Source organism: Triturus cristatus, chromosome 7, assembly GCF_964204655.1.
Source record: "Triturus cristatus chromosome 7, aTriCri1.1, whole genome shotgun sequence".
Classification (NCBI taxonomy): Eukaryota; Metazoa; Chordata; class Amphibia; order Caudata; family Salamandridae; genus Triturus; species Triturus cristatus.
This window is the reverse complement of record NC_140590.1, coordinates 65,174,353-65,318,531: the sequence shown is the minus strand read 5'-3', so window position 1 is coordinate 65,318,531 and position 144,179 is coordinate 65,174,353. Positions and strand designations below refer to the sequence as shown.

General features: G+C 46.7%; 2 protein-coding genes across 3 annotated transcripts in view; one reads left to right on the top strand and one right to left on the bottom strand.

The window, feature by feature from the left end:
- Nucleotides 1-35,463, top strand: part of LOC146808829 (urokinase plasminogen activator surface receptor-like) — a 644,273-nt gene extending 608,810 nt beyond the window's left edge. For both annotated transcript variants that reach the window (XM_085615653.1, XM_085615652.1), the window contains exons 6-7: nucleotides 25,389-25,520; nucleotides 34,831-35,463. In XM_085615653.1, the coding sequence (XP_085471779.1) occupies nucleotides 25,389-25,520; nucleotides 34,831-35,063 (365 nt within the window). In that variant the 3' untranslated portion in view covers nucleotides 35,064-35,463. The remainder of the gene's footprint in view (nucleotides 1-25,388; nucleotides 25,521-34,830) is intronic.
- Nucleotides 35,464-70,841: 35,378 nt separating this feature from the next.
- Nucleotides 70,842-139,076, bottom strand: LOC146808828 (urokinase plasminogen activator surface receptor-like). Its single transcript, XM_085615651.1, has 5 exons — nucleotides 138,841-139,076; nucleotides 116,840-116,989; nucleotides 92,878-93,027; nucleotides 82,956-83,087; nucleotides 70,842-71,320 (listed from the first exon to the last, which is right to left on the bottom strand). The coding sequence occupies exons 1-5, from the start codon at nucleotides 139,052-139,054 to the stop codon at nucleotides 71,163-71,165; spliced, it is 804 nt and encodes a 267-aa protein (XP_085471777.1). The 5' UTR covers nucleotides 139,055-139,076; the 3' UTR covers nucleotides 70,842-71,162.
- Between the last annotated feature and the right edge of the window lie 5,103 nt (nucleotides 139,077-144,179).

Sequence of the window (144,179 nt, the reverse complement as noted above, 5' to 3'; positions counted from 1 at the left end):
AACCTACTACACAATCCGAAATCAAAGTTGTACCTGAGAGTGCTAAAGAACAGGATGGTAAAGTCTTGGGTGCATTGAAGAGGATACCAGAGGAATGTCTACAGCGGGGAGAGGTGTGGTGCAGTGGCCAGAGTGGCTGACTCTGCAGCACGGGGATCACGGTTCGATACCTGGCAGCACCTCAGCTCAGTATCATGTGACTCTGGGCAATAGCTCACTTAATCTTCCCAACGGCCCTCAGGGGATGGGACTCATATGGCCTGCATCCCCGAGCTGCAGTAGGCCCCGGGGATGTATTTTTTTTAAGGGGAGGGGGCTGTGTGGCCCCCTCCTTGAATCTCATTAAGCCCTGGGGACTCCATCTTCTGGGACTGTAACTATATTAAAAGTAGAGGGGCACGCAGACCACCTCCCAGAGCCCATTATGGCCCTGGGGACCCCCTCACCCTGAGCCTGCCTTTATTAGAGGTAGGTGTTTTGGTACCCACATGTTTCCCTGCCCATGCCGGAGCAGGCTGGGTAAGCACTGTGTCCAAGGGGTGGGCTCCCGTAGACTAAGCTACTGTGCCCACCCTGGGGGATGGGGTCCTTCGGGCCATTAAATGCTAAGGGATGGGGCTGCGCACCTCTCCCCCTTAAAAAATACTGTGGGACCCAAAGGATGGGGTCCACTGGCCGAATAGGGCTCAGGGAGGGGGCCTGCAGCCTCCCTCCCCTTATTAAAAGCATTGGGTGCCCCTTTTAAAAACAAAATTGGGCCCTGGGGGATGGGGTCCCTGGTGCCAAATACGGGGGCTGCACACCTCCCTCCTCTTAATTAAAGAATGTGGCCCCAGGCTGCTTTTTTTGTTTTTGTTGTTTATTTGTGAGGGAAAAGGGGATCCCAAAGCAGAAATACTTCCTGCATTTTCCATAGACTTCTTTAAGACGGGCTACTGCACAAACTGCTGAACGGAATTACACCAAATTTAGGAGGAAGCTAGATCTTGGTCCACAGATTGTGCTTTTTAGGTCTCGTCTGACCCAGCACATGCGCTGGTCTGGCGAGACATTTTGTGAGGGCTCAGAAAAGTGCCACCACTGTAGCCTAGAGCTACAGTGCATGTGCGCGGGCGCGCGCGCCTCACTTTCGCGGCCGCTTTGATGTTTGATCGCGATTGCGATCACTTTCACTTTCGCGACCACACGGCCGCTTTGATGTTCTCCGTGAGCCAGTTTTTTTTTCCTGTTTATTACTTTTATGTAGTAATGGCGGCACCTGTGCTTTAGCTTAAACATCTTAGGCTAAAGTCGGGTGCTGAGATTGCTTCAAAAGTAAAGAAATAGACAATTCTTTACTTTTGAAGCAATCTCGGCACCCGACTTTAGATTAAGATGTTTAAGCTAAAGCACGGGTGCCGCCATTACTACATAGAAGTAATAAGCAGAAACAAGCATTGGCATAGCCAATAGGTCTCGCTTTTGGGACCTTATAAGTATTTAGTTATGCAACTGTTGCATGGCAAAAAACTTTATACGTTCCCAAAAGCGAGACCTAATGGCTATGCCAATGCTTTTTGTGATTTGGGGTAGATCCGTTCAGTAGTATTTAAGAAATTGAGGGTAAAAAATAATTGTATATCTGGATGGTTGGGTCCGCCAGAGGTTTGAAAGACTCTTACAGGAGCGCCAATTTACAATAAGAAATGGAAGAGAGTCCCTTCTCCAAGCCTTCTTGGGCCCAGGAAATATGGGGAAAATGTTGCTGGCAGCCAATAAAGGACCCTGGGACTTAGTCCCCTGTCGTGAAGTTAAAAAAAGGGTAACCTTCTCTCCTAGGCCCTCATCTCCTAGACCCGAGGCCAGGGGCAAAAAGAAAAAATAGCAAGAAATGCTGCGATCCCGCAGTACGCCCACGGGAGTGGAAAAGAAAATGTGAGCCGGGCCTTACAAGGCTCAGGGAGGCCCCCCCCCCTCCCCCCCCTTCTGTTTAATATAAAAAAAACAGTCCTGGGAAATAGGGTCCCCAGGGTCAAATAAGTCTAGGGTGTGGGGGAGGGCCTATTACCACTTAATATTTTTAAAAAACTGGCCGTGGGGTCTTTAGGTCCTAATAAGGCTTGAGAAGGGGGACCGTGCGCCCCCCCCCCCTCCCTTTTCATAAAGAAGGCCTTAAGGGATGGTTTCCCCAGGACCTAATAATGCTTGGGGAGGGGGCCATGAGGCGATTATTTAAAAAAATGTCCCTGGGGATGGGGTCCTTAGGGCCTATTTTTCTCAGGAATGGGAGCCACTTGGCCACCGTCCCCTTTACAAAACATAAGGTTCTAATCATAGAGTGCCCAAATTCACAAAGGTAAAATTAAATCGAAGTTCTGAGTTTCGACCTAATGTCTAACTTTACTGCTTTTCGGTATTCACAAAGGTTAGTTACTAGTAGTATCTTTACGACTGTGGAGTTTCTGCACTTGTGCAGAGTTTCCGCACTCAGGGCAGAGATTCCACCCTGATTGTGGAAAGTCGTAAAGATACCACTTGTTACTTACTTTTGTGAAACACAAAAAGTAGTAAAGTTAGATTTTTGGTCTAAACTTAGACCTTTGGTCTAACTTTACCTTTCTGAATCGGGGCCAAAGTATCTACTAAGATCAGGGTTCACTCTGTGCAGCATTCTTCAAAATAGTCTCTATTCGCTGAAAATACCCACGGTCTGAAGGTGCTAAAGGTTATACTACCTGCAACCTTCATACTGGAGTGAAAACTTTACAGATAGCTGGTCTTCTGAAGCAAAAGAAGGACATGTCCATACGTTAGTACCTGGTGCACACAGTCTTCTATGTTATGTAGATTGTCACGCTTAGTCGATTCTGTCTAATAACTCAAGGCTGCTTACAATACTTAGGATCTACTACATAAAATCTTTGCCCTGTTGTAAACTTTTTCCACAGAATGAAATAACGTGCGCGCAATATACTGGACATAAATCGTCAACTGGCATCTGCACACAGAGTTACTATTCAATACAAAGATTTATAACATATTCAATACCTCTGCACAGCTGTGACGCATTGGAGACACATGAGTTATTGTAAACACGTCCACCCATTAGCCCAACACAGGCTGTACAAGCAGAAAGGTAATATGGTAGCTACCTGCCACTATGTAAATTATAAAGCAAACTAACACACTCATTGGATTATGTCACCATTGGTATCATGAATGATGTCTTTTGAGATGTCATCAGTGATGTCATAAATGATGTCATAGAACATATAATGAGTGATGAAATATGTGAGGTCATAAGCAGTGAGCGCATGGCGGGCGGAAGTTACAGTTAGCTCTGCCAACTCTAACTGTTGAATTTCTTGTTTTTTGTTCAAAAAGTTACTGTTTTCACTGGCATATTCACCTAACTATAACGTTTGTTTTTTCAGTGAAATTCCCCCCAAAAATTAAAAAAACAAAAACAGTTCTTTTTTCCATACCTAACTATAAGTTAATTTATTTGTTTTTTTAAGTGAAGATATATGTATATATTATCTACTGGCAGTCGCCAGTAGATAGTTATGGTTAGGACCATGTTTCCATAGGAAATCTGAAAATTCTATTTTGAATAACTTTGGCGCCGGTTGACGAATCCTCGCGAAATTTTTAAAACTAATGGAGCGCTCCGCTCAACTCCTACCCTGAAAGTCTCGGGGTTATTTGTCAAGCGGGGGCTGAGAAAAAAGGGGGGTCCCAAAACGGGTTTTCCCGATGCATTTTCCCATAGGACCTTTAGTTGAAGGTACAGCCCGAACGGCTGAACAGAATTACTTGAAATTTGGCAAAGAGGTAGTCCTCAGGTCAGGCATGTGCCTTTTGCATATATGGAGTCAATCTGTTCAGTATTTCCTGAGAAAATTGCAGTTAAAAGTACATAAATATCTATAGCCGCGCACCGTGCGCGAACGTAATTCTGATTGGTGGTTACATGTCAGTCAACGTTCGAATCGGTCGAAATCAGGAAGTGTCGTCCGCCATTTTGTTTGTTTTGGGTGCGACAGTGAAAAAGAGAGGTGGTGAACGTGAAAAGGGGGCAGGGTAGAGAGTTCCTGACCCCCTAGCCTTTGTCAGGGGGTCCCTAAAGTACCCCGAACGGTGAAAAAAACATTTTTATTTTTTTGTAAATCGCGGGGTGCGCGCACCATGCGCGCACGGTGCGTGCATGGTGAAAAACCTTAAAAAAAAAACATATAATGATACATACATAACTTAGCATTTAAAAAAACATACAAATTCACTTAAATAACCATAGGTTTCACACACGTTATAGTTAGGAATTAGCATTTAAAAAACCTTGCAAATTCACTTAAAAAACCATAGGTTTCACACATGTTATAGTTAGGTGGACATTTCACTCGTAAAAAACCAATGAAATTCCCCCGTTATAGTTAGTTGAGATAACTATAACTCGCGCGACCGCCACTCTATCACAAGGATGATGTCATCAGTGATGTCATGAGTGATGCCACTGACCATGTCATGAGCGATGTAATATGTGACGTCATGAGCAGCGGATTGCGGGCGCTCGAGTTATAGTTATCTCAACTAACTATAATGGGGGAATTTCATTGTTTTTTTACGAGTGAAATGTCCACCTAACTATAACATGTGTGAAACCTATGGTTTTTTAAGTGAATTTGCAAGGTTTTTTAAATGCTAATTACTAACTATAACGTGTGTGAAACCTATGGTTTTTTAAGTGAATATATATATACATATATATATATGTATGTATGTATGTATGTATGTATGTATATATATATATATATTCACTGAAAAAACCATAGGTTTCACACACGTTATAGTTAGGAATTAGCATTTAAAAAACCTTAGAAATTCAGTGAAAAAACCATAGGTTTCACACATGTTATAGTTAGCTGGACATTTTACTCGTAAAAAACCAATGAAATTGCCCCGTTATAGTTAGTTCAGCTAACTATAACTCGCGCGCCCGCAATGCACTGCTGATGACGTCACATATTACATCACTCATGACATGGTCAGTGACATCACTCATGACATCACTGATGACATCTCAAATGACATCACTGATGACATCACTGATGACATCATCCAGTGAATGTGTGTTTTTCTGATAATTAAATATGTTTTATATATGTATATCTCAAGGTTGATAGAAGAATAAATGGGTATATTACTGTCTAAATGGATGATTTCTTTTTGAAAAATTGATTGTGTAACTGACTGATTAAGTGTATCATAGTGAATACATGGCTTAGTGAGTAATATTTAAATATGTAAATATCTGTATCATTTTTTCACTTTGTGTATAAGTGGCTGCATGGGTTGGTGAGTAGCTACATGGGTGTCTATATAGGTTATTAGTTGGTTTTTTTGAGTATTAGTCTGAGTGTCTGCATGGTTCGGTGGGGGGTATGACGTAGTGCATAGGTGCATGAATGAGTGACTCACTGTTTGTATGTGTTGAACAGAGCATGTGTGCAGGACTGCATGGGTGGATGCGTGTGTGTATTGGTGTGTTAGTGAGTGAATGACTGTCTCAATAGTGTCTTTATGAGTAACTACATATGTTTTAAACTAGTATATGTGACTATTGGTGTATATATGTGAGTATATGTGAGAGGGAGAGATTGAAAGAGTTCCTGTATGAATAAGTATGTGTTTCTATAAGTGATTGTTTAAAAGACTAAGTATGTGTAAGTTTCCGTAGAAGTAAGTGTGGTGGTGTGTGTATAACTGTATATGCAGGTGAATGTATGTTTGATTCTTTACTAGCATGAGTGACTATGTGTGTGAGTAACTCTATGGATGAGTGGCATTATGTAACAGGATGTATAGGTGTATGAGTACATATGATGAGTGAGTACATGTATGAGTGACTGTATAGGACTGTTGGTGAATGAGTGGATGTGTATGTTGATCTTAGAATTACTGAAGAGGTTGTTGTAACTGGTATTGGTATGTCCATTGTTTTGAAAATTTTAGTCTCTATTTTTGAATGTGTGTATCAAAGCTTATATTAAGGTGAGAGGAGGTCTGCCACTCTATCACAAGGATGATGTCATCAGTGATGTCATCAGTGATGTCATTTGAGATGTCATCAGTGATGTCATGAGTGATGTCACTGACCATGTCATGAGTGATGTAATATGTGACGTCATCAGCAGTGCATTGCGGGCGCGCGAGTTATAGTTAGCTGAACTAACTATAACGGGGCAATTTCATTGGTTTTTTACGAGTAAAATGTCCAGCTAACTATAACATGTGTGAAACCTATGGTTTTTTCACTGAATTTCTAAGGTTTTTTAAATGCTAATTCCTAACTATAACGTGTGTGAAACCTATGGTTTTTTCAGTGAATTTCTAAGGTTTTTTAAATGCTAATTCCTAACTATAACGTGTGTGAAACCCATGGTTTTTTCAGTGAATTTGCAAGGTTTTTTAAATGCTATTTTTTTTTTTATTCTTCATTTTTTTCAAACATATTTTTAATTTAATTTTCTTACCTTTTATAAAGACTATGCTTAAATTTTTAAAATCATTAAATATTTATTTTATATAAATTTTTTAAAATAAACATGTAAAATTTATTTCCAGTTTTTTTTTTTTGTTTTTTTTGTTTTTTTTATAGTACGCGTACCGTAAGCTCACGGTAAGCGTACGGTTTACGCAACGCCCGTAATCTATCTACGCTGCTTGCGTATAGTTACGTACTTTGCGTAGCCGCGCGTACTGCGCGTGGGTCGCGTGCGCGCTTACGCCACACGCGCACGTTACGCGGAAGTGCCGGGGAGTGACTGTTATGCGCATGCGCGCAAGCGCGTGTCTTTTTTACGCGCATGCGTACTTTTTGCCGTAAGCGCACCGTAAGCGCACCGTAAGCGTACCGTAAGCGTACGGTAGGTCATGTGATCATGAAACACAACTTTTGATTGGTTGAAAGTACTTTCAGTTCTAGAACTCTCCTACACCACACCCATTCCCCTCATTTCTGCTTGTGATCCCTTGGGAGAAGGAGCTGGTTTGTCTTTGGGATACGATGGCAGAACAGCAGAGCTCTTCTGAGAGTGAGGCTAGCACCAGCAGCACTGTCTTGAGGCAGAGAGCGAGGAAAGTAAAGCCTTCTTATGTTTGGGATTATTTTACTTTTCCAGAAGGCCAGCAAAAGGTGAATGCACCCTTAGTTACTTGCAAGCTGTGTCAGCGTGTACTTTCTAGAGGTAATCCTAACAGGAAGTATTCCTTTGGGAATCACACCATGAAGAGACACCTCCAGGATGTACACAGAAGGACACATGGTTATCTTTTTGGAGGTAACTCTTCAGAAAGACGAGCCAGTACATCCACAGCAGCTCAGCCTGGACCATCACCTGCAGGGCTTACTCCTTCTTCTGCAGGTCAGGTGTGCCCTTCATCTGTGGGGGGAGAATCTCCTTTTGCTGGCCCTCTGGAAATGAACCTTCGATTTCGGAAGGTTGATATTCATTGCACATTTTGTAAAGGTCTAATTTGTCATAGGGAGACCAGTGTTTCCCTAGTAAACAACAAAATAGATCAGCACATTTGTAGCTTTGAATGATTTTCCCATGCTTCCTTTCCTCTGTCCCTGCATGAACACAACGGTTCTTTTAAGAGCCAACCTTATCTTCCATCTTTTTTTTACTTGTTTTTAAAAACTTTTTTTTTTTTTTTTTTACCGTACGCGTACGGTAAGCGTACCTTTTTTTTATTTTTTAAAAAAAAACACTAAAAATCATTTATCACATTATAAAGTCCTTGAGAGACTACAATTTTTATTATTGACTTACCATACTCACTCAAAAAAATATTTATTCATTTGTTTTTTTAAAAAATAGTTTTTAAAATGGTTGTAGTTTCCGAAAATTTTCTATATCGATCTGAAAATAAAGAAAAAAGTATTAATATTTTTAAACCATTTAATAATACAGTACACATATTTACATTTTTTACCAAAAAATATTTTTGCCTTATTTTTGCTGTTTTCAGAATAAATTGCATTTCACTATTAATTGTGAAAGCAATTGCATTCATCATTTTACAGCGGGCAAAAAAAATAACAAAGATTGTATTAAAAAAGCCCACATTCTCTTTTTGCATAAACATAACATTCTTTAAAATACCGTCTGATATGTTTGTTTCAGAAGTATAAAAATCACTTTTACAGACTGACACATTATGAAACCACTATTTTTGATTTATTTAATTGCACGTGTCCAAGCTGCTTTTTTTTCAGACCACCACCATGTGCATTCTCTGTGACTGCCTACACTCCAGCAAGGGCAACCAGCCTTAGTGATGCTGAATGTATTTGCATTACAGACTTAAACCTGAAAACCCCACTGCCTTGTAAATACTGTGCATGACTATACACGGCAAGGACATGGGTGTGTGCTAAGCCTCTGCTTCTTCCCCCAAAAATTCGCTCCCCCTTTCCATCTAATGCAACTGTGAAATCACCAGAGCAAGACGCAATAAATCTCTGCCTATAATTCTTCTATGCACACAGAGTCATGTTTTCACATTAGTGCCAAAACGAAATTTCTTTGCCAATTTGAAAGCACACTTACTGCTCTTTTTTTTTCGGGCCAAGTGAAAATCTCTTTTTACAATTTGAAATCACTTTTACAGACTGACACATTATGAAACCACTATTTTTGATTTATTTAATTGCACGTGTCCAAGCTGTTTTTTTTTCAGACCACCACCATGTGCATTCTCTGTGACTGCCTACACTCCACCAAGGGCAACCAGCCTTAGTGATGCTGAATGTATTTGCATTACAGACTTAAACCTGAAAACCCCACTGGCTTGTAAATACTGTGCATGACTATACACGGCAAGGACATGGGTGTGTGCTAAGCCTCTGCTTCTTCCCCCAAAAATTCGCTCCCCCTTTCCATCTAATGCAACTGTGAAATCACCAGAGCAAGACGCAATAAATCTCTGCCTATAATTCTTCTATGCACACAGAGTCATGTTTTCACATTAGTGCCAAAACGAAATTTCTTTGCCAATTTCAAAGCACACTTACTGCTCTTTTTTTTTCGGGCCAAGTGAAAATCTCTTTTTACAATTTGAAATCACTTTTACAGACTGACACATTATGAAACCACTATTTTTGATTTATTTAATTGCACGTGTCCAAGCTGCTTTTTTTTCAGACCACCACCATGTGCATTCTCTGTGACTGCCTACACTCCAGCAAGGGCAACCAGCCTTAGTGATGCTGAATGTATTTGCATTACAGACTTAAACCTGAAAACCCCACTGCCTTGTAAATACTGTGCATGACTATACACGGCAAGGACATGGGTGTATGCTAAGCCTCTGCTTCTTCCCCCAATAATTCGCTCCCCCTTTCCATCTAATGCAACTGTGAAATCACCAGAGCAAGACGCAATAAATCTCTGCCTATAATTCTTCTATGCACACAGAGTCATGTTTTCACATTAGTGCCAAAACGAAATTTCTTTGCCAATTTCAAAGCACACTTACTGCTCTTTTTTTTTCGGGCCAAGTGAAAATCTCTTTTTACAATTTGAAATCACTTTTACAGACTGACACATTATGAAACCACTATTTTTGATTTATTTAATTGCACGTGTCCAAGCTGTTTTTTTTTCAGACCACCACCATGTGCATTCTCTGTGACTGCCTACACTCCAGCAAGGGCAACCAGCCTTAGTGATGCTGAATGTATTTGCATTACAGACTTAAACCTGAAAACCCCACTGGCTTGTAAATACTGTGCATGACTATACACGGCAAGGACATGGGTGTGTGCTAAGCCTCTGCTTCTTCCCCCAATAATTCGCTCCCCCTTTCCATCTAATGCAACTGTGAAATCACCAGAGCAAGACGCAATAAATCTCTGCCTATAATTCTTCTATGCACACAGAGTCATGTTTTCACATTAGTCCCACAACGAAATTTCTTTGCCAATTTGAAAGCACACTTACTGCTCTTTTTTTTTTCGGGCCAAGTGAAAATCTCTTTTTACAATTTGAAATCACTTTTACAGACTGACACATTATGAAACCACTATTTTTGATTTATTTAATTGCACGTGTCCAAGCTGTTTTTTTTTCAGACCACCACCATGTGCATTCTCTGTGACTGCCTACACTCCACCAAGGGCAACCAGCCTTAGTGATGCTGAATGTATTTGCATTACAGACTTAAACCTGAAAACCCCACTGGCTTGTAAATACTGTGCATGACTATACACGGCAAGGACATGGGTGTGTGCTAAGCCTCTGCTTCTTCCCCCAAAAATTCGCTCCCCCTTTCCATCTAATGCAACTGTGAAATCACCAGAGCAAGACGCAATAAATCTCTGCCTATAATTCTTCTATGCACACAGAGTCATGTTTTCACATTAGTGCCAAAACGAAATTTCTTTGCCAATTTGAAAGCACACTTACTGCTCTTTTTTTTTCGGGCCAAGTGAAAATCTCTTTTTACAATTTGAAATCACTTTTACAGACTGACACATTATGAAACCACTATTTTTGATTTATTTAATTGCACGTGTCCAAGCTGCTTTTTTTTCAGACCACCACCATGTGCATTCTCTGTGACTGCCTACACTCCAGCAAGGGCAACCAGCCTTAGTGATGCTGAATGTATTTGCATTACAGACTTAAACCTGAAAACCCCACTGCCTTGTAAATACTGTGCATGACTATACACGGCAAGGACATGGGTGTGTGCTAAGCCTCTGCTTCTTCCCCCAATAATTCGCTCCCCCTTTCCATCTAATGCAACTGTGAAATCACCAGAGCAAGACGCAATAAATCTCTGCCTATAATTCTTCTATGCACACAGAGTCATGTTTTCACATTAGTGCCAAAACGAAATTTCTTTGCCAATTTGAAAGCACACTTACTGCTCTTTTTTTTTCGGGCCAAGTGAAAATATCTTTTTACAATTTGAAATCACTTTTACAGACTGACACATTATGAAACCACTATTTTTGATTTATTTAATTGCACGTGTCCAAGCTGTTTTTTTTTCAGACCACCACCATGTGCATTCTCTGTGACTGCCTACACTCCACCAAGGGCAACCAGCCTTAGTGATGCTGAATGTATTTGCATTACAGACTTAAACCTGAAAACCCCACTGGCTTGTAAATACTGTGCATGACTATACACGGCAAGGACATGGGTGTGTGCTAAGCCTCTGCTTCTTCCCCCAATAATTCGCTCCCCCTTTCCATCTAATGCAACTGTGAAATCACCAGAGCAAGACGCAATAAATCTCTGCCTATAATTCTTCTATGCACACAGAGTCATGTTTTCACATTAGTGCCAAAACGAAATTTCTTTGCCAATTTGAAAGCACACTTACTGCTCTTTTTTTTTTTCGGGGCAAGTGTAAATCACTTTTACACACTGACACATTATGAAACCACCATGTGTAACTACAACAAAAACAATTCCCATTTCTATTATTCATTTCTTAAGTTACCACATACATCCCCTCTCAAACTGTAAACTCACCTTTAAAATTAGTTAGTTGTGAAAGAAATGTGACACTCAAACAGCAGATTATCAGAGCCAGGATCTCTGTTCTGTTCACCTCTCTCCTCTCAGCAGAACCAGATAATGGCAAACTTTCCCTCTATTTTTCCACACATATACATGTAAGTTTCAAATCTCAGTGCTTCCCCCTTTTTTTCACATGTATTCACACATTTCTATTGGTTGAAAACCAACCCTTTTCCAAAAGTACCCTGCCCCCAACTTGACTTCTGCCTAGTACCCTTCCCCCAACTTGACTTCTGCCTGCTACCATAGCAACAGCTCATGGAACACTGCTGTGTGCAGTTAGGTCAGAAGTTCGACACACAATGTTTCAATTCCACAGAGCAAGAGTGCTTGACTTTTCAAACCTTACAGCAAATCCATAGTACTGTTCTTTGGTTACACATTTTTTTGTACCAATACAAAACATGCTTCTATTAATTTTCACATACAGCCTAGTTTTTATTCTAGAATGGTATGAAACAGCCAATCAGTTCTTTTTGTTTTAAAAAAATATGTATGCCTCCATTTCCAAACTGTCTTTCTTTTCTTATTGCCATTCTACTGAAAGACACCTCCTGAGTGCATCCAGTTCTCCTTTGAAGATGTTCACAGTGTGGATTGTAGGGCACAGCTATGTCTTCTGGAGTGAAAAGTTTGCAGAGAAAACAGATATGGTGAGAGACCTTGCTTTGCCAAATGTAGACATTAAATGGATTGGTCAGAGAGGGTTAAAGTGGCACCAATTGATGCCATTGGTGAAATCCTTCATTCAAATCCAACACCCTGACCTCATAATAGTGCACTGTGGTGGCAATGACCTAGGCACTTTGACTGGGGTAGGTCTGGAAATGCTTATGAAGGACACCTTTGCACAACTGTTTACACTTTTCCCTAAAACTGCCTTTGTGTTTTCCAACATATGCCAAAGGCAAAAATGGAACTGGTCCAATCATTTCTGTCCACAGATTGACAAAGCAAGAAAGCACGTCAACAAATCTGTTTCTGCTTTCCTCCGTGACTATGGTATGGGTGCCATTTACCACAACAACTTGCGTTATGACATGCAAGACATTTATAGAGGAGATGGTGTGCACTTCAATGATGAAGGGAACAGAGTCTTCCTCTTGAACCTTAGACTCTGCATCGGTACTTACTTGTAGGTACCACTAAAAAAATGACTTCATAAACACAACAGCTCTTTTTAGAGCTCCCTAATATCTAAACTCTTAAATCTGCTTTTCATTTATTTATTTTTTATTTTTTTTTACCGTACGCTTACCGTAAGCTTACCGTACGCGTACCCCGTGATTTTTTTTAAAATCAATAAATGTTTTTTTTGTACTTTTCTGTCCTTCTTTGACCCCCTTTCCTTGTTTTCACTCTTTTTTTTCAGAGTGAAATACACAAAATGGCGGCCGCCGCTTCCTGGTTTCGGCCGATTCGAATGTTTACTAAGATCTAAGAGCCAATCAGAATCGCGCTCGCGCACGCCGCCGTACGCTTACCGTAAGCGTACGGTAAGCGTACCGTAAGCGGGCTCAGATATATATATTGATTTAAAGGCTATTTTCTCAGAATCTACTGAACAGATTTACACCAAACCTACAAAAGGCACTTCCTTGACCTGAGGACTACCTCTCTGCCAAATTTCAAGTAATTCTGTTCAGCCGTTCGGGCTGTAGCTCGTTCTAAAGGTCCTATGGAAAAATGCATGGGAAAAACGCGTTTTGGGACCCCCCTTTTATCTCAGCCCCCGCTTGACGAATCCCCCCGAGACTTTCAGGGTAGGAGCGGAGCGTAGCGCCCCACCTATTTTGAGAAATTTGCGAGGATTCGTCGACCGGCGCCAAAGTTATTCAAAATAGAATGTTGAGGTTTTCCTATGGAAACGTGGTCCTAACTATAACTACCTACTGGCGACCGCCAGTAGGTAATATATATATATATATATATATATTTTTTGTTTTTTTTATTTTTTATTTTTCTCCAAATGCCCAACAGCTTTGAACTCGCACTCCCAGCACATGTCACCTTCCGGCATTAATCACGGAAACAAACCTCGGCATGTCAGGAAACTTTTATTTCGTTTGCCTACGCGTTTCGAGGCAGCAGCCTCTTCTTCATGGGCATATGCTAAAAACTGGCTTGTGGAATTTTCCTCATTGCTTGCACCTGTCCTGCCCTCAGTGGGCCACGTTCATCACGTTGTCTCTGTCTGGTGCATGTAGGGACTTGTGGTCCTTGGAAATACATTGAAACACCCACAGTGGGTTCCGTGCCAGTTTTTAATTTCTGCAGCATTGAATTGAATTAGAACACCTTTAGTGGGCTCCACGATGTCGGGTAAGTTATAGTATATATATATATATATATATATATATATATTCACTGAAAAAACCATAGGTTTCAGGGGTGTTATAGTTAGCTGGACTTTTCACTTGTACAAAACCATTGAAATTCCCCCGTTATAGTTAGTTCAGCTAACTATAACTCGAGCGCCCGCAATGCACTGCTGATGACGTCACATATTACATCACTCATGACATGGTCAGTGACATCACTCATGACATCACTGATGACATCTCAAATGACATCACTGATGACATCACTGATGACATCATCCAGTGAATGTCTGTTTTTCTGAAAATTAAATATGTTTTATATATGTACATCTCAAGGTCGATGGAAGAATAAATGGGTATATAAGTGTCTAAATGGATGATTTGTTTTTGAAAAATTGATTGTGTAACTGATTAAGTGTATCATAGTGAATACATGGCATAGTGAGTAATGTTTAAATATGTAAATATCTGTATCAGTCTCTCACTTTGTGTATAAGTAACTGCATGGGTTGGTGAGTAGCTACATGGGTGTCTATATAGGTTATTAGTTGGTTTTTTGAGTATCAGTCTGAATGTCTGCATGGTTCGGTGGGGGGTATTACGTAGTGCATAGGTGCATGAATGAGTGACTCACTGTATGTGTTGAAGACAGCATGTGTGCAGGACTGTATGGGTGGATGAGTGTGTGTATGGGTGTGTTAGTGAGTGAATGACTGTCTCAATAGTGTCTTTATGAGTAACTACATATGTTTTAAACTAGTATATGTGACTATTGGTGTATATAAGTGAGTATATGTGAGAGTGAGAGATTGAAAGAGTTCCTGTATGAATAAGTATGTGTTTCTATAAGTGATTGTTTAAAAGACTAAGTATGTGTAAGTTTCCGTAGAAGTAAGTGTGGTGGTGTGTGTATAACTGTATATGCAAGTAAATGTATGTTTGATTCTTTATTAGCATGAGTGACTATGTGTGTGAGTAACTCTATGGATGAGTGGCATTGTGTAACAGGATGTATAGGTGTATGAGTACATATGATGAGTGAGTACATGTATGAGTGACTGTATAGGACTGTTGGTGAATGAGTGGATGTGTATGTGTATCTTAGAATTACTGAAGAGATTGTTGTAACTGGTATTGGTATGTCCATTGTTTTGAAAATTTTAGTCTCTATTTTTGGATGTGTGTATCAAAGGTTATATTAGGGTGAGAGGAGGTCTGCCACTCTATCACAAGCATGATGTCATCAGTGATGTCATCAGTGATGTCATTTGAGATGTCATCAGTGATGTCATGAGTGATGTCACTGACCATGTCATGAGTGATGTAATATGTGACGTCATCAGCAGTGCATTGCGGGCGCGCGAGTTATAGTTAGCTGAACTAACTATAGCGGGGGAATTTCAATGGTTTTGTACAAGTGAAAAGTCCAGCTAACTATAACACCCCTGAAACCTATGGTTTTTTCAGTGAATTTCTGAGGTTTTTTAAATGCTAATTCCTAACTATAACGTGCCTGAAACCTATGGTTTTTTCTGTGAATTTCAAATGTTTTTTAAATGCTAATTTCTAACTATGCCTACAGAGATAGGACATGTGAAGAAAGAAGAAAAAATGCACAGAAAGAAAAAAAAGAAGTGCAGAAAGAAGCAACAGAAGTCCTCAAAGACGAAGAAAAGTGCAGGAAGAAGGATAATGTGCAGAAAGAACAAAAAGAAGAGCAGAAAGAATCCTTGTTGCAAAATCATCCTGTACCCTCAACTTTTTCAGACGGATACTGGTGGTAACTGAGTCTGACTAACCAGTCCTAGAGCCAGTGCTATGTTAAAAGACACTTAGAATACAGTGAAAACACCTACATACACTAGGGAACATTATGCGTTGGGGTCCCCCTGTGATTAGCATGACCTCCTCTGTAAGCCCCTAGTATATAATAGGGCAGGGGGATTAAAACTACCTCTTAAAACAGGCCACAGGGCGTTTTTGCACACGTTAACTCAGGCCCCGTACCCTCCCTTCACCACTGTGTAAACACGCCCTGTGTCCGTTTTTAGTTGGGAGATTAAGTTCATTTGAATCCTGAGGGTCCCTAGGGTCCAACTAGCCCACTAGGTACCTCCAGTAAGTGCCACAGAGCTGCGTTGCAGAGAGGTGTAAAAAGTGGCACGGCCTGGACCACCTCTCTGCAATGCAGCTCAGTGGCGCTTACTGGAAGCACTTTGTGGGCTAGTTAGCCCCCAGGGGTCCTCAGTATTGAAGGGAAATTATATCCCCAATTTAAAACGTGCCATAGTGCATGTTTGCACACGTCACCTCAGGCCCCGTCCCCTCCCTTCACCACTGTGTAAACGCGCCCTGTGGCTGTTCTAAGTTGAGAGATTAAGTCCCCTTGAATCCTAAGGGTCCCTAGGGTCAAACTAGACCACTAGGTACCTCCAGTAAGCACCACAGAGCTGCGTTGCAGAGAGGTGTAAAAAGGGGCTTGGCCTCAGAACACCTGTCTGCAGCGCAGCTCCCTGGCGCATACTGGAGATGCCTGTTGGGCTAGTTAGCCCTCAGGGACCCTCAGTATTGAAGGGGAATTAATTCCCCAACTTACAACTCGCCAGGGGGCGCGTTTGCAGAGTGCTGAAAGGAGGGGGCGTGGCCTCCGGCACGAGGCCAGTCTTTTATTTATTTTAATTTTTTAAGAAGGGGGGCTGTGTGGTTCCCCTTCTTATTCTAATTTATTGGCCCTGATGACCCCACCCCCCAGGGCCTGTCTCCTAATTATATTTTTTTGACCCCCAATCCCCAGGGCCGGCCACTGTTTTTTATTATTTTAAAAAAAGATATATTTATAGACACACCTAGGACATGCTGGACAAACCGTACGTACCTATCACCATGACGATTTGCGTGATATTCATTAAAAGGCGACTATGCATACAATGAATCCACGTGGAATGTATTTACACCACTAGTGAAGCTCTGACATGTCTGATGCCCTACCTTGCCTAATCCCGGTAGACACCCTTGTCGTTTATTTATACAAACATGGATAGCTATTGACGGGCACATTTAATACACATGTACACCAAGCCATTCAAAGGGGATTCGACCAAATCTATGCAAGAAACCCCCCTCACTGTTAATAAAACACACATCCACTGCCGGATGTGTAATACTTTTTATTTTACTCTCTGGAAAGGGGACGAACATCACTTGAGAGTCACAGCGCGCTCCTGGCAGAGCCCAATGCTGTGTTACACCCACCATTGCCTGCCGAGTGCCACACACCTCTGTGTTGTATTCCACCAGCTAGTGCATATGCTATGACACTCTCTAGCCCATGTGCACTGTAACACCACCCCGTGAATATGTCATGCCACACTTGTCTTTGCACGGGTTATATTGCCCCATCTAACGTGCCTTCCTCGATGCCTATGTTATAACGCACAGTGCTATGCCATACATATTACAATCTGGGATCCATATCTTTGTCACAGTGCATATGCAACGTTACACTCCCCAGCACATATTTTATATTACAACTTTAGAGACTACTTAGGTTACACAACACTGCCCTGTGCATATTACACTCCAAGGCGCATATCACATAGCAAGCGTTAGTGCCTGTGCTATCTCGCGCTCTCCAATGAATCTGTCATTGCGCACAATGTATTGCATATTATATTTCACGCCCCGGTTCATCTTATATCACACTTTTTGGTGCATAGTTTATACCATATACTATATCTAGTTTTCATTTTCAATCGTGCTCTCAGGACTATGTTCTATATAACACTGGGTCCACCTACCCTTTTCACGGGCATTACATTTTGCGATGGGGGGTGGAGGGTCAGGGGATGTTTCTGCCAAGTGAGCCCGGAGTCACAGTCCCAAACGTCCTCTTCTTCCTGAATAAAAGTGAGATTATGCTGCATACTTGTTCATATTTCAAGTAGTTCGCACAGACACACATTTTAAAAACAATAAAGTTCCTAATACCCGCCTTCTATGAACAGTTAGCTTGCTGCCCCATCCACCTCCTTCCTATCCTCTGTTGTCTGAATCCATGGACTAGCCTCCTCCCTCCTGTCATGCATGGTCTGATGTGCTGCCACTGCCCTACATTTAGCATGATGTACCAGTCCACTCATCCTGCCCTCCATTGCCCAATTCTATGGCCCATCATTGACCTCCTGCTTAGCCTCTGTGCTTTGCTTGCTGCCCCTATTCTCCTTCCCCCTGCCCTCTGATGTCTTTGTGCATGCCCCTGCTCCATCCTTTTTGACCACCATGTTCCATGGACCTGCCACTCCTATCTAGTCTGAGTGTTCTGTTGAGCTGCCACTCCCCTACCACCTGCCTAGCATTGTCAGATGACTGTAACCTGTCCCTGCCACCTCCACCCTGCCTGTCCACATGCCATGCCCCTATCCTCTTCCTCCTGTCCTACATGGTCTATTGTACTGCCACACCCTTCTGCCCTCCCTGATCTGTTGTGCTGCAACTGCTCCTCCTGCCTGCCCCGTACGGTCTGTTGTGAGGCCCCTTCCCCTGAACTTTCTTGTCTGTGCACAGGTCCTGACCCTCCCTTCTATCCTCCATCGTCCTTTGTGCATGCCCCTGCACCCTCCTTCTTGCCCATCATAGCCACTGTGCTGCCACTAACCCTCCCACTTGCCATGCATGGTCTTCTGTGCTGCCATGGCCCCTCCCACCTTCCCTGTGTGGTCAGTTAGCTGCCCCTGACCCCCTCCCACCTTCCCTCCATGGTCTGTGTGTTTGCCATCACAGTCTCCCTGTTGCTCTTCATGGTGTGTCTTGCTTCTAGTGCCCATCCTGCCTGACCTCCATGGCTATCTTGCTGCTCCTGCCACTTTGCCCCCAGCCCTCTGTTTACATGTGCAGACCCCTACTCCCTCCCTCCTGGCTTGTCTGTTCCATTGTAATGCCCCTGATCCGTCCCTCCTGCCCTTTATGGTCTGTTATGCTGCAGCTTTCTCTCCTGTCTGTCCATTATGGTCAGCTAGCTACCATTGCCTCTTGCCCCTCTGTTCTCTGTTGTCCATGTGCATGGTCCTGTTCCCTCCCTCTTGCTTTCTATGGATTGTTGTGCTGCACTCCCGTCCCGCATGCCCTGTGTGGTGTATTGTGCTGCTGCAAACCCTGATGCCTGCCCTGCAGGGTCAGTTTGGTGCACCTCTCCATGTCCCTCCTGTCCTCTGTTATCCAAGTCCATGTCCCTACCCCATTTCCTTCCATGATCCAATGTACCATACTTGCGAACATTTTGAACTTGGTAAGAGGGAGATTTTGATAAAAAACTGGGGTATTGATTTTCCCCTTTGAGTTACATTGAAAAAGAGGAGATTGTAGACAGGAGACAGATCAAATAAAGCCCATTTGAGCTTAAAAACATTGGACGTTTCCTGGCTGAATCGGGTCTGTTGGCATGTATGGTTGTACTACCATTGCCTCTTCCTTCTGCCCACAATGGTCTATTACATTGCCACAGCCTCTCTTGCAAGTCCTGTATTGTTGGTTTGTTGCCACTGCCCCCCTTTCCACTGCCCTCCATAGTCTGTTGTGCTGCCACGGCCCTTCCTGCCTGCTCAGTGTGGTTAAATTGTTGCCTTTGCACCCTCCTACCTGCCTTCAATTTTCAGAGTCCGTGCCCCTGGCCTCTGCCTCTCAACAGTATCCTAATGAACAACCAGATTGCTAACATTCTATATTTATTACAAAAGTGTGGAACGCCTGACGTCATCTTGATGTAATCAAAACTGTAATACCTAGAGCATTTCCTTTAGAAATTACATATATGAGAGGGTCTTATTGGCATCAAAATTATGGTTAGTGCTCTAAAAGACTAAAATAAGGACATATTTTATGAGTTTTCAAATAGCGACAAAGCACTTTTAAATTATTTGTTATCTTTATGTTTTTTTATCCAGTTGACCACTTGATTAAATGTTGCACTTAGGGGAGAGGATGTGGTGTTACTTCCAGAACTGCAGACTTTGCAACTGGGGAACCAGGTTGGAGTTTCTGCTTCAGCTTGACATTCTGTGATTCTCGTCAAATCACTTAGTCTCCCCATGTCTACAACCAAAATGAATTTGTTCTTGTGTGATGTAACCAATGCTCATGTAAAGCACTCCAATACCTGACAAGTCTGCACTATATAACACTGCAAAAACACAAAATAATAAGTGTTTTGCACACTTCTGTCATTGGGCTATATTTGGGCTACATCTGGGTGATTTTGGGCTACATTTGGGCTCTTTTGTCTCCGGTGGCCATTTTGGGAGATTTATTTGTTATGAAGTTTCCTAATTTCCTCATGTACTGCAGTCTCCTCAGTAGGAAATGCTTTCAGTTTTTTACTTTGATTCCATCATGAAGGTATTCAGATATGTCACACATTTGCCATAAATTCTGAAAGTTAGCACTCTAGTTGCTCATTAGATCACTGTAGTAAAACTACTATTCACCATGGAAGTCTGCTCCTGGTATTAAAAGTGCATGTTTCAGTCTGCATGTCAGAATTTTTTAATGAAATAGAAGAGGATTTGAGAAGTCACTCAAAAGGTGCCCTCATTTTCTTTCTTCAGCATTAATCATAATTTCTATGGCAAAATGAACCCCCTCATTGTGTTCATTTTTAAATTAAATGTTTTAAGTGTTACCAGTTTATTCCAATCAAGATGGCTTCAGGTGTGCCATACTTTTGTCATAATGAAGACAGTAAGCGCTCTAGTTGTTTTTAAGAACACTCTGGGACATTCTGTCATTGGGCTATACTTGGGCTACATCTGGGTGATATTTGGGCTACATTTGGGCTCTTTTGTCTCTGGTGGCCATCTTGGGAGACCTATTTGTTATGAAGTTTCCTAATTTCCTCATTTACTGCAGTCTCCTCAGTAGGAAATACTTTCAGTTTTTTACTTTGATTCCATCAAGAAGGCATTCAGATGTGTCACACATTTGCCATAAATTCAGAATGTTAGCACTCTTTTTGCTCATTAGATCACTGTAGTAAAGCTACTGCTCACCAGGGAAAACTGCTGCTGGTATTGAAAGTGCATGTTTCAGTCTGCATGTCAGAATTTTTTAATGAAATATAAGAGGATTTGAGAAGTCACTCAAAATGTGCCCTAATTTTTCTTTCTGCAGCACTAATCATACTTTTTATGGAAAAATGAACCCCCTCATTTTGTTCCTTTTTAAATTAAATGTTTTAAGAGTTACCACTTTAATCCAAGCAAGATGGCTTCAGGTGTGCCATACGTTTATCATAAGTAGGACTGTTAGCGCTCTAGTTGTTCTTTGGAACACTCTGGGAAGCTGCAGTAGAACACAAAGGAATCAACTGACAGTCTCTGCCCTTGTTGGATGTGCATGTTTTACTGAGAATGTCAGACTTCATTCTCACATGACTGAGAAAGATAATGTGAATTTACAAAAAATAAGCTCTCAGTTTAGCTTATAGATCACCTTCCATAGCTCTGTGGGAAAAGCATGAGAAAATATTTTTCTCTCAATCATGATATCCCAGCAGAAGGCTTTTTCACATGGTGAAATCACCTTAGAACATACCACAATTCCTAAAATGAGTATGGTACCATCAACAAATTATTTATAATGTAACTAAAGTCTTAAAACCTTCTATTAACTGCAATGCTTTTTAATGAGGTGCTATCATGTATATTGGTCCCAAGATGGCTGCCAACACTTCTTGGATGAAGTGCTGACAGCCAATCAGATCTCAGGATGAGATGTGTGGTTAGGCTCCGCCCACATATATATATGATTTTACTTTTGATTTTCTCAGGAACTACTGAACAGACTGACACCAGACCTGCAAAAGGCACTTCCCTGAGCTGAGGACTACCTCTCTGCCAAATTTCAAGTAATTCTGTTCAGCCGTTCGGGCTGTACCTTGGACTAAAGGTCCCTAAGGAAAATTGCATGGGGAAAACGCGTTTTGGGACCCCCCTTTTTTCTCAGCCCCCGCTTGACGAATCCCCCCGAGACTTTCAGGGTAGGAGCAGAGCGGAGCGCCCCACCTATTTTGAAAATTTCGCGAGGATTCGTCAACCGGCGCCAAAGTTATTCCAAATAGAATGTTGCAGATTTCCTATGGAAACACGGTCCTAACTATAACTATCTACTGGCAACCGCCAGTAGATAATATATATATATATATATATATATATATATATATATATATATTACACACGCACCTTTCCGAAAATCACGAAAAGAAATCCAGGACACCCAAGGCTGCTGTTCACCAAGTTTTTAATCCAGGCAAGTGATAACCTTCACCAACGCGTTTCGCAATAAGCTTGTTCACGGTGTGATTACAATACAAACTCGTTCTCATTACATATACTGATTCAGTAGCATCGAAATAGGACTGATGACAAAAGCACTACGAGAGTATGGGCTCCATTTTGAAATGGTTTTTAAATAAATCAATTTAACCCACTCGAGCACTAGCCTTGGCGGTGTTATTTACAAGGATTAGTAAATGAAAAATCAACACATAAACACTACATTTTAACAGAATTCAATGTGTGAAAAGTCCAAGGAATGCAACATAATATATCGTAATGCTGGAATTGAATAAACAAGACACCAGTTTGGTGAGCCTGAATTAAACAAACACTCTGTATACTCCAACTGAATTACGACGATTGAGCCCCAGTGGGCAGTCTCATAATTTACAATCATTCATTGAGTATAAAAATATACCCATTTAGACATAATCCAAAATATAGCCCCAGTGGGCAACACACATTGAAAATCAAGTGTTGATATTTAAGAAGAAATACTGTATAAAATTTCATACTAATCTTTTGACATACAGTTAACTCCCAATTAGATGTGATTTCCAAGAATCCTGGAATGTAGAGAACGAGAAGAAGGAAGGGAAGTGAAGGGAAACAACTGTAAAAAAAGTGAAAGAGAGAATAAAAAGGGACTATTGTATCTATTGTCTGCGCTGCCCTTGCGGCAAAATGTACATTGGTAGTTCCATACACCGCGCTAAGAAAAGAATTTTGGAACATCTACGTGCCATAGTGAAGAATGACGTGCAATATCCAGTGGCACGTCATTTCTTTAAAGAACACAACCAGAATGCTAAATTGCTGTCCTTTGCAGTATTTTATACTATTCCTAGAACTGTTAGGGGTGGTGATAGGCAGCGTGAACTGAGAAGGATGGAATCGAGGTTCATAATTGACTTTGAGACACTTATACCCATAGGACTAAATTCGAGTGAAGAGTTGTCTGTGTACCTGTGAAGTAATGAATATTTTGACATTGCTTGGATATAGTATGCTTTCGTTTAAAAATTGTTTTATATGTAGATCTATGAGAGATTTTAACTGTAACAAGGACATATTGTTATTATGCTAATGAGTTGAATTAATTCAGTAATATGTCCCTTTTTATTCTCTCTTTCACTTTTTTTACAGTTGTTTCCCTTCACTTCCCTTCCTTCTTCTCGTTCTCTACATTCCAGGATTCTTGGAAATCACATCTAATTGGGAGTTAACTGTATGTCAAAAGATTAGTATGAAATTTTATACAGTATTTCTTCTTAAATATCAACACTTGATTTTCAATGTGTGTTGCCCACTGGGGCTATATTTTGGATTATGTCTAAATGGGTATATTTTTATACTCAATGAATGATTGTAAATTATGAGACTGCCCACTGGGGCTCAATCGTCGTAATTCAGTTGGAGTATACAGAGTGTTTGTTTAATTCAGGCTCACCAAACTGGTGTCTTGTTTATTCAATTCCAGCATTACGATATATTATGTTGCATTCCTTGGACTTTTCACACATTGAATTCTGTTAAAATGTAGTGTTTATGTGTTGATTTTTCATTTACTAATCCTTGTAAATAACACCGCCAAGGCTAGTGCTCGAGTGGGTTAAATTGATTTATTTAAAAACCATTTCAAAATGGAGCCCATACTCTCGTAGTGCTTTTGTCATCAGTCCTATTTCGATGCTACTGAATCAGTATATGTAATGAGAACGAGTTTGTATTGTAATCACACCGTGAACAAGCTTATTGCGAAACGCGTTGGTGAAGGTTATCACTTGCCTGGATTAAAAACTTGGTGAACAGCAGCCTTGGGTGTCCTGGATTTCTTTTCGTGATTTTCGGAAAGGTGCGTGTGTAATGTTGAGGGCCTCCGGAGCCCATCCAGGACCGCCGTAACTTGAAGCTCCGCACTTCCGGGATTTGTGTTTGTATATATATATATATATATATATTGAAAGGAACTTAGTGTTGAGTTAAAAAGATGTTCATCATTTAATATTTACGAGCCGATATTCTGGTAGTACCAATAGCAGGGAGCCTGGAGGAGGAAAAGGCAATGCCCCTAAGGGCGTGTAGGATAACACCAAGAAAGGTGATCTCAATACCTATACTGTCACATCAGTTCAAGCACATTTTTAGGGTACACCTATAGTTGGGGCCTCCAGTTTGAGGTACTTTAACCCCTCTTGTACACCTCAGTACAAGCTGCAGTCCAGCCATATTAGACTGCTGGGATTTACAAGAAAGGGTCGATAGGCAGCTTCTCCGGCTGGGCTGCAGGTAAAAAGACCTGTACCCCACAACTATATAAATAGCTCAATTGTTGAGACAAGGACAAGGGCTGTTGCTACCTACCCACGCTAAAAGAGTACCGTGTTTGGTGGACCCCGTTTCTAGCAGAATCAAGTCCTCCGGTGACCAGCTCACGTACCCAAAGGCATTGCAACTTGGACCAGCATAGGAGGCATCTGGTCAGAAAACATAGGGGATTGTCAGAGAATGATGGAATCAGGAGCAGAACAGCATAGTGCAACTGCAGCAGAGACATTTGACCCATTACAGAGAGCGTTTACGAGGAGGGATAATGAAAACAGATTTTGTGCACTAGTGATGTGATCTCAAATACAGTGAGGTCTAACTTAAGACAAAATCCTAAACTTACTACCATTTTGGTATTCACAAAAGGCACTTACTCATTTTGGTATTCACAGAAGGCACTTACTCATTTTGGTATTCACAGAAGTTAGGAGTCTTAACTTTAGGACTCCTAAATGCCTTCTGTGAATACCAAAATGAGTAAGTGCCTTCTGTGAATACCAAAATGGGAGTTAGTTTAGGATTTTGTCTTAAATTAGTTCTGTGAATTGGGCCCGCAGTGTTCAGGAGGCAACTCTGAAGACAGGATTATTGAGCACATGACCTCTGTGCTTGTAGGGCAACCTTTAAGACAGGACACTAGTGCATGTGAGTTTATCTTGAGCAACAGACAACACTGGGTCCCGATAGACAGGGGCATCTTTGCGGAGTTGATGGGGGCTAATGGTTCATGACCAGGTCCTCGAGTACAGGACCTTCTTGAGCCCTGTTGATGTCCAGACCTTGAAGACCTGTTCAGTTTCTGCTCATAAACTATCCTCTTTCCCCCACTGCAGTGAGTGTGAACGCCACCCCGAATGGGCTGCAATGCTTCGCCTGCAATGAGACGGTCAAAAACGATTGCAACGCGACCAGGATCACCAGGGTGAACTGCACCGGACAGATGGACCGCTGTTTGGACATTGTGGGTGAGTGTCAGGGTGGTGCTTGGAGATCACTCTAGAACCGCTGGGCCTTAGAACCCTACCGCCCATTCACAGATCCTAAAGTGGCAGGGCACTGCTTTCTGGTGGGACTGCGCTGTGATGTCACACTTTTAGTAACATGTTCAGTGGCCATCAGACAAAAAGATGTGATCACCAAGAACCACTATGAAACAGCTGCTGTGTGATTTTATACAAAGCCCACAGACAGGACTATGTACACATATTATTAACTACATGGTGTCCCACCTCAGGCTATGGTACATTTCAAGGACTAGCCCATATACACACTACACTGATCACATTGTGTTTCACTTAAATGTATTCAGTGCATCATAGACCGGGCGACAGAAACACATTGTTTCCCATCTCAGTTGGTGGCACATATCAAAATGGCTTGGCCATGTACACACATTACTGAATGCATTCTACAAACAGTGACAGGTTAACAGACATGCATTACTAAATGCATAGTTCCCTCAACTGAATGCATTTTCTTCACAGTGGCCTGGCCATTACATTCCCAACTGTACAAAGATCGGTTAGTAGACACAGGTTACCAAATGAACTGTCCCCACAGTGGCTGGCCGTAGACATTACTGAATGCATTGTCCCCACAATGGTTGGGCCACATTACCGAATGCATTTACCAGCAATTACTCGGCCAGATACATAAATTACTGAGTTCATTGAACCCAAAATAGCTGGACCATGGACACATATTACTGGATCCCTTGTAATCAAAATGGCTAGGGCATAGACATAAGCACAGATTACTGAATGCGTTTCTCAAAATGGCCTCCACAGACACACATTACTGGCGCCATTTTACCTGTGATGGACAAGCCACAGACATATATTACTGAATGCATTGTTCCCCACTGACTGGGCACAGGCAGACATTACTGAATGAATTGTCCCCACAATGGAAAGGCCATCAACACACATTACTGAATGCATTATCCTCACAATGGCCAGGCCATAGGTGTACATTGCTGAATGCATTTTCCCGACAGTGGTCGGGGGACGAACACATATTATTGATTGCATTGTCCCCCAGTGGCTAGCTTACAGACCGACATTACTGAATGCATTGTCCCCACAATGGAAAGGCCATCAACCAACATTACTACATGCACTGTGCTCACAAAGGCCAGGCCATAGACACACATTACTGAACTAAATGTCCTCTCAACTACGGGGCCGGTATACATATTACTAAAGGCCTTTTTCCCACAATAGCTGGGCAGTAGACACAGGTTAGTGAATGCATTTTCTCACAATCTCCTGGACACAGAAACACATTACTGAATGGATTGTTCACACAATGGCCTGGACACATGCACACGTTTATGAATCTATTGTTCCGACAATGGCTTGCCCATAGACTCACATTGCTAGATTAATTGTACCCAGTGGCGGGCCATAGAACCATTAGTAAATGCATTGTACCCACAAAGACTGGGCCATATAAACATTATTAACAGATAGAATAGGTGGACCATTGACACAGGTTACTGAATGCATTGTCCCCATAATAAGGTGGGACTACTATACACATTACCAAGTACATTCTCTCCATAAAGGCCGGTCCTTTGACACACATTACAAAATCTATTTCCCTCACAGTAGCTGGGCCACAGACACACCTTGCTGAATGCAATTTCCACCCAATGAATGGCCATTACACACACTGGTAAAGGAATTGTCCCCACACTGGCTGTGCCATATACTGATTAGTGAGTGTATTATGCCGACAATGGCTGGGCCATAGACACACATTGCTGAATGTACAATCATCTAATGGTCGTGCCATATACACATATTATTGAATGCATTGTCCCCTACATTGGCTGTGCCATATGCACACATTACTGAATGCATTGTCCCCACAATGATCGTGCCATAGACACATATTATTGAATGCATTGTCCCCTACATTGGCTGTGCCATATGCACACATTACTGAATGCATTGTCCCCACAATGATCGTGCCATAGACACATATTATTGAATGCATTGTCCCCTACAATGGCTGCGCCATATACACACATTACTGAATGTATTGTCCCCACAATGATCGTGCCATATACACACATTACTTAATACATTGACCACATAGATCGTGCCATAGACAGACATTACTGAATGCATTGACCCCCCCAATGATCGTGCAATGTACACACATTACTGAATACACTATGCCCAATGGCTGGGTTACAGACAGACATTACTGCATGAATTGGCTCCACACTGGTGGGGATACAGACACACATTATTGAATGCATTGTCCCCCAATGCCTAAACTACAGACAGACTTGACTGGATGCATTGTCCCCCTTAGGCTGATTCAAAGATGGACACTACTCAATCTAATGTCCCTACAATAGCAGAAACATTGAAACACATTACTGAATGCATTGTGCTCACAAAGGCCAGGCCGTAGACACACATTAATGAATGCATTATCTCAACAATTGCTTGGCTGTTACACTCATTACTAAAGGCCTTGTCCACACAATGACTGCGCCATATTCACAGTGCCTGGATGCATTTTCTCATAATGGCCTGGACACAGATTACTGAATGTGTTGTACCCTGGATGGCCGCATCACAGACACTCATTACTGGATGTATTGTTACCACAATGGCCAGGCCATACCCACACATAATTGAGTACATTGTCTTCACAATGGCTGCGCAATAGGGACACAATACTGAGTGCATTGTCTGCACGATGTCTATGTCAAAGATGCACATTTTTTAATAAATGTTGCCTTAACAATGACCGGGCCATAGACACATATTACTGAATGTATTTTGCCACACAATGGATGGACCATTACACACATTACTAAATGGATTTTTCCCACAATGGACGGGAAATAAACACATTACTGAGTGCCTTGGCCCCACAATGGCTGGGCCATAGACACCCATACCGAAATGCATTGTTCTCACAATGGTTTTACCATAGACATTTATTAATTAATGCTTTTCCCCACAATAAATGGGCCATTAAATATATTACTGAATAGTTTCCTCCCTGCAATGGCTGGGCCATAAACACATATTACTGTTTGCTTGTTCCCACAATGGCCAGGTACAGACATAGATCATTGAGAGCATTGTTCTCAAAATAGTCAGGCCATAGACGCACATTGCTGAATACATCTGCCTCACAATGGCCAAGCCATCGACACACATTACTGAACATATTGTCCTCACAGTAGGTGGGCCACTGACACGCATTACTGAATAAGTTATCCCTACAACAGCTGGGCCACAGACACATGTTACTTAATACATTGTCCCCACAATGGGTGTGCCAGAGACACACATTACTGAATATATCGAACCAATAATGGGTAGGCCAAAGACATACATTACTAAATACATCGTCCCCACACTGGCCAAGCCATTGACACATTTTACTGAGTATATTGTCCCCACAATGCCTGGGCCGTAGACACACATTGCTGAATTCATCATCCCCACAGTGGCTGAGCCATACACACATTACTGAATATATGGTCCCCACGCTGGCTGAGCCACCGACACACATTTTTTAATGCATTGTAGCCGCACTGGCTTGGCCACAGAAACACATTATTTATTACATCATCCCCACAGCGGCCGAGGCATACACTCACATTACTGAACACATTGACGTCGCACTGGGTAGGCCACAGACACACATTTCTGAAAACAGTGTTCCCACAATACTTGGGTCACAAACACACACAACTGTATACATTTCCCCCAGAATGGCTGTGCCACATACAAACATTACGGAATGCCTTCTCCCCACAATGGTCGAGCCACAGACACACATTACTGAATACATTGTCCCCACAATGTCCGGGCCACAGACACACATTACTGAATACATTGTCTCTACACTTAGGGGGCTACAAATATACATCTTTGAATACATTGTCCCCACAATGGCTGGGTCATAGACACATTATAGAATACAATGTCTCCTAATGGTCATGCCACAGACACACATTACTGAATGCATTGTCCAAACAATTTCTGAGACATAGACACACATTATTGAATACATTGTCCCCACAATGGCCGGACCAAAAACATAGATTACTGAATGGCTTCTCCCGACAATGTCTGAGCCATAGAAACACATTATTGAATACATTATTCCCACAATGTTCGGGCCACATACACACATTACTGAATGCATTGTCCCCACAATCTCTGAACCATAGACACACATTATTGAATACATTGCTCCCACAATGACCGGTCCACAGACATGCATCACTGAATACATTGTCCCTACAGTGGGTGTGGGCTGTAAACATGCATCACTGAATACATTGTTCCCACAATGGCTGGGTCATAGGCACATTATTGAATACATTGTCCCCACAATGGCCGGGCCACAGACACACATTACTGAATGCCTTCTCTCCACAATGGCTGAGCCATAGACACATATTACTGAATATATTGTCCCCACAATGGCCGGGCCACAGACACACATCACTGAATGCATTATCCCCACAATGGCTGGGTCATAGACACATTATTGAATACATTGTCCCCACAATGGCCGGGCCACAGACACACATTACTGAATGCCTTCTCCCCACAATGGCTGGACCACAGACACACATTACTGAATGCATTATCCCCACAATGGCTGGGTGATAGACACATTATTGAATACATTGTCCCCACAATGGCCGGGCCACAGACACACATTACTGAATGCATTGTCCCCACAATGGCCGGGCCACAGACACACATTACTGAATACATTGTCCCTACAGTAAGGGGGCTGGAAACATGCATCACTGAATACATTCTCCCCACAATGACCGGGTCATAGACACATTATTGAATACATTGTCCCCACAATGGCCAGGCCACAGACACTCATTCCCGAATGCATTGTTCCCACAATGGCCGGGCGACAGACACTCATTACTGAATACATTGTCCATACAGTGGAGGGGCTGGAAACATGCATCACTGAATACATTGTCCCCACAATGGCTGGATCATAGACACATTATTGAATACATTGTCCCCACAATGGCCGGGCCACAGACACACATTACTGAATACATTGTCCCTAGAGTGGTGGGGCTGGAAACATGCATCACCGAATACATTGTTCCCACAATGGCTGGGTCATAGGCACATTATTGAATACATTGTCCCCACAATGGCCGGGCCACAGACACACATTGCTGAATACATTGTACCTACAATAGGGGGGCTGGAAACATGCATCACTGAATACATTGTCCCCACATGGCTGGTTCATAGACACATTATTGAATACATTGTCCTGACAATGGCCAGGCCACAGACACTCATTACTGAATACATTGCCCCCACAATGTCTGAGTCATAGACACATTAATGAATACATTGCCCCCACAATGGGTGTGGGCTGTAAACATGCATCACTGAATACATTGTTCCCACAATGGCTGGGTCATAGGCACATTATTGAATACATTGTCCCCACAATGGCCGGGCCACAGACACACATTACTGAATGCCTTCTCTCCACAATGGCTGAGCCATAGACACTCATTCCTGAATGCATTGTCGCCACAATGGCCAGGCCACAGACACTCATTCCTGAATGCATTGTCCCCACAATGGCCGGGCCACAGTCACTCATTCCTGAATGCATTGTCCCCACAATGGCCCGGGCCACAGAGACTCATTCCTGAATGCATTGTCCCCACAATGGCCGAGCCACAGACACACACTACTGAATGCATTGTCAACACAATGGCCGGGCCACAGACACTCATTCCTGAATGCATTGTCCCCACAATGGCCGGGCCACAGACACTCCTTCCTGAATGCATTGTCCCCACAATGGCCGGGCCGCATACACTCATTTCTGAATGCGTTTTCCCCACAATGACTGGGCCTCGGACACTCATTCCTGAATGCGTTGTCCCCACAATGGCCGGGCCTCAGACACTCATTCCTGAATGTGTTGTCCCCACAATGGCTGGGCCACAGACACTCATTCCTGAATGCATTGTCCCCACAATGGCCGGGCCACAGACACTCATTCCTGAATGCATTGTCTCCACAATGGCCGGGCCACAGTCACTCATTACAGAATGCATTGTCCCCACAATGGCCGGGCCACAGACACTCATTTCTGAATGCATTGTCCCCACAATGGCCGGGCCACAGACACACATTAGTGAATGCATTGTCCCCACAATGGCTGGGCCACAGACACCCATTCCTGAATGCATTGTTCCCACAATGGCCGGGCCACAGACACTCCTTCCTGAATACATTGTCTCCATAATGCCCGGGCCACAGCCACTCATTCCTGAATGCATCTTCCCGACAATGGCCAGACCTCAGACACTCATTCCTGAATGCGTTGTCCCCACAATGGCTGGGCCACAGATACTCATTCCTGAATGCATTATCCCCACAATGGCCGGGCCACAGACACTCCTTCCTGAATGCGTTGTCCTCACAATGGCCGGGCCACAGACACTCATTCCTGAATGCGTTTTCCCCACAATGGCCGGGCCTCAGACACTCATTCCTGAATGCATTGTCCCCACAATGGCTGGGCCACAGACACTCATTCCTGAATGCATTGTCCCCACAATGGCCGGGCCAGAGACACTCATTCCTGAATGCATTGTCCCCACAATGGCCGGGCCACAGACACACATTCCTGGATGCAGTATCCCCACAATGGCCGAGCCACAGACACTCATTCCTGAATGCATTGTTCCCACAATGGCCGGGCCACAGACACTCCTTCCTGAATGCATTGTCCCAACAATGGCCGGGCCACAGACACTCATTCCTGAATGCATTTTCCCCACATTAGTCGGACCTCAGACACTCATTCCTGAATGCATTGTCCCCACAATGGCCGGGCCACAGACACTCATTCCTGAATGCATTGTCCCCACAATGGCCAGGCCACAGTCACTCAATACTGAATGCATTGTCCCCACAATGGCCGGGCCACAGACACTCATTCCTGAATGCATTGTCCCCATAATGGCCGGGCCACAGACACACATTACTGAATGCATTGTCCCCACAATGGCTGGGCCACAGACACTTATTCCTGAATGCATTGTCCCCACAATGGCCAGGCCACAGACACTCCTTCCTGAATGCATTGTCCCCACAATGGCCGGGCCAAAGACACTCATTCCTGAATGCGTTTTCCCCACAATGGCCAGGCCTCAGACACTCATTCCTGAATGCATTGTCCCCACAATGGCCGGGCCACAGACACTCATTACTGAATGCATTGTCCCCACAATGGCCGGGCCACAGACACTCCATCCTGAATGCATTGTCCCCACAATGGCCGGGCCACAGACACTCATTCCTGAATGCGTTTTCCCCACATTGGCCGGGCCTCAGACACTCATTCCTGAATGTGTTGTCCCCACATTGGCCGGGCCACAGACACTCATTACTGAATGCATTGTCCCCACAATGGCCTGGCCACAGACACTCCTTCCTGAATGCATTGTCCCCACAATGGCCGGGCCACAGACACTCATTCCTGAATGCGTTTTCCCCACAATGGCCGGGCCTCAGACACTCATTACTGAATGTGTTGTCCCCACAATGGCCGGGCCACAGACACTCATTACTGAATGCATTGTCCCCACAATTGCCGGGCCACAGACACACATTACTGAATGCATTGTCCCCACAATGGCCGGACCACAGGCACTCATTCCTGAATGCATTGTCTCCACAATGGCCGGGCCACAGACACTCTTTCCTGAATGCATTGTCCCCACAATGGCCGGGCCACAGACACTCATTCCTGAATGTGTTTTCCCCACAATGGCCGGGCCTCAGACACTCATTCCTGAATGCGTTGTCCCCACAATCGCCGGGCCACAGTCACTTATTCCTGAATGCATTGTCCCCACAATGGCCGGGCCACAGATAGTCATTACTGAATGCATTGTCCCCACAATGGCCGGGCCACAGACACACATTACTGAATGCATTGTCACCACAATGGCAGGGCCACAGACACTCATTCCTGAATGCATTGTCCCCACAATGGCCGGACCACAGGCACTCATTCCTGAATGCATTGTCTCCACAATGGCCGGGCCACAGACACTCTTTCCTGAATGCATTGTCCCCACAATGGCCGGGCCACAGACACTCATTCCTGAATGTGTTTTCCCCACAATGGCCGGGCCTCAGACACTCATTCCTGAATGCGTTGTCCCCACAATCGCCGGGCCACAGACACTTATTCCTGAATGCATTGTCCCCACAATGGCCGGGCCACAGATAGTCATTACTGAATGCATTGTCCCCACAATGGCCGGGCCACAGACACACATTACTGAATGCATTGTCACCACAATGGCAGGGCCACAGACACTCATTCCTGAATGCATTGTCCCCACAATGGCCGGGCCAAAGACACTCATTCCTGAATGCGTTTTCCCCACAATGGCCAGGCCTCAGACACTCATTCCTGAATGCATTGTCCCCACAATGGCCGGGCCACAGACACTCATTACTGAATGCATTGTCCCCACAATGGCCGGGCCACAGACACTCCTTCCTGAATGCATTGTCCCCACAATGGCCGGGCCACAGACACTCATTCCTGAATGCGTTGTACCCACAATGGCCGGGCCACAGACACTCATTCCTGAATGCGTTGTGCCCACAATGGCCGGGCCACAGACACTCATTCCTGAATGCGTTGTACCCACAATGGCCGGGCCACAGACACTCATTCCTGAATGCGTTGTCCCCACAATGGCCGGGCCACAGACACTCATTCCTGAATGCGTTGTACCCACAATGGCCGGGCCACAGAAACTCATTCCTGAATGCGTTGTCCCCACAATGGCCGGGCCACAGACACTCATTCCTGAATGCGTTGTCCCCACAATGGCCTGGCCACAGACACTCATTACTGAATGCATTGTCCCCACAATGGCCAGGCCACAGACACTCATTCCTGAATGCGTTGTCCCCACAATGGCCTGGCCACTGACACTCATTCCTGAATGCGTTGTCCCCACAATGGCCTGGCCACTGACACTCATTCCTGAATGCGTTGTCCCCACAATGGCCGGGCCACAGACACTCATTCCTGAATGCGTTGTCCCCACAATGGCCGGGCCACAGACACTCATTCCTGAATGCGTTGTCCCCACAATGGCCGGGCCACAGACACTCATTCCTGAATGCGTTGTACCTAGTCTGTGCAAGCATTCCTCCTTCCTCCTGATTGACACCTCTGTTCTCCCTTCCCTAGATTTCGGCCTAGGGAAGACTTTGATGCGCGGCTGCTGCTCCGAGGATGTCTGCCTGGGCCTGTCGGCCTCACTCTCAGTCCCTGCCTTCCAAAACCTGTACTGCTGCCAGGGAAACCTTTGCAACAACGGAAATATCGCATCGTACTTCAGTGGGGTCGAGAGCCTCAGAATGAGCGGTGCCTCCCTGGCTGGCATCCTGCTGCTTGGCACAGCGTGGTGGTGGTCACTGTAGGAAATCACTCCAGTGCTAATCTAAGATGATGACGTGACATTTTTCGGCCAATCACACACAGGATCAGTGCGACGGTGCCAGTGACGCATGCACGCAACCCTTGCAGGTCTGTCCATCTGCAGATATGTGCATCTGGGCAACTTCTGCGAAGAAGTGGCCGTTTCCTCTGGCAGACTAGTTTCAAGGTCACAGCAGAGAGCAAAGCGCCATGTTACTTGCCAGGCGCTATCACCCAAGCACCAGGAAAAATGCATCCACTGTAAAGGGCTTTTTCCTTTCCTTCCACTGTGTGGTTGTGTTACCTTGCACTCTTTATGATTTGAATATATGTATTATATGTTCTATAAATAAATGTAGTATGCGTACTATACATATATGTACTATGCATACTATAAATATATGTTTTATGTGTACTATAAATATATGTCTTATAAGTATCGCACCATATGTTAAAACAGCTTTTCAGCCTTTTAAAAAAATCCTTAGGTTACTTACAGACAATATTCATTAGAACTTAAAGTATTAAAAAAAGTTGTCCTGATACAATCAAGTCTCAACTATAGTTAAAATGCATCCAATCTTCCTATTTTCCATACATTTTAGGTTTTACTATTTCCATATTATAACTCTATTAGTTGCAAGCTTACTATACAAATGCACTGATTATCTCATCTATGCTGGTTGGATTAAAATAAATGGCCGGGCTTGAGTCAGGATGCAGGCACTCTCGGTTGAAGGTCTGGAGTCTGTGAGGATCTGAATGATATACGGATAACTATTGATGCCTGTGGAATGCTCTTTACATTGGAGTAGGCGCTTGTGTACATACACACGTGTCCAAAGGTTATATAGATGCGTATTTGGTCTACATAGAGCAAGTGTTGCAGTCTACATATGTGGGGCTTATTTACAAGCCCTTTGTGCCGCCGGCGCATCACTTTGTATGACACTCCGGCGGTGCCGAGTGCAGACCCATATCTAAGAGGCCAGGCAAAGCCACTTTGCATGGCTTTTCATGGCCTCATAGATACGGTGAAACGCAACGCAGCACAAGTCAGGGGGGCGTTGCTGTGGATTTTCCCACACAACACGCGTGGGTTTTGACACATTGTCAGATTTACAAGGATCTGTAAACCTGGGAATGCATCAAAACTGTCCGCCTCACCAGGGGAGGCGTAACACGAAGAAATATCTTTATTTATCCTTGTTTTTCCCTCTTTCTATGTGTGCTGCATTCGGTCACCTGTAGCACATCAATTTGACGCGCACTAGGACCCTGGTGGTTCTAGGCAGGCTCTGAGACAGGAACTATGTAAGATGTGGGGGAGGTCCAAGGAGCGTGATGTAATGATCAGAGTGTGAATGAATGTTGGAGTTTAGAGATATGCTCAACTGCAGCTCCTGTGTGTGGCATAATCTATATTGCATGCTCCAGGGCTGGGGAAGACGTGACATCTGGTGTCCAGTAGGGGATCTGAGCCCGTGAAAAAATAAAACCGCTCTCGCTGAGAGTTTGCAATGATACAGCAAGTTGCTCATGCATGCCATGTGTTCCAGGAACAATGCAAAGCAGTCTGCAACCAGCACACGTGGAGTGAAAGCCCGGCCACAGCTCAAAGACAGCCGTGGAGGTAGTCAGAGGCCCTGCAGAGGAGTGTGTTCAAAACGCCTGCGAACACTGCCAGTAAGGATGTTGGGAGAAATGCCGCACTGTGCCCCGAACATACAGCGACTGGGGAGCAGCCGGAAGCATTGCATTGCTCTGAAGGCATCAAGATCACAGAAGTGGCTTGAACTCTGCATATTGACATGTGAGTGTGCATCCTGAGAAATAAGAGTGTGCGACGCATGCACGAGAAGTGTGTCAATCAATCCTTCGCTGAAGTATCAGCACAGACCAAGAGAGCAAATATTCAGAAAGCATAATGAAAGTAACAATAGCATTAATATAGTACAAGAGACAGAGAGCAAAAAGAGCATACTCACATTCATAAATGATTAGAGTGTACAGCCTCACATGCACCTGCATGTGACTGATGTTTCCAGAACTTGATGATTCGCATTGTGCAGTGCAACAAGTTGAGAGTCACGTGCTAAAACTATGGCACAGGAAGGGAGCACAAATTACGATGCAGCAATGTTCTTAAAAGCACCATCGTCATTGGACACAGCCAAGAAGCAAAACATTGGTTTCAGGTGGGCTGCATGGATTGAAGCATTCGATGACTTTGGAAATGCACTTGAGAAGAAGGATGATAAAAAAATTATCAAGTATTCAAAAAATCTGGCAGGGGATGGAGTGAAAAAAGTGCTGAAGAAAGTTCCAAGTACTGACACAACATTGTACTGTAACGTGAAAGAAGAGTTAGAAGCCAAGGTCAATGCAAGGTCCAACGTTGATTATGAAAGGTATATTTTCAACAAAGCGCAACAACAGGCCGGTGAAAGAATGGATGAATTTGTTAAGACTTGACTCACTTATCAAACATTGCAAATTTGGTGACTTCACTGATGACGAAGCCTCAGAATTATCCATGAATGCCTTTCAGATGGTGTTGATTCTGAGAGCCGAGGAACATGCAGAACGACAAGCTGCTGGCTTGGCAGCAGGGACAGCACACAATGATTCAGCATTGACTGTGAAAAGCAAGCATAAGCACAGAGCGGACGCACGCAAGACGACATCCTCGAAGAAGACAAAACTATGCTTCCGATGTGGATTTTCATTTCCCCATGTGAGCGAGTGTCCAGCCCTAGGGCAAATCTGTAAAGGTTGCAGGAAAGAGAATAACTTCATAGCTGTGTGTCGAGCCAGAGAAGAAACGAAAAACATGGACACTGGAGTTCGCAAAAAGCAATCTCATCACGCTCACAAGATCAAAACACAACATCAACTACACCAGGTGGAAATCAAGCAAAGTCAATCATCGTCAAGTTCATCACGTAACGGTTCTCCAACGTCACCACCAAGTACCAGTGAAGAGGATGGATGCTTGCTGATGCTGATGCTGTCCACCAAAGGCCAACATGCACATATGGGGTCAGCTGCCACTGAGGAAGAGGGAGACCTAGAAGAAGCTCACTGAACAAAATGCAGAACCTCACTTGTACACTGTCCCAGAATGACGCTGAAAGTAAATGGTCACCCCAAAACGTCAATCATTCACTGTGGGATGTCAATTAATGTCATGGCAGTGGATAAGTTCAACAACCTCTTGCCTGTGTCATGCCTCACACATTCTGACACATTCTTATATACCTGGGCGGCCTCTAAACCATTACAAAGCCAAGGGACATTCACAGCAACAATGCAGCACAAAACAACGTCAACACGAGCCACCATTCATGTTCTTAAAGGAACCTCGTCTAGTGCATGTTTACTTAGTTTCGCCAGAGTGGTCCAACATGGGGTTTATATCCCTCAAATGCAAAGTCTGTACTCAGCCTGACATCACAAGGCAATTTCCCTCACTGTTTCATGAATGAATGAATAAATTAAATATACATTACAAAGCATAACAGTTGCCCCAAGGCATCAAGGAGCTAATAGCAAATGAATATAGATACTGCAGCTGACTACACATTTAGCACCTCAATCACAAAGTCCACATAGTAATAAGGTCCTGTGCAAGTAGCCTCCGAGACCTGCTGCAGTTGGGTCTCACTGAAAATCCAGAAGCATAAATTGGAGAAAAATGGAGGTAGCACCAGGGATGAAGTCACACTTTAGTCCATATGATCTTTTCAAATTTATTTATTCTTCTTTAAGTTAAAAGACGATAAGACAACAGCCAACCCGTTTCGTTCCCTTTAAAGGAACTTTATCAGGGCAAAAGTTTCCTGTGCGGACAGAGTCCTACTTTGTATATCTAGAGGATAGTCAGCCCCACGATGCGGATAACGTTATGTCTAATACCGGCCAGAGTCATCTAAGTGATGTCGGCGTAGTATTCCGACTGGATAGAAATAGGTGTAGACGAACCCTCGAGGGTATTTGGAGATATCTACGTAATTTAAAGATCTAAAAAAGTCCAGCCCAAGAAAATTTTCAAGTGCACAGCAGTGTCCGAATGCACAGGAATAATAATGATCAATTAAAGTGAATAGAATCCAACCGCAAAAGTAACAACACTTCGTAGCTACCGGCGATCCCACAGAGCAGATGAAGTGTTAATAAGCTTCAGCCGAGATAGTCTCATGAGCCTTGTATCACGGCGGCAGCAGGTATGCCCGAACAAATAGTAGAAAGAGCAGCCTAGTAGCAGTTAGTCTTGGGAAGCAGAAGAACAGCCACAAGTTTAGCCCCCAGGATGTCCATTAAAAAGTAAAAAGTCAAGTTTTTAGGGCTTTTCAAAATGGAACGTAAGCTTGGAGACTGGAAACAATTTAGGGAGCGAGTTCCACAGTTTGGACGCGGCCACCGAGTATGCTCTCCCCATCTCAATTTTTGATGCTTAGGAACAGTTGGAAGATTTCTGCCTGAGGATCGCAGTGGTCTGGGGGAGCGTATCGCTGGATCAAGTTCCTCCGGGAAAATGTTATGCAGGGCCTTGTGAACGATGCAAAGAGCCTTGAAGATGATTTGTTTATTCACGGGAAGCCAGTGAAGTTTCCGAATTCCCTAAGAAACTAATTGTAATTTTGGGAACATCAAGAAGCAATCTGGCTGCAGCGTTCTGAAGCAGCTGCAATTTGGCAAGTAGAGTCTTACTGATGTCCAGGTAAAGAGCATTACAGTAATCTAACCTGGATATAATAAGTGTCAGAGCCACTGGCTTACGTGCTGGAAAAGGGATAAAACGAAACACGTCCCTAAGAGATTTAATTATCCAAAACAGTTCAAACCCACCCTATTGGCCTGCAGATCAAACTATAGATTTTTATCGACCAGTACCCTGAGTTTCTTAGCGGAGTCAGTTGGAGTAGGTAAGGGCCCCAGCCTTTCTGGCCAACACAGATTAGACCACACAGATAGTTGACTACCAGAGAATAAGATCTCCGTCTTGCCCCCATTGATTCTAAAGTAGTTTTTTTCCATCCAAGTGACCACAGCCTGCATGCAGTTTTTAAAGTTGGTAGCAGTTGGAGATAGACACGATAATTTGGGTCTCATCAGCATAGGACAGTCCTTGGAGTTCAAATGATCTTATGAGTTTTGCCAGCGGGGAGACATACAAGTGGAATAACATAGAACTCAGGGAGGAACACTGAGGCACTGCACATGGCAGAGTTATGGACTCCAAGCAGAACTAATCTACCATGACCATCTGTGACCCATTACTCAGAAAAGATGCCAGGAGTTTAAGTGCCAAGTCTGTAACCCCCAGTTACTGGAGCCACTCAACAAGCAGGGTCGGAGCGCGAGGAAACTCAAGATGATAGTACAGCTTCACATCAATGAATACATTGATCCTGTTGCCAAGTGGCACAGCAGAATCGCTATTCATTTGCAGGAAGCTGCGGAAAAAGAACTGGCAAAACTTCTAAAGCACCACATCATTGAACATTTCACAGGCCCTACACCACACCAAACAAAGACAGTAGCGGAGCGGTGCAAATTTGTGTCAACATACGACAGTCAAACAAGCCCATTGAGATGGAGAGACATCCTGGTCCTCACATAGCAGACATGATCATGCAACTGAATGGAGCTAAAGTATTTGACCCGCCTTGACCTAGACAAAGGGTATCACCAGCTTGACTTAGAATAGACCTGCAGATATATTACCACTTCTGCAACTCATATTCGTATAATCAGGTACAAGAGACTGAGCTTCGGAGTGTCCTTGGCTGCTGAGATATTTCAAGATGTTATTCGCAGAGTAATTCAACCTGTTTCACATGCTTTCAACTACAGCGATGGCACACTGGTTTTTGGAAGCACACAAAGAGAACACAACAAAGCTTTCCCCCCAAGTGTGTCAGTTACTTGCCGATGCTGGCCTCAACTTGAATGCAGCGAAATTCAAATTCGATAAAACCAAACTCAAGTTCTTTCGGCACATATTCTCTGATGTGGGCTGGACCCCAGATCCAGACAAGGTGCAAGCACTGTCATCCACTTCCCTCCCCCACTTCAAGATGTTGCCATGCCGCAGTCCTTTTTAGGCATAGCCAGATATTGCTCACTAAACATTCGCAATTTTGACACTGTGAATGCTCCATTGAAAGAGCTAACAAAGTGGAATGTTCCCTTTCAGTGGGTCCCCCGAACGTAATCAAAGTTTTAAAGAGATAAAACATGCAACTGAGAATGCAACTAAAATGGCCTACTTCACCCCATGCTACACACCAAAGTCACGGTGGGGCCTAGGGACAATTACTGCTCAAAACAGTGGTAATCCTATATTGTGGCCTATGCCAGTCAAAGCCTGTCTGAAACAGTATGCACCTGCTCTCAGCCTGAGAAGAAAAGTCTGGCTGTGGTGTGGGCCTGCAAACATTTTCAATCATTCCGCTATGGGAAATGATTTACTCTCATCATGGACCACCAGGCATTGCTCACCATATTTAGAAACTGGAAGGCCAAAATTCATCCTCCCAGTGAAAGGTGGGGGTTGGAATTGCAGGAGTACGCCTATGAGATTGTACACAAACCTGAGAAGGATCAAAACCCAACGAATTAATTTTCAGGAGCACCGCTACATCGACCAGGATCGACATCATTGACGGCTGAAGAATATCTCAATTTCATTATAAGGTCAAGCACGCGTGCGGCTAAATCTGTGGACGAAATCATTGCTGCCACCAATGAGGACAAAGACATGGCCATAGTCAAAGAACTCATTGAGACACAATCATGGAGACAGAGCGCCCGGCCTTTGCCCGATGTTACTGAATTTCAAAAGTTCAAAAACGTACAGGGTGAGTTAGTAGAAGGAATAATACTGAGACGCTCGAGAATCATCATACCTGAAAGCCTGGGACAACGGGTCATAGAATTAGCCCGTGAACAACACCGTGGCATTGTAGCCACAAAAAGAGCATTTAGTGAAAGTGTGCGGTCCCCTCGACTAGATGAGTGAGAAGAAAAAGAGTTGAAGGCCTGCCACATCTGTAATTGCATGGCCCCCATGGTGACTCAGCATCGGGTGACAATGTACAATCTCCCTGCCCATGCTTGGGAGAGAGTCACATCTCATGGTGGTCACAGACAACTATTCGTGTTTCCCCTTGGTGTAGACACTTTCTTCAACAACTCATGACAAATGTCATAGAAAGGCTTGAAGACATCTTTGCAACCCAGGACATCCCAGAGATCCTCAAGTCAGACAAGAGTCTGCCATTCAACATTAAAGAATTCAAAGATTTCATTACACAAGTCACCGTCAAACACCAAAAGAGCACACCTCTCTGGCCTCAAGCTAATGGTGTAGTTGAAAGATTTATGGGCACCCTTAAAAGGGTAATTCAGCAAGCCTCAATGGAAGGGATCAGCTTGAAGCTAGCCCTGTGCCAGGTCCTCTGGGGCTATCAATCAACCTCACACTCTGCAATGGATGACAGTCCATCTACAATGTTGTTTGGAAGAGCGATCAGAACAAAAGTACCTCAATGAATCTCAGATCAGTGAACACTGACAAACTTCGTGACACAGACGCTGCTCATAAGAGTAAATGGTAAATGGATGCCAATTAGTGCTGACATGCCCAGGAAACAGTTTCTGAAAAAGGGGGCTAGATACTGGTGAACCAGAGACAAAAATGAAAGTCAGACACCCCATTCACTACCGATCCTTTACAGGTGGTGGTGCGCAGGGGACACATGATGACAGCACATCGTACAGGGAAATCCATCACTCGGTACACATCACAGTTTTTTGGGGGGGAATATTTTTATTGTTTTTAAACAAAACATCAAAACAGTTCAGCAGATATATCTCGGTCAGCGTCCATCTGCCACAAGTGACAAAAATTACATATGATAAAAATAGAATGATAGCAAGAATACAATTCCCCCCCCGGCGGTCGTTCCTCCCCCCCCCCCCGGTATGGTATGGCTCACAAATCTCTTAGTGGAGTGTAGGCTTAGAGGATCGGACCCCATCCCCGCCCTGTTTCAGATGCGGGCCTCTGCCTCTCTCCCGTCTTCTTCCATTTCTAAATTGTAATAGCTCAGCCATGGTTGCCAGTCTTTCAGAAATTTCACAGGCACCCCCTTGGGATGTATGACGTTACAACGCACACTTTTACAACGCATGCATTTACAACGCATTTTTTACAACGCATAATCCATTACAATGCACTACACTTACAACGCATGACACTACAACGCATTTTTAAAAACTACCTTTACAACGCATACCATTACAACGCATAATATTACATTGCATGTCAGGTAAGTATTAGATAGTATAGGGGTAAAAATTACTTTTCTAACTCCAGGGGGTGCAACAGTAGGGTAAATGTTGGATAGTATAGGGGTAAAAATTACTATTCTAACTCCAGGGGGTGCAACAGTAGGGTAAGTGTTGGATAGTATAGGGGTAAAAATTACTATTCTAACTCCAGGGGGTGCAACAGTAGGGTAAGTGTTGGATAGTATAGGGGTAAAAATTACTATTCTAACTCCAGGGGGTGCAACAGTAGAGTAAGTGTTGGATAGTATAGGGGTAAAAATTACTATTCTAACTCCAGGGGGTGCAACAGTAGGGTAAGTGTTGGATAGTATAGGGGTAAAAATTACTATTCTAACTCCAGGGGGTGCAACAGTAGAGTAAGTGTTGGATAGTATAGGGGTAAAAATTACTATTCTAACTCCAGGGGGTGCAACAGTAGGGTAAGTGTTGGATAGTATAGGGGTAAAAATTACTATTCTAACTCCAGGGGGTGCAACAGTAGGGTAAGTGTTGGATAGTATAGGGGTAAAAATTACTATTCTAACTCCAGGGGTTGCAACAGTAGGGTAAGTGTTAGATAGTATAGGGGTAAAAATTACTATTCTAACTCCAGGGGGTGCAACAGTAGGGTAAGTGTTGGATAGTATAGGGGTAAACATTACTATTCTAACTCCAGGGGGGTGCAACAGTAGGGTAAGTGTTGGATAGTATAGGGGTAAAAATTACTATTCTAACTCCAGGGGGTGCAACAGTAGGGTAAGTGTTGGATAGTATAGGGGTAAAAATTACTATTCTAACTACAGGGGGTGCCACAGTAGGGTAAGTGTTGGATAGTATAGGGGTAAAAATTACTATTCTAACTCCAGGGGGTGCAACAGTAGGGTAAGTGTTGGATAGTGTAGTGTAATATTATGCGTTGTAATGGTAGGCGTTGTAATGGAATGCGTTGTAAAGGTAGTTTTTAAAAATGCGTTGTAGTGTCATGCGTTGTAAGTGTAGTGCGTTGTAATGGATTATGCGTTGTAAAAAATGCGTTGTAAGTGTAGTGCGTTGTAACAGTTGCGTTGTAAAGGTTGTTCCCCCCCCTTGCTTTATAGACCGTTTTTTCAGCTCCCATATACATGTCCATACCCGACCTCCACTCCTTCAGTGTGGGAGGAACGGGTCTTCCCCAGTACCTGGCTATGTCTCATTTAGCCACTATAAGACCCAGGTTGCTAAGTAAAAGCTGATATCTAGAAATGTCAACATCCGTATTGATGCTCAATAAAACATATCTGGGGTTTATCGGGATTTGTGCGTGTAATACATTGTTTAACTCTTGCACTATCTGCATCCAGTAACGATGTATCAGCGGACAATCCCATAACGTAAGAATGAAGGAGCCTCTTTTTGTGTGACATCGTAAACACTCCAGCATCTCTGCCCTACCCATCGCCATTGCATGCAGTTTCGCCCGGTCATAGTAAACCCTATGAAGGATTTTAAACTGGACTAATCGAAGTCTGAGCTTAATCGCCACCTCTTTGGGGTGCATCAGGGCCATCTCCCAGTCTGAATCTTCTAGTGGACCTACAAGGTCTTTCCACTTGCCCCGTAGTGTCTTTAGTCTGTCAGGCATATTGTTTATTAGAGTCTTATAAGTCCAGGAGACTGCTTTCTCCTGTATCTCCTCCTGTAATAACCGACTCTCTTAGGAGCGTATTCTGGGAGCTCTGCGATATCCGGTTTCTGCACCAGCCATGCATGTTGGAGTTGAACATATTTGTAGTGCTGCATATCGGTCAAATTATAGTCCGGTTGCAGATCTGCAAACGTCATCAGAGCGCCCCGCCGCGTTAAGTCGCCCAGGGTAGTGATGCCTATAGCGTCCCATCTCTTAAACCCCTGCAGCTTTACAAGCTTGGGCAGGCGCCTACCCTCCCATAGTGGTGTGGATTTTGTTAGCCATTTGTCCCAGCACATCTCCCGTTCAGCCTCCCTCCATGCCGCAAACACTCTCTGCGTTGCGGGTAGAAGGCTTCTAATCCCTTGCCTCCATAGATGTAGTGAAGGAATGAGCATTTGTGAAATGGGAGTCTCTCTAGGGCGTATGTGGGGTGGTCCTGCGGTGCATGTCCCCATTCTTTGAGACCCACTAGGTGTGCCACTCTATAATATGCCCTAATATCTGGAAGAGCAATTCCTCCGTTGTATTGGCTTCGTTGCAGCGTTCGGAGCGACACTCGGGGGTGTCCCCCGTCCCACAGCAGGGTGCGAAATTCGGAGTTTATAGTATTAAAGATTAAATCCAGTAATGTATGATACGTTTTTTGGAGGACATTTAGTAACTTAGGCAGGGTGATCATTTTAGCCCCCCTACCGAGCAGTGTCAGGGGGAGGCATCGCCATCGAGCCACATCACCCCTAAAATCTGTTAAGACTAGTTGGATGTTATGCGAGAGGCAGCTTGTCACATGTACGGAGATGTAAAGACCCAAATACTTGAAGCCCTCCACTGTCATCGGGAGACATGCCGGTATGGACTGCATGTCGATGTGTCCTGCTATTGGGTAGAGGACTGACTTTCCCCATTTTATCTTATATCCTGCCTGCCTATTCGGTTACCGTCAAAATAATTGAGAGTGTCTTGTCCGGGTTAGAAACTTACAACAGAATATCATCGGCATAGAGTGAGATGCGTTCATCGGACAGCTGACCAGCGGGGTCCCAGAACCCTGTGAGGTCTGGGTGGGTTCTAATGAGGCATGCAAGGGGTTCTAGAACAAGCAAAAAGAGCAAGGGAGACAACAGGCATCCCTGCAGAGTCCCCCTTTGGATGGAAAACTCAGCCGATTTGACGCCATTAACTCGTACTCTAGCCCTGGGGTTAGTGTATAAAATATCGACCCACGCTTGTGCCCAAAGCCCAAATTTAAGAGGACCCGCCTCATAGAAGGCCAATGTACTGTATCAAATGCCTTTTCAGCATCAAGTGATAGCAGCAAATGGGGGACAGCGCTTCCTGTAGTCGCATCTAGCCAGTTTGCTAGTCTACGGAGATTGAAACGTGTAGCACGTTTGGGCATAAAGCCCTATTGGTCCTTGTGTACCAGGGATGCTATGACCGTCAAAAGGCGCGTGGCCAATATGGATGCCAATATCTTAGTTTCAAAATTAAGAACGGAAATTGTGCGATAGGAGCCGCAGCTCTCCGGGGGCTTACCCTCTTTTGGTACGACCACAACTGTGGCTTGACAGAGGTCTGGGGGGAGTGACCCCTCATCTTTTGCCACTAAAAACAAGTTCAGGAGGCAGGGAGCAAGAATACCGCTGTTCTGTTAAAACAATTCCCCTGGGTGTCCATTCGGCCTTGGGGTTTTCCTCGACGTCTGCTTAGCAATGGCGGCCGTAACTTCTTCTAAGGTAATATCCTCATCCAAAGCCTCTGTGTCTGCAGTTTGTAAAGCGGGCATGTCTATCCCGGTGAGATAATTGTCTATTTGTCGTTCGTCCATCGTCGAATGGGCCGAGTATAGATTGGCATAATAATTCGCGAACGCATCTGCAATCGCGGGGGACGTCGTGTCTCCCCCTCTTCAATTTGGTCTACCCAGATCACTTCCCGGTCCTTCCGGCTTAACCAGGCTAGGAGCTATCTCGCCCTGTCTCCAGTTTCGTATAGTCTGTGATGAGTGGCCAGAATTTGCATGCGACCCTCTCCCTCCGCCAGGGCCCAGAATTCCCTGCGCGTTATCTCCAATTATCTGATCGTCTCTGCCTCGGTGTTTGGGGATATTCCCTTTTTGAGTTCTAACAATTTGCTCTCTAAGTCTTGTATTTGTAATGTTTCCTCTCTATGCTTATGGGCAATTACATCTTGCAGCCTCCCTCTGAACATCGCCTTGTAAGTCTCCCAAAGAGTGGCCTCCGAGGGTACGGACCCCTCATTGTCCTGAAAAAATAATTAGTCTCTACAGTAACGGTCTCCGCTACGTGTTTATCACATAGCTCCCAAGAGTCTAATCTCCAATACGATTTGGGCCTATGCTCCCTACCCCCAAGCTGCAGCTGTATTGGAGAGTGATCAGAGATGCCCCCTGCTAGGTAATCTACAGAAATGATAACTAGGATTTTTCCCGCCGGCGCAAAAAGGTAGTCAAACCGGGAGAAGGACTTATTAACCCCGGAAAAAAACGAGTAACTCAAAGGGATGGTGGCTGCGCCAAAGATCCGTCAAGCCCAAGGAATGTACAAAATCTGCCAGTGGAGTAGGTGTCCGAGTGCCCGTCACCTGAGTGGATCTGTCCACGAGGGGATTAATCACGTCGTTGAAGTCACCCCCCAATATTTGGGTAGAGGAGTCTGAATCTAAGAGTATCTGAGCAACAGAGTGTAATGTCTGGGATTGCAAGCGCAGCGGGGCATAGACACTAATCAGTGTGAAGTCCCTCTGACCCCAAGTGCCTCGGACTGCTGCATATGTACCCCCAGGGTCCGCCCATGTTTTAACTACGTGGAAGGGTCGGGTTTTCCTGATGAGGACTGCCACCCCTCGAGCACAGGGGTAGAAGCCCGCGTGTGCAGGTGTTATGTATGCCCCTCGTCCTAAGAATGCACAACAGGACCCCCTGACTCCCCACCCTTCCCCTCTCTCCCCCCACCTCACATCCTCACGAAGTCTATACTCAACCCTGTAATCACCAAAATAACAACAACCATAGGTGTCCATTGAGGTGTCTGTTGCTCCCACTCTTCCCCTCACTCCTAACCCCAACTAACAACCAAAACTGCAAAGGATATGTCACTAGTCCAGGAAGATGGTTCACACAGTTCCTTCCGTGACACAGACAAGTCTGAGGGGGGTGGTCCCTTCGCTGGTGTTATTTCGCCGGTTGGTTCTTCCGCCACGCTCATGAGTTACTTCTCTTCACCACTTTGTTGCTGCTGTTGTTGATGATCTGACTCCTCCTCCCGGCCCGTCTCCCAGTCCCTTCAGCCAGAGTAAGGGGTGCTCACCATCAGTGTCCTCCAGGGAGTCCTGGTCAGACTGGTCAGCATGAGTGCTATCGCCATCAGTTGAGTCTCCAGTGGCATCCCGTGCCCCCCCCCTGTTCATCCCCCGGGGATGTCTCCCTCCGTCTATAAGGTGTCCCTTGTTGCATTGTCCCCAAGCGTCTTGAGCTTCTTGCTGTAAGACGCTGTCTCGGTTTCCGTGGTCTGAGCTCCCATCTTGGTGGCAGGGCAGGGCTCCCGTATGCGATGTGGTTCCGCTAGCCTTTGGTCCGAGCCACGGGCGTTCTTCAATCCAGGCCCAGGCGTCCTCAGGTGTTTGAAAGAACTGAGTCGAGTCTTGGAATATCACCTTGAGCTTGGCTGGGAAGAGGAGCATGTATTGAATATTCATGGCCCGGAGCTTGACTTTCACTGCGTCAAAGGACCTCCGCATTTTCTGTACCTCCCTCGAGTAATCCGGGAAGATCATGACCCTAGAAATAGCTAGCTTGAGTTCCCCAAGTTTCCGCACTTCTCGTAAGATAGCATCTCAGTCCTGAGAGTTTAAGAATTGAGCAATTAATGGGCGGGGTGAAGCTCCAGGTGGAGGTCTCACAGCCGGCATCCTAGGCCCCGGAAAAGCATCTCGCAACCACGTCATCAGGAAAGTGTTGGGGTCATTGTCCTCCTGTCCTTCAGGTATTCCGACAAAGCAGATGTTATTTCTCCGTGCCCTGCTCTCCGCATCATCAACTTTCCACACGAGTTCCCTCACAGTAGCCTGTAGTTCTTTGATATCGCCCCTAGAAGTATGCTTCTCGTCTTTCATTTCAGATATGCGGGCCTCAGTTTGTGTGACGCGATCTGCGATATTGCGAACATCTTGCCGGAAAAGGGTCACTTCCAATCGTATCTCTGCCATTTTGCCCTCAATAGATTTTCTTGAGGCTTGGATCGCCTGAAGAATGGCAGCTTTGTCCGGCTCACTCGCAGTGACACCCTCGGGTCCAGTTTGTGCAGGGAGCACCTTAGTATATTTGTTTATTTTTTCCCTGGCGATGGGACTTGGGTTCCTTTTCTTTAGCCATCATCGAGGCCGAGGGGGGATGTCAATGAGCCACCTCGTCAGGGGGTGGAGGGAAGCGCCAAAGAGGAAGGTTGCAAGCTCGTGACCCAGTCAATACCGCAGGAAGTAGCTCCTGGGAGGCAGGCACGGCACGCCCCCCCAATACCGCAAACACACACCGAGCCCACCTGTCTGTGTCGTCTCCTTGGGTCACACCTTCAAAGGGCACTCTCCACAAAAGGATAAGCATTCAGAGGGGGCGGTCCAATGCCCAACCCCCAGACATAGCCACAGGGAATGTGATTCTAGCTGGAGCGATGTCTTTGGCCTCCAAAGGCTGGTGTGCCACACGCTCACCCCTGCAGTTGCGTGTCAGGGGGGCTGACTCTGCATCGTGTGCCTCTGCAGCAGAAGTCCAGCTGCCCTTGCCGTCCAACAGTACATTCGTCTTATGGTCACGTGGCACAGTAGGGCTCCACCACACTCCTCCGCTGCGCCGGATGCCGCCACTACAGTGCGATCACTCCCATCTGGCTTCAAGACTCTTGACAGCAGCGTTCATCACCACCACGTGCCCTTTCATTCCTGTCTGCAGCCCCACAGGCAGCCAGGTGCTGGCTCCGTGAGTCCCTTATGGGGCAAAGAGTGTCCCGCTATCTGGCCCGGGGGCGAAGCGCGAGTCGCTTTGGCACTGTAATATGTAGTCCGTGGCAATCAGGACCTCAGGGCAGTCTTCCCCTCTGCAGCAAGCCAGGGGGCATGTGATGAGGAGAGCCTCACTCCGGCACGCAGTGGGTGACTCCCCAGCCAAGGAGGGCAGTCGTGACAGTCATCTGCGCTCCCAGGCAGCACCTTGGGGACACCCTCCCTCTGCAAGGAGAGTTCATTGTGGCATACACACTCAGCTGTGACGGGGACGGTATCTCACAGGCCTCCCCGCTGCTCTGCTGGCTCTTAGCACATGCTGGCACGAGCGCTCTGTCTGGCAGCGCGTGTAGAGAGTTCCTATGATCCGACGAGCTGGAGTCCTATCTCCTAACTATCGGGGCCCGACGGCCATCTTGATGCTCCTGAACTGCAGCAACACCGGGACCGCACACATCGCTCGGGTCCAGCCGGGGGGAGGCACTCGACTCTGCCGTCCAGCGACGGGGATGTGGGAGAATGGCACTCACCCGCCACAACCTTAAGCAATTTGGCCCTGTTCTTCTTTTTCCGGCTGCACCCGGACCCTCTTTTGTTTCCGATGCAGGCTCCCAACGCCTCCCAAATAATGCCGCCGGCTCCCGGGCGATCGCCGGCGGATGTTCACGGGAGGTCCCAAGCTGTGGGCGGCTTTGGCTCTTCAGTACGCGGGCAGCTTGCCGCAGGTCTCCGGGCAGCAGTCCCGGCTTGAGAGTACGTGGCTATCGAGTCCCGTCGGCCATCTTAGCAGCCGCGGCTCGTCTCCGCTTAAATGCTACTTTCACCAGCCCGACCACACGAGCCGCTACTGAAGTGGCCCCCGTCGCGTGTCTGGGGTGCCAGGAGTGGGCAGCGGCCGAGATGAGCCGTGGACAGTGGCTCAAAGAGCAGGATTGGTGTCAGGATCTATGTCAGGCGGCCGGAGCTCCGGCAGATGAGCTACTCGGCCATGCTGCTGACCACGCCCCTACACATCACACTTTAAACACCTACCTCAACCAGCTCATGAAGTTACCACGGAAGTGAACAATCCTTCATGTCTGGCTCCCAAGCCTGAGCCTGTGCCCCTGTAGCCCCGTGAGGGTGGACCTCAGCTGCTCAGGATCACCCAGGCTGGCAGACAAGTGCTAGCTCCTCACAGACTGATTGAAGAGATATGATTTTGAGAACAAGATTCTGGGTATTGTAGAGACTTTAAAGGTAGCTGGAAATAGCAACAGTGTTCACTCAAAAGGGTCAGAGGGCACAATGTACCTGCAGTTATCAATAGTAGTGAGTTCAATCGTTCTGGGGGTCAGCCCTCAACAGTTTCAACCTTACACTCCTGTGCTCTGACAGAGTTTACCACCATCTAGATGGAGGACTCTTAGAAACCACTCAAAGCTTGTGAGTCTTGCTTCCAGAAGGCCAAGCTGATTCTGTCTGTGTGGATGCCGTCATTTGCATCTGACTCCAAACCCATTATGTTTGGGGTTCCCCAGGGCTGTGCCTTGAGTCCGACATTGTTTAATTTTGAGATGCCCCCCTTGGCAAATGCTGGAATCCTTAAGAGTGCAGGTCGTCTCTCTTTTTTCCGGAGGCAAGACGGCCGCTGGTGGTTTGCAGTGAGAAGTCGCATCTCACTCCTCCTCCTGACTACAGAAGGAAAATGGTATAAAATCCTCCCAATACAACACGGTGATGAGAGTTGGCGTCTGGCTACGAGGAACTGTTCTTAAGAATATTTTTGCTGTCTTGAAAAATTACACCTTGGGCGGATTACCCTGGAAGATAACTCGATTGATTCAAGGGAAAGCTGCAAGGTATACTACTATACTGCCAGTCATTGCGTGCTATAAGATGCCTTCTCGTATTGTCAAAGGGTCTGAGGCGAGCAAAGACAGCACGATGAGAGAGCTGCCTACCCGGGACAAAACCGAGTCAAAATCGGCAATTGGGGCAGCGCCGCGAGCTAACGGTACACTTACCGTAAGGAAACCACCGGGGAAAAAGACAGGAGAGCCGCAAGGCAATGGCGAGCTGCAAGGGAATCCCGATGGATCGACTGCTTCTAGCGATCCTCGCGACCTGAGGAATCTGCGATCTGCCAAGGCGGCGAAAAAGGAATCACTACTGAGGCAACCTTCGGTGTCAGAGAGTTTCCCGCTAAAATGTACGTGGCGCCTGGATCGGGGGAACGCCAGTAAGCGGGACAAACGGAGCGGTGCTGAGCCGCATAATCCCCGCGAGGATACAGAGGTATCCAGGCAAACAGATCAGGCGTCCGGGTTGGAGCCCGTACTGGAGTCGACATGCGCGGTTGTGGGTGGCTTTTCCGAGGAGCTGGAGCAGGCAGAGGGTGAATCCTCGGGGGAAACAAGGGAAACGAAGGAAAAGCTCACCTCAGATTTTGATTGTAGCTTGAGAATTGAAGCTGGGGTGAAAGTTCTATCTATGGAAAATAATGCTAATATGAGCCAACACCCGGAGGCCATGGAGATCTCTATACCTCAAAGACTTGGTGAGTTGGTGGATCTACAAAACATAAGACAGGAAGCAAGAAATGAACTCGAGGTTTCTATGACTCAACAGCTGTTGGATGGGGATACTACAGCAGACTTACTGAAAAGGGGACCAGTTGGGGGGGGCTGTCTCGCCGGACTATTTTTTTTCAGTGAATGAGGACTCAGAGCCAATAACCCCAAGTGATGATAGTCATGATAGTTTGGATGAATCCTCTGTCTCAGGAAGCAGCTCGGTGCCCCAAAAGTGTACTTTAAAGAAACGCAGATCACAAAAGAAGCCGGATTCATTAGGAAGTCCACCTGACCCTACTAAAAAGTTATCATGGGATTATTCTGCTACCCCACAGACATACCATGATGCCACCAACATGGCGCTACCTGGGGGGGAGGGACCACCTCAATCAAACCCCCAAGGAACTTCTTTGGACTTACTATTTAGCACTCTCAAATCTATGCAAAGTGAGGCAAGAGCTGAAGCTCGGAGGTCAAGACAGGGGCTGAACAAAATTCATAATTCATTAAGAAAGATGAATAAGTTGTATGAGGAGGTAGCTGAAAGAGTCACACAGGTGGAAGAGAGAACGGGGAGGCTGGAAGATGATTTGAGTGATATACGGAGCTTTAAGCAAGAGCAAAGCAAAGTTTCCGAGGATATGCAGTGGAAGTTGGAAGATTATGAAAATCGGCAGCGCCGTAATAATATAAGACTCTTGGGGGTGGAGGAAGGGATTGAAGGGCAAGATGTCAAGATGTTTGTGGTGAACTTGCTAAAGGGTGCATTCCCAGAGCTATCTGCCTGGCACTGGGAAACCGAAATTCAGAGAGCTCATCGATTCCCTCTAGTGGCTAGGAGAGAGCAGAATTCACGACAAGACACTAGACCTAGAGCTATTCTTTTGTTTGTAGGTAATTTCTTGCTGAGACAACAGATATTGGAGAAAGCAAAGCCAGAATCCAAACGTACATTCAATGGTGTGGTCTTTTTCGCTAGGCCTGACTTCTGTCATGTTACTGTAGAGCGAAGGTGGAGGCTGAGACAGCTGATAGCACCAATACAGGCCTTAGGGTCAGAAGTTTATCTGCTCTACCCCGCCAAACTAAAGATAGTTACAAAAGGCCAGGTGAAAATGTTATTCTCTGAAATAAAGGTGAAAGAGTATATGGTAGTGATCTTAAATACATGTGTGATCACAAGACCACCATCTTGCACAACCCACCAATCACCAACATCTATGAAGTGTGATAAAGCAATAAATTATGTGGACCCCACAGGTATAGGGGGTCAGCCACCATCCCCATGCCAATAGTGTGAGCATCCTCAGGACATGGATCGCAACAGCACTAAAAAAATGATATGATAAGCGCCTAGAGCGGTGCCCGGTCCTCAACAATGGTTGGTCAGATAAAGATGCCATACCAATGTAAGGGGTGAGAATTCTGAATGCCACATGAGTGCTCCCTGGACACTATGGGTGGCAGGAGAGGCACCATGGCAACAGCTGGATGGAGAGGGGAAAGGATAACAAGAAACATCTCAATGTACAAATGAATACAGATGTTGTCCCTCCCAGAGGAACCTTCCACGCCCTCTTCTCCCGGTCCCAAAGCAAGGTATGGCAACAACTGCAGCATCCCTGAGCAGTTGGGCACAGCAGGTACGGTTCTCCAGCACAGGTCACACATCAATCACCCGAGTGAAGGTCGAGGGCAAAAGAGAACCACTCCTTGCCCCACCTCTTCTCATGCCAAAAAATTGAAGACTAGTGAACATATATTTTCCAAGTGGCATCATTATTTGTTTATCGCTTTCATGTGAAGGTTGGGAGGGAGGTTATGAACGAGCATTCTTGCTCTGGTCACCACACAGGATGTAGCGTTGCTTGGCGGCCATGGGCACCAGTCCACACTGATGTCCAGTGTGAGTGTGTCTCTGTCTGCTGGCACTGTGTCCTTCATGCAGCTGTAACCTAGCTTGGCCAGGCTGCCGGGTCAACATCCAATCAACATTTGTGTCTGAGTTTCTCATAACATAACCAAGCTGATGTGATGTCCCCTCAACATCCATAGCCAATCTTTATCTCTTCCAGGTCCAGAGGAAGGTACCATTCCTACTCATGGAAACTCAGTTCATCAGGCCCAGAGGTGGTGCCCAATGATTGCAACCCTCCAGGAGACCTCACCCTTTTACTCATATAGAGAGATACCTTCACACAGTTCCTATTCCCTCACCTTGCCGGACCGTAGACAGAGACCAGGCTAGTTGATAAGAGTCCTACCTCTGGCTGAACTCGGCTTTTTACCACCTTGCTTCCTGGTGTGTAAAATACTTCAATTAAACAAAGAGATTCTACCTTTAGTTAATATATCTTAGTGAATAAAACTACAAGTGGCTGTGGTGGGGGAGTTGTGTTATGAACCATGAATTTGTCATGGGAAACACTATGTGTTTTTAACCCCTTGTGTGCCCCGCCCTTTCCCCGCCCTGTGCCGGCATTGAATTAGCGGGCGGGGTTCATGACGAGATAGTCTCGTCATGGGCACAGCGCAACCACGGCCCATGACGAGACCATCTCGTCATGGGCACTCAAGGGGTTAAAATACTCCTCACACACTAAGAATCCCTTAGTGTCATGCTTCATCATGGTGGTCTTCCCGTCCCTCTACGGGGCGGGGCGTGTTACAAAGATGCGGGAGCACTTTTAAAGTGACAAAGACTATGTGTAGTGCAGAGGTGAGAGTGGTAGGGTCGGAAGGGATAGTTGTGAAATGTTTAAAAATTCACTGGCTAGTGGAAAAAATAGACTTTATTCGCTATACTTGTGTAAAATACTTCAGCAGTTCACGCCCAGCAGGAAAATAAAAGCCGATGCCGGTGGTCTGCAGAGGCGTGCACTGCTCTCCAGGTGATGTGTAGAGCAAGAATGCATCTTGTAGAGGTTCATTCTCAGCGATATAAAAATATAAATTTTCACAAGCCTAGTAGGGAGAAGATCATTTGAATGTGGTGAGAATATATTAAGACGTGTGGCAGAGGGCTCATAAAGGCTGTCGCTGGGCTATGATCCTAAATCAGAATATTGGAATATCAAGACAGCGGGGTGCCTCGGGGACAATAATTGTTTGTCTATTTCTCCCTTTTTAATTTAGAACATTCTAATTGCTTTCTCCCTTGGGTTATACGCTTGGTTAAGGCCCTCCCTCTTGCTATAGGCCCCCACCCGTGCCTTGGCCTTGCAATTCTGGATCAGGGCCTTTAACAGCTGATAGAGCCCTCAGGAATGGGCTGCAATGCTACAAGTCATGGGAGTGTCAATTGTATAAAACACCCTCTTCCTAACTTCCGAAGTACAGTCCAGTTGTGAGCTCACACATGACCTGCATTGGTACAACAGCTGATCACAGTGGAGTTGTGACATCACAAGCCTTCTGCTGAAGCCACTGGACAGTGTGAAAGGCCACCCTGAGCCAAACAAAACCTGCTGCTGTGCAAAGGCAGGGAGAGCCTGCTGTTCGGCACTCTCTTCTCCATACTGCTCCCTGGAAATGCCCGCCCATTAGCTGCTAGACAGGCATCACCTCTGTGAATATGTATTGAATGGCTGGTGGTTAGTACAAGAAAGCAGGAATCTAACTGTGGTTTGCCACATTTTCAAGTCTGTGGCCACTTCTGAAAATTAATTTAGGGAGGTGAGACGGAGTTATTCTTTGTAAAAGCAAGAATGGGTTGGCATCTTAATTGTGAAGCCTGAATGAAATGAAAGAAACCGAGCAGCATGTTTAAAATGGATACAACTCTTGTTGGCAGCCCAGGGCCCTATAAATATGGGTAATAAACGTGTTCTGCCATGCTCCGTGTATCCGGTTCGGGCCTTACTTCCTTAATTGCCTGTTATATATTCCAAGAGATTGCTAGACACGTGTTTTGTTTTAGAAAACCCGGTGGGCGCATTGTTCCTCCACATGGCGGAGACGACCTTTTAAAAATGGTGCACTTTTCCTGTGGGGAGAAATTGATGGAATAAATCGTGCACGTTGTGCATCCACGGCTCACACCATGTCCTGTGATACAATTACTGCCAAGTAGAATTCCATGCATCCTACATCTATGCAAATGGAATTACCCATTGGGCTATAAACATGCGGCACTTCAAACTCTTTTGGTGAGAAAACATACCTGGTATGGCAGTGCTCAGCAATTCCTGATCACGCCCCTGTCAGCCTGCTACTGACACAATGTCTCTAGTGTAGAGTCTGTACTGTGGGGCATTTGTTTGACTTTAATGACATTAAATTATTTGAATGCAGAATGCAGGCACTCATTTTTAGCACCTGGCTACGGATGGTTTAGCTGTCTGCTGTGATCGCTTATGATAATACAATAACAGTACAAGAGAGCCAGGGCATATCGCGCATGAATACACTGCCTTTTACTGCATTTTTCGCTTGGTGAATATTTGGACTTACTTTCACATGTACGGAATATTAGCACCGCCCTTTTGCCTACAGTGAGCATTACAACCAAGGTAGATGTTTTGTCTCTGTCAATGTTTGTTTGCTTGGCATAAGATTGCTTCTTTACTCTTGGCAATTGCCTGATTTCAGCAGAGCAGGGACAGCAATTGAGCTATTCTCAAAAAAGCGAATATAAGGCAGCTCCTACTTAACACTGATGAGGCACGCGCCTCTTGGTGGCAAATCATTAGCAGATAAATGGAGCAGAAATGTGAGTGAATGGCAAGCAGCCAGCTGGCATCCATTCATTCTCTAGCTAGTATCAAGATACGTTGCACCACTTGGACAACTCTCCTAACAGAAGCTGCACGTAGCCCTGATATTCACTAGGGGTGGGCGGAATTTGCGAAATTGACTTTCGCAAATTATCGCAAAATTGCTCAAAATTTCCGCGAGCACTAAGGAACTTTCGCGAAGATGCGGAGATTGCTTTCCCCCCCCCGTTTGCAATGTGTTTTTGCGTGCTTGCGGGGAAATATATCTCCAACTTGCCCATGTGGTCGCTAATGGGCGCGGCCATCTTGCTCGCGATGCTTATTTCCTGTTCCTGGTCGAATTACGTGTTCGCGATCGCAAACTCTCGCGGGATAGCACGACCGGCTACCAACAATCCAACATCTTGTGGTGCACGCGAACGGATAGGAAAACTCGTCGGCAAACGCAGGTACCCGGTAAGTCACGACCATGCGCGCAAGAACGTATTTTTAAGCGCGAACAAGAAAAATACTTCAGTTTCGCTGTAAATTGTGAAAGTTTTTACAGTTTCACACTCTCCGCGGAACGCGAAAAAGTCAAAATATCGCAAATTCCGCAAGCGGAACAAAATTTATGCCCAGGCCTAATATTCACTCAGTGCGGCTGTAGACCTGCTGGTCTCATTCACTCATGCATGAATTAGCACTTGGTTGAAACTTCTCGCTTTTTTAAAAAATAAAAAAAACCTCTTGCTCTTTTCAGGAAAATTTCTGAAGATTTGGAATGATGTTTCAATCACAAGTGTCTCTCTTTCCCAAGTCTTCAAGATATCACTGAAAACCATACTCCTTGAAAAACAGCTCCTCACGTGAAGCCATTGACTGCATCCCCTGCTGAAATGCCAAACAACCCTTGCTTTCTCTAGCTTTTTATAAACCTAAACACAAATGACATATTGATTTTGTTTACTCTCTATTAATAGCTTCTACTCCTTTTATCAGTAGTCCTTTGTCTACACTTAAATTAGGCTGAATGTATCTCGCCCCACATCATGTTATTGCTGGAGATGGGGTTTCTGGTTGGCTAGGGTATGCACCTAATCCCAGGCAGAACCCATCACTCTAGTCAGGGCAAGGAAGTTACTCACCCAAGATTACCCCTGCTCACACCCTTGGTAGCTTGGCACAAGCAGTCAGGCTTATCCGAGAGGCAATGTGTAAAGCGTCTGCGCAACACACCCACACCAGTAACACAATGAATACACCACAAAAGAGACTCCACACAATATTATCTAAAAATACGTTTCTGTATACCTTATAAACATAGACCAAAACCACATGAACCAATAATCACTGTGCCAACTAGGCAACTGTCAATACACCACAAGTAGTCCCATAAGATAAAGACTTATATGTTGCACATGCCATAGAAACACCATCACTGAACATATTATGCAGATCCTGAAATAATACTTGTTATCCTGACAATGCAAGGCAAAAACAACATATATCATAACATCAGTTCATGAAATGCAGCAGTAAGTAATAAAATGCATGAATCATTGAATATTATGATCAACCCATGAGGTGCAGCACACCTGAACTCCTACTAATAGTTATGGGGTAATTGAAGCACCAAACATAGGCATAGTAGCACCAATATTACCTTTAATATGGTAATTTATCAAATCCACAGGATCAGGTCCTCAGTCGAGGGTTTTTGCCCCGTTTTGCTCTCATCGTGGCAAACAGGTGTATCCCAAGGTATGTGCCAACACGAGGTGGCGGGCACACATGGCTGAAGTCGCACCTAGACCTTTGCTAGGGTCCCTCACGGACAGAAGGATCAAAGGCAGCTGCCTGCTAATACGTGGGGCAGCTGCCAGCCACTCAAGAACTCAGCCTCTTTGGGAGGAGGAGCTTCCTTCATCGTCCCCAATAGTACATTTATGAGGGTGGACGATTCGGAACCTGCACTACCACTGGGGCAATCCACCACGATGGCAGCTGGCCGTTTAAACTGGACCCTCATTGGGAGGGATCACACTGTTAATATACCCTACGGGTGCAGGCGGGGCTGGGACACAGTGAGGTTGGGTAGATCAGCCGGCCCTGCAGCCCCTGGTGAAATCCGATGAGAGTGCTTTGGGATTGCCAGGCAACCGAATGGGGACCTCACGCGCCACACTGAACTCACAGCGGGGGTTGCAGCACGGCGCTCAGTTTCTGGCTTCACAAAAACAGGACACTAGAGCCTACGAGTGCCAGGGAACTCGTCCCCTTGCGGTGTCAGAATTTTAGCCAGGGGGGGGCATGGGGATTCGGACAAACCCAAGTGCTCAATCCATGCTGCTCTTTAGAGGTGCTCATGCCTTCCCCCAACATCAATCGCTCCACACGGGCTAACGAAGACAGGTAAGGCAGAAGCCAGGAACATACCCACAGTGCTCACCACACTCTAAATGTAAAACACCAGGAGTAGTGCCATGGGCTTTGCTCTGAACCCCTAACCAGAACAGGGGGAGGCAAGCCCAGAAGACCTTGGATAGCACTAGGGGCACAAATGCAGGGAAAGAGGCAGCAAGCCAGCACATCAGGCAGTGCAAAGTAGTGTAATATTCCCTCCTGAAGCCCAGCAGGCCACATAACAAAGCAGTTTAAGTCCAATGGTGGTACTTCCTGGCAGTCTCTGGTAGTGTGTAGGACGTAAAGCCAGCAGAGTCCCAAGCAGTATCTAAAATCATGGGGTCAAGCCCCTGTACTTATGTTCAAAAATGTCTTTGATGTGGAGGTAACTTTAAAAGAACCTTGGAAGTACACAACACCCCCATTCAACCCAGCCCTGACTCCAGACATCAATAGGGGATAAACAAGCCCTTTGTGTGAGGGCAGTACACAGCCTATACAAATGTAAGTGTGCCCCACCTCCCTCTCTCCCAGCCCAGGAACACCATTCAGTATGTAGCTGAATGCAGATGCACCCCTGTTACACCCAGCCATTGCTGTGTGTTGGCTGTCTGGAAAGTAGGCACAAAGTGTAGCTGTTACTCTGCCCTAGCCATGGATTGGAATCAGGCTGCAAAGCACATAGATTCAAAAGTACAGAGAAATGCTCACTTTCTAAAACTGGCATTTCTACATTAGTAATGGAAAATCCACCTTCACCAATAAGCAGGATTTATCACCACTATTCCAAACATGGCAACGCTACTCCTTTCAAATCAGAAATTACCACTGAAAAACATATCAGGGAATTCCCAAGGCTAATCTATGAGAGGAGCAGCATTCATAGAAGCGAACAACTAAATAGGGTGTTTGTTACTACCAGGACATGCCACACAATAAAGGTACATGCCCTGCCATTTACCTACACGGTACCCTGATCATAGGGCTACCTGGGGCCTATCTTGGGGTTAACCAATATGTAGTAAAAGGGAGGTTTCAGGCTTGACAAGTAACTTTTTAAATGCCAAGTCACTGTGGCAGTAAACTGTGCACACAGGCCCTGCAGTGCAAGGCCTGAGACAGGTTTGAAAGACCACTTCTGTGGGTGGTACAAGCAGCACTGCAGGCACACTGGTAGCATTTAATTCACAGGCCCTGGGTATATGGGATACCACAGTACAAGGGGCGTACAGGAAAATTAAATATGCCAAACCGGTGTAAACCCATCATACCATGTTCAAAGGAGAGAGCACATGCACTTTAGCTCTGATTAGCAGTGGTAAATTGCCCAGAGTCCTAAAGCCAACAAAAAAAGGGTCAGAAAAATACACGAGGAAGGCAGAAAGTTTGGGGTAACCCTACAAAAAGGGCCAGGCTAAAAGTGCAGCCTCTCTCACCAGACTATTTGTCTGTCCTTTAAATTACTTTCGGATTTCTGAGATGGCGACTTCTTATTCCTAATTCATTGATTAGTGCTAAATACAACCAGAAGCACTTTAAGGCAGGGCCCAAAGTTCCAAGTGGTGCCATGGAAAGCCAATGAGACAGTCAAAATTCCTGACATAAAAAAATAGCTCATAAGAAACAGCAACGTTTTCTGATTTTACGGCTGATCAAGCTTAATAGAAATTTAGTAAGTGTTTGCGTCAGGCCAAAGTGACACAAAATGACACAAAACAGCACAAACTCTTGCAAAGGTATAAACTTTCCCTGCAATAAGTATTTTGTGTTCGAAAGGTGCCTTTTAATCATCACAGATAGCGCTTTGCTTTCCATCACAGGGGTATTACTTGGGTGTGAGTTTGGCAGATGAGTGGAAGCACCCTTAGTTTTTGACGCAAAGCTCGATCTATTGAACTAGCCACTCTGGACCTTGAATAACAAAATCTCTTTGAAGCAGGTACTACCATCAATACAAGCTTTCATTTCTCCAAACATTCCACACATTCCATTTGTACTACACTGTACAACACACATAACATGTTAAAGAATTGTTCAAACATACGATTGTGTTCTATCACGGTATGCTCCATTACAAATCCTATGTCAGAAAGCTTGTGCACACCTCTGCACCATGGTGCCAAGGCTGTGCGTGGCACCAGCAGCCGGTTTCAGAGCCAGGCTTGGGGTAGGGAGCAGCAGCAGGCATTTTTAATAAATACAGCACTTTTCTGTCTCTGGGTTACATAATGCAGGGCAGCAACTGTGGCTGATGCGCTGCTAAAAATTATTTAATCTGCCTTACCACTTGCACTCTGCGGTAGCTGGTGGCAATTAAATTGAAAATGAATCTCTGTGTGATTTCACCTTCCTTACTTCCCCAACCGTCTCTCTAGCTCCACTTCTCTATGCACCTCCACCCTCTTACTCTACCTCAGCTCTCCTCCTTCCCCAACCCTCTCTCTAGCTCCACTTCTCTATGCACCTCCACCCTCTTACTCTACCTCAGCTCTCCTCCTTCCCCAACCCTCTCTCTAGCTCCACTTCTCTATGCACCTCCACCCTCTTACTCTACCTCAGGTCTCCTCCTTCCCCAACCCTCTCTCTAGCTCCACTTCTCTATGCACCTCCACCCTCTTACTCTACCTCAGCTCTCCTCCTTCCCCAACCCTCTCTCTAGCTCCACTTCTCTATGCACCTCCACCCTCTTACTCTACCTCAGCTCTACTCCTTCCCCAACCATCTCTCTAGCTCCACTTCTCTATGCACCTCCACCCTCTTACACTACCTCAGCTCTCCTCCTTCCCCAACCGTCTCTCTAGCTCCACTTCTCTATGCACCTCCACCCTCTTACTCTACCTCAGCTCTCCTCCTTCCCCAACCGTCTCTCTAGCTCTACTTCTCTATGTACCTCCACCCTCTTACTCTACCTCAGCTCTCCTCCTTCCCCAACCGTCTCTCTAGCTCTACTTCTCTATGCACCTCCACCCTCTTACTCTACCCCAGCTCTCCTCCTTCCCCAACCGTCTCTCTAGCTCTACTTCTCTATGTACCTCCACCCTCTTACTCTACCTCAGCTCTCCTCCTTCTCCAACCCTCTCTCTAGCTCCACTTCTCTATGCATCTCCACCCTCTTACTCTACCTCAGCTCTCCTCCTTCTCCAACCCTCTCTCTAGCTCCACTTCTCTATGCACCTCCACCCTCTTACTCTACCTCAGCTCTCCTCCTTCCCCAACCCTCTCTCTAGCTCCACTTCTCTATGCACCTCCACCCTCTTACTCTACCTCAGCTCTCCTCCTTCCCCAACCCTCTCTCTAGCTCCACTTCTCTATGCACCTCCACCCTCTTACTCTACCTCAGCTCTCCTCTACCTCACCCACTCTAATAGACATAGTATGTCCTTGTCCTCTCTCTATCACACTCTGTGCCTACATATGTGTCTTTTTTCACTCTTGATCCCCTCTTTCGGTCTCAGCTCTGTGTGCCTCATCCTTCTCTTGGTGCATCATTGCTTTCCTGGCATCCCTGTATCTGTCCTCCATCTACTTCACTTCTCACACAATGTGATCTCTATCTTTAAGACATTTCTCTGTCTCTCTCTGTTCCCATGTCTCTACTACCGTAGCTCTCTCTCTACCTCTCTGCCAGCCCTTTCCCTGCCTCACTACCTCACATCTCATTTCTCTTTACCATTTCTCTCTCTTCCTCACATCACCGTACTGCCTCACCTCTTTCTGCTGCATCACTCTCTCTCTTCATAACCTCTCAATTTACCTCATCATTAGTTCACTACCTTTCCTCCCCACCTCCTCTTTCTCTTGTTCTTCTTTCTCCTCCATATCTTTGTCCTCTCTAAATTTCCGGCTGCTTTCTGGCTACCTCTATTTGTCTACCTCTGCCCCTTTTACTCTATCATCAATTCCTCTCCCTTTCTTTCGCTGTCTCACACAAACACATATTCTCTCTGTACCTCCTACTCAACTATCTCTCTCAACCTCTTTCTTTGTTGGTCTCTCTCCCTCATGATCTCCTTCTCTCACAACTCTCTACCCTCTATTTCTCTTATGTTTCAACTTCCTCTTTTTGCTCTACACTACATTCCTCTTTCTACTCTTCAGCCCCTCTCTCTACCTTTGTCTCTTCCCCACTACTCTCTTACTCCCGCATTGGACACCTTAGGGTATAAGTGCGCTATACAAGTCATAATAACATAATAACTTGCTTGATTAGTTCCCCGTCATCAGGCTGGGAATCACTGGCAATCTTAAATAGCAGTAAACAGTGTTAAAATGGTCGCAAAACCCAACAACAGTGTTGTTTAGTAGCACATCCGCCTCATTTGAAACAATCTGAACTTCAGCCAATGAGGTGGAAGCAATAGTCAAATTTCTACTGAAGTTGTGTGTGAGGAGGTCCTAGGATTTCTACTTTAACCTCTCTGTGCCCGTATCCGGTTACTTTTTTGGTCCACCCTGGGACTTGACCAGTCCTATCATCAGCTTTCAGAGAACAGAAAGGTGTTTTTAAGATATGTCCTCTGAATAACCTCTGCCCTGTCACCGACTGTCATCATGACTGTCAGAGAGAAAAAAATCTATTTTCACACACGGACAGAAAGAACCAATACTGAGGCTCCAAATGAACAATGTGTTTGTTGCCTTCATCCAGTGGACGAGGCTTCTCTCTGGGGAATTTGTAAAAACCTTTCCTTCTGTGACTTTGAAGGAAGGGAGAAGAGGTCAGCACTGTATGTCTCGGATAAGAAGAATAAAAATACTTTCCCTCTAAGGGGGATGCCCCTTGTCTGATGATGAGTCAGTAGAAAGGGCTCCACCAAGCACTTCCATGAAGGTAGCACATAAAAAGGAAGCGTAGATTTTCCAGCCTTAAGTCGTTATCTAAAATGCCTGCAGACACCTCCTGACAGACACAATTCAGTTTCCTCTGAAGACCACTCCAGGAAGGACAAGCACAAACCCGCACAAACGACAGTGTGAAAATCCAGTCCGTGATGTGCTAGCACAATTTCCATCCACTCGGCGACTTCATCAGCGACGGAGAAAAGACCATTGTCATCGACAGAATTTCCACTGTCACCTATGGGATAAGCCTCACCGGCGACTGTGAAGACATCATCGACAAAGACAGCACCATCATGGTCTGTGCCATCATCAACAACGACACCGTTGACGGCCACTTCAAAGATGTTCAACCTTTCGCTATCGATAACAACACTGATGTGATGGGCTTTCTTACAGCTAGCTTTCCACCCATCAAGGTGATCTCAAGCTTGCCTTCTCACATTCTGAAATTGAACTAGAGGCAGATCTCTGTGACCAAGATGCCTCAAAGACTGCCTAAAGGCCTACGCAACTGGATGTGTGTCACATCCCCGAGTTTGAGGAAGCCCTAGATGAAAAGGAAATTTACCAGCAGGACGACTATCAGCCTCAGATCTTCTTAGCTGACAATCCTCCTTGCTCTCATCATTCTCCTTGTTATGCTGGAGAGCGAGAGGTATCGCTGGTGCCGGTTTACACTTTTGTCAACTTTGTAGCAAAGGATCAACACCCTTCAAAGATTACTTCCACAGCATGGTGAAGAGAACCTATGTCCACCCTGCTCTTGACACCTGCCTTACCTACTCTACTTCTGCCCCCACTCCCACCTTCGCCACCTACACCTCCCCCACCTCCATCTGCACACACCTCCAGGAGTTTTCAACCAACTGCTTGTCCCACAAGTTCCTAAGGACATGGCGGACAAAGACTCATCAGAGCCTGTGTTTTCGGATTTGGAAGAGGAAGAAGGTGAGCTCCCACAGCAAGATGACAGAGATAATAAGGAATGTAACGACTGCAGCTTGCCCAAGGAACATGAGAAATGATGCACCCAACCAGATTCACACCCCCACGACATAGCCCGGTTGCCCGATCTGATGGAGAGAGCCACCAAGGAGTTTAATTTACGAATGGCTTCAGTGGAGCAGCAAAGCTTCTTTCTTGATGACTTTAAAGAACAGCCATGAAAGACCATACGATCCCTACCCATACTGGACGTAGTCTGGTCAGAAGACCTAAAATTGATGAAAGTTCCAGCAGTGGTACCTTGACGGTAGGAAATCTACAGGGCCCAGATTCTGCTCCTGCCTGTCTTACAAACGAAACCAGACTCTGTCGCAAAGTCAGTGGCCTAACACAGATCAAAGAACCTTATCAAGCCATCACCAGCCCCTCGGGACAGAGACGGCCAATGGATAGATAAATTGAGCCAAAGATCCAGTACGATGACATCGATTAAAGATCCAAATGCATTAGCAATTTAGGCTGTTATGATCGCCAGATGTGGGATGACATCTTGCCACTACTTGAGTTCACCCTGGAAGATAAAAAAGAAACCGCAAAGGCAGTTGTGAAAGAGGGAGCAATGACATCTGCAGCCATCACTGATGTCCCAATGGACATGTTGGATGTAGGCTTCAGTCCGCTGGCAGGCGCAGCTGCTTTGAGAAGGCGGGTGCGGCTGAGGTCTGCAGCTTCTCATACAGAGGACCAAGCAGAGGTCCTCATTGGACCATTGGACATATTCAGCCTCTTTGGAAAACAAGTCGATGATGGCCTACGAAACATTAACACAGACAAGGATACGGCAAATACTGCTCTATTGACGTCCGTTCTCTTCCGCTTTTCGTAGCTTACATCGATCGCAGGCTTACAGGGAAGGTTTAAGTGAGTACGGAGGTTAGGGTTGACTATGTGAACCCATTACAAACCGGTTATGACCAGGGATATATTCGATTGACTCACCTGATATATCATGACCCCAAAGCACCTGGATACCCGCTTGGGGGATTAGTTGCGCTATATAAATCCAATGATTGATTGATTGATTGATGTAAACTCAACCGGCACCACATGGATATGACCGATCATCCAGACGGGCGATTGCGATCCGAGGAGAGCATGATACATATACAGAAAAGAGACACGTATACTTGGGCGAGATAAGAGCCACCTGCACTTCCACACTGTCGTTTACGTAAGGACCCCACCTGGTCTGCAGGTGCCCCTTGTCTCACTCAATGCAACGGTGTCCATTTTGCGTTCCGGTCTTGGCTGAACTTGATTGAATGGGAGGAGAATACGTTGACTTACCCCCCAATGCAGCAGGGCTTCAGGACGTTACCCTCTCTGTCCTCCTTCAAGTGATCCAGAGGTCAGTCAGCTGCTGTCATCTGGCCCTTCTGCTCAGCTGTCTACGGTGGAATGCTTCCCAATCCTGAGACTCAAGTCAACTGAGACCACAGAAAGAGGCCAAGAGTGGGACTCTTTAGCCCCCTCTCCACGTGCTCAGAAGCAAGGCTCAGGGTGCAGGCAGCACTAGAACACACCCCATCCATGCAGACCGACCTTGCTTCACGGTGCGAGATTAGCCCAGTGGTAAAACAGGAGGTGACTTGGAACAGGTGGATACATTCATTGAACTAATCGGCAGACTCCCTCAATGGTTTGAGCGTCTGCAAGAGGTTTGCATGGAAAGAGCAGGTCACGGTGTTGGGCTCTGGCAGGGCCCATTCAGCATATCAACCCTTCAGGACGTTTAAGCAGATACAGATTTGTCGGATCATCATAACACCAAAGCCCAGGTTTACTTACACTTTGAGCCATGTTTGAATCACAAAAGAGACACAAACCAAGTGCGGTGACGAGCTGGGATTGACTTTCAAATTCAAAACATGATCTGCATTGGAAGGGTAGTGTGCATCAAGAGAGCGAACAAGGAGTGGCACATGGGGGTTCCCAGGCAACCACCCATGGGTTTTCACTCAAATCCCTAGCTATTAATATTGCCCAAAATGTATGCCTGCCCGGGGCAGGGCTGACAGTGGAGCAACCTTTTAGTCTCCACATTTTTCCAACTTTGCACTACGGACCTACGCATGATAGAATAAATGCACCCTTGCTCTACCGTGCAAGGGAGTATGTGTTGGAACATGGCATTCTAAGGGGCACCAGAGATGGGGGAGAACAACGGCAACAATTCCAAGGTGATGGATGGAATGCTTGAATTCATCTCAGCTTCTGGGAATTGCTCAAGGCTGCATCCCAATCCATAATTTTCCACCCACCATGCCACCTCAATTTGGACACAGCCATATGCAAATCATCCCTGACCCTGCTCCAATCGAAGCAGTCCAGCCTCAACTGACTGGTCAGGTACTCTATGAACTGGAAAACAAGCATCCTGGGACCGGTTTTGCTCTTATTATGGGCTTATCGGCCTGGTATAGCTTGATTCCACTGACACTGAGTACGAGACACATGTCTGGGCATACCCGTCGGGCTTAGGGTGGCAACTGCAACAATTACAAAGAGATTAATGGAATGCCTGAATTAATCTCAGTTACTGAGAGCAGAATCTCTCATTGCAAAGATTCCGCCCGGGGTGCGGAGACTCACCTACCTTTGCAATGCCTCCACCGCAAGCGTCACCATTGGGAGCAGAATCTCTCATTGCGAAGATTCCGCCCTGGGTGCGGAGACTCACCTACCTTGGCGGGGCCTCCACCGCAAGCGTGGAGGTCCTTTGTGAATCCGGCCCAAAATATCTCCCTTCACTCACATATGGCCTTGAAGCTTTCCCTGGTGAGTTCAGTCAATGGTTAAACCAGACCAAATCAGAATTGTATAAATAGATTTGTAGGCTGCCTAGCTCAGTGAGGGAAGCTCAACTTTGCTTGGAGTTTGGTACAATAAGGTGGTCATTGGCACAGGAGACCACTTTATTAAAACCTTGGTTTAAATATACCAGGTCAGAAGAAAGCTCTAGTCAATACTATCTCAAAGAAGAAATTTCTGGGCATATATAAAAGCCCCTTTTGCCAGCGGAGCGTCACTTTTTTGAACACTCCAGTGGCGTTGCGCCATTCCCCATATTTACAAGGTGGCGGTAAGCCACTTAACGTGGCTTAACGCCAACTTGTAAATATGCCCCTTTCCGCTGCAGTCCTCTGCGGCAAAGGGGCGTGCAAGGGGTGTTGCAGTGGGTGTTCCACCGCATCACCCATTGCTTTTTTACACTACTCCAGATTTACAAGGCTGGGGCAGCGGCAAAAATTAAGGCCAGTTCATACCTGGTCTTAGAATAGTGACGCAAGGCCTTGTTTTTTGCTTTTCTATGTCTGCTGCATTCTGCAGCACAAAAGAAAGAGCAAAACACGATTAATGATTATTTATATGCAGGAAGGTGCCCCTTCCTGCACATAAACAATCGCCCCTGCAGCGCAGGCACCCTTGCAACATGGCGACAGGGGCATGCGCTGATGTGAGGTAGCTTTTTTTGTGCCAGCACGAGGGGAAACACAGAGATCGCGCTGTATTTTTGTAAATACAGCGCATTCCTGTGTTTTAAAACTGTCAGAGCGGGGCATCGCCAAATTTGGCGTAGCAACGCGCTCCGACATTGTTTTGTAAACATGCCCCTTCATGTTTAAAATCTACCCCTTGGGTTCTGGCAGCTGAGGCAGCACTGGATGAATTACAGAGGACTTCTCCTTGAACCTTATCATCTCTTAAGAAAATGATATATATATATATATTTTATTTTAAAGCAATATCCATACTTTCTGATCTCTTGACCCTGTAATCACAGCAGCACACTCCTTTCATTGCTAGTTGCCCTTACACTGCATTTGATCTTCCAAACTATACCACTTCCGGTGTCCTGGACAGTCAAACTCAAATGTAAGGCTCCACATTAGACTCTTTGATGTTGGGGAAATTGTCCAAAAATGGAAATACAATAGAACAGGCATTTCCTGCCAGTTCTGCCCATACCACGGAGAATCATTCGCACATCTCCTTTGTGTATGTCCAGCTTTTTTTCATGAGAGAAAGAAATACACGTGGCAGCTGTTTCACTGTTGTCGAGGGGCAGATGGCAGGTTTATAGATGGTGTCCTCAAATGTATGGACAATGTCGTTGATACACTAGCCATGCTGCGCGCCGATCGCCCCGAAAGAAATATCATTCTTGGAGGCAAATGTTTTAGTAGTGAACTATGCCAAGCACTATTTGTACTAATCTTAAATCAACAAATGGATTGTAATATTTTAATATGTGTAATGTATCATAGCAATTTGTTTTATTAAATTGATAATTGTGGATTGTTATATTTAACTCCTCAATAAAGGATTTATATGCCAATGGCTCACCTAAAGTTCACTGTCTCTCTGTATCACTTCTTACATTATTGCCTAGGTCTGGCTTGGAGACAGCTTTAGCAGTCTTGCCGGCCTCGTGTTATCCAAAGAAAATCATATCTTATATACATCCATATATGGTTTTTCTATCAGCCCTCTTCATCGATTGGTCTTCTCAAGTGCCATTCACATTTTCCTCCTCCCACACCTTGCAGTAAGGGCAAAGGGTCAGCTGGCTTCAGCCACTGCCTCTGTGCACTGTGAGTGATGGCATGCTGCTTGTAAATGTCCTCATCTGCCTAAAAAGTGGCCCATTTAAGTGCCAGGACTGTTCAGCCAGGTAGAGGTAACATGAGGTCCCCACACATCTGGAAATACTTGCATCAAGAGCTCAACAGGAGGTTGCAAATCACAGCAGTTTTGTGATCTTATAGACCTGGCCTGCAGCTTAATTCCTCTATAGAGTCACATAAGAGTTTATTTACAAGATGCCTAATGGACCTTAAATTCATAACTATAGCCAAATATAGTATTTCCACTTAAGGAGGGCCTGGACACCAGTGTGTACAAGGGATGGGGAAGAGTGTAAGCTTTCTGCTTTGATGCCTCAATGAAGCATTTATTAACCGGGGGGAGGAGGGGGGCGGTCAACGTATACCTCACAGTTTGTTCTGTACACCTAGATGTAGATGTATGTGCCATACCACACTGTTGTGCCTTCTTTGAATACAATACGCACTACAACTAAACATGAACACTTAAATTGACGGATGGACTTGGTGGACAGAGGCGTTCCTTTGCGAAGCGGCTGTATCGCAAAGGGGAGGCATTAATACACGGTGCCAATGTGAAATCAAGAGTGTTCTGAATGGAGCTGGACCTAAGAACTGAAGAATTTGAAAGAAATACGCTTGACAGTTTTGAGTTTTTGTCATATTTTATATAAATGCTCATGGTCACTGTTAGAAAAACAAGAGGCGCCAAATGTGTCTGTACCAAATGATACAATATGTTAATACAGTCGCATTCCAGCCACAATCACCACAGCCTCATGGTGGCTTGGTTCACAGAATCGGCTGGCGTCCTTTCCAAAATGGCTGCTCTTGCAGCGGCGAAGGAAATGGCGTCACATCCTTCTGCGGATGGCGTACCTAAGCAGCTGTATGTACAGGATCCACTGACGTACTTCTGACCGGAGGATGGAAGGAGCCCCAGTAAGAATGCGTGGGGTTCCCTCACTCACGCGTGTTGTTGGTTGGAAATATGGCCGTGGTTGCACAGCGAACCATTGCAGCATGTGGTGTGGTTCCTTGTGTTCAGTTTGAAATCAGGGTAAAGACCTTGGCAGAAGGGTTCTGTGGCACATCCGCGCATCAGGGTCTGGTCGCTTGTCTTACCTGGACAAGGGGGGGAAGAGACAACAGGAAACGTGAGGCAGAGTAACACATTACTCAAGAGCAAGCAACAGCAGCGTGTACCCCCATCTTCAACTCCTCTTGGCAGTGGCAAATCCAACGAATGGAACCTTCCTAACAGGCCTTGGTCTGTACCGTCGCAATGGTCTCTATTTGTAAAGGCAGCCTGTGTTACCAACCTTGGCAAGACGTCACCCCAAAAACGCTCCTGCATTCCATTAGTGGCACAATGTGCAAAATTACTAGGAGTAATCACCTCAGTGCATCGGGTATGGTTGCCAGTAATAACGTAAAAAAAGGTAATACAATTAGCAATAAGTCTCCCCAATGCCGCATGAATTGTCACTCAAATATCAGTTGTAAATATATTTTGAAAATTCTGCTATTTTTCTCCACTCATCAGGTTATGATTTCTCCAAGTATACACATTTACATCTTGAATACACACTTTGCAATGCAGGTATACATATATTAATTCAACCAATCAAAAGCTTCACACTTAGCAGGCTAGGCTGCGTATTTGAGAGCTACTTACAGATAGATGGTATTGGAAAGTGGGTTATTGGTAGGAGTAAGTATGCACCTCCCACTAGCAAGAAGGCCACTAATGCAGTGTAAAGTCCAGTAAGAGTCTCAATAAAGGAGTCCCTTGCTCAACCCTTAGTGGCTGGCAGTGAGCAGTCAGGCCTAACTTAGAACACATGAGTGTTAAGCATTTAAAAACACCAATACACCAAATAAGTAAGACACCAAACACAATAAAAGTCCCACACCAGTTTATAAAGATAGGTTATATTTTTATGAACGAATAGACACCAAAATGAAAAGAATCCAATGTAGGAAACCGGAGATGTGAATTTTTGAATAATTAATAGTTTCTAGTGTTTAAAACCCTAGAGCGCCACTTTGGGACATCTGGTCACGCTTGCTAAGGACATCAATAGACCCTCCACTTGGATTCGGTGAGGATTCGCCGGCTAGACTTTCTGAGAGGCCCTGCTGAAATCCTAAAAGTTTGGTGCTCCTGAACTTTCACCGGGATGAACCTGAAATCCTAGCCGGGTCGCAGTTGAACTCAACGCCTTCGGGTGGGTCACCTCCTGGAGCTTTTTCACAAACGTTCTCCAAACTTCAGGAGATGCTTCCTGAAGGTATCCTTGTAGGTACCAAGTGCACAACACCAATCCAAAGGTCTGGAATCTCCTAAAGGGTCTCTGGGATGTCTGGACAACAATTTCCACAATGCACTGGGCCAAATCATCAAAAGTCCACTGGACGCACTCCAGGATTGAGACTCTTGGCGGAGATGATGCAGGTGGGTTCTGTTAACCTGTAGCTTGCAATGAGTCCACTCCTTAATCCTTCTTGAAATAAGGCACAGTCCCCAATGCTGTAGTGCCAGATTGTGCAGCAGGCGCAGTCAGTCAGAGTGCAGGCCTTTGGGTGCAAATCTTGATTCCAGCAGAGCAGTCCTTCTTCTCCTTATGATTTCAGGCAGCAGATCTTTGAGACTATGCAGCTCTCACATATTTATTCAGTGTTCTCAGGTGACAAACAGGGGTCACCTCTGTCCTATGAGATGCTGGGTGTCACCCAAAAGCATGACAGCTTCCGCCAAAGTGTGGCATCTTCTTTTCCTACAAAGCACTGCACTTCCAAAATCCAACATGGATGATTTCTCTCAGAGGGGAAAGATCAGGCTAAACCAACCCACAGTGTGGCTCATTTACATGAGCTCTCCTCCTCCTGACCTCTGCAAATTCCTGTCCTAAGCCTGGCATCTGGCTGGGGGTACAGGATGTGAGGGTAGGTAGGCCTGGCACTCCTTACTGATCTGCTCTCTCTTTGTGCACATTTCGATGTACCCCCTCTCTCTGCCCTGTTCCTTGCAGCTGCAGAGTTCCCCTTCAAATAACCTCGGCTTCAGCCAGGCCACTTATCACTTCATCAAAGCAGCCTTGCTAAGTCTGTTAAGGCTGACCAATCAGAAGGGACTGCTTGATGGCTGAATTTTGGTTTACAGAAAAGAAAGTTCTAACTTATTTTCTGTACCCGTTGTGGTAGATTCAACAGTGGCACGTTGTTGAATTTATCAATATAAATCTTTTAAGTCTTTGAATGACATTTACTCCTTTCCTATCAATAGTTATACTTAAATAAAATATGGTTAGCCTATGGAGCCAAGTACCTACAATGGGGAAAAATAAAATGGGCAATTTGTCCCTCACCATGGCATATAACATATATTTTATAAGGTCCCTGCCTATAGCTACATTGCCCCCCACCCCTAGGACACCTATGGGATTATCACTTTTAAAGTGCCCATACCACCAAAGTGAATTTGCATACAATTTACTTTTAAAGACAGTCTGCAAAGTAAGGCTGCCTTTAAAATGACAGCATGCACACATGCAAGTGCAGGAAGTCTGTTGGGCCTATAAACTTCCATGCTCTATTATATACTAGGGACGCATATGTAGTTTGAATCCCCTAACCCTATTATATACTAGGGACTTATGCGGTCTGGCATTACCATTTGTGAGAATTTACTTTTAAAGACAGGCTGCAAGGCAGGGCTGTCTTTGAAAGGACAGTAACCACACAGCTGTGCATGCATGCTAGTGCAGAAAATCTGCTGGGTCGCTAAATCTCCATGCCCTATTATATACCAGGGACTTATAGTTACATTGCACCCCCGTGCCATAATATCTACTATGGACTTATAGGGTCTGTCGTTGCCAGTTGTAAGTGTACCTTTATTCATGTACCTTTTTCAACCTAGCACAGGCCCTGGGCCTGGTTAGGAGAGCCCAGGGCACAGTCAGAGTCAGTTACCACCATTACTAGTCAGCAAAAAAATGGGGGTGAACAGGGCAAAACAGCTGGCGAGATACCAATAGCTCACAAGCTACCCATTGGAGAAGACAGTTCTAGACTTTGTTGGGTTTTAGTTCATTAGTAAGGCTCCTTGTTCAAATGAACACATTAAATCGATTTGCAGAGCGCTGCTGGTACCTTTAGGGGTGCCGTAATGCTCATGAAATTGAGTTAAAAAATAGGAGTTTTCATATAGCTGGAAGACACAGGTTTTAAGATGTTTTTAGATTTTTTATTTATATAACTATGATAATCACACAGACGAGTCCCTCATTACTTTTTTCGAACCGTATTCGCTCAAACACCTTTGACAGACCTGGATGAAGAGGCTGCCCCTCTGCAACGACTGTTTATTATTTGTTCTTTGTTGACCCTGCTGCTGCAGCTGGATCACAAGAGATCTGTCTGGTCCAGGCCAGGCCTTTCTGCCTGTGGGATTGCCCCTGTTTCTGGGGATCAGGCTGCACTTCTTACCTACCCAAACCCCCTTCTGCATTGCGGGTGGTGCCCCCTGACTGAGGAGCTCCTGACCAGGGCCTCCGGTCACGAGACATTTTCCCTTTTATAGACTGACACTGCTAAGTCTAGTTTCTGGAGCTACCTTCAATTCTCTGGACAGAGAGACTTTCTTTCCTGAACTTTGAGACACAATCCAATTGATTTGAAAATTTCACATGGATGTGTTGTCGATTCGTACTGAGATTTCTCTATTTTAGCTTGTTTTGCGACCATTAATATTGAGAACCATAAGAAAAAAATTAAACCTGATACAAAGTTTGAATTCAGTGACTGCGTGGAAACAGGTTTGCAAATGTTTATTTGCATCATTTAATAACTGTTGGAAATTTGGCCTTTCTGTAGCATCACCCGTGATTTTTGCCTTCTGTTGCTGAACCTGTTTTTGCCAGTCCTAGGACTCTGTGAAGTTTGTTCCTGACACCCAGATATAAAGTGCTTGTGCTCACTCCTCTAAAAACAACTAAACTTTGGGTATACCTAATTGACATGTAATTTACGTATAAATCCCTATTATACGGCACTACATGTACCCAGGGCCAGTCAATGAAGTGCTTCAAGTGGACGGCAGCACTGATTGTGCCGCCCACTACAGTAGCCTTTTAAACATACCTCATGCCTGACCCTACAGCCTGTGTTTGTAGATTTTAAACTACCATTTTGACTGGGCTAAATAAATCGAAAGCAAACCTAAATCACCCTTTTCTGTACCTATAAGTTACCCTTAAGGTAGGCTCTAAATGACCATAGGGCAGGGTGCATTGTATTTTAAAAGTAGGCCATGCGTAGTTAATGTTTTACATGTCCTGGCAGTAAAAATCCTCCAAACCCATTTTACTGGGGCAAAGCAAACCCTCCCATAGGAAAACACTGGGTTACATCATAACAACGTCGATTGCTTAACTTCAGCTTTGGAACAGCAGGGACTTGTTTTAATTGAAATTTAAAACCAAACTTAATGGTAAAGTCAGATTTTATATTACTATTTTGGAAAGGAGCCTTTTATAAAGTTGTCATTTTCCTGCCTAAGCCAAAGGTCAATGTCTTGTGGTACATGACTGGTGACTGGCTATCCTGTGCTAAGATTAGCTCCAAAGTCAAACAAGCATTGGCATAGCCAATAGGTCTAGCCTTTGGGATCTTATAAGTGTTTAGTCATGCAACAGTTTATGTTGTTGTACCAAGGATATTGTGCTGCATAACTAAACACTTATAAGGTCCCAAAGGCGAGACCTATTGGCTATGCCAATGCTTGTTTCTATAGTCAAAGCCTTTAGAATGTCTTCAGAATAAGATGATGAGATTTTGAAAATTTGTACATTCTACAAACATAGAAATAGGACTACAATTTTGCATCAGCCAAGGGGCACAGAATGACAACGGACAGCGCTTCCCTACCTAGGTACACAATCAGTGAACCACTAAAGGGAACTAAGTCTATGTGTTACACACAGTATCATCTTTGTTAATAGATTTGCTACATGTTGGGTAGTGTCGACTACTTCTGCATTGGAACACATGAAACCTTGCATCTGTCTGGGTTTTGTCGATCCACGTTGAAAGTTGGGACGTGCAAAATGTACTGAAATTTGCCAGCCAGATGGAGAAACCCCCAGAATGTCCTGGCAAATCTGAGACACTGGTCACCTTGCACCAAAAGGATCCAGACTATCAAACACGTTTTGTAACCACTTCACCTCATTATAGGAAAAAGTCTCTGTTTGGACCCTACTTGCAATAAGAAATTCCCCAAAAAGGCTAGCATCACAATAAATATAGTTTGAGTATGTCTCAGATGAAACATGAAATCATATAACCAATTCAACCAATTCAAGTGCGGACCGTCTCTCGAGATTCATGTGCTGGGCTGGAGGTCTTCCTTCGAGAAGTTGGGAGACCAACGGCATCTATTTCCAATGTGCATTAAAGCACTAAGCACTTTGCCGTGTGACCTCGAGGCAGAGCTGAGCAAGAGAGCGGCAGCGGGCCAGCTCAAGCTGGGCTGACCGGCAGGCTAGTGACAGAGGTGGCAGTCATCTTGTTGGGTCAAGCGACGCATGGTGCGGCTAAGAAAGGGCTTAATAGCCGGTGCCGCTTTTGTCCACTTCACTCTCTCGCTCTTCCCTTCCACTTGACTCCCCACCCAGCTTTTGCTCCCAGCCTGCTCCTCGCACATTTTAAGCCTGTACTCTAGGGTGACCAGATCTTGAAAACCAAAAGACGGGCCAATTTGGAAAAATAGAAGAAGGACTACAATTTTTCATCCACGGAATGTTGCAGAATGACAGCTCTCATCAACTTAGGATCACAGAAGATGCATTAAGAAAATAAATAAAATTTAATTTCTACAACCAACATCATACCTATTAATTAAAGTGCTTTCTTATAACAGCTGCTAACTAGTACAGCTTTAGAACGCCCAAAAAAGTGTCTCTCACTGTTTTCTGTCGACCCTCCTCTAAAAATCAGGACATGAACCAAAATTTCCGAAATCTTCTGGGACAGCTGGTGAAAAACCGGGATTCTCTGGGCAAATCTGGGGTCTGGTCACCCTATCGTACTGGCCCGAGATGGATTCCCCACACAGCAAAGTGTGAAGCGGTTGTAGAGGGGGAGTAAAGGGTCTGAGGTGGCACGCTACAGCCTGAGTAACGGGAGTCATTGAGGTCCGGGTGTTGCCGGAAGTGTGTAGAGTTTGCTTGGAGTGCTGGAATATTATGGAGGCCTTGTCAAGGCCCTGTTTCCCTGGGTACATCCAGTGTGCGAGCAATGCACGGAGTTGTTGGAGAAGACTGAGAAAATCAGATGTCGCCTGGAATCTGCGATTTCTGCAGTGGATAAGACAGTGCACAAGAGCTCACTCTGCATCTCCTTAGAATTGTTAAGTAGCCAGCTCTGTGATAAATAAGTAGAACCTGGTCAACTTGGCTAACGTTGTGCTGGGGAGCACCATAAGGAACCTGGTCCCTCGACCCCGACCCCCTCCCACCCAATGGCCTGAGGAGTTGTGCGGTCGGGGCGGGCCTGGTGGCTGGGGAGGGTGGAGAGCTCGCAGTCCAGGGGTTCGAAAAGTGTCTGCTGTGAATTAACTTGCCATTGAGATCTCAGGGAGCCTGGCGGCACTAGATCGATCCAAAGGCATTCCTTATCGAAGTATATCATACATCCTAGTCTGCTGTCAGTGTGATTGTTGAGCAGTCTGCAGGACGCTGAGCAGGGCTAGCTAGGATGAATGGGCAAAAACCCTTTAAATAAAAATTATAAGGAAGTCTAGGTAGGATAATCATGCTGCTACAACCAGTGTCCAAGGTGATAAGGATGGACAATACCCCATGGTGAGACCGATACGATCTTCAAGTATATTACAGACTGGTATAGCAAAGAGCAAAAAGTAATGAATAACTGCCTCAAAGCAAATTCTGATTTGTGACTGCCACAGCAGGGACGATCATACGTATACAACTCAAGAAATCGCTGATCGTCCACAGAAAAGCTTGATGCCAAGGGAGGGTGCTTATGCTTTACACTGTGTCCCTCTAGTAATGTAAGCCCTACTGGGCCCGAGTTGCCTCTAAATATAGTCATAAGTCGAGGGGCACATTTGAAGCAAAATAAATTCTACCGAGTGTTTTGAATCCATTATTGGTAAATAATGAAGACGGATGATGGGTGGAAGCCAGAGTTCAATAATGGACTATTCCATAGCAATGAAGAGGACTCCTGAGCCTTTCGGCCCGGAATAGCAGTGGCAGCCAGGAAAAGAACCAATACTGATTATGAGGCCAAGTGAAGTGAGCTCTGAGTAATACAACAAAGAGAAGAAAAATAAAGATTTTTGCATTAGCAAAAATTGTTCTACAGTGACCTTTGAGGTCTTGGAAGGGAATTAAGTTAAAAAGGTTAAGGATTCCAAAGTGAGCATTGGTTCTCATGGGGGCGATAAAAATGTGAAATGTGATAATAGAGGGTTTAATGATGTTCATATAACGGACCATTCTATAATTCTAAAAAAAAGTCTGAATTTCGAATACAGGCAAATATCCATCAGGTACCAAAAGAACTTGTGATAATTACCAGAGGAGAAAGCAGAGCGGAACATGGGATCAAGGGCAACTGATAATAGTGCCCCTTGCAAGTAAGCTCATTAAGGTGCTCCCGGGCCAAAAATGCAGAATATACCTAAACGTTGTATAGGACAGGCCGGGGCATGGGGGGGTAAAGAGGACCCAACAGGTACTGCTCAAATCATGAAGCTATATTAGCTGAACCAGTCAAAACAACAGCTATGTTAGGACGCCATAGACAATATCTCAATGCAGGCGCTCCGGCACAATGGACAAACTTGAACCTTGATTGTAAATGCTTGGAGCAACAGAAACTGAAGTTTAATACAGTAAACAATGTATGCGTTCCCAAAACTATACAAGGGGATCGGAATCTAATGGACATTCCACTCTGTTCAATGCTGTCTGGTCAACTCGAAGTATTACACTCAAATAAAACATCAAGTCCGATTACGGTGGGTCCCACAACTAAATGAGTGATGAATATATGAAATATGAACTTTATATAGAAAAGATTATTATGCAGTTTTTTTTATCTCATCGTGGGATTTGCTGCCGCTCAGGCTAAAGTGATCGCGGGGTGGGGGAGGGAATTGAAAGTGATCGCGGTAGGGGGAAAAAGTGACGCGGCCCTGCGGCCATTAAATTGAAAGTGGCCAGATGGCGCCCGGAGCAGCAGCCAGCGAGAGGAGCTGGACGCACTCTGTCGTGGGGGAGGGGGAGGAGCATTCGAAAGGAAAGCCTTGATCCAGCCATGTGTGCAATGCAGAAAGCCATATGGTGGCTGCGCGCGTGGCCGCAAGCTGGTGGCCAAGCAAAGCTGGTGGTAGCACTTTGAAATGCCACTAACTAAATGTTTCGCAGAGCAGCGCATGCGCTGGCTCAGCGAGACCTAAAAAGGGATTGGTGGAGGCTGACCGAGAACTGGTTTAGAGTGACCATTTGGGGAGATGGTTTGCCCATTATCATAGCCATGCCTCTGGGTGGGCACAGTGCGCCCTGATCAGGGGAATAAGGGTTCTGCCATGTTACATTTAGTTAGAGTGGGGCACTGTGGGATAGTTTACAGTAAATGACACAGGAAGGGTTGCCTGTAAAAGTGGGAAGGGTCTCCCCGGGGAACTTTTACTCCATTGGATAGGGCGTGGCCAGGGGTTCCCCCCACCCACAGGCTGGCACTGGACATAAATGTGGCATCCCTAGTACCTCTGCTTGACACCCTGCGAGTCTCTCAGTGCGTACCCTGAGGTCCTGTGGGGCTTTAGATGTGTACTCCTGTGGTCGATTGGGACTTAAAGTACTAAAGTCAGAAGGTAAAATCTTTGACTAGGACAAACTTGGTTTGTGTTTTTGACTTGCGCTCCCTCGCAGTCGGCATCAAAGGTCCTGTTCTATCACAACCATTGCCTATTATTGACACTTTGTGCTTCTTGGCACTATTTGTACATAAACCTTTAAAAATTGATAATTTCTGTCACTCGTATTGGAGTTTTGCTATTTTGGTGTCATTTTATTTAATTATACTTTATTTTTCAAATTCATTTTAGGATTTTTATTATTTTCTATTTTGACTTTATTACTGTTTTAGCGCTCCATAAATACTTTACACATTGCCTGTAAGTTAGGCTCGAGTGCTTTGTGGCAATGCTACCAGAGGTTTAAGCATAGGCAAGGATTGTGATTATTATTTGAGGTGGGTTCTCGCCCATTCAGCTAACACTCTAATCTCTTACAGTAACGGCGCTGCAGTGTGCAATGGGTTTTCATTTACAGGATTGTTGTGCTGTTCACGATCAATTACTGATCACAAACAGTATAGCGTGTGTGGCCTGCAACCCTGGTTTATTAATGTATGCATGGCCATTATTTAAGGGTCTCCAGGGGTCGCACCTGCGATCTCTGGCTTGCCCCTTGAGACGCCTGGCACGGCATTTGCACCCCCCGGCCTCAGAGGTGCAAAACCAGTGACAGAAACACTGAGGCAGCCAGTAGCAGCTGGTGTCAGAAGAAATGCGGGGCCCAGCGCGGGGGGGGGGGTCCTGCTCAATGCTCTGCTTGCCGCTCTTCTCCTCCTCTGGGCAAAAGCTGAAGCTCCCAGCGTACCCTACGTCCAATACCAATGCTGCTCTCACCATAAGAGCAGTGTCGGGATTGGGCAGAGCAGGCTTGTTTTGAGCTCTATCAGGAGCTGGGAGCCTGTGCCTGCTGGTCTCTCCACCCAGCAACAAAGCTGGGTTGGAGAGATGTCAGTGCGCATGACACCTTGGCCGTCCTAGGACCGCCGGCCAAACCATCATGCACACTGACAACAGGGCCACCACTCCTTCACCCCTTGCAGTGCTGTGGCCCGCCCCTAACACTCAGCCACAGGACGGAAAAATAAATGGTCTGTATTTAGATAACTTTATTTTTTGTTTGCCTCTGCGGGCAGTGGGGTGACACTCCTCCGCCATAGCGGAGGAGCCGCCGCTGGGGGAAGCTCATTCTTATGGACATCGGCTGGGGCTCCACTTCCCTTGTTTTCTGTAAAAGTTTTTTATTACACTGATAGTGAATAATATCATATTATTCACTATCGGTGTAATAAAAGATGGAGTACAATTAGCTGCAATATAACTCTTCTTGTCAGTTGAGGTAAGCAAAAAATGCTTTCAAATGTGTGTTGTATGTGTGCTTGTGGGTGAATGTGTGTTAAACATCAAATGACATGTGATGTCGCTTTGACTACTAATGTAATTTTGGTGAACGTCCATATTGTGTTTGCATTATCTTTTAATTTTGTATGGTGTTGTTTGGTTTCTACTGTTTGACCATTCCTTTTATACTGGGATATTATTAAAGTCTAGTACTTTATTAAGAACACACAACGCTGGTTGGGCAGCCAAACCTTGGTTACAACTCTGATAACTCTGTTGTACAGTATCTATCAACAACAAAAGAGTGTTACAATAAAGGGAGAAAATTTGCACCTACCTTTCACTTGAATTCCCTTAGTCTGATTTTTGCGCTCCGCCTTAACAAAGCGTTGAAGCACACCAGTGGTGCAGCAGGCACCCCTGGTGGAACCCTATGATGAAGCATGTCACCAACTATGTTGGTGAGTGAGGGTTCTTTTACACATATTTGATTGATTTGGTTGTGGCACTTAAATATGTTCTTTTGAATAGGATCATTGGTTTTTCTCCCTTTTTTTCTCCCTTTATTGTCACACTCTTTTGTTGTTGTAATTACGATTTAGGGGGACCAAGAGTGTGTCTCAACCCTCTTTCTCTTGTTGTTTGCATTTATGTACAGTATCTATCCTCAGTACCTGCAGCACCAGGCTAGAGCTAGGCCTTGACTTCTTGTCCACGACTACTAAGAGAGCCAAGGAGTTCAGTGGAACCACATGTTCCAACACAGGCTGAGTGCCTACATTACTAGATAGTGGGCAACACCAGAGTTATCCCTGAAGCATGAAAGTTCTAGCTGAAATGGATAGAGGTGCGATCTTCTGGCATCCACTTTAGTCATCAGCCGGGTCTGGTAGCTTAGTGGACTAATGCATCCACTGTAGGGGCCCATGTTTGACCACATAGTCACAGGTTCAAAGCCCGGCGGGTCCAATCAGTCTTTCATCCTTCTAAGGTCGATAAAATGAGTACCAAGATACCCTTGGATGAACATGCGCTTCACAAATACATGTGTTATGTTAACAATTATGTCATCTCTGATGGCCATTGACCCTCAGAAGGAAGAAGCAGGTACCGCTGGAGAGCTTCGATGGAAGATCATTGAGTGTGATAGCCCCAGTCTGTGGAGCCACGTTTGACATACTTTTGAACCATTACCACTCACGTAGCTTTCAGAACGCTCTCCATACCATTTTGGATTGTTAGCTGGGTCCTTTGTAATAGAGTGATACTTGCTCTATCATAAAGAGGTGTTCTCAGGGCCAGAAAGCTTCAAGGCAGTAGTGCTACAAGAAATGAAATCAAAAGCCCACACTGCGGAGAATCAGCTGGAGTGTGAGGACCAGCCTTTACTATCCCTGTCTCCATGGCCCAGCATCCTATCACTGGTGGTATATGTGTGCAGGAGGGCATCTTCTCACAAGGACCAGTCATAGGGAAGTCCCCAGAAGATGACAAGTGATTGGGATGTAGTTGTGCCATACATACCTAGAATGACCATGCATTGGGTCATAGCCCCCAAACACTTCATTGACTTCATGTTCTTGCGGGAGCACTCGCCCTTTCCAGTCTCCAAGCAGCTGTGACACTCCACTCCATTTTCATCGCCAGGGTCAACTTCTGCATAAGAAAGAGAGGGTCTGTGAGAAATGGTGCATTCTGACATGCGGGTCTGAGAGTGTTAGAGATGGCACTAAGAGTGTGGTAGGTGTGGAGGTGTGCTGGGGGTTGTGGGTTTCAGGGCAGAAAAGAGTGTGATAGGAAGGAAGAATTGGATCCCTGCTCAATAATAAAGTACATTAATGGCATGAGGAATCAGAAAGTGTTGCCAAACCACATTTTGTAGTATTAGGCTGTAATGTCCCTGGTATGATGGGGCTTCCAGCCCACAAGAGTGTGGTAGAAGAGGTGGTTGTCCTTGGGTGAACACATGTTGTTAGCTCAGAGACATGTGTCGAGAGTAGACTAGGGGCCTTCAGTCTCTCTACCAGTGCATAGAAGACAGCAGTCAACATATAGCGCCTAGGATTCTCATAACACTGATGAGAGGTTGGTAGATGTGGTCCTTGGTATGGGGTTTTTCCCATTACCCGGTACACAGCTGCACCAGAATGGGTGGTGAGTTGTGCCCATTGGTTACAGTTCTAGGGGACACTTGCTCAAGTGGCCACCACAACTGCCAGTTGTTTCTTCTCTGATATTATGCGGTAACCATCCTCTTTCAATAATTTGTACCAAGTGTTTTCCAGTGTATGCTTCTTAGTAATTTCTCAGACTGCTAGGTCTAGGGGAGCCGTCTCTGTCAGGAGCTGTGCACATTCTTAAGCCCCTGCTGACTAGACGATCAAGGTCAACTGGAGAATTGTAACTGTAGGATCCATTTCTCAATCCTTGAGAGGAGTAAATCTTGGGTACAGGATGTGAGGAGGGGCGCTGGTATATGCTGTCCACTAATTAAAGTGGGCACCTTGTACCAGGCCACAGGACCCTTATTATGTCTGAGGTCAAAGATAACCTTATTGAAAGCTATCCTAGTGTTAGCTTCGGAGAGCAGCCTTCAGGCTTAATCTTGAAGGAATGTAAAGCAGCTTGTTTTACCAGAATATCACCTCCTAAATGATTAAATGAAAGGAGAACCACACAGTGTTTATATAAAAATATGTATTTATTAATATAACACTCTCTACTAGTCTCTACACGAGACTAGGGCATAAAGCACACAATACTGAATCAATAGAACATTCGTAAATAGCAAAATACACAGCCGGCTCCAGGGGGAGACCGAACCATATACTAAAACAAATGGTATAACAACTGTGACTTAACTAGACACAGTGCCTAGAGCACGTAGAATCACTGGGACCCCAAGGAACCACCCAGAGAAGTGACACAGGGAACCCATGGAGGACGGGTGCAGTGAGAAAACACAGACGAGTGCTCCGTACAACTCTATGGGAAAGTCGCGGTTGGAATTTTACAAGTTAAGAACACTTCTAAGAGGACTTCGAGCAAACCCTTTGGAACTTAGGAGGTTCTAAGGCCAACCCACCAGTGAGTACCAAAGTACCTGTGTTACCTATCCCAGAGGAGCCGGGGGCATAGGGGTCAAGTTGTGTCAGAAACTTTCGTTGTTTTCAATGGAGAGCTGCAAAGAAGCCCTGCTGCCAAGAGGGCGAAGAATATCCGGACGAATCCAAGCCTGGATTTGAGGTGAGAAGAACCTGAAAGCAGAGGGAGAGAGCCTGGGTCACTTCAGATGACCAGGGGCTCGGTAGTCGAATGCCCACCGATGTCGAGTGCTTCAGGAGTGAAGAAGGGTTGCAGCCACGGGGACCAGGAGATGTCGAGGATGGCCAGAGTCCGGAGGTGAGCTGTCCCACGAAGGATGTCAAGAGCTATGGGGTCGATGTCTGGCTGGAGCACCAACAAGCCTTGGCAACTGCAACCCACGCGGTCAGAGGAAACAGGTTACGGTGAGGACCAGCAAGGTCCGGGGTACTCTCCAAGCAATGGAGAATCAGTGCACGTCTGGAGCAACCAGGTAAGCCCAAGAATTATCAAGGTGACCCTCGCCAGGGCCAACAGGCCAACGGACCAGGGATCGCGAGGAGACCTCAAGCAAGTCTACAAAGCACCAGCCCACAGGACACTTGTGGAGTGGAGGTTGGAAATCTTCAGTGCAAATACTGCTCGGGGTCAGAACTACACTGAGTCCAAAGCACAGGCTCAGGAATCATCACTAAGCATATGCACCTACAAATGTACGCGGTGCACAGAGGTTCAGGTTGAACGGTCACCATGAGGGATACTGGTCTAAGAATCACTGAGAGGGCAGATAGATCTCAGGGACCTTCGGAAACCCACCTCCTGTGTTGCTGAAATCTTCAGAGTCCTCAGGTGCTCAGGAGAAGCAAACCGGTCAGATGCATTTAGGTGCCTGCTTTTGCAGGGGATTAACTCCTTTACTCCAAGGGAGATTCTTCAGTCGTCCAGCGTTGTGCAGACAGTCGAAGTACTTGGGGGCATATTATCAAGACAGGCGATAAAATTATCGCTGCTATAGCGGCAGAAAACTGCAGTTAAAACGGCTATAATGGGCTTGATAATATGCTCTATGGAATTCCAATTGAAGCTCAGGTTAGATGTCCTTCACATCTAACATGGGCTTCAATTGGAATTCGATAGAGCATATTATGAAACCCATTATCGCCGTTTTAGCGGCAGTTTTCTGCCGCTAAAGCAGCGATAATTTTATCGCCTGTCTTGATAATATGCCCCCCGGTTTCTTCTTAGCAGAATCTTGTCCAGGTAAAAGTCCTGTAGCCAGGTAACCTACTTTATGCCCATGGGAAGGGGTTGGAAAGATTCTGTAGACCCTCCTAGGGGAGGGGCAGAACAGAGGGGTGGCTACACCCATGTCCTTTGTCCAGTTTCGTGCCAGAGCAGGACCAAATGGCTCCTAGAACTGGTTTGAACTGGACTATGCACAGGGACACCAAATGTGCCCCCAGGGAAGACTCTTAAGAGTGCACCCACCCAACCCCAATACACTAACTCCTGTCTGGGAGGTGGTTACACCTCCCTGTGACAGGATGCCTATTGTCATGCCTTCCTCTGCACGAGCTTGGCTCAGCAGCAGGAGAATAGAATCGTGTCTGTAGCTGGCAGCATCCATTTTGTACTGCCCAGGTCGAGAAAGCTGGTACTGGGTATACCGGTGACCCTCATATGTCCCTTCAGAAGAGTGGAATCATACCTTCCACACCAGTTACTGGCATGGAGGTATGATTCCAAAGTGTTTAACACCAAACGCGACATGTTTCTAAGCAGCCGTTTTAAAGTTAGCATTTACCGCGAGGTTATAATGCACTTAAACATATATGTCTGGCTGCATCACAGACAACTCCGGAGAATGGTCTCCAAAGACTGCAGAGGGGCTCTGCTCATGCAGGGGCACCCTCTCACGTAAAACCCAGCACCCTGCCTTCAGAATTGTTAAGGCCTGACATTGAGGTGACTGATGGGTATTTCAGTGTAGTGATTTAAATAGATATAGTGAACCTATATCTTAAGTAAGTGGTGCAAGCACCCGCTTACACAGTCTGCAATAGCAGGCTGGTCGTGTCAATTTGGATGGCCTCTCAGGGGTGGCATAATACATGCTTCAGCCCATGAGAGGCCTCTGGGGTACCTATGCACAGGGTACATGGTGTACCATATACTAAGGACTGATAAGGGTACCCCAGATTCCAATCTGGAGTGTACCTAAAGTACATGCATATCAATTTACAGGAGAAAGCAGATAGACTGGGGTCCTAGATAGCAGGATCTCAGTCAGACTAGGCCCAAAACAGTGTGACATCAGCAAAAATTGGGGGCAACCATAAGAAGCAGATACTTCTTTCCTACACAACCCCATTCCCCAAACGTAAGGACATTAAACTAACCTTGACCAGTTGAGTCTTCATGTTCTAAGTGGAAATATCTGGAGAGTCCATCTGCATTGGCATGGTTACTCCCAGGTCTATGTTCCACTGTATAGTCCATCCCCTGTAGGGAAATGCACCACCTCATAAGTTTGGGGTTTTCACCCTTCATCTGTTTTAACCATAAGAGGGGCTTATGGTCTGTCTGAACAATGAAGTGAGTGCCAAACAAGTATGGCCTCAACTTCTTCAGAGCCCAACCACAGCAAAGGCTTCCCCTCTCAATAGCTGACCAATGTTTCTCTCTGGGGGTCAGCCTTCTGCTAATAAAGGCTACTGGCTGATTCTGACCCTCTTCATTCAGTTGTGATAACACAGCCCCTACCCCCAACTCAGCTGCATCAGTTTGAACAATGAATTGCTTGAAATAGTCAGGACTTTGCAGAATGGGAGCAGTGTACATGGCCTGCTTTAGGTCATTAAATGCCTTTTGACAGCTAACTGTCCGCTGAACTTTCCTAGGCATTCCTTTGGAAGTTAGATCATTTTAAAGGGGTCACTACGGAGCCATAACCTTTGACAAACCTCCTGTAGTACCCAGGCAGGACCAAGAAAGCTCTGACCTGAGTCTGGGTGGTTGGAGCAACCCAATCCATGATGATTTGGATTTTGCTCTGCAATGGTTGAACCTATCCTCCACCTACAAGGTGGCCTAGGTATCGAACCTTACTCTGCCCTATCTGGCACTTGGTGGCCTTGATAGTGAAGCCTGCTTTCTGCAGGGCCTCCAAAACATTTAACAGGTGGACCAGGTGATCCTCCCAGGTGGAGGTAAAGACAGCAAGATCATCTAGATAAACTGCACTATAGGCTTCCAGACCTGTCAGAATTGTATTCAATAGCCTTTGAAACATGGCAGGTGCATTCTTAAAGCCAAAAGGCATCACCACAAATTGGTAGTGCCCACTGGGGGTTGAAAATGCTGTTTTTGGTTTTGCATCCTCAGCTAATATGATTTGCCAGTAACCAGCGGTCAGGTGAAATGTACTTAAGAACTTGACTGAGGCCAAAGTAGCAATTAATTCATCTGCCCTTGGAATTGGATGAACATCAGTCCTAGTGACTGCATCGAGTCCCTCGTAGTCAACACAGAACCTCATCTCTCTCTTACCAGGTGTTGTGTGATGTTTTGGATCTAAGACTAATGGACTAGCCCAAGGGTTATCTGAGGGCTCAATCACTCCCAGTTCCAACATTTTCTGGACTTCAGTCCTGATACAGTCCCTGACATGATGAGGTTGCCTGTAAATCTTATTTTTAACAGGCAGACTGTCACCTGTGTCCACCTCATGTGTACACCAGGCAGTCTGACTTGGCCTCAGTGAAAACATATGTCTGTAATGGTTGAGGACTTTCCTACAATCAGTCTGTTGCTGTTCAGTGAGGTTGCCTGCCAAGGCTACTCCATCAACTGAACCATCATCAGGGTTCTGTGAGAGGAGATCAGGGAGTGGATCACTCTCTTCCTCCTGTCCCTCATCAGTAGCCATGAGCAAACCCATGTCGGCCCTTTCCACATATGGCTTGAGCCTGTTCACATGGAACACCCTGTGGGGGCTCCTGTGAGTTCCAAGGTCCACCAGGTAGGTAACCTCTCCCTTTTGCTCAAGAATGGTATGGGCCACACTCCACTTGTCTTGGAGAGCTTTTGGGGCCACAGGCTCCAACACCCATACCTTCTGTCTTGGCTGGTATACAGTCAAAACAGCCTTTTGGTTGTGCCAGGCCTTTTGCAATTCCTGGCTAGCCTCAAGGTTTTTGGATGCCTTTTTCATGCACTCAGTCATCCAGGAGCAGAGACCAAGTGCATAGTCCACTATGTCCTGTTTAGGTGGTTTGAGAGGTAACTCCCATCCTTCCTTAACCAAACATAAGGGACCCCTAACTGGATATCCAAACAGAAGTTCAAAAGGGCTGTAACCAACCCCCTTCTGAGGAACCTCTCTGTAGGCAAAGAGAAGGCAGGGCAAAAGGATGTCCCATCTGCGCCTAAGCGTTTCAGGGAGACCTTTTATCATGCCCTTTAGGGTTTTGTTGAATCTCTAAACTAACCCATTGCATTGTGGGTGACAGGGTGTGGTGAATTTGTAATTCACTTCACACTCCTTCCATATAGCAGTCAAGTAGCCAGACATAAAGTTTGTATCTCTTTCTGATACTACCTCCTTAGGGAAACCCACTCTGGAAAATACTCCCAAGAGCGCTCTAGCCACAGAAGGAGCTGTGGTAGTCCGGAGGGGAATTGCCTCTGGATACCTAGTGGCTTGGTCCACCACCACTAGTATAAATCTGTGCCCAGATGCACTTGGAGGATTCATGGGACCAACAAGGTCAATCCCAACCCTTTCAAAGGGAACACCCACCACAGGTAGTGGTATCAGGGGGGGCTTTTTAGTACCACCTGCCTTACCACAGGCTTGGCAAGTGATACAGAAGCAACAAAACCCCTCTGTGTCTTCCGACATGTGAGGCCAGTGAAAATGAGGGACAAGCCTGTCACAGGTCTTACTTTGGCCTAAATGTCCTGCTATTGGGATGTCATGTGCCAGTATTAACAGGAAGCCTCTAAACTTCAGCGGTATAACCAACCTCCTGGTAGCACCAGGCTTGGGGTCTCTACCCTCTGAATACAGAAGTCCATCCTCCCAGTAGATCATGTGTGATCCACTGGCACTCCCAGCAGCAGCTTGTTGTCTGAGGGGTTCAAGAGAGGGGCAGCTCAGCTGCTCCAGGCTCAGATCTGCCCTGGGAGGCCCCCCTGTCCCCAAGAACTCAACCTGATCAGGTTCCAGTTCCTCTGAGACAGTTCCTTCAGATCATCTCCCTCATGAGACTGATCCTCACTCTGAGGCAGGGGTGGAAGACACTGCCTTACCCCTTCTGCTCCTTCTCTTGGAAGGCACCTAGTCCATCTTTTCAGGATCCCGGACCTGTTCAGTGGAAAACATGTTTGCCTGTGACCTAGTCATGGCAAACACATCTGCAGGGATGCCCAGCATTTCTGCATGTGTCTTGAGTTCCACTTCAGCCCAGGCTGAAGTTTCCAAATCATTGCCCAATAAGCATTCAACAGGGAGGTCTGAGCTAACCACAACTTTCTTAGGGCCAGTTACACCTCCCTAGGTGGAATTCACAACTGCCAAGGAATGGCCTGTCCTGACATTGCTTGCATTGGTCACTTGGTACTTCTCAACAAGTATGATCTGTTCAGGGTCCACAAGATCTTTTGTCACCATTGTGACACTTGCACCTGTGTCCCTGTATGCCATGACCTCCTTACCATTGATCAAAGGCTGTTATCTGTACTTGCCCAGATTACTGGGACTGACAAATAGGAGGCAATAGCCATGCCTCCATCACAGACTAAAATAGCAGCCTGAGTTGGAATTCTGACTAGGCCAGAATCCATCTCAGATCCCAGAGTTAACCCTACTATACCCTTGTTCTGTGTACCACCACTTTGAACTGAGCTAGGTGGAACCGTTGCCATAGGGGCAGTGGTGGCTGGAGTAGATTCCTTGATCCTTAGACAACTGGCATCTTTTGTCCAATGTGTCTTCTCTCTACAGATATGACACCAAGGATTTTTTTGCCTTTTTCTTTGTTAGACTGTGATTCCCCCCCAGATGCAGGTTTTTGGGGCCCTTGTGAAGACTTCTGGTCTTTACCCTTCTCCCCACCCTTATCTGAGGTTTTAGCAACTTGCTTCTTTTGGTCACCACCTTGATTCTGAGTTTTCTGCTTCACCCTGGTTCTTTCCCAATTCTTGGGGAGAGGTCAGATCAGAATCAACCAAGTACTGATGCAACATCTGATTTTGGCAATTATTAAGGATCTGCTCCCACATACTTAAATTGTATAATGCTTTACAATTACACTCCTTACTGCCAAGTAACAAGCCTTCCAGGGCCTTAGTAGCACAATCTGTGATGGAGGCATGGATATTGCCTCCTTATTTGTCAGTCCCAGTAATCTGGGCGTGTTGTCTTCTCATGGACACGATGCCTTCTCTCCCCCATAACAACCAGGGAACTGGCCTCCACCTGGGCACCAACGCCTTACATCCACGATGCTGTGCATCCTCCAAAGGCTTTGTTTTTCAAGGTATTGTTGTTTGGGGATCCGTGTGATTCTGTGCCCGAAGCCACGCACTTCGCAGCCGGCGCAGTACTAATGGATTTATGCCTGTCATGACATCGTACTAGTATCATGTGGAGCTATTTGTTTCTACAAGTGCTTTTTCTGCAAGTTACGGTTTTTAAGTGCTATTTTGATATATAATATGTTGGATATTTGTTGTTTTGGTATTGTTTGGTTTAGATAAAGATACTTGATTTTTCTAAACTGGTGTGACGCCCATTTGTGGTGTTGTCACCGTGTTACTATGTGTTTTGAGTACACATACTTTACACATTGCCTTTGGGAGAAGCCCGTCTGCTGGTGCCAAGCTACCAATGGGCTGACCAGGGGTTATCTAAAGTGTGTCTGCCCTTACCCGGACTAGAAGCAAGGGTCCCTACTTGGACAAAGGTGCCTACCTCTGCCAATTAGAGACCCCCATTTCTAACAGTGGCATGTGACAGTAATGGAGTAGGGCCTTTGATGTGAGAGTAAGCAAGTAACTGCACAGCTCTCCCAGCACAATCTGAGATGACGAGGCATGCCCACTTCATAAGACACCTAGATCTAAGGAAGATCAGAAAAGAACTGAACCCACTGTCTGCGACCTGTGAGGGGCCCTTTGGGACTGGACCTGCTTGCTCTTGTGCTTAGGACAAAGCCGTAGACTATAAGCCTGACCTCCAACAACAAGCTACATGAGGCCTTTCCTGTCCCCGCACCTGCCCAACTGATCAGTGGCAACTGGACCTGGACTGGGTCCTACTGTTGGCCTCTGCCCGACAGCCTGTAGGTCTATAAGTGCCTCCCGTGAGGTTGTGGGAGGCTTTAGAAGTGTGCTCCTGTTATGGGTTGGGACATAAATGTCTAGATTCAGAAGATAAACTCTTTGACCAGGAGGAACCTGTTTTTTGTATCCAACCCACGCTGAATTGCAGTCAGTGTCAAATTGCATCGAGGTCCCAGTCTACCACGTGCATTTGACTATCATTGGTGCTTTATGCTTCTTGGTGCTATTTCTACTTAGAAACTTTAAAAATTCATATGTCTCGCTTATTGAGTTTTTGGCATTTTGGTCAGAGTATTTGAGCTGTGGGGGAGTGTGGTACAAGTGGTGGGTGAGAGTACTAGAGCTGGTGGGTGAGAGTGGTAGATGAGAGTAGAATAGTAGTAGGCAAGGGTGGTGGTGGGGCTTGCACGGTGACTGTGGTAAAGGTGGTGGGTGAGAGTATTGGAGCTGGTGGGCGAGTGTGGTAGAAGTGGTGGGGGAGAGTATGGGAGCTGGTGGGTGAGTGTGGTAGAAGTGGTGGGTGAGAGTACTAGAGCTGGTGGGTGAGAGTGGTAGAGAGTAGAATAGTAGTAGGCAAGGGTGGTGGTGATACTTGCACGGTGACTGTGGTAAAGGTGGTGGGTGAGAGTATTTGAGCTGTGGGTGAGTGTGGTACAAGTGGTGGGTGAGGGTACAAGTGGTGGGTGAGAGTACTAGAGCTGGTGGGTGAGAGTGGTAGTGGAGAGTAGAATAGTAGTAGGCAAGGGTGGTGGTGATACTTGCACGGTGACTGTGGTAAAGGTGGTGGGTGAGAGTATTGGAGCTGGTGGGTGAGTGTGGTAGAAGTGGTGGGTGAGTGTGATTGGAGTGGAAGCGGAGAGTGGTAGGTGAGAGTAGTAGTAGGAGATGCTGGTGGTGGGGGGATTCTAGGTGACCTTTGTGAAGGTGGTAGGAATGGGTGAATAGAGAAGTAAGTAAGAGTAGTAAAGGTGCAGCATAAAAGTTTTAAAGTGGGGGGTTTACGACCCCCTCTGACCTGAGAAAATGCCACTGTTGCACTCTGAGCCGTTGCAGCACTTGACATCAGCAGAGTAGGAGACGGGGTGCTCCCCGTTGCTGAAGGCTGCCAGCCCTCCGCAGGGTGTCATCATCCCACAGCCTTTGATCATCCTCTTCGTTCTTTCACCTGTCAGAAAAAAGGAGACGTGTACCCCAAAACGGTCAATCACATGTATAAGACTCAACGAGCAGAGAAACCAGCACCACACTTGAGAGCACACCCAGGGTCTCATCCTGACAGGGCAGAGACAGACAGCATGCACACGCAGAGCCAGATTTATCAAGGGCTTGTGTTGCTCTTGTGTCTTACAAGGTGACACAAGGTCAACGCAAGCTTAAAGTGAGATTTGCTATGCCGCGCAGAGCCCCCTTGCGTGCCTCTCTGTGGCATAGTAGTCCTGGAGTAATGCGAAGCAGCGCAAGCAACTGCCTTGCATTACTCTGCCCTGGGAAGGAGTTCCATGGGTGGAGCGCTGATGTTCCCATGCATCCACCCATGGTTGTTGGCGCATTCCCGGATTTACTAACACTAGAAAAAACGTAAATTCCTCAAAATGCTATGCCTTCCCAGGGGAGGCGTAACGAGAAGAAATATCTACTATTTCTCCTTGTTTTACTCGCTGTTTCTATTTCATTCTGCAGCACACATAGAAAAAGGAAAGGAAAAAGTCTCAGAGGGTTGTTTTGATGCAGGAAGGTACCCCTACCTGCACAAAAACAATACTGGCCATAATGCAGGCACTTGGAAGCCGCAAGGGTGCCAGCTCAGAGGTAGAGCAGGAATACGCCATAACTTCGTGGATATGGCTCATTCCTAACCTCTCCATTCGAGTTGTCTTGCTGCGTTGCGCAAAATATCAGTAACTCTGCATCACAGTCTCATCCTCACAGGGCAGATACACACACGCACGCAGAGGGGAATATTTACAAGAGAGTTGCAGAGCGCAGCGTTAGTCTCCTTGGCTTAATGCCACGCTCCCCCACTTCTGAAACGCACAGCTGCACCCTATTTATAAGACTATGGTGCAGCCTCCTGTTTCCTCCTGCACGGACGCAAATTTAGCTGCCTAGCGCCAACACACGCACCCTTGCACATTAGTACAAGGGTGTCTGTGTGGAGGGGAATGATTGTTTATATGCAGGAAGGTGTCCATTCTTGCACATAAACAATCTGAAATGGCATTTTGAAACTTCTATGTGGGCTGCTTAATCAGGGCCGGACTGGGATCACAAACCAGCCCTGGCAATTACGTCTGACCGGCCCCCACCCTTCTGGCCCAACGGGGAAAAGCCCGGTGCCCGCTACAGCCAGTCCGGCCCTGTGCTTAATGCAGCACATATAGAAGTTGCTAAACATAATTTTTTTAATGCTTGTTTATGTGCAGGAAGGGACGCCGTTTTGCTGTTTCTAAGTATTCTGCACAATGCAGCACACATGGAAACAGCAAAAACGAGGAGAAATGAAACATTTCTCCTTGTTGCAACAGGGTAAGACCAGGTTTTCCCTGGTCTTAATTTTGGCGCAGCCCTATATTTATGTCACACCTGTAAATATGGGGCAACGTCAAAATTAATGTGTGTTTTTTTTCGGTGGAACGCCCACTGCAACAACCATTGCCCTCCCCTTTCACGCTAAGTATAGTGTGAAAGGATTGCCTTATTCACAAGCCAGCATTAAGCCCCGTTACGGGACTTAATGCCACCTTGTGAAAAGGTGAAACCCTATCGCCACCACAACGTTGAGAAAAGTGACGGTGTGGTGACGATAGGGACTTGTAAATCTGCCTCACAGGGGACGGACGGGGACAGATAGACAGACAGACACACACACACACACACACACACAGGAGAGAGATACACAAAGGGACCTTAATGTCTTATCCTTACAGCACGGAGATAAATAAGGGGATATACACCTCTTTCCTTCCACATGGGAGAGACTCACAGAAGGAGACTGCCCTCTTAAGCTCACATGGCAGAGACAAACGCACACAGGCACCATGTAGCCTCATCCCCATAGAGACACGCAAAGGCATATGGGCACTAACAAGGTATAGAAAACACACACATACACACAAACACACCCCGTACTGTAGTTTCATCCTAACCGGACAGAAACACACACATGGCTATGGACCTCTCTCCTCACATGGCAGAGACACACACATAGATATGGACGTCTCTCCTCACATGGCAGAGACACATACACAGATATGGGGCTGTCTCCTCACATGGCAGGGACACACACATGGATATGGGACTGTCTCTTCACATGGCAGAGACACACACATGGATATGGGACTGTCTCCTCTCATGGCAGAGACACACACATGGATATGGGCCTCTCTCCTCACATGGCAGAGACACACACATGGATATTGGACTGTCTCCTCACGTGGCAGAGACACATACACAGATATGGGGCTGTCTCCTCACATGGCAGAAACACACACATGGATATGGGGCTGTCTCCTCCCATGGTAGAGACACACACATGGATATGGGACTGTCTACTCACATGGCAGAGACACATACATGGATATGGGACTGTCTCCTCTCATGGCAGAGACACACACATGGATATGGGCCTCTCTCCTCACATGGCAGAGACACACACATGGATATGGCAGTGCCTCCTCACATGGCAGAGACACATACATAGATATGGGACTGTCTACTCACATGGCAGAGACACATACATGGATATGGTGCTGTCTCCTCCCATGGTAGGGACACATACATAGATATGGGACTGTCTACTCACATGGCAGAGACATACATGGACATGGGCGTCTCTCCTCACATGGCAGAGACACATACATAGATATGGGACTGTCTACTCACAGGGCAGAAACACATACATGGATATGGGGCTGTCTCCTCCCATGGTAGGGACACATACATAGATATGGACCTCTCTCGTCACAGGGCAGAGACACACTGAAACAGCCCGGCCTTATAAGCTCGCTGGAACACACACACGTGTGCACACACACACACACACACACACACATCCTGTAGTCTCATGCGCACACAGATACACAGGCCTACTGGCTTCGCTCCTCACAGGGCAGACAGACGACAGACACACAAAGGTAGGGGCCTCTCTCCTCAAAGAGCAGAGACTGACAGAAGGAGCTTGGTCTCTCCACATCACAAGGCAGCGACACACAAAAGGGCTTGGCGTCTCAGCCTCACAGAGACACACACAGGGACCCTGGAGTCTCATTCTCACAGGACACACACAGGGACATGGACCCCTCTCCTCACAGGGTGAGACTCACAGAGAAGCCTGGCCTCTCATCCCCACAGAATGACCGATGGCTCATGCTCGCGGGACAGAGAAGCTCACAGGCGCCCTGAAACTCTCATCACAGAGTGAACAATCCCACACTAGACCTTTTGCTAGACGCTGTCCGTCAAAAAAGAAACAGACTGATAACATTTGGTTGAAAATAAATTTGGCTGAAAGGTGTTTTAGAGAAAGTTTTTTGTTATTGAAACTATGTTAATATCATCAGTGAATAAATAACTAAACATGATATTTTGTTATGTATCACAGAATGTGAAGTCTGGCTCTTCTACAAAGTCACCACAGTCTCAATAAAAGCAGCAGTCTGAAACAGTGTAACCTGTTTCCTCGTGCGTCATGCTGCAGTGATGAGCGCCAATCCTGGATCTCTTACATGTCGCTCGCATCCTGCTTGCCTTCATCCTTAACGAACATGAGCGCCCTCTGGTGGGCTCTGAGGGTCACGACACACCAAAGTCTACTGCTGAGGCGTTAATGGCGCCATTCTAACCACTGCATCAAACTTTGGCCTACATTTACGAAGATTTCATGTCTGGGTTGTGCCACTTTTGAGGCGAAGTCCAGTGTAAAATCCATGTTGGGATTTGCCAAGCCTCACAAGTGAAGATGTGCGTGGCTTTATGTGGGATCTTATCCTAAAAGTAACACAATGCATCGTTTGGCACTGCCTTGCATTGAGTCGAGGAGGCATTAGCGTTCCCTTGCATCCAGCCATGTATCTTCACACAAACCCATAATTACTGAAATCAGGAAGCATGGTTTTGTGCCACCATGGTGCTCCTGCCGGAGGGTGGGGATATATCCAGCCGCAGGGAGGTCCTCTTTGCCTGTGTGACGCATTCTACAGCACACAGGCAAAGAGGCATATGCCTCTAGGCACTATTTATGTGCAGGAAGGAATCTCTTCCATCACAAAAACTGTTCTGACCACAACACAGGCAGCCTTGCATTGTGCCGCAAGGGTGCCTGCGCTGGTGCTGGGCCGCCAGAATTGCGCCAGCGCGACGAGCGAGCAGGGCTGCAGCACATCTAGGTAAATACGATACATTTCTGCTCTCTCCCTTCCACGCAAGGCAGTGTAGTGACTTCTGCATTGCGTTGCTTGACAATGTAGTAAACCTGGGACTTGGATCTTGAGACGTTGCCACCCCTCTTGGTAGTCTGTGATTCACTTACTTCTGGAGTGACAGTTCTTCACAAAAGAAGCACGAGGTACCCTGGGGCTCATATACCCTGGCCTGGTACCCCCTGGTGCCTCCGCCCTGCGAGGCGTTGAAGTTCCAACACTAGTCAATCCACCAGAACTTAAAGTTCAGACTTCTTGGCGCTGTTGGCAATTTAATTCACACTCCCTAACCCCTGAAGCAACAACTAAAAGGAAAAGCGGTCCTCCCCAAATGAGGTGCATGCATGGGAAACACCGCCAGGAAAAGAATTGCTCAGCCATGATGGGTGGTTCTTTAGATATATGTCTTTCAATCAATCAGGCGTTTGTTTAGCGCGACTACTCACCTGTAAGGGTCTCAAGGCACAGGGGGGGGGTTAGCAGGCTCCAGTCCATCAAGGGGGAGGGGGGGGTCGGTCGAAGAGCCAGGTAGAGGTTTCTTGCGAAGATGGGGAGTGATGTTGTCTTTGAAGTTTCCCAGATGGACCCGGGACACCAAAATATGTCATCGCGGTTGGTCTGTGTGAAAAGGACGATCTTTTGAGCAGAAGTGCTTCCCACGTGGCTCTCTTGCCCCGCTAGCGCCCTGCGCTCAGTTTCTAGGGTTTCGATTTTTGCCTGAGTGGATCATGGAACAATCATGCAGGTTCCCAGAGGAATCTCCTGTTTACACGGATGAGGCCACACTGCACGGATCTGAGGGGGGCAGCTGAAGCACACCCCTGTTTGTGAGTTTCTACAGCCCTCTCTACCGTGGCTTTCTGAGACTGGCGGTGGTCGCAGCATGGATTCTAGTGATGGGACAGCCCATTCATCAATCTTCATTAGGGGTGGGGAGAGACCCACTAGGCCACCCTCACGCAAGATGTTCTGTCATGACCATTAAAAAGGGTTTTCTTTTCACTCCATGTGTGTGCAAGTTATAGGTGAACTGTGTTTATGGCGCTGAGTGACTGTGAAGCCAGAGTGAGTGTTTGGCCGGGTGCAGAGGGACGATAGTGTGGGAGCACAAGATGGCGGCCTTGGGTAAGCTTGGCCAGGTTTTTGTTAGCCTAGACACCTGCACTGTTCCCTTCCTGTCCCCTCCCACGGAGTATCACTGGAGAGCCCATCAGCATTCTGCGGGAGGAGACAGTGGCGTAACCAAAATGGTGCCCAAACCCCCGCCCCAGCAGATTTTGATGAGGGCTCCTGAGTCTCTCATATCTCACAGATCAGTATTGGCCAATGGCTGAATGGGGGCCCCTTGAAGTGGTGGTGCGCTCCCATCCTGCGCTGCAGGGGCTTGCGTTAAACCCCTGGGAGGGGAAGGATGCCACATCCCTCCCTCTGTGTTTACCTTCAACTTCCCCTGGTAGAGGGATCCTAGCTCCGCCCCTTTTCCTGCCCTTGTGCCTCAGAAGCTTTGGGTTGGCTGCGTGCGCCCAATACAGAATAGCTCCTAGGTTGGCTCAAACCAACCCAGGGGAAGCCTCGAAGTGCCCATGACCCTGGTAAGAGCTGATCATATTATGGCCGTGCGCAATCTGGTTGTATGATGTTACAACGCATGCCATTACAACGCATGCCATTACAGCGCATACCTTTACCCCGACTTTCTGTCAGGGGTGCGCTGGAAGTTGGAACAGTATAATTTACTATTCCAACTCCAGTGCGTGCAACAGTAGGGAAGGTGTTGGAGTTAACTCCAACACCTTCTACCCCCTGCACAAGCCTTTCGCGTTGTAACAACATGCATTGTAATGGCATGCGTTGTAATGCTCCCTTTGTAAAGGCTGTTTCCCGCGCAATCTGACTGAAGGTCCTCCAACATTCAAGGGTGGTTCTAGATCGGATTGGTCACCCCGTGGGATCAATACTGGGTACCTGCCCTGCTCAGTTTACCAAGATTTGTTGGCGATTGGAGAACAGTCGTGCCAGTGCGGCCAAGAGGATTGCTGTAGGGTCTGCTGTCTATTTTTCACCTGATTGACACTTATTCTTGGTCAGTTTTTCAGTCTAAGCGCTGGTTGGCAACCGTGGGAGGACGAGGGCTCTGTCTGCTGTGGAAAAGGGTACTGGGCCCAGTAGGCACCCTCTACAGGACAGTCTCTGTCTAGCAGGGAGACCAAGAGCCCAGCTGCTTGAGGACCTTCTGGAGGCTGTGTGGAGCTGTTACGCCCAATAGAAACCAACCGTTCCTAGAGCCAAGATGAAAGGTTGTGTTTGCAGACACGGTGGTGAGTCCCTTCGTGTTGATGAGGCAGCACTGCATCACTGTACAGAGCTGAACACTGCAGACCATGCTCGCCTGCAGAGCGTCGATCAGGCAGCACTGCACCACTGTACAGAGCTCAACACTGCAGACCATGCTGATCTGTACACTGTTGATGAGGCAGCACTGCATCATTGTACAGAGCTGAACACTGCAGACCATGCTGACCTGAACAGCATCAACGAGGCAGCACTGCACCACTGTACAGAGCTCAACACTGCAGGCAATGCTGATCTGTACAGCATCAACGAGGCAGCACTGCACCACTGTACAGAGCTGAACACTGCAGACCATGCTCGCCTGCAGAGCGTCGATCAGGCAGCACTGCACCACTGTACAGAGCTCAACACTGCAGACCATGCTGACCTGTACAGCATCAACGAGGCAGCACTGCACCACTGTACAGAGCTGAACACTGCAGACCATGCTCACCTGCAGAGCGTCGATCAGGCAGCACTGCACCACTGTACAGAGCTGGACACTGCACACCATGATGATCTGTACAGCGCCCACGAAGCAGCACTGCATCACTGTACAGAGCTGTACACTGCAGACCATGCTGATCTGTACACTGTTGATGAGGCAGCACTGCACCACTGTACAGAGCTGAACACTACAGACCATGCTGATCTGTACACTGTTGATGAGGCAGCACTGCATCACTGTACAGAGCTGAACACTGCAGACCATGCTGATCTATAGAGTAAACGAGGCAGCACTGCATCACTATGCTGACCGGTAGAGCATCCACAAAGAAACACTGTATCACTGTACAAAGCTAAACACTTCAGACCATGCTCGCCTGCAGAGCGTTGATGAGACAACACTGGATCACCGTACAGAGGTGGACACTGTAGACAAAGCTGATCTGTAGAGTGTCCACGAGGCAGCAATGCCTCACTGTACAGAGCTGAACACGGCGGACCATGCGGATCTGTAAACCGCCCACGAAGCAGCACTGCATCACTGTACAGTGCTGGACACTGCAGACCATGCTGATCGGTAGAGCGTCCACGAAGCAGCACAGCACCACTGTACAGAGCTGGACACTGCAGACCATGCTGATCTGTAAAGCGCCCACGAAGCAGCACTGCATCCCTGTACAGAGCTGGACACTGCAAACCATGCTGATCTGTAGAGCGTCCACGAAGCAGCACTGCATCACTGTACAGAGCTGGACACTGCAGACCATGCTGACCTGTAGAGTGTCGACAAGGAAGCACAGCATCACTGTAGAGCTGGACATTACAGACCATGCTGATCTGTAGAGCGTCCACGAAGCAGCACTGCATCACTGTACAGAGCTGGACACTGCAGACCATGCTGATCTGTAGAGCGTCCATGAAGCATCACTGTACAGAGCTGGACACGGCAGACCATGATTATCTGTAGAGCGTCCACGAGGCAGCACTGCTCACTGTACAGAGCTGGAAACTAAGAGACCATGCTGACCTGTAGATTGTCGACAGGAAGCACTGCATCACTGTACAGAGCTGGACACTGCAGACCATGCTGGTCTGTAGGGCGTCCACAAAGCAGCCCTGCTCACTGTACAGCGCAGGACACTGCAGACCATGCGGATCTGTAGAGCGTAAACGAGGCAGCACTACACCACTGTACAGAGATGAACACTGCAGACCATGCTGATCTGTAGAGCATCCACGAAGCAGCACTGCATCACTATACAGAGCTGGACACTGCAGACCATGCCGACCTGTAGAGTGTCGACAAGGAAGCACAGCATTACTGTACAGAGCTGGACATTGCAGACCATGCTGATCTGTAGAGCATCCAAGAGGCAGCACTGCTCACTGTAAAGAGCTGGAAGCTAGAGACCATGCTGACCTGTAGATTGTCGACAAGAAAGCACTGCATCACTGTACAGAACTGGACACAGGAGACCATGCTGATCTGTAGAGCGTCCACAAAGCATCACTGCATCACAGTACAGAGCTGGATACTACAGACCATGCTGATCTGTAGAGCGTCCACGAAGCAGCACTGCATCACTGTACAGAGCCGGACACTGCAGACCATGTTGACCTGTAGAGTGTCGACAAGGAAGCACTGCATCAGTGTACAGAGCTGGACACTGCAGACCATGCTGATCTGTAGAGTGTTGACAAGAAAGCACTGCATCACTGTACAGAGCTTGACACTGCAGACCATACTTATCTGTAGAGCGCCCACGAAGCAGCACTGCTCAATGCACAGCGCTGGACACTGCAGACCATGCTGATCTGTAGAGCATGAACGAGGCAGCACTGCATCACTGTACAGCGCTGGACACCTCAGACCATGATGATCTGTACAGCGCCCACGAAGCAGCACTGCTCAATGTACCGAGCCGGACACTGCAGACCATGCTGACCTGTGGAGCGTCGACGAGGCAGCACTGCATCAGTGTTCAGAGCTGGACACTGCAGACCATGATGATCTGTACAGCACCCACGAACCAGCACTGCATCACTGTACAGAGCCGGACACTGCAGACCATGCTTATCTGTAGAGCGTCCACGAAGCAGCACAGCACCACTGTACAGAGCTGGACACTGCAGACCATGATGATCTGTACAGCGCTCACGAAGCAGCACTGCATCAGTGTACAGAGCTGTACACTGCAGACCATGATGATCTGTACAGCGCCCACGAAGCAGCACGGAACCACTGTACAGAGCTGGACACTGCACACCATGATGATCTGTACAGCGCCCACGAAGCAGCACTGCATCACTGTACAGCGCTGGACACTGCAGACCATGCTGATCTGTAGAGCGTAAACGAGGCAGCACTGCATCACTGTACAGAGCTGGACACAGCAGACCATGATGATCTGTACAGTGCCCACAAAGCAGCACTGCATCACTGTACAGAGCCGGACACTGCAGACCATGCTTATCTGTAGAGCGTCCACGAAGCAGCACAGCACCACTGTACAGAGCTGGACACTGCAGACCATGATGATCTGTACAGCTCCCACGAAGCAGCACTGCATCACTGTACAGAGCTGTACACTGCAGATCATGATGATCTGTACAGCGCCCACGAAGCAGCACTGCACCACTGTACAGAGCTGGACACTGCAGACCACGATGATCTGTACAGCGCCCATGAAGCAGCACTGCATCACTGTACAGAGCTGGACACTGCAGACCATGATGATCTGTACAGCGCCCACGAAGCAGCACTGCATCACTGTACAGAGCTGTACACTGCAGACCATGATGATCTGTAGAGCGTCCACAAAGCAGCACTGCATCACTGTACAGAGCTGGACATTGCAGACCATGCTGATCTGTAGAGCATCCACGAGGCAGCACTGCTCACTGTACAGAGCTGGAAACTAGAGACCATGCTGACCTGTAGATTGTCGACAAGGAAGCACTGCATCACTGTACAGAGCTGGACACTGCAGACCATGCTGATCTGTAGGGCGTCCACAAGGCAGCACTGCATCACTGTACAGAGCAGGACACTGCAGACCATGCTGACCTGTAGAGTGTCGACAAGGAAGCACTGCATCAGTGTACAGAGCTGGACACTGCAGACCATGCTTATCTGTAGAGCGTCCACAAAGCAGCACTGCTCACTGTACAGCTCTGGACACTGCTGACCATACTGATCTGTAGAGCGTAAACGAGGCAGCACTGCACCACTGTACAGAGCTGAACACTGCAGACCATGCTGATTTGTAGAGCGTCCACGAAGTAGCACTGCATCACTATACCGAGCTGGACACTGCAGACCATGCTGACCTGTAGAGTGTCGACAAGGAAGCACTGCATCACTGTACAGAGCTGGACATTGCAGACCATGCTGATCTGTAGAGCATCCACGAGGCAGCACAGCTCACTGTACAGAGCTGGAAACTAGAGACCATGTTGACCTGTAGATAGTCGACAAGGAAGCACTGCATCGCTGTACAGAGCTGGACAATGCAGACCATGCTGATCTGTAGGGCGTCCACAAAGCAGCACTGCATCACTGTACAGAGCCGGACACTGCAGACCATGCTGACCTGTAGAGTGTCGACAAGGAAGCACTGCATCAGTGTACAGAGCTGGACACTGCAGACCATGCTTATCTGTAGAGTGTTGACAAGAAAGCACTGCATCACTGTACAGAGCTGGACACTGCAGACCATGCTTATCTGTAGAGCGCCCACGAAGCAGCACTGCTCAATGTACAGCGCTGGACACTGCAGACCATGCTGATCTGTAGAGCGTGAACAAGGCAGCACTGCATCACTGTACAGCGCTGGACACTGCAGACCATGCTGACCTGTGGAGCGTCGACGAGGCAGCACTGCATCAGTGTACAGAGCTGGACACTGCAGACCATGATGATCTGTACAGCGCCCACGAAGCAGCACTGCATCACTGTACAGCGCTGGACACTGCAGACCATGCTGATCTGTAGAGCGTAAACGAGGCAGCACTGCATCACTGTACAGAACTGGACCCAGCAGACCATGATGATCTGTACAGTGCCCACGAAGCAGCACTGCATCACTGTACAGAGCCGGACACTGCAGACCATGCTTATCTGTAGAGCGTCCACGAAGCAGCACAGCACCACTGTACAGAGCTGGACACTGCAGACCATGATGATCTGTACAGCGCCCACGAAGCAGCACTGCATCACTGTACAGAGCTATACACTGCAGACCATGATGATCTGTACAGCGCCCCCGAAGCAGCACTGCACCACTGTACAGAGCTGGACACTGCAGACCATGATGATCTGTACAGCACCCACAAAGCAGCACTGCATCACTGTAGAGAGCTGGACACTGCAGACCATGATGATCTGTACAGCGCCCACGAAGCAGCACTGCACCACTGTACAGAGCTGTACACTGCAGACCATGATGATCTGTACAGCGCCCAAGAAGCAGCACTGCATCACTGTACAGAGCTGGACACTGCAGACAATGTTGCTCTAGCTGCAATATCAGAGTCAAGTGAGCTTTTGGTTCTCCCTGGACCTCTCCCCGGAGCTGGGCTTGAAAAAGAACTTCCTGGAAACCCAGAGAAAAGGCCCCGAGCACCACAACTTTGCCTTCTTAATCTACAGGACACACGTGGACTCTTTGTAGAAGGAGCCAAACCCACTGAGCAATCCTGAACACAAAGGCTGTTCTAATGGATTTGCGCCATGACTCTTGCTGTTTGTTGTCGCCATCGACTGTCCGAAAAGTAAACACAGCGGTGGCAACCTCAAAGACCTCCAATTACTTACCCTAGGGCCAGAGGCATCAGACAGTTTTACCCATTCTGTGTCTACAGGAAAATGTGTTCGTACATCTGGTCCTAGTGCCTGGAAACTCAGCGGTGGCACTGAGATGCAGTGTGTCCCACAGAATAGCAGGATTGGTTTAGGAATCTTATTTCAGTTCAACAACTGTGCTGCACACTTGGGGCTTGCACCAGGGTGTTTTACATTACAAAATGTAGGAAGAGAGGGCTGGGGAGAGGGAGCGGAAAGAGAGAGCAGGATGAGAAAGAGAGCGTAAGGACTTGGAGGAAGACGAAGTGGACGAGAAGAGGGGAAAGAAAGAGGAGAAGAAGGTGAGGAGGAAGAAGAGATTTAGAAGAGAGAGGAAGGAAGGGAAATAGGGCAGTTAAGAAGGGGAGTGGGAGGCGGAAGGAAGGAGAGGGGGCTGGGGCGACACGGAGTTCCATACTCTCTTTTGGTGATAGTGGACGCTAAGATTCCTTCCTTCTAACAAGCCAGATTAAAACATATCTGATTTAATGGCGCCACCATGTGAATTTCAAGGTGACATTCATAAGATGGTAAAAGTAGCCATCTGTCTACACTGGACAGTATTATATACCGAACAGTGGAGCGACCGCTTGGAAGAATACGTAGCTGGCATCCTTGCAAGATTTAAGGCATCCAAGATCCAGAGAGAAGGCCGCAGAACACCTGGCCCCAGGTGACAGTACTGTAGAACTCAATAAGAGTACTGAGGTAACTCTAAAACATACCTGGCCTCAGGTGACAGTAAACCACACTTAAAGCCCTGAGGCAAAGCTGAAACATGCATGGCCTCAGCTGACAGTAAAACACACTCAAAGGCCTGAGATAAAGATGCAAAATAATTGGCCTCAGGGCACAGTAAAAAACACAGTCAAAGTCCTGAGACAAAGCTGCAAAATGTGCGGCCTCAGGCAAAAGTAAAATACTTTGAGCACTGAGCTAAAGCTGCAATAGAGATGTCCTCAGAACATCCACAGCTCTGAGCTAAAGCTGGGAAACGCTGGCCCTATGTAACAGTATTACACATCTAGACTCCTGAGTCTGCAGAGCACACGGCTCAGGATCATTACAGCACTTAGAGATCTGAGATAAAAGAGCGTCATAGTGGGCCTCAGGTGACTGAAACAGCCAGAGCCCTGAGATAAGGTTGTAGAGTACCTAACCCCAGGTGGCAGTATAATTCACCAAACCCTAAGACAAAGATAAAGAATACCTGGCCTCAGGTGACACTGAAACACACTTAGATTAGTGAGACACTGATGATCTTGGACAGCACAAGCTCCGTTGCAAACAGGCGGAGCGTACTTGGAGAAGAGGGTATAAGGAGCTGGATAGGGCAGCATATAAAGCGGCCCTGCAGGTATATAAGACCCAGCTAAGAAGCGCTAAAGCAAAGTTCTTAGAAGATACCTTGGCGAAGGCCTCTAATAAATCGCAGACTCTATTCAAGCTGGTTAACAACCTATCTAACCCGTCTTGTACAGTACCAGCCATTCCGGCTTCCCAGGAACTTTGTGATTCTTTGGCCCTCGCGTTCGAGGAGAAAATTAGGACCATTCTGAATGGACTTTCAGTACCCGGACAGTCTGTGCCGTCTTTATCCCTCCCATTGGAATCCCCCTGCCATTCGGTACCCGCATGGGATAACAACAAGGTAGACTCCTCTGAGATGTCTTGTTTTCCTATTCCCTCGCTAGAGGAATTCTGTGTCTTGGCCAATGGCGTATCCTCAGGTTCACCACTTGATCCAATGCCTCATAAGATCTGGAAGGCATTCCAAGAGGAGTTGTTTCCTCCACTCTATTCCATCTGCTGCCAGTCTTTGACTACAGCGCTAGTCCCAGACAGTTGGAAGTTGGCAATAGTAGCTCCACTGCTAAAAAAGGCTTCTCTAGACCCTCTATGCTCGGCCAACTATAGACCCATCTCGCTTTTACCATTTGCGATAAAAATTCTCGAGAGGTGGGTCACGAGAGCCTTGTCCAACTTCCTGGAAACAAATTCCTGTCTGGATGCAGCCCAATTTGGCTTCGGACCGGCCCACGGCACTGAGACCGCACTGGTTACCGTGTTGGACGATCTACGAACGCGTGTCGACAGGGGTAAGTCAGCATTCTTAGTGCTGCTTGACATGTCGGCCGCGTTCGACACGGTGGACCATGAGGTTCTTCTGGGCCGTCTTCAAAGCGTGGGAGTAAACGGTCTGGCTCTAAGTTGGCTAACATCTTATCTCTGCAACAGACAGCAAGCTGTGGCGTTACCACCATTTCGATCAGCCACACGACAGGTGAACCATGGTGTTCCCCAAGAGTCGGCGGTCAGCCCGATCCTTTTTAACTTATATCTCCGACCCCTGGTAGACCTGATCAAGTCATTTGGCATATCAGTCATCAATTATGCCGATGACACTCAATTGATTTTTTCATTTGAGGGCACTGAGATAGTTTCGAGGGACACCTTTCACCGCTGTATGTCGGCTACAGCAGAATGGCTGCGAGCTAACTCACTCCAATTTAATGGGTCGAAAACGGAAGTACTCCATTGCTCCCTAGACCGTCTCCCTCGCGTGCTACCGGATGACTTTTGGCCAACCTCTATTCCGGGCTCGGTGGAAGACGCAGAATCGGCTCGTAATTTAGGAGTTTGGTTTGAACCCAATTTACAGCTGGATGCCTCTGTAAATAGGACTGCAGCGACCTGTATGGGCCTGCTTCGTGCCCTATGTAAGATCCTACCAATACTCCCCCGAGGAGCCAGAGCAGAGGTAGTGCGAAGTTCTATCCTCAGTAGGCTAGACTACTGCAACGCACTACTTCTGGGAGCTCCTAAGATCCTGATCCTAAAGTTGCAGAGGATCCAAAACATGACTGCTAAATTGGCTCTATCTCGGCCACGTTCTGCTTCTTCATCTGCAGCACTAGCCGATCTGCACTGACAACCGGTCCAGCAGAGGATTGCCTTCAAGGCTTCATGCCTTGTATTCAGAGCTCTGCATGGACTAGGACCAATACCACTCCAAAATCTTTTTTCTTGGTATCAAGCTGCCAGACCTCTGAGATCCTCCTCGGCGTTCCTGGTGAGGATTCCCAGGATGAATAGAGTGAGGATGGGCGGCCGCGCTTTTAGTTTCACAGCCGCCACATTATGGAATACTTTACCTCTGGCATTGAGGAGTAGCCAAGATCTGCCCTTTTTCAAAAGGGATCTTAAGACCTACCTGTTCCCAAGAGCAATGTAATACACCTCACCTGATGGTTAGATACGGTCTCAGCGCCAGGATACCCTTTCGGGTGACAGTTGCGCTTAATAAGCATTAAATACATACATACAGGGGGAGGAGCCTAGCGCGTGACCAAGATGGCTGCGTGAGCTTTGAGCTCCCGAGACCCTCGTGCCCTCCGTCGATCATCCTGTCATCTATGCACGGTATCTTGCAGATGAGTCACCGTGGGGACGATTGACGCTGTCCGGGCCAAAATCGCCCGTCGGGGACCGGAGTTGTGGACGATGGCGGATTGAGGCCTACATCCGAGGGATGCCAGGGGCTCGCGTTGGCAAGATGCCTGGCCTCTAATTGAACAACAGCGGGCCAGCGGGGTGTGAACGGGCAGATGGTGACCGTCGCACTTTCACTTTCACTTTCTAGCCTTGTGCTGGCTCCGGCCTGAGAGCGCATCCGGAGGCTCCACGGACACCTGGAGGACTCGTGCCCGCCTTGATCGTTGAGTGACGGTCCGGCCTGTCTCGGTTAACTGGGTGAGGGACTTTTCTCCGGAATTGTCTATCTCGAGCCTGCAATGTCGGCCAAAGCGGAGGCTGACAAGCCGAAACTCAAGACAACCAGGCGGGGAGGTTATACCCAGTCCACCAATATGGATCGCTATGCCCAGCAGAAGGGGTCCCCAGGTGGATCGGGACAATCGTTGGAAGTACAGAAAGCTGACCCGGCCACGGAGCTGTCGTTGCAGGATGTTATGGGGGCTATAGAGGGGATGCAAACATCGATCGGGCGACAGTTTGATGCCTTGGCGCAAAAAGTGGATACTATTTTGGTCGATGTTAACTTGATCCGTGCGGATTTGGCAAAAACCAATGAGCGGGTCAAGTCCCTGGACCTCAAGACTACGGGCCTTGCCGATGATGTATTGGGACTGCAAGCGGAGGTCGAGAAGCTGCGGGCTGCTAGTGATCTCTCTGCCCGTCGGCTGGAAGAATTTGAAGGCCAGGCCAGGCGCAACAACGTGCGCATTACTGGAGTCCCGGAATCCTCGGAGGAGCGCTCAGTGGACCTCCTCGTCGAAGACTTGGTTGTGAACCATCTTGGGCCTAAGGGCCTTGGAAAGTTTTTTGCAGTAGAACGTGCTCACAGGGTACCTGGCGGGAGGCCTAAGGTGGGAGCACCCCCAAGGCCGATTGTCGCCAGAATTTTTCATTTTCGAGATCGGGACGCTATCCTGCAAGCATCGAGGGTGACGGGTCCGGTTCCTTTTCAGAACGCCTCTGTGAACTTCTATCCTGACTTCACCCAGATGGTGCAAAAGCAAAGGCAGTCTTTCCTGGGGGTTAAGAGACGCCTTAGGGAGATGGATTTAAAATACGCTATGCTTTTCCCTGCCAGACTGCGTGTGGTGTATGAGGATCGGACTTTCTTCTTCGACTCGCCTGAAACGGCCGGAGAGTGGCTGGACGCTCTGCCACGGAGGAGGACCAGCGGGGACTGTAACACGGAAAGGAACAGTGACCGGGCTGAGCAGGAGTGATGCCCCGTGTGTTGGGTCCATTTATTTCTGCCCCGGACATTGACTTGTGGCTAACTGCAGTAATGAGGGGGTGGCGGAGGGCCGTTCGGAGTTCTTTCCTCCCTTGGGGTTCTTCTTGTAGATTTGTTTTTGATAGGGCGACAGGCACACTGCAAGTTGGGGGGGCTTTGTAAGCTGACGCAGGGGTGCAGGGAGGGGGGTGGACATGGGGTGTTGGGGTGGTTGTTGGGGGGGTTTTTCTTGCAAGGCATAGTAATTGTTGTCAGGATGGTTTGGGGGTGGCTTTGCGGGGGGGGTGATGGTCTCTTGGTGTTTGGGGATGGGGGGTAGGGGCCTCAATATTATTAGCTGGAACGTTAATGGCTTGGGTGATCGGATTAAGCGGGGGATCGTCTTACAATTCCTGAAACGGGCCTCGCCTGACGTTGCCCTACTGCAGGAAACACATCTTATAGGCAACACGTGCTATGCACTCAATAGAAAGGGCTACAAATTCATTGCTCACTCGGGCTTTTCATCGGGCTCCAGGGGAGCGGGCATACTTGTGCGGGCCTCACTGCCACTGGAGGTCGATTCCTACCATTGTTGACGATAGGGGGCGCTTTGTAGCTGTGGCGGGGAGGTGGGAGGGTAGAAAATTGGTACTGGTTTCTGTGTATGTTCCTCCGGCCCTGCAGGCGTCCACGTTTGCGGATCTGGGCAAAGCCTTGTTGGAACTCCCCGAGGGACTGTTGGTGGTGGGGGTGGATGTCAATGCTGTTGGTTCTGGGCTGATCGATAGGCACCCGCCCAGGGATACCGGGAGGGCTAAGAGGTGGCTTCCTGATTTCATGGACACTTTTGGCTTTGTGGACTGCTGGAGGCTCCTGCACCCCGCCCAGTGTCAGTATACCTTTCACTCCGGGGCGCATGGGAGTCTTTTCCGGATTGATTATGTGCTCACCCTGGCTGCGAATGCCTCGCTAGTTTCTGAGGCTCGACATATGGCACGCGGCATATCTGACCACTCTCCGGTGTGGGTCCGTTTTGATATTGGCCGGGTGGGAGGGGGTAGGGTTGCTCCCATTAACCCCTGGTACTTTCGTGACCCCAAGACGCGCAGGGCACTGCTGAAGTCAGTTGATCACTATTTCCGGGACAATCAGGGTTCGGTGGATTCGGCGGTGTCTCTGTGGGAGGCGTTTAAGACCGTTTTGAGAGGGGAGGCCCTCTCACTGGTGGTGGCCGCCAAGCGACGAACGGACGCCGAGGTGGTGCAGATTGAGGATGAGATTGCGGCTTTGGAAGAGACCCTAGAGGAGGGGGTGGAAGCGGATACGCTGCATAACCTGAGTTTGAAGCAGTCGGAGTACAGGGATTTGGCGGAGAATGCTGCCAAGACCCTTGGCAGGGAGCAGCAGGGCTGGCTGTATGATGTTGGGGACAAGGCCGGGAAACTGCTAGCTTGGTTGGACAAAAAAGAGCGGGTCAATAGAGTGGTGCCGGAGTTAACGACGGAGGAGGGAGCGATTGTTACTGACCCCGACGGTATCGTCCAGTGTTTCTCGGATTATTTCCGCGTAGTGTACACTTCGGTTTCAGACAGGCCGACTGCGGACTCGTGTGACCTCTTGCGTGATATTGCTCTGCCCTGCCTCTCTGACGTAGATAGGGACGACCTGGATGGTGATATAACGGTTGATGAGGTGGCGGGTGCCATCCGGGCGTTGAACTCAGGTAAGGCCTCCGGTCCGAATGGCTTGCCTATCGAATTGTACAAACTTTGTCCGGATAAGATCGCTCCTCACCTGCGCGCCATGTTTGTGGAGGCGCGGGGGATATCTGCCGCTTGATCAATGATTGGCAACCATAGTGGCGATACATAAGGACGGTAAGCCTCGGGACAAATGTAGTTCCTATCGGCCGATATTGCTTCTTAACGCGGAGCCGAAAATCCTCGCTAAGGTCCTGGCGAACCGCTTGGTCCGAGTGCTTGAGGACTTGATCCACCCGGACCAATCGGGCTTCATTCCTCATCGTAACACTGCTTTGAATCTTAGGCGCCTCCATGGTGTGATTGCTAGGGTGGACACGCTGCGGGAGCCGGCTATAGTGGCGTCCCTTGACGCCACGATGGCGTTCGACACGGTGGAGTGGGCATATCTGTGGGCGGTACTCGCCAAGTTCGGCTTTGGACCCGGATTTGTTGACTGGGTGAGGTTGCTTTATGAGGGTCCCCTTGCTAGCGTTGTGGTAAACGGGAGGGCTTCCAGGCCGTTCAAGCTGGGGAGAGGCACCCGGCAGGGGTGCCCCCTGTCACCTTTGTTGTTCGCCCTTGCTCTTGAGCCGCTTGCAGCGTGGATAAGATGGCATCCGAGTATACGTGGCCTCCGATGGTCGCCCGACTATGAGGATCGTATCTCACTTTACGCCGACGACATCCTATTATACCTCGCCTTGCCCCAGAAGTCTCTCATAGTGGTTTGCGACGTCTTGACTTCCTTTGGTAGGAACTCGGGCCTTGTTATCAACTGGGGAAAGTCGTATCTGTATGTACTGTGTGGCGATGTTCCACCTGTCCCCCAACACTGTTCGATCCAGATCGCCCAGCAGGGCTTCCGATATCTGGGGATTTACATCTCCACTGACCCCATCCTGCGATATGAGAAGAATCTGCTCCCCCCCCTGGCGCGTCTGCGGCGGGATGCGGCGGGATGGCGGAGGCTGCCGCTCTCTCTCCTCGGACGCGCCGCATTGTTTAAAATGATGTCTCTTCCCCGCTTTCTTTATGCACTGCAGAATACTCTTGACTGGGTCCCGACTAGTTATTTTAGAGAGGTCGAGAGCCTCCAACGCTCGCTATTGTGGGATGGGCGACCACGCATAGCGATCGCTAAGTTGACGCTTCCGTGGTACGATGGTGGTATTGCGCTTCCGGATATTCGCAGATACTACTGGGCCACCCAGTTGTGCGCGATTAATCATGGCGTCTATGGCTCGGCGTCGAGCCCCGGCTTCGCTATGGATCGGTGGCTACTGCGTGGCGGCAATTACCACAGGGCCTTGTACTCGAAGTCGTTGGACTCGTCCCTTACTGGGCCCACTGGGGTGGCGGTGCGGGTGTGGAAGTTGGCGACGGACTCCCTGGGCTGGAAGGGCAGACTTACCCTTGCTACCCCGCTATTTGACTCGGATATCCTTGGGAAGCTTTGGCATACGAAAGGGTTTGAGAAATGGGATTTGATCGGCATCTCAAGGATGGGAGACTTGCTGGCTAGGGGCGAGGTGAAGTCCTTGAGGAGCTGCGGAAGGAGTATGAGCTGGGGAACACTGAGTTTTTCCGCTATGCCCAGGTGCGTCACGCCTTGCGATCGGTCCTTGTAGAGGGTGAGAAGGTGCCTGCGTCCTCTCCACTGGAGGACCGCATACTGGATGGCCATATGCCGGAGAGCACGATCTCTCTCATCTATAAGAAGCTGATTAATGTCCGGGCTGACCTTCTTCGTGGGTTGCGGGATCAATGGACTAGGGACGGCCTCGAACTGGATGATGAGGACTGGCAATATGCAGTTTCCTCTCCTAAGGAGGTTGCGATTCCGTCGCGTCTGCGGCTAGTGCAGCTCAAAATACTTCATCGAGTCTACGTGACAGGTCCTAGGCTGGTCCATATGGGTTTTCGGAGGAGGGTCTATGTAAGCGAGGCTGTGGCATGGTGGGCACCTTCCTCCATATTATCTGGGAATGCGGCGTGATTGTGGAGTTTTGGAAGCGAGTGCATGCAGTGATGGGGGAGGTGACGGGCATTGTCATGCAACCGGAGGCGCGGTGTTGTCTCTTGAACGTCTGGGGTCCTACCGATCTTTATGACGCACAGACTCAGTGGGTTACCCTGGGGAACATGGTGGCCAAGCGGGATATTGCGCGCCTGTGGGGCTCGGCAGTGCCTCCCGCGCTGGCAGCGTGGAAGGAAAATATGGACTGGTGCATGCTCAGGGAAAAGACAGTGTATTGTGCTAGAGGGCGCCCGCGGAAATGGCATGCAGTATGGGGGCAATGGAACCACTATAGAGGGGACATATGTCTGCCCCCTGACCTGGATCACCCAGAGGAGCAGCTCTCCCCTTGACATTCTTTCCGGCTATATGCGTATTGTGGATGATTGATTGCCTATTGTGGGTCTCTGCTTTCCCCCTCCCTCCCCTCATTATAATATTGTTTCTGGTAGACGAATGGGACGGACTTCCCCTGATGAGCACCCCTCATGTGCATTCGAAGCTTAACGCCTTGCAAGGGTTTGGTTTGTGTTGGTATTTCTTTAAAATTGAACCCTTTATTTGATTCTCCTGTTTACTCAGTGCGAATGCATCTCTATGTTGCTTCACCTATGCTGCCGAACCTCCGGGCTGTCGGCTGAATAGCTGTGTTCCGGATAAGTTGAATAAAGGTTTTCAAAAAAAAAATAATAAAATACATACATACAGACATAGTTAAAGAATACCTGGCCTGAGGTGACACTAAAACACACTTAGATTAGTGAGACATAGCTAAAGAATACCTGGCTTGAGGTGACACTAAAACACACTTAGATTAGTGAGACATAGCTAAAGAATACCTGGCCTCAGGTGACAGTATAACACACTTAGAGCACTGAGATAAGGTGCAGAGTAGTTGGCCTCAGATGAAAGTAACAGTCAGAGCCCTGAGATAAGGTTGCAGATTACCTAACCCCAGGTGGCAGCGTGATACACCCAGAGCCCCTAGATAAAGATGAAATATACCAGGCCTCAGGTGACCGTATAACACACTGAAACCACTGAGACAAAGCTGAAAATTAGCTGACCTCATGTAACATTATAGCATATCTTGGGGCATATTTAGATGAAAATGGCGCAGCGAGGTGCCACAAGCAATTTTGCTGCTCCGAGCTGCATCATTTTCAAAATGCAGGGATGTGCTGTATTAACACAAATATAGTGCAGCCCTGTGCTCACCCCTGCACCAGCACTAAAAAAGCTGCCTAGTGCCAAAGCAGGCAGCCTTGCACCATGGTACAAGGGAGCCTGCGTTGCAGGAATGATTGTGTTTGTGCAGGAAGGGACTCCTTCCTGCACATAAACAATCAATGGTGTTTTGCTCCAGCGATGTGTGGTGCAGAATGCAGCACGCTTAGAAAGAGCAAAAAACGAGGACAAAGAAAAGTATTTCTCCTTGTTGCGCCACATTAACGCCTCCTTTTGAAAGGCGTTAGTTTTTGGTGCCGCCTCAGATTTACAGATCCTTGTACATCTGGAGCAGTGTCAAATAGCCATGGGTGTTTCTGGGAACGCCCACAGCAACACCCACTGAACGCCCCTTTGCCACAGAAAGCTGCATTGCAGAGGGCCGTATCTACAAGGCTGTGATAAGTCATGCAAATTGGCATAGAGCGCCACCGGAGCGTCAAAAACAATGGATGCTCCAGTGGTGCTAGGGGCTTGTAAATATGCTCCACTAAAGTCTTGAAATACATCTGCATAACACATGGCATGAGATCAGTACAAGACTTAGGGGCATATTTACATGAAAATGGCGCGGTATGGTGCCGCAAGCAATTTTGCTGCCCGAGCTGCGTGATTTTCAAAACGAAGGAATGCGCTGTATTTACAAGAATGCGGCGCACTCCTATATTACCCCTGCGCTGGGGCTACAAAAGCTGCCTTGCACCAACGCAGGCACTCTTGCAACGTAGTAGTGGGTGGAGGTGATGTGATGATATTTCTTCAGGCCCTGGATGAGAAGTGCTGCAGCATGTAGCTTGACCTTAAGGGGGGGCCCGAGGGAAGTCTCCGAGGCAATGGATCAGGGCATTACCGTCAACCAGAAGCGAGAGTAGAAGGACTTCTGCAGTCACTTTCTGGAAGAAATATGTTCTTATTCTTCAGTAGAGAGAGCGGGTACCAGGACGTCTTTGTGTTCTTTTTTTCCTTGAGGATGAGTTTGGCATCCTGGGTGAATGTAAGTGACTTGGCACTCAGTAAAAGTTGGGGTTCCAAACCATAAAGCTTCATGTTATTGAGCCTAGTTTGTACTGTTTCTTGTTTTTTGTTGTTTGCAAATAACAGGATTTCTGAATTAGCTGGGTTGAGCTTCAGACAGGCGATGGAGATCCGGATCGTGATGATGTGTAGACGAATATAGGTCTTTTTCCCGCAGTCTTTTTTCCCGCATGGAATCACAATGCGGTCGTTACAACGACCGCGTTGTGATTCCGCATACCATTAATCAGCAAGTCGGAACAACAACTTGCGGAGGGGGGGCGCTGGATGTTGGAATAGTATAATTTACTATTCCAACTCCAGTCTTTGCGGACACTAGGGAAGGTGTTGGATTTAATCCAACACTTCCCCCCACCCCCTCTGCAAGTCGTTGTTCCGACTTGCGGAGTAATGGTATGCGGAATCACAACACGGTAGTTGTAACGACCGAGTTGTGATTCCATGTGGGAAAAAAGTTTCATCATAAACGTTGATTACCTGTGTAGACAGTGTTTGGGGTGCTGGATGTCTGAAGCATAGGAGACTTCCAAGCAGAGTTGTGTATCATCAGCATATTGGTGAATCTTGATGGTGTTATCTGTGCGTAGAGCTCAAAGCTGCTCCAGGTAAAGGATGAAGATGATAGAAGACAGCGTGGAACCCTGGGGGACTCCACATGTGATAGGGATCTTTAGGGACCTAGACACACTGATGTGACCAAACTGGTATTGGTTGGAAAGCTAGGAGAATGAGTGAAGGACTTTGCCAGAGAATCCCTTTCGAGACTCCAGGATGTGTATGAGGGTGGGATAGTTGACTGTGCTGAAAGTGGTAAGAGGTCAAGGAATATCAAGAGATGGGGTTAGCTTCATCTGTGGTTAGGAGGGCATCATCTATGATGTGTATGTGTAGGTCATAGTCTCCATGCTGCAGCATGACCTGAAGCTACACTGGTATTCGTGCAGGAGATGGTTAGCATTCATTTGATCTTGGAGTTGAGCATTGGCGGCTTTTCATAAGTTTATAATGAGAACAGAAAAGGTGAACCTACAAGTACAAACATGTTATATGCAATTCCATAAGTCAGCAGTGGACAAAGGGCTCTTGTTTCTACATGGCGGGTTGGCTCCTATACATCCTGTCACAGCCCCTTCTCGCACCCTCCCCCACTTCCAGGAACAAGCTGTACCTTCTTTGAGCGAGCCAGCGATGGACATCTCAACACAGTGGGCCTCGCCTGCACTGCACCGCACAGTGGGTAAGTTCTGTCCCGCGCAGAGGTTGGGGTCACCATTGCACACCAAACAGTCCAGCTCGCCAGGCAATTCGATGTCTTTGGCTGAAAGAGATGGGAGAGATTTAAGTAAGAATTGCACTAGTTTTCCTGAAGACTGTAGTCCATCATGATGGTGGTCTAGACAACCAGGGTCAAACTCTCCACACCATGCAAACCTACCACCTTGAAAGTGTGCCTGAGCTCTACACCTGCCTTTTAGGGAGACAAAGCTGCAAGTCCTGCCATTATGTCTAGCACTAGCACACAAAAGGTGATGGGAGGCTGCTTGCAGGAAGTCTAACCACTGGCAATCGCTCGGGGTAGCACTCCAACACATCCTTCGTTTGTCCACCATGCCACCCCAGTACAGACCCAGCCATATGCAAACCAGTCTTGACCCTGTGTTTCATGGGAACAGTCCAGCCCGAACTACCAAGCCAGGTCCTCCATGGACCGGAAACAAGCAACTCAGGACTGGTTTCACCCTAGTCATGTGCTCCCCAGCCGGGTACAGCTTGGTTCCAGTCACAGATGGCCTTGCGCGTCCTGGCATCCGAGACTTACAGCCCGTCTCCTCCCCACTTCAGCAGGAGTTTTAGGAGGAAGTAAGGTTGCGCAAGACTGGGGTACTGAACAGAGGGCTGGCCGCATCAATCCCATCGCCGGTCCTCTTTAGGGGTAGACTAGCTTTGCAGATGGAGCCTCGTTTGTGACACATCTTTTCACGCTTATTAGAGCTTGCACCTCCTGTGAGCTCACTGAGAGGAAGGGTCTCTTTAGAGCATCCATCTCTCGCAAACAACATTCATTAAGCAGGGTAATGGCAGCTCTAAATCACACCTTATTCTTTTACCCGAGATGTGATGATTCTAACACAGCCATGTAGCCCTCTACTCATCTGCCATGGCTACCTAGCTTTCTTCCTACAGGAATGACTTCCCACCCTTTAGGAGGTCACAACCAGCATGCCTTGCGTCACACATGCATAGACATCATCTCTGGTACAGAGAATAGCTTTTGTATGCACACATCATCCACACCCTACAGTCTTCCAAACCAGTACATTTGAGACACTCTCAAATGCATCTAACATTCCTCCAGCATTCCACAAGGGGCGGTCATCAGACATCCAGCAGGACCCTATACCACACAACACTACCACTGACCTTCAGTCCAGTTTCACCTACAAATGGCCATCTTCAGACAGCACACATTACCCCTCAAACACCAGGCACACAACAGGACAGCAAGAAACTGTAGTGAGCAACGTGCTGCAAATCAACTGCAAAATCACACCCCAAATTAAAATACACCCTAGAAACGTGCAGCTGAGCGCAGCATAAACATAAAGCACCCTAAGGCGCACAGCATCACACCATAAGACATCGCCTTGTGCTGTGATGCATAAATAAACAGCAGTGTACTGTGGCTGATCAATGAACAACTGATCACCCCCACAATAAGGAGATAGACTTCTCGGCGCTACAGCACACCCACCCATACACGTTCAACACCACAAAGGTCTTCCTGGCCAAACTAATTTTACTTTCAAAATAACACACGCAAACCATTTCAAAACACACCACTAGACAAACCTGCTAACCACATAAATTCAAAGACCAGCAAATTAACACACATTACCATATAATGGTACCTCCATTTTGATTCATGGCCTTTCCATAAACGCACAAAATGGCATCCATATAGAAAATAGAACCCAATGCCATAACACTGGGGGCCGGAGCTACAGAGAGGTAAATAACACAGCATAACATTATGGCCCGGATTAAAAACTGCATGATCCTGGAGTAACAGGAAAATCGCACGTGAGTGTGCCCTTTACGGTGTAGAACTTTTACACCAGAACAATAAATTACAATTAAACCCCCATGGAATGAGAAATGACCATGTGAGACTGATTTTTACAGTCATAAAACCACACAGGCAATTTCCCCTCCCATGCCGATTACAACATACACTTACCTCCTGATTTGAGTGGTTGGTAACTGTGTGTGTGGGGTTGTGGGTGAGGTGGAAGGTGTGGGGGGAGGGCGGTTTGGGAAGCAGAAGAAGTAATCTGGAAGTATTTTCCAGCAGGGGAAGGTATTGTATGCTCCCTACTTGTCACAAAAACACAGGATTAAAGCTTCAGATGAAGACTCCTAATATTTACCCGACATGAAAATGAAAATGAAATTAAATAAAATTTATAAAGCGCATCTAATTCCCGAAGGCACGCGTCAGGTTCCCCCACACCTAACAAAACCAAGGGCCTCATTTACAAAAATATGACACAGCGAAGCAAGCCATTTTGCTGCGTTGAGCGGTGTCATTTTAAAAGCACAGGGATGCATCGGAATAACAACAAAACGAGCCATCCATGTGCTTTCCCCTGCGCTGGGGCACAATTGGCTGCCATGCGCAAGCGCAGGCACCGTGGCATCATGTTGCAAGGGTGCCTGTGTTGCGGGGATGATTGTTTTTGTGCAGGAAGGGACACCATTTTACCATAGATCAAGCCTGGGACGGAGAGGAGATGTTTCAGGGGCAGAGAGAAGATGTGTAAGAGAGAGAGAGGGGACATGTCAGAGAGAGAGAGAGGACGTGCCAGAGGGGAAGGGAGCCTGGGACAGAGAGGAGATATGACAGAGGCAGAAAGATGTGTCAGAGAGAGAGGAGAGACATGTCAGTGGGTAATGGAGCCTGGGACAGAGAGGAGATATGACAGGGGCAGAGAGTAGATGTGTCAGAGAGAGAGAGAGAGGGGACATGCCAGAGCAGAAGGGAGCCTGAGACAGAGAGGAGATATGTCAGAGAGAGAGAGAGGGGGGGGACATTTCAGAGACCACAAGGTGACATGCCAGAGCAGAAGGGAGTCTGAGACAGAGAGGAGATATGACAGAGGCAGAAGGGAGTCTGAGACAGAGAGGAGATATGACAGAGGCAGAAAGATGTGTCAGAGAGAGAGGAGAGACATGTCAGAGGGTAATGGAGTCTGGGACAGAGAGGAGATATGACAGGGGCAGAGAGTAGATGTGTCAGAGAGAGAGAGAGGGGACATGTCAGAGACCAAGGGTTGACATGTCAGGGGATTGAGGGGAGCCTGAGAAAAAGAGGAGATAGGTCAGCGAGAAGATGTGTCAGAGACAGGAAGGAGACATGTCGGAGACCAAGAGGTGACATGCCAGGGGTGAGGGAGCATGGGACAGAGAGAAGATATGTCAGGGGCACAGAGAACATGTGTCAGAGAGAGAGGGGGGGGGCATGTCTGAGACCAAGCGGGGACATGCCAGAAGGGAAGGCATCCTGGGTTAGAAGTGAGACATGTCGGGGTTAGACAGTAGATATGTCAGATAGTGAGAGAGAGGAGACATGTCAGGGAGCAGGACTGAGACTTAGAGGAGACATATCAAGTGCATACATGCCAGGGTAGGGACAGGGCATGAGAGAGAGGTGGTATGTCATGAACAGAGAGGAAACATGCCAGAGTAGATTGAGCCTGGGCAAGAGAACAGACATCCCAGATGTAGAGAGGAGACATGTTCGGGATTAAGAGGCAACATGTCTGGGAAGAGATAGCCTGACACAAAGGGCAGGGAGCAACTATGTCAGAGACCAAGGGGGTATATATGCCTGACCTGGAGAATGCCTGGGTCTGAAGTGAAATTTAAAAGCCTGTGACAGGGATGAGACATAAAAGGGACTGAGAAGTGATATTAGGAAGAGAGAGGAGGAATGTCAGAGAGGGAGAGTCAGCTGGGGGAACACGTGTCAGGGTGTGAGAGACAGGAGACATGTCAGACGGAAGAGAACCTGGGTCTGAAGGGTGACATGTTGGGGTTAGAGTTGGGGTTAGACAGTAGATATGTCAGAGGGCTAGAGAGAGTGAAGACATGCCAGGGTGCAACACTGACACACAAAAGAAACATGTCAGGGACAGGGAGAAGGTATCTCAGAGAGACTGCATATGTCAAAGTGAGCACAGAAAATATATCAGGAAGAGAGAGAATACATGTCAGAGAGAATCACTGAAACATAGAGGAGACAAGTGAGGGAAAGAGAAAAGGTGTCAACGAGCATGGGTCGGAGGGAACATATATCAGAGTTAGAGAGAGGATATACCAGGGAGAGAGATGAGACATGTCAGGGATACACACTGGGACACATCAGGTAGTGGGCCTTAGAGAGAGAAGAGGCATCTTTTGGACAGAATGAAGACATGCCCGAGACAGAGATGGAGACATTACAGAGATGGAGAGAGGCTGAGTCAGTGGGGATCCAAGGCTGTCCAGAGAAGCACAGGGATGAAAAGGAGACAAGTCAGGGAGAGAGATGTGCAATGCCACAGAGAGAGAGATGCTGGTTTCGGGGAGGGGGGGGGTAGGGGGGAGGACACAAACGAGAGTTAAGAGAGAAAGTAAGTCGGAAAGAGAGGGGAGATATGTCCGGGATGAAGAATGTTTCACACACAGGGGAGACATGTCAGGAAGAGAAAGGAGATAGGTTAGGCAGAGACAGCAGGCTCGTTAGAGAGAGGGCTTAGAAAAGGGAGGGAAAGATCAGGGACAGAGATTAGACAAATCAAGGAGAAAAAAGACGTGAGGGAAACAAACAGGAACAGAGAAGATATGTTTAAGCAGAGGATCCTGGACCATTAGTAGAATGTGTCAGCAAGATGGCATGTGGGAAAGAGGATATGTGTTAGGGAGAGAGCCTCCAAATGTGAAGAGACATGCTAGGGACAGAAAATAGAAAGACAGAAGACCCTATCCCAACCTAACCCAAAGAGGGCTAACCCGGTGAGGAACAGCATAACTCCTAGAGATACTAATCCCATGGCAAACAAAACCAAGAGGAATTCTTATGCACAAAAAATTCTACTTTATGAGACCCTAACCCCATCAAGACCCAACAAAGGACCATCTAACACTAACCATCTAGTCCCAAAATACCCTAGATTTGGGTGTCAACCGCGTAGGACAACACCTGAGGCCCAAACGGCTGTATCAGTCTAGCCAGAAGGGTAACATGCATGTTAAATAAAATAGTGCTGAGGGAGGACCCATGTTGGACTCCGCAGGGGAGCTGGAACAGTTCTGCTCTGAAATTGCTGCAACTGATGGTTTGAGACCTATTTGCCTCATAGGAGGTCTGAAGCTGTATCCCTCAAAGCTGCTTGATGCAATCCTTGCAACAGACGGGATGGGGATATTGTGTCAAATGCACCTTACATATCCAACATTACCAAGATAGCGGCACCTCCCTGATCTACCTAGCAGTTAATTGAAGCTGCAGCGGCAACCAGCAATGACTAGGTGCTACAGAACCTATTCTGTGAGGGGTAATATAGGTTGTGCGCGGTTAGACCCAGCACCATTGGCATGGGGCTCTCCTGCATTTTTTTTACTTTTGCCTCCTCTGTTTTTGCTCTGTGTTGGACTCTGTTTTGCTGGTCTAGATGCTTTGGGTACTTTACCACTGCTGTTCAGTGCCAAAGTGCAAGTGCTCCCTTTGTAAATTGTTGTTATGGATTAGTGATTCCATGATTGGCATATTTGATTTACTAGTCAGACCCTAGTACAGTGCACTGTGGGTGCCCAGGGCCTGTAAATCAAAATGCTGCTAGTGGGCTGCAGCACTGATTGTGCCACCCACAGAAGCATCCTGTAAAATGTAACTCTGGCCTGCCATCGCAGAGCCTGTGTGAAGTCTGGGACTGCCATGTCGACTTGCAAAGTGCACACACTTGCCAGTCCCTAACCTTCCCTTTCCTTGCATGTTAGTCACTCCTAAGGCAGACCCAAGGTACCCTTTGGGCAGGGTGCAGTGTATGTGAAAGGTAGGACATGCTCTGATGTGTGGGCATGTCCTGATAGTGAAATACTGCCAAATGAATTTTTCACTATTGCAAGGCTACCTGCTCCCATAGGACAGAATGAGGAGTTTGTTTATAACATCTTACAGTGGAGAAGTATGGCTCAATGGTTAGAGCGGCAGACCCTGATGCAGAGGTCTGGCCCGGGACCAGGGTTCAATTCCCTGCCTCGGCGGGTCTTGGGCTCAAAATTCCACGGACCTGACAATTCTCGCCTCAGTGCCTATTCCAATCATGGAGTCCCACTCTGCAACTCTGGGCAATAGCTTGCTTAATCTCCACAACGGCCCCCACAACGCTAAGGATGCCTAGCCTCCACCTTGGGGGTGCCCAGGAGTGGACACCTCACAGGGAAAGCCAGGATGGGTTCCACAGCGGTATTCGTACAAGCGCCTTGAGACCCTTGCGGGTGAGTAGTGCGCTATACAAGTATCAATTTACAATTTTACAAATATAAATAACCCTGGGAACAAGGTAGGAAAATAAAGTTTAGTATGCCTGAACCCAGAATGTTAAAATGCATCTTTTAGTGAGGGTGTGTTTGAAAATACCACTTTTAGAAAGTAGGTATTTTCTTGCTTAGCCATCTAGTACGCCTCTGCTAGGTTTGTGTATTGCATGTCTGGCTTTTGGTTGACAGGGGCTGGAGAGGAGCAGTGGCTCCAGAGAGCCTGATGAGTCAGGGCTGGCGTGCAATAGACCTGGGCTGCATTTGGAGTAGGGGGGAGGAGATTTCCTTTCGCCTGAATGGGCCTGGTCTGCCTTCAACACTGGTGCAGTTTCCTGGCAGGAGGTGGAGACAGCATTGCCTGCTTTGGCGATAGGCAGCTAAATTTAGCACCAGCTGTAGGGAAAACACAGGGCTGAGCCGTATTCTTGTGAAAACGGTGCATCCCTGTGTTTTGAAAATGTGGAGCCGGGCTCTGCCCAATTTGGCGCAGCTCCGCGCTCTGACATTTTCTCGTAAATATACCCCTCTGTCTCCACATTTTCCTGTGCTTTGTGGAGGTTTCTAGACACCCAGGACGGAAACAGACTTTTGTTTCAAAAGAGGTGGAGCTGCTTTGGGTGGAAATTCCAGTTAGTTTGAGTTCCTCCTGGCGGCACAGCTCAGATGCCTTCACTGAGCTGTACTTTTTAAAGTCTGTTCTGCTGGGGTCTGCACCGGTATTGGTGAACGGAGCATGTGTGCACAGGACTGACGTCACCACCACATTCCCAAAGTGCGGCAAAAGCTCCAGCCAAGACAAATGCATTAACAAAAGCAAGGGCTAAAGGAAGCACCCCCTATACCAGAATAAGGTGGGGTGTGCTTGGGACAGATGAATTCCTTATAAATATTGGAGAAATAAAGTACCGGGATAAAACTGTGTGTCAAAGAAGCTGAAAACAGTGACCAAAGGAAGATAATCTATCTAAATGGAAAAGAAAAAATAAGTTTGAGGCAAAGGCATTTCGATAGCAGGACAGAATGAAAGCAGAATGCAAATAAGTAAAGAAGAAAAGTTAAAAGAAAGTATGATGGAACATAAATTTAAAGAATTAATGAATGGAAGGAATACAAAAAGAAAGAAAGATGAAAAGAAGGGCCAAAGGAATGACAGTAGGGTGATAAAAAGAAAAGACGAAATAAGAAGAGAAGAATGGAAAGAAGGGAAGATGGAAGGCAGCAAAGAAAATTAAACAAGAATGTTGAGAAGGCCAAAAAGCTAGGAAGGTGTACCCATTAAATGAAAAAAGAATGGACAGGAGGAAAGGAAGATAAAAAGAAGAAATTAGGAGAATGGAATGGAGGAACTAAACTAATGGAAGGTAGAAAATAAAGATAGAGAGGAACAAGGAAAGAATGAGAGAAAAAAGTTAATACTGCTAAATGTCAGTTTTGCCAAATTCTTTTAAAATCATGGTGGAAAATGCATAATTTTAAAGCATTGCACTAAGGGGAACAAATCCCACGGGATCTTTAATGGAAAGTGTCGGCATCTCCCACTTTGGTAGGATATTTTATTCCATGTGGCTCAAAGTGGGGGTATTTCAATTTTCCTGACTACTCCCTTGAACAAAAGGTTTCTATCCGAGCTCATACACTGTAACACGTCAGATGTGAGCGGCCTGCCGTTCAGACCTCATTCTACGAATGCTAATGATGTGGCATTTCTCATTACGAATGCAGAACAAGTCCCAGAATACAAAGAAAAACTGGACCGGATGCTCTACCCACAGGTGACATGGGACAACCTGGGCTATGGCGTCTTCATCATTCAAGAAGGGGCTGAGCACGCCTGGGGCAATTTAATGGCATTTCTGAACAAAGGGTTTCAAACCTACACAGGAGTATTTGAGGATCCGTGGTTGATCCGGTGTCACTGACCGAAGTTGGACACCCCTTTTAACCTAATATTAGAACACTGGAATGCTGGAAGCTCCATTGAAAACAATGGAGCGCTCCGGGCTTATAATGGCTGCTATAAGCCCGGAGCTCCAACATTCCAATGTTTCTTTGTTTACAGCTGTGGCTGTGAACAAAGGCTTCAGGGAGCCGGAGGGGATTTGAATCCCCTCGGGCTCCCTGAAGCCTTTGTTTTATTTGTTAGAACATTCTTCTCTTTAGTGGCAGAATGTTTTAATAGCCTTATAGCCCTTCGTAGCTGGGCTATACCGGCTATTAAAGTTCCGCTCCCTTGTTAAAGCTGGAGCGGGCCTTTAATAGCCGGTATAGCCCGCTACGGCGGGCTATAAGACTATAGTAATAAGGCCCCAGGCGGAGGCTTCCTATCTTTATCATGTAATTCTACTACCAACACTAACTAAAGTATTACATTACTAATCACACATAGACTTAGTTGGCTGTATTAAATCAATTTTCACTAAGTTATTTCTGGGTGTCAATCCGTGCTGGTTAATGATATCCTTATATTAAGTTGCCCTTGTAAAAAGCGTGCAACTGGATAAAAGTATTTTCAGTGTTCCATAATAGTGAAACAGAAAACCTTTTAAACATAGGTATTTCTTTGTGCGTCAGTTGGGTTTGTCAGCACAAACGACACACCCTACTGAGCCACTGTGACATTCAGCCCACGGCGGCTGTCACCAGATAGGGGTGTGTGCGCTAATTACCATCTTCATGAGCTCCCGCAGTACCTGACTGGGTCAAAACAGATCAAATCCGGAAACTAAAAACATTTTTATTGGCAGATAGTCAAAATGCAAGACATTCTACAAAACGCGTTCTAAGAGGAAGTAAAAGGGATTTGACAAAACCAAGCAATTGTCCTTAGAAGCATCAGATGTGATGCGCCCCCTAATTAACCAACCTCTGTTCTTCAGTTTTTGAGGTTACTCACGGTCTCCACCTTGAAGTTCTTCAACCAACTCGCCCCTTCTGCCTTGACCTCATCTCCCCTTCGTCTTCTCGTATGGACTCTAGGCTGGCAGCAGACGCTTCTTCCTTCCTCCTTCACGCCGAAGCGCGAGGAGGGAATCTCAGACACCTCCAAGCGCTGAAGCATTGGACGGTCCTCTGCTCTTCAGCGATCAGTCCATGCAACCCCACAGGCACCTTAGATGAGGGTGAGGGCTCCTCTGATGGACCTCCAGAAGGTATAACGCTGCCGGAATCAATCTGAGACCGCGCCAGTGTTCAAACGGTGTTTGCACCCCACTCTGAAATCATGGGTTCACCTCGGATTGAACAAAGGCTCACATTTCCACTTATGCAAATTCCTCCCTGCAACAGCTGTAGGAATTTGGGAGACAAAAAGCGTACTATGTGGAATACTATGTGGCAAAACCAACCACGATAGCTACTTCTCCGTGTTATTCCCCATTACCTGCAGAGAAATTGGATATCAGGTGCAAAGGTGGTGCGGATACCACAGCGGAGAGACGAGAGGGGTAGGTACCTGCCTTGGCAGTTTATGTTGCGCTTCGTTTACCTCCTCCTCCCTCCTTGGAATGAGGCTGCATGCCAGGAGATTCATTCCAAGAAGATGAACTGTGAAAGGACAATGAGTTGCGAACACAAAACATGTAAAGAATGACTTGAAAGATGGCATGTATTGCGCAGCCTCACTGCGGCACAAACCTGTGCAATGTGACGTGCCCTTTAGTCGGGGAGCAGCCACAAGTGTACCTGCTGGACGGTATAAGGGATGGGGTGAGTACAGCGTGAGGCGGACCAGCACCCAACAGAAATGAAAGAAGGTCGTGGTCCTGTTCGCACGACAAATACTTCTCACCGCTATTATTCATGAACCAGCTCCATTACATTTCCTACCTTTAAATGACAATATCAGAGACCTGTGACAGAAAAGAGAGTATTCTGGCATAGTTGTTTTTATGTGCAAATAGGTCTCTCTCGTTTGTGTTAAGTGTAAAAATGTGATGGTTCATACCCCTCACACGTGATTGATGAGACACACTTAAATAAACAGAGCATAAGCACCACAGAGGCGCAGTTACATTAAAATAATTAACAGAGACTCTGGAATAAGGTAACTCTTTCTTATTCTAATTACTGTTTTTATTGTCCAGAGTCTGTGGTCACTTCAAACCCAATAGCCCATTGTGGGGGGTGTTTTTTGGGGCTACCATAGACTCTGGGTGGTGATTGGCTGTGGGATCCTCCAGGCTCCTACTTCTTATGGTGCTGTTGATGCTGTGTTTTTCGACCCCTATAGGTGGACAGTAGAATGGGGTCTTCTTCAGGGCAGAGGTGTGATGGTCATGTATTTAATAACTGTCCTCTAGTTTCTTTCTTTGAAATCTAATCAAAGACATAGAGGGACATCTTGTTGAGATCACGGCCAGTCCAACATGTAGAGATTCAATATCAATTGTGGTGGGTCCTGATGGTCATACATGTTGTATTTGGACCCGCGGGAGGCAGTGTATGTAATCGCCACAGTTCATCTTAGGCCAAGCTTATTCTTTCTCACAGGAAAATTGCAGACAGCAATGGTCTGTGTCTTCTCTCCCAACAGCACCCACCACATTTGATATTTTGCCAAGAAGATTCCGTAAAACACTGCCTGCTACGTTTCCATCCTTTGCATAACTCAGAAGCTCTTGGAAATAAAGACTAGAGACTGGCCTCACTGGAGGGGTCGGGCGAAACCATCAGAGGTGCGAAGTCTTTTTGGGTAAGGATCCAAGGCTTCCTCTGGACTGCCTGGTGTTTAGAATCAGCTGTTTGTGAACCTTATATAGTCGTTAAGTCGTAAGCAGAGGTTCATGAACAATATCACACCTGGGAACTCATTCAATAAGGTACATTGAAGCTATCCTTCCTTCCAAAATATGACAAAAACATATGGAAAACACTGAACGAAGACCTGTTGCCTGATTTAGCAATTGTTGGTCATGGCAAATACACCAGCTAAATGGCAGATCGACTGCTGTCCACCTTCACCGCTTGGGACGCAAACAGACAGCTCTACAGATGTCCTGCCAGAGGATATGCAGCCACACTCACCAAGGTGTAGACCGTGATAAATATAGTGGCGAACCAGCTGTCTTATGGATGTTGACTCGCCACTACCATGTTTCGAGGAGTCAATACTGTAGAAGAACTCCATTGAACAGGTGATAAACTTTCACAGCTCCCTCGAAACTGCCACATTCCCCGACAACTTGAAGCGTGCCAAAGTCAACCCCTTCCTAATGAAACCCTTTACAGACCTGACGGACCTCAAGAATTTGAGGCCCATCTCACTACTGCCTTTTGCAGCCAAGGTCATCGAAAATGCCATCAACACCCAGCTAGTGGAGGAGTGTGGCTCAATGGTTAGAGCGGCAGACCCTGAAGCGGAGTTCTGGCCAGGGACCAGGGTTCGATTCCCGCCTCGGCGGGGCTCGGGCTCAATTTCCTCGGACCTGTCTATTCTCGCCTCGGTGCCTATTCTAATCACAGGCCCCACGCTGCAACTCTGGGCAATAGCTTGCTTAGCCTCCACACCGGCCTCAACAGCGCTAAGGATGCCTGGCTTCACCCTGGGGGTGCCCAGGAGTGGACACTTCACAGGGAAAGCCAGGAGGGGTTCCACAGCGGTATGAGTATCAGCGCCAGGAAAGCGCAAAGGCGACACCGCAAGGTGTCCAGATTCTGCAGCAACCATAGAACTGAGACCGCACTTGTCGCTGCCACAGACGAAATCTGTGCCCTCAACCAAGGTCAAACGGCAGCCCTTAGCCTCCTGGACCCATCAGCAGCCTTCGACACCGTCTATCTCTGTTATGTTATGTTATGTTATTTGCTTTTGTATAGCACACAGATGCCGCAGCAAAGAGGCGTCCTGGCGCTTTGGAGATAGGGAAACACAACACCGCAGAGATGACCAGAGGGGACGAGACTAGGCTGTGGAGAATAGGAAGGTTTTTAACGATTTCCTAAAAAGGAGCAGGTCCGGAATAGCACGAAGAGAAGCAGGCAGCGAGTTCCAGAGGGTGGCTGCCAACACCGAAAAGGAACGACCACCTATTCGCGCTTTCTTAAAACGCGGAACAATAGCTAAATTGGACCCTGCAGATCGGAGGGATCTAGAAGGAACATAATGGAGAATAGTCTGGGTGAGAATAGGAGGGGAGGCTAACTTAAGAATTTTAAAAGTTACACAGAGTGCTTTAAATTTAATTCTCTGGCCTACTGGTAACCAGTGAAGGTCTTGGATAGTACGACGAACAGAAACAAACTTAGGAAGACCGACCAGCATCCTGGCCGCTGCATTTTGAACCCGCTGAAGGCGAGCTAGTTCTGCCTGATTAACACCCAGAAGCAGAGAGCTGGCATAGTCGAGTCTAGTAAGAACCAGAGCTTGCACAATGATCTGTCTGGTGTCTGCGTCAAAAAATAAAAAAATGGGCCGAAGGCACTGCAAGGCACCAAAACAGGTGCCAGCTACACGTTTGGTATGGGGGGTGAAGGAGAGTTTATCGTCAATCCATACACCCAAGTTTCTGACTTCAACTACAGGAGCGGGAACAGGACCCAACTCCAATGGCCACCAATTGTCTCCCCAGAGCCCAGTTTCCTTACCAAAGATGATAACCTCGGTCTTGGAGGCGTTAAGTTGGAGTCTATTTTCCGCCATCCAGCCTGCCACTGCCTTAAGAGCTGACTGAAAGGTGGAGGCATCCATAGTGGAATCACCATTGAGTGCCACCGCCAGCTGCGTGTCATCGGCGTATGACACCATGGTGAGACCAAAACTACGGGCTACCTCCGCCAATGGCTGAACATATAAATTGAATAAGGTAGGGCTGAGAGCCGAACCCTGCGGAACACCCTGGGGAATGGGGCGAGGAGCAGAGACATAGGGCGATAAGGAAACCTTGAAGGTTCGATCCATGAGAACGGAGCGAAACCATTCAAGAGCCAACTCTCCAACTCCTGCCTCCCCAAGACGCTGCAAAAGAATGTGGTGGGAGACCGTGTCAAAGGCGGCACTGAGATCCAATAGGATCAGTGCCGCCGTCTGACCCCGGTCCAGCTGTTTCCTAATATGCTCCACCACCACCAGAAGAGCAGTCTCGGTACTGTGGCCCGCGCGAAAACCATTCTGGGATTTGTCCAGTATATTAGCTTCCTGCAAATGAGAGGAGAGAATGCAATTCACGTGAGCCTCAGCTAATTTAGCCATCCATGGGAGGAGGGAGATGGGTCGGTAGTGTTCTAATTTTGCAGGGTCAAGGGAGGGTTTTTTAAGAATAGGTATGACGGTCACCTGTTTCCAAGCAATGGGGACATTACCAGTGCTAAAGGAAAGCTTAATAAGGCTATGCATAGCCGGATAACAACACTCAGCAAATTCCCGAAACTGAATTGGTCTCATAGGGTCATCAGGTGACCCAGATTTAACTTTAATTGTCAAAGCTTTAAACTCCTCTCGCGTAGGGCTAGGAATAACCTGTAGCCGCTTAGAAGTCAATGGGGCTCTAATATTCTCAGTGATGGAAAGATGTGACAATGACCTGTAGATGGCATCTACTTTATCAACAAAGAACGAGGCCAGATCCTCACAATGAGCCATGGATGCTGGAAAAGTGGTAGCAATCTTTCTGCTAGTGAGATCCTTACAAACCCTAAAGATGACCTTAGTAGGGTTTGCACTATTCTTAATCTCCTGGGAGTAGAAGGCTGCCCTAGCTGTACATATGGCTCGGTGGTACATTCTGGTGCAGGTCCTATAAGCTGATTTAAGGTCAGCATCATAGGTTCTGCGCCATGCGCGTTCCGCCTTTTTGCAGGAAGATTTCATCAGCTTAAGGGATTCATTGTACCAAGGGCTAGAGGGGCTAGATCTAGTCTTGCTCCACCTAGCAGGTATAAGAGTGTCCAATGAGTGGTCCAACCACTTACAAAAGCTATCATAGCCCAGGGAAACTTCCTTAGGAGGATGAGGATGGTGCTTCATCAAAAGATGGTGAAAATGCTCTAAATTCAAGTTTCTCCAAGGACGTTTGAGAATATTAGGGGTATTATTCCTAAGGGGAGGAATATTAGTGACAATATGCGTCTCGATCAGAAAATGATCGGTCCAAGCCATAGGCTTGGGGTGGAGCACTAAAATATTAGTCGAGATATCCGTCACAAAGGGGTCACACTAGCTACCAGACTCCATGACGCCGGCATCCAACAAAAGGCCCTAGACTGGTTATGCTCATTTCTCGAGGGCAGAGCACAGAGAATAAGACTCCCGCCCTTAGTCTCAGAACTGAGAGATATCAGATGCGGAGTACCCCAAGAACCCTCCCTCAGCCCCACCCTCTTCAACATATACATGGCCCCACTCACAACCATTGTCCGAAACCATGGGTTCAACATCGTCTCCTATGCCAATGACACCCAGCCTATCCTCTCCCTCACCAAGGAACCCAACATCACCAGGCACAACTTCCAAGAGGGCATGGAAGCCGTCGCAACCTGGATGTAGAATATCTGACTGAAACTCAACTCAGAGAAAACAGAAGTCCTCGGCTCCATCCCTCCACATGGAACGACACCTGGTGCCCCCCGCCCCCTCGGAAACCCACCCACCCCGATAGACCATGCATGTAACCTCGGCATCATACTGGACTCATCGCTCACTATGAATTGCCAGATTAATTCTGTCTCCTACGCATGCTTAACACCCTCTGCATACTATGTAAAACATTGAAGTGAATCCCCTCCAACGCCAGGAAAACAGTCAATCACGCCCTCATTACCAGTAGTCTGGACTACGGCAACGCCCTCTACACCGGAATCAACACAAAACTTCACATCAAACTCCAGATCATCGAGAACGCCACAGCCAGACTAAACCTTGAAATCTGAGCAAAACCGAAGGGGAAGATGGACGGAGTGTTGAAGATTGCAAACACTCACCACCAATCAACTGATCTGGGTTTAATCCATCATCATTCTTTAGCTCACTCCGCCACCCCAGTTCAGACATGGCCATATGCAAATCAGTCTGAGCCTGTGCCTCATGGGAACAGTCCAGCCCGAACTGCCAAGCGATGTCTTCCCTGGACCGGAAACAAGCATCCTGGGACCGGTTCCGGGTTCATAACCCTCATCAGACAGGCTATCTTGAATCCAGTGGCACCTTGATATCCCACGGCACAACCACATCACCCAACACCTCCGCAACCTCCACTGGCTCCCTGTTGAAAGAGGAATAACTTTCAAGTTGCTCACACACGCATACAAGGCCCTCCACAACATCGAACCTCAATACCTCAACAACCGCCTCTCCTTCCATGCCCCCAAGAGAAACCTCACCCAAATTTTTGTTCACTTGGGGTTTGACAACATTTCAGACGTTTTCAATGTTCAAATTATTAGACCATTATTTGCAGATCTGTAACTTTCTTTCATTTTCATTGCAGAACTAGAGCCGTGAAAGCTGGCTGTGTTCACCCTGTGCTCTCAGTCTTGAGCACTGCATGATTGATAGAGGACACCGTGTTCATTTTGGTGAGTTTTTTGGACTGTATATGTCAGCAAGGAATTGAGAATCTGTTTTGAGTTTTACTGGACCACACGGTACACAAAGTTGCTGTGGGGTGTGGTGCAGGTATCTGAAACGTGTTTGCTTGTGTGTTGTTTACATCGTACTGAGCCATGCAGTACACATTTTCGCGGTGGGCATGGTAAAGATACTGAAAAAGTGTTTGCTTGTGTTTTTTTATATATTTTATGGAAAGGGAGTATAACATTAAGGTAACCAGATGCCCCCATTTCATGATTAACTTTAGGTTCCCATGAAGGTATTTTATTTGAGAACTCACTCTTTAAGGTGGGCGGGTCCAGTTGAAGCCCAGTACTAAAGATTTTGTTCCCAATGGCATGAAGGAATCTTATCCAAAAGGTTGCCCTACAATCAGTACCCAGTGCCTGCAGGTGGATACAATTGACTTAAAATAGCTTCCTTTGCAGTATTTGCAGCGCTGTGAACAAGAGCAGTGTGGGCAGCTCATCTAACGTCAGGTCTACTATTTCCGGGTCCCAAAATCCTAATTTGCAAGCAGCATTTTTTAAATCTGTAAATATTTTGATGAACCATCGCAATCCGACCTGCTTAATTAACCCCTTCAGCGCGGCGCGGATTTCCGCGCCACGCTGAAGATTCCGTGCGCGGGCGGGGCCATGACGGAGCGGTTCCGTCATGCGCACAGCGCAACCGACGCACGTGACGGAACCGCTCCGTCACAAGCGTCGAAGGGGTTAATAGTCATTGGGTAGGACGAAAACTTCAACTCAGTGTGATTGGCCACAATCATAGGAATGGCCGCCAGCAAGGGTCTGCAGGTCACCGTGTCTATGATTGCTTTTTCACAAAGTAAACTTTTTTTAAAATAAATACAGCCTGTTTGGTCCACTTTTTTTACATTCACAAAGAGGAAGGGGTTGCAAAGGAGCCTGTCCCTTTTGTGAATCATCTATTGGTAAAATGTTAATGTTTTGTGACCAGATGTAGGGCCTCATGTATAAAGAATTGATTTGGTAAAAACTTAAAGGGTTGCAATTCGGCCAATCTCATCAATATTCATGAGGTAGGTCTCAAATTTTGACCCAATATGATTGGTCACAATCTAAGGAATGGTGGCCCGATGGGGTCAGCAGACCACCTTGCAGACCGATCCTCTTTTTGGAAAACTAGATGTTTTTTTTTTTTTTTTTAAGGAGAGTTGCAGAAACCTTTTTTTTAGGAGTAAGCAGTGGTCCCATGGACATTACTACATAGTAAATGCAATCGGTATTTGAAAGTGCCGTCCCAACATGTCCCTTTCAAATACCAGTTTCTTAGTATTTCCTAAATCCATCGAACGATTCAGAAAACCGTTTATGAATCTTTAATTGGATTTAGCACAGTACAAAAGGTGTTTTTATCAGTCGCAAACCCTCAGATTTACCCAATATGAGAGTTTGCATCCATTGAAACAATGTGCACATGAGGCCCTTAAGTCGCAAAATATTGACACATATGTTTCTGATTGGGAGTTTTGGAAGGGACGCATGCCGGCAGCATGCCCTTTCCAAATACCGAATCAGTATTCATTTGGGATCCAAATTTGGGAGGCTGGAAAAAGTTTTCGACTTCTTAAACAAGTTTGCAGACCAGAAAAAGCATTTTAACATTCACAGACGTCAAATCGGAGTATTTGCGACTATTACAATTCTTGGCCCATCTAGGCCTTTTTCGTTGCATTCTGGGACTTGTAGTCCAGTCTCTGCAATGCAAACACCAAACTGTCCATCCCAGGATGGAAAGGATGAAAAGGTTGAGACAAGTTCCAACGTAGTGCCAGGGAGCTATTGAAGCTTAAAGACTTCTGTACTTTGCTCCACTGGTTACACGAAGCACAGCTGTCAAGCACAGCTGCCAGACGTTTAATTTGTTAGCTATCAAAACAGATTCCTCATTAAAGTCAAACAGATTAATCTTCCAATTCATTGGCGTTTATCAAACACCACTAAACACACCACAGTTGGAGTCATTAAAGTAACTGTGTGAAGGGGGCCCCGGTCAAGCCACAATCATATCCCGGCCAATTTGTTTGCTTTTTAAATGAGTTTTAAATCCGCCACAGATACACGATGTGCATTTCAAATGAGATACACTGTTGAAATCCCGAAGTCCCCTGTGGCTATTTCTTATTTATGACTCAAAACAAGGACCTCCATAGTCCACTTTCCCCAGCTTCACCCTTGCAAGGTCACAGGCAGAGGTATCATGTGCCCTTCTATCTGCTTTGTGACATGTCACCTTTTTAGGTGAGTTAAACATACATCTGTATAGAAAGACATACACTTTCCAACATTTACTGCACTTCTTTTCATGTTTTAATTCTTTTTTCATTTTATGTACATTTTCTTTCATGAGCAGCATTTTTCCCCTGATACTCCAAGAACTTTCCCATCCATAACAAGCGCCGCTTAAATGTATGGGACTGTACAAAAAAATAAAACCTTAAAGAAATACTGCTTTTTTATGGTGGGAAATGCTTTTCTATGAAAAGTCTTTCACCCAGTAAACAAGCATTTGCAATGCAACAGGTCTCGCATTTACGTGAGTTTGAGCTATTGGCATTGTAAATGACAATGCTTTTTCTTTATTTTTTGTTTTTGAGACATAAATAAAATGCATTGTCATTTACAATGGCAATAGTTTAAACTTGCATAAATGCTTAACCTATTGCAGGGCAAATGATAACTCCGAGTTCGTCAATACTGATCCCAGTGTGGACCTGTCCTTGCCAGTGATCAATAATACAAGACCCGCTGAGGGTTGGGGGCACTAATGACGGTTTTACAGTAGCATGCATTGGCAAGTACAATAACCCCAGCTGCCAATATTGGAGAGTGCGAACACAACCCCTCACAGGGGCCGGTGTCGGGGGGTCACCCTGGCTGCGCAGCCACCCTCTGGCACTGCAGGGCAATGCTGCTGGGATCCATTCTGGAGCCGTGTCGCTGACAGTATGATTTAAAAAAAAAAATTAGGAAATATCCAAGTCCTTCGACCTCTGAGATTCTGGGAGGCGCTAGCCATAGTCCCTGCTCCTGTACATGCGGTGTTCATGTGCCCCCTCTAAAAATTTAAAAATAAAAGACGAATGGTATGGAAGAGCCTGCCATGCGGGTCATATTCTGTGAGCACTGGGCTCGGTACTGTATTTGCAGAACTGGTCTGTGGTTCAAATCAGTTTCAGCGCCTCAGACGAATCTGCGTATTTATAAGTGATTTATTTTTTATTTTGTAGCACAAACAGCAATCCATAAACTGTTGGTTCAACGCCATTGACTGTTTGATCAGTTACAGGCTATTTTTTCTTCCGTCAGTGAGGGGAGATTAAACACCTTTATTTCCAGAGCTGTGTCTGCAGCGAGGCCCCAAGCTAAACGCACAATAAAAGTGTACTTAATAAATGTATACCCCCCTCTCTCGTACTGCTACTTCATTCACGGTCCTGAAACTTATAGCAGTCTATATAAGCCCCTTAATTAGGCGAAAGCGATTTCCGAAAACATTTAGGCTGCTCTGAAAGAGACGCACATTGTTCCACCACAGAAGGCGTTTAAACCTAACCCCATTTTTTGATCAAGGTAAGTAAAACTTTGTTTATAAATACAAGGAGGGGGAGACTGACACTCGCACCGCGCGCTACACTGAGCCCAGAGGAAGCAGCACACTTTGTCAAAATTAATGTGACACGAGAAGAGTTCGGAGAATACATCTGTAAAACTCATGTGCGCTTTGTTTTGTTGTTGGTAAAGGATGCACGGCGCTGAACGCTTCTACCTGAAGCGTTAAATTGCATGTTTAGCTCAGAACGTCTGGGAGAGACCTTTTTTGCTTAAACGGCACACAAACATTTGAATATGCCTCAATAAAGAATTATGCACCGCGGTGGGGAGTTAGCTGTGATGAGGCTGTCTCGGTGTCGCCTGCTTATCTTTGGGGGAAGATGCACGAGGCGAGGTAAATAATTTAATAAGCCGCTGCGTGTAATTATGTTATTTACAAGGGCTGTTAACAACAACAAAAAAAACAGCCCCAACGCTATTTTTTAAACTGGCACCACTGTTCTCTGCCCACATCCATGCAAAGCACACGAGTGTGAAAGAGAAAGAGTTAGGCAGAGATTAAGAGTGAGGGGTGGGCAGAGACAGAAACAAATATATGGGAAGAGGAAACGGGCGGGGGGAGCGCATTCCAGGCGGGGGAGCGGAGAGCAGGGCTGCATTGTATAAACAAGCGCGCACTGAAGTTGACGAGGAGGGAGTGGGAGGGGGGAGTGGGGGCGGGCACAGTGGTGCGGGACATCAAAGGGGCCGCGAAAGTGAAAGCAAACGAGTGCTTTCAGGCCTCCAAATGGTGCGCGCACCCGGACGGCGCACATGCACTGTATTTGGAGGCCTGAAAAGCCACTGTTTGCACTGCCAAAACTCGCTTACTATAAGTCTCGCCAGAGCAGCGCTAAAGCGCTGTCTCAGGCGAGACCTAAAAAGGGATCATCAGTGCACATGTTCACCCTTAAGTGTGCAGATTCTTTGTATTCCTTTCCGTTTTGTTTGTAGAAAATGACTTCCATGAAAATATCTCCTTCTCTCACATCTGCTATGAAATCAGGGGCTTCCCTTTCACACATTAATGGCACCAGACCTCCAGGCTTCAAGCAGCAGGACTGTAAGTGACACAGAAACACAGGGTTTGGACTACGGGCCAGATGTACGCCACATTTTACAGGTCACAAACGGCACATACGTTTGCGAATGGTAAAATAAATTTTTCTATGTACCAACCCTATTTTGTTAGTCAGTAACCTATTACCGACTCGCAAAATAGGGTTTGTGAGTCGCTATTAGGCAGGGGCGTGTAAAGTGCCTCCCTTCCTAATAGCTAGTCGCACTGGCATGTATAAAGGTTTTGCGACCGGGAATGCAGTTGGAAAACATTAGCAGATTACAACCAATTTGAAATTGGTGGTAAGTGATTCGCAAACCGAAAAGGGTCCTCAAAGGACCCCTTCCCCCTATGCAATTGGGGCGCCAACATTTTTCCAGAGCAGGCAGAGGTCCCACAGACCACTGGACTCTATAGAAAAATGAAAAGAAAACTTTTTTAATTTTTTTAAATGGATCCTGTTTTCCTTAAAGGAAAACAGGCTGCATTTAAAAAAAAAACGTTTCTTTATTTAAAAAGCAGTCACAGACATGGTGGTCTGCTAACCCCAGCAGGCCACCTTCCCTGGAGGGCCAGCGATTACCAATGGATCGCAAATTGCGACAGCCTCATGAATATTAAAGAGGCAGGTCCCTTGAGACCCATTAGGGAATCACAAACAGTGTCTGAAACACTGTTGTACATCAGGTTTTGCGACTTGCTAAAAATCGCATTTAGCGAGTCGCAAAACCTGCTGGTCGTACACACAGCCCATAGGCCTCAGAACAATCTCTCAGGTGACACAGAACCTGAGCGCTTTAACAATGGACAGTACAGCAGTTTGTTGGGCTACAGATAGTTTACAGGTTCAAGTTCCAGACCTCTCAACTGCTAAACGATTTACAGGCACAGGATGCAGACAGCAGAGGTATCGCTAAGATTAGACAGACCTGACAAGCTGAAGCCTTAAACAGGAAGGCTACACCTCACTTTACATGATTAAGATGATAAACATGTGAAAATCCAACCATCCTACATGCCACTTGCTAGAGGAATGTTGAAACAAACATCTACTGGCAGCAAGGATAAGATCCAGACCTGCTCCATTGAAGAACAGAAATCTCACAGCCAAAACCTGAAGTCAACTCCATGGTCTACTGGGTGTGTTGCAAACTATGGAATTGGGGTGCATTAGCATCAATCTCGGTTTCCCTACCTTTCAACAAACATACATTATTTCTTTTAACAATATATCAATATTGAAAATACTTGGAAAAACTTGTAATTGGCTCTGTGTTAAAGAACATCGACATTCACCGTGTCGGCTCAGCGATGGATCGATAGGGGGTCTTCACCAGAGGCGACAGGATCTGGAAGAAACTCCTTACCTGCGACATGGAGGATGGAGAAGAATGCCATTGCCAGTAGAGTCTTCATGGTTCCTCTTCCTTGAGGCTCTGGATCCTGACAGCACCTCTCAGCTGGAAGAGTGGCGAAGCAGTGGTGCAGGGAGAAGCCAACTAGAGTGAAAGTAGGAAGCTGGGAGAAGAAATACCACCTTTGGGAAACAAGTCTAACAGGAAAACCAAAAGCACCCGTCATCTGGGAGGCACAATGAGCACTCTCTGTTCCAGGGCGAGGGTGGGAAGGCCTGCAGGAAACAACATGTGGGGACCTGCAGGATTGGGACATTCAATCTTAAGCCTCTTGCAAATATGTTCCCAACATTCACTCTTTCTGGCCTGTGTTTCGAGTTCTCAGCATGGGAAGCGCTAGAGAGGTCCTACGTAGGTGGCCGGTTCAGTCCCCACTGTCTCTCCATATCATTCGCAGGTGTCCCCATGTCACCAATGCCACTATCAGCAAGTCTTGGCTCTTTTTTTTACCAATGCCACTAGAAGCAAGTCCTGGCTCTTTAACCTTTCTGGGGTTGGGTGTGTCAGACTAAATATACATGTGTATGTGTACATTCTCCCTGATGCGTTTAAACGTCTGATAGGCCGTGAAGGCTGGATTTGGTCTTGTGCTTCCTGGTTTAGGAATGTTAACCATTGTAGCAGTCTCGTGTTTGTTCTCATTATGTGCCACAGGGCTTGTGTCTGATTGGCTAAGAACACATGTTCACAGAGATAGCACACGCTTGGTTGGTCTAGCACGCGTGACTGGGAAGCAATGAATGCTGGGAAGATTTTTCTTTATTTCATTATTTCATTAATAGTAAAAGAATGTGACATGCACATTATAAGTGAATTTATTTGTGATAAAAAGCAGGGCTGATTTACACAATGCTGTATTTTCAAACAAATAAAGCGATACCAAAGGGGATAATGGACGGAGCGTTTGAGCAAATCAAACACTCACCCCCAGTCAACTGATCTGGGTTTAATCCATCATCATTCTTTAGCTCACTACAGCACCCCAGTGGTACGGGTATGCTTAGACGTTAGTCCCGTGCTCTCCATGCCACTGCAATCAAGCTACCCTGGCTGAAGAGGGGTGAAACCCCGAAACCGGTCCCAGGATGCTTGTTTCCAGTCCAGGGAGGACCTGGCCTGGCAGTTCGGTCTGGACTGTTCTCAAGAGGCATAGGGTCAAGACTGATTTGCATATGGCCGGGTCTAAACTGGGGTGGCATGGTGAGAAAAAAAACTATGGATTTAGGCCCAGATCTCTGTACTGGGGTGAATGTAAGACATTGTTCTGCATTCTGTCCATCAACTGTTGTTTTTGTATTTTTCAAACAAATATTCAACATTTAAATATCAGCTCTAGACAGCGAGAGGTGGGCAGGGGGCCTAGGTCTTCACACTACCCTGCTGCTTTGGCATTTTATTTAATTTGATTTTATCAAATGATTTTATACAGTGACCTATCACCAGGGGGTTTTAGGTGCTTTAAAAATACCAGTGCCCACTATAGTTAATACTACCAGGAGTGAGAACTAGAGTGGCGTGACAGAGTGTGGATAGTAGGAGTAAAGTAAAGCTAGTCCAGGAGAAGAGCAGGCAAAAGGTAAGACTGTGGATAGCAGGGTAAAGTAAGGATAGTCCAGGAGAGAAGCAGGCAGAAGGTAACAGAGTGTGGCTAACAGGCGTAAAGGTGAGAGGATGTGGCCTAACTGCTAGAGTGGTCCACCTCGAAACTGGGGTACTGGGTTCGAGTCTCGACAGGGACGCTCAACATCCTGTGATTCTGGGGAAGTCACTTAATCTCCCCATGCCTCACAAAAAATTAATGTGTCCGTCTGTAACGCAACTGGTGCTCATGTAAAGCGCTCTGATACTTTCGGGTCCAGTTCGCAGGCAGAAGGTAACTAAGTGTGGAGAGCAGGCGTAAAGTAAGGATAGCCCTGGAGAGGAACAAGCAGAAGGTAATAGAGTGTGGAGAGCAGGGCAAAGTAAGGATAGAGCAGGAGAGGAGCAGGAAGAAGGTAACAGAATGTTGATAGCAGGTATAATGTAAGGTCAGACTAGGAGAGAAGCAGGCAGAAGGTAACAGAGCGTGGCTAGCTGGCATAACGTAAGGTTAGACCAGGAGAGGGGCACGTAGAAGGTAACCAAGTGTGGACAGCAGGCGTAAAGTAAGGATGGACCAGGAGAGAAGCAGGCAGAAGGTAAGAGTGTGGATAGCAGGCATAATGCAAGGTTAGGTTAGGGTAGGAGAGGAGCAGTCAGAAGGTGAGAGTGTGGATAGCAGGTGTAAAGTAAGGATTGACCTGGAGAAAAGCAGGTAGAAGGTAACAGAGTGCGGATAACAGGGGTAACATAAGGTTAGACCAGGAGAGGTGCAGTCATAACATAACAGAGAAGGGGCAAAGGAGGCTTCAGGATTTCTCCAGGAAGAAAGAGAAGCATCTTTGATTGCTCCATGAAGAGGAGGGAGGGGTGGGTTCTAATGCTGTTCCAGGCTCATCTTGCCCCTCGAAGCAGAGGACGAAGTGAACCTCAATGTCTCAAATCCTTATTTTATAGGTTACTCTGGTCCCAGAGATAGGCTGAAGAACAAGGTAAGGCGGTAGTCAGATGAACTGCCTTAAAATCAGTTCAGAAGAGTCTGAAGGTGGTCCTAGTGCTTCATGGCAGTCAGTGGGCTTTTCCGAGAGTAGGGGGCATGTTTCAGAATAGCTGATGCTTCTTCTGCTGACTAGAAGATTGGTTTGAGGCCAGAGACAAGGGAGCTTGAGCATAGCTTCCAATATGTGTGCATGATGCTCATGAAGTGGGGCATGCATTGCGTGTGCGTGAACTGGAAGAGCGCAGTCCTACGAGTTCTATTTGGAACCCTCAGACCTGTGTTCGCGCACAAGACAGACGCGAGGTTGCCAGTGGAAGTGTAATAATACTGATATTTTTAGGTCTCGCCTGGCGTTGCAGTGTGCATGCACTGCTCGCTCTGCGAGGGCTTCTTGGAATTCCCAAAGGTAAATCTGTCTAATGTTGATTCTTACAGATAACCCCATGTCCTCGTGTCTGTTGACATTGACCTAATACATATTTGGTCCTGATGAAGGTGGTTTAATACGATATCCACTGAAACGTGCGTAGAGCGTTTCTCGATGCAAGGGAATCCTACCTGAGACATTAACAAGAGAAGAACTGGATGGGAAACAATTGCAGAAAGGAATCAAACCTTCAATTGTCTCTGTCAGAAGGATATAGGATCCCAAATATGTTTTAGAATTTCTATTTCTTTACAATGTTTTTGTTGTGTGAACGCTAGTGTCATTGTAGTTTTGAGTGGTGTGAATGCAGGTTTGATGGGAATTATGAACAATTTTTCAAATTGTGTCTCAGGACAATGTTTATATTAAAATTGTAAATGTTTGAATGTTTCTTAATGTAATAAAACAAATATACATGTGAAAAATGGTTAAAAAAAGATAAAGAATAAAAAATCTATATGTTTTATAAACAATAAAATACAGTTGTATGAGCTAATCATGTTGTAGGAATGTGTTTCTGGGGACATGTCTATAAGAAGAGCTTTCAGCCAGCAATAAAACAAAGTGGGTTAGTTTAGCGTTTTTTTTATAGTGTCAGTTTTTTCCCCCTCCTCTATAACCCAAAATTAAATAGGGGGTACCTTCTTTTGCTCACACAATAGTGGTGCCCTGCACCCTAACGTAAGCAAAAAAAGATAGTAAAACAAACAATAACACACCCCTGAGCCCCCGTACCACTGCATCTGTGCACAAATGATACCTACTACTCAGTCCCCTCTCTCCACTGGTCCATCACTGCTAGATATGAGGCTCAAGGCAGGTTGTCCGCCCCTTTTGTGCAAAAACAAAAAAAGGGTGGAGGGGTTCTGTAAATCCCACATCTCGCCGCCTATTGATTTGGACCTGTTCCATGTGCAGCATGGGTAAACTGGGCCCAACAGTTAACAAGGAAAAAACGGTTCCCACCGACCATTTAGCTAGTAACACAGCCAAAACTGGGGTGCACTGGCCTAGTACCACTGCACCTGCTGCACTAATGGTAGTGATTGCCATTTAAACGAATCTCCACCTTCGTCAGCAGATCTCCCTGAGAGAGCTGTGTCTGTCCATTTGCAAAGGTAAAAATTAACCCACACATAGCAGCCTTTCCTCTGGGTCATCTCCATGAGGCTATCCAGAAGAAACAGGCCTCCTCACCAGGGTTGCTGCAATCTGAAAGACGTGTAAATGTTTGCTATTGGTTAATCACCAAAGGAGAAGGCTGTTTGGAACATACAGGATCCGATCTAGATGGTGTTGGTAGATTGTACAGACTGAAAAGTTAGCCTTGGACCTCTATTGGGAATGCTGTCCTGAATACAAACCCAATAATGTCCTGCCCAGATACATCTCATAATCAAGGGGAAAAACCTGGACCCACCTAAACATTCTTTCCATGTACATAGACCATAACTAACATTAGGGACATAGGGCCAAGCTCTCCATGCTCACAGCTGAACTTATGAGCTTTGCTTGCTTGGGGATCTGGGTTCACCTAGTCTTTTTAGTGAAAAATATCACCAAAAATTAAGAGTAAACAAAAAGTAACATTAAAATCAATGGGGGAAAATCAAAATAAAAAGTATTGAGATTGCAAATGTAAATTTAATCATATTCAGATAACTCAACCATCGAGGTTTTGCTATAGCCAGGTCCCTTATTTTTATTTCTCCGGTCTTCTCAATTTGTAATGGAATTGTGCACCTTATTCACATTTACAATATTCTGAAGGATGACTTACTTGTACCTAAATATATGTGCGAGAGGGACAAGTAACCCTGCTTGTGCAATGCAGAGGATTTGGTTAACCACAAAAGGTGAGGAATGTGGCCATATTTGTCACAATCGGTGACTCCTTCAGGGACAAGGTATGCTATATTGGGGCTCATGATCCTAATCACATGCACATGCTTGGATCCATCCACCTTGGTTGTCTCTAACAGATGTTTCACAATTAGGCAGGATGCGATCTAGGGAAATTCTTTAGGACAGTAAAATTTATAATAAATCTACACAGTGTCTGGGACCAAGGATGCAACAAGTAGTGTCCAAGCACTAAGTACCCAATAAGTGCACCTGCAGAATGTAAAATCACTGACCAAATGAGGGTGATGTCATCTCCTTGAGAGAAACACTGGAAAGAACGCAAAAAAAATTCAGCGTGGTCATCCATTGGAGAACTTCACCAACGATCTACCCCTTCTCATGTGCCAACATCGACACCAACCATGTGCCCTCAAGACGGCC

Coding starts and splice junctions, on each gene's coding strand:
- LOC146808828 (XM_085615651.1), bottom strand. CDS start 139,054: ATGACGGGTGCTTTTGGTTTTCCTGTTAGACTTGTTTCCCAAAGGTGG. Junction 93,028..116,839: donor CGCTGGCTCGCTCAAAGAAG/GTACAGCTTGTT, acceptor TTTTTCTGACAG/GTGAAAGAACGAAGAGGATG. Junction 71,321..82,955: donor CCAATGCATGGTCATTCTAG/GTATGTATGGCA, acceptor CCCCTTGTCCAG/GTAAGACAAGCGACCAGACC.